The 109,757-nt window shown below is 39.9% G+C and overlaps 2 protein-coding genes across 7 annotated transcripts; one reads left to right on the top strand and one right to left on the bottom strand.

Moving 5' to 3' along the window:
* Positions 1 to 38,252: 38,252 nt before the first annotated feature.
* klf12b (Kruppel like factor 12b) lies at positions 38,253 to 90,797 on the top strand. Of its 4 annotated transcripts, XM_032567594.1 has the most exons (7): positions 38,253 to 38,524; positions 41,843 to 41,914; positions 58,621 to 58,703; positions 67,523 to 68,072; positions 74,206 to 74,341; positions 83,514 to 83,671; positions 85,095 to 90,797. In XM_032567594.1, the coding sequence occupies exons 3-7, from the start codon at positions 58,638 to 58,640 to the stop codon at positions 85,274 to 85,276; spliced, it is 1,092 nt and encodes a 363-aa protein (XP_032423485.1). In that variant the 5' UTR covers positions 38,253 to 38,524; positions 41,843 to 41,914; positions 58,621 to 58,637; the 3' UTR covers positions 85,277 to 90,797. The 4 variants fall into 4 exon arrangements, with proteins under 4 accessions (XP_032423485.1, XP_032423486.1, XP_032423484.1 ...); XM_032567593.1 differs by lacking the exon at positions 41,843 to 41,914 and having other exon boundaries at positions 38,254 to 38,524; XM_032567592.1 differs by lacking the exons at positions 38,253 to 38,524; positions 41,843 to 41,914 and adding an exon at positions 56,071 to 56,215.
* A 4,354-nt stretch (positions 90,798 to 95,151) lies between these two features.
* Positions 95,152 to 100,720, bottom strand: klf5b (Kruppel like factor 5b). 3 transcript variants are annotated; one of them, XM_032567795.1, is made up of 4 exons: positions 100,358 to 100,715; positions 97,146 to 98,022; positions 96,994 to 97,053; positions 95,152 to 96,607 (listed from the first exon to the last, which is right to left on the bottom strand). In XM_032567795.1, the coding sequence occupies exons 1-4, from the start codon at positions 100,532 to 100,534 to the stop codon at positions 96,429 to 96,431; spliced, it is 1,293 nt and encodes a 430-aa protein (XP_032423686.1). In that variant the 5' UTR covers positions 100,535 to 100,715; the 3' UTR covers positions 95,152 to 96,428. The 3 variants fall into 3 exon arrangements, with proteins under 3 accessions (XP_032423686.1, XP_032423689.1, XP_032423688.1); XM_032567798.1 differs by having other exon boundaries at positions 100,426 to 100,540; XM_032567797.1 differs by lacking the exon at positions 95,152 to 96,607 and adding an exon at positions 96,614 to 96,740 and having other exon boundaries at positions 100,358 to 100,720.
* Positions 100,721 to 109,757: the final 9,037 nt, after the last annotated feature.

The raw sequence follows: 109,757 nt of genomic DNA, 5'->3' as shown, positions 1-109,757 counted from the left end.
TTATATCGCATTAGGAGGTGTTTCTGATTGTGACACGGCTCCTCTCTTGGTTTAATTTCAATGCCTGTGCACAGAAGAGGTGTCGGGGAGCATTTCTATAAATGACAGCCGCCTCACCTCTTCATATCTGCCATCTGAAGTGAGTGCCAGACAAGAGTGTGCATGCGGGACGCAGTCATTTGATGCGACTCTCCGTGGCTGCCTGATGAGATGCTTCCTGCCTTCGGGGGTAGGGAAAGGATGATCCCCGAGCACACAATAAAGTCTGTCGTCTCCCACTAAAAGTGTGTCTAATCACAATGAGTGAGGTGTAATTAATGTTTCACTGGTGGGCTGCATGTGTGCAGCCGAGGACCGTGGGTGAGAGGATGTAGTGCGCGGTCTCTCTAACAAGCTCCCACTCACCCCAGTGGAGGCAGGCAGAGAAGGCTGGAGTGACTGCGAGGCTGTTAGAGCAAGTGGGTAGGACGTGTCCACGACTGTGTGTGTGTGTGTGTGTGTGTGTTTGCTCGTCTGTGGGTGTGTGTTACTGTGTGAAAAAAAAAAAAAGAGTGCAGGCGTGTTCTTTTGTGTGTGCTGTACTGGGATGTGGAAATTGAATGGAGCCTTTCAGTTCTGCTGCTCGTCTCCCCGGGGGTGAGAGACCGGTTTCCATGGTTATCCTGGAATCCTGCCGCTAATGGGTGGGAGTTTGTGTAGCTCTGGCAACCTGGCCTGTCTAGGTTGGAAGACGTGCATGCGTGTGCGTGTCTATCTGTGTGCGCACTAGGGGGTGTGGCTGGGCGGAGGCGACGTTCAGGACACTGGAGGTCACACGTTTGAGAACACATGCTTCCATTCCTTGACCCTCGTGCGACACTTACTCCTGCGGTCGTCGTGAGCACATGCATGTACTATAAATCTAAAAACAGAAGTACAGATGAGAGTCTTGTTGTAAAGCTTCTGTAATTCTCTAAATTAGAATTTAGAGAAATCAACGGAATTTGCAAACTTCTGGAAATTTCGACCTCTGCTGACGTTTCAGGTGTTCAGTTTCTGCTGATCTTTAATTTTGGTAAAGCATAATAATATCTAACGATTTTTCTTTAAGAGAAATTGTTTTATTGTGACTTTATCTGTAAATCCTCAGCCGCAGCCAAGGGGGTAACTATTGATGAGAAGATAAATGGGGCTAAAGACATGGAAAACCTATCAAACTGTAAAGGACTTAAACCTACCTTTAAGCACTGCGGTTAGCCAGAGTTTCAACAGAATGGTTTAGATTACATTGCCCAAGTCAAAGTCCAGATAGAAGTGGAAATAAGGGGTTTCAATTCAGTTCAATTAATTTCATTTCATGTCACCGCCTCACGTAGAAAAGATCATGTTTAGTGGTTTCTTGTTCATGATTGATGGCAAGATGCAGCGAAAAAGGAATAGATGGATTGGCTCCTCACCTTCAGTAATGAGGGCAGTGCTTTAGTCTGCTGTGGTGAAGAAAGAGCTCAGTCTAAAGCTCTGTATGTATGTTCTTTCTACGTCCCAACCCTTAAATTACGTCACCAAGTATGGATCATGACCAAAAGAACAAGATCCCAGATGCAAGTGAAAAGGGAAAGTTTTCTTTGTATGTGCTGGAGTCAGAGTTCTGTCATCCAGAGAGGGTGGTTCAGGCATTTAATTGCGATACCTTCTGGGCACATCCCTTTGGAGGTTTTCTCGACCTGAAACTCCTGGGATTTTCTTAGGACTCGTAAAATGAGTTGGGTTGTGTCACTGCTTAGAGTTATTCTAGGTTTCTGTACTGGACCTGTTTAGCTCACGACCCAATCCCAGAAAGTTGATAAATTTGCTTGTTTCCAGTTGTCCTGGACTTGTGACCATATCTAGAAATCCGGTTTGGATCTGTAAACACGGGGTTTCAGATTTTCACCAGTACATTAGGTTCCTTGCTAAAGTATTTGCAGCTTGCAGAAAACGGTAAACCTACATCCAAAGACTTTTCAAGAAAGGGCTGATGGGAATTTAAAAAATCCTGCTTTTCCAATGTCCTGTATCACCAACATTTTTTGCATTTCATCATGACATATAATGGTCATTGCTTGTTTTTTTGTATTACTTTATTGTTGAGTCAGGATGCTGCGTCCCTTAGTTCCTGGTGGACGGTGCCCTAACAAACTTCCTGTGTCACTTCTTATCTCTAGCATGTTTTAGTTTCTGAGTCATGCTAGATCAGGTGACATGAGTGACCAGCATACTGATTGGGTGAGCTACAACGGATGTCTTCATTTTTATTTACAAACGGATTTCAGTTTCAGATTATGGTTGAAGTATTAATAATTTACTCCATTGCCGGTCTGTTAAAGCAAACTCACGACTCAGATTTGGCCAAGGGGGGCCACCAGTTGATTTGATGCTGCAAATTAATATTTTAGTAGCCATACATGCTCCATCTCAAGTCATTGTTTACTTACTCCGGAAAGTAGCTTCCTGATGGACATCGTAATGTTGCAGTGATGAAATTATCTTTCTATTTTGCAGCAGTATTGCAGAGGTGTAAACTATAATACAGTGAAACACTTAAAACCCTGTGCTCATGTCATCCCCATCACCATCCTTTTGCCCTCAGGCAAGAAGGACTCTCGAGTTAGCACAGAGACCCCAATGAATGGAAAACCAGTGGATAGTGGATAATGAGAGCCTCCATACTGAGTACATTAGTTCAGTACTGGGGAGGATATTCTACCACTGAGTGCACCCCTTACTGCACTGTTCTAGATTGTACTTGTACACTCCTGTCCACCTCTACATTTATATGTGCGTGGTTGTTTAATTGTACATGTGCATTTCAAATTTGACCATTGGAATAACAGGAGGGGACATCGGCTGCAGTCTGCGATGTGACCAGTTAATCCTGGTTTTCCCAATCCCGGTGCTGTGGTTGCAGGCATCTATCCCTTCTTGTCACACAGATGTCTTGGCTACTGTTGCTGCAGGAGTTATCCGTTCGCTGCTTGAACCCCCACGGATTTAAACTTGGCCCAGGAATTTTTCTCCTCTCTATTCCAGTCATTATATACAGCCAGTTTGCTTCAGTCTGGAAACATGAGGGGGAAAAAGAAAATTTGTCTTTTGTACGTCATCCAGAAAGCATAAAAATAGAGAATAAAAGCACGAGGAATATTGTGATAACAATCAGGCATGATGGTCTCAGCGTGTTTCCTGGAGGGCAAGATCATATGTCAGGAAAGCTGCCGCTGACAAGGTCCACATGGTTTGATTTGTATCTTAATGTTTCGTGAAAAGGTACACAAATCTCCTGAAAACAAACCAAGCAGAAGCATGAAGAATGTTGGCTGGACTTGTGGTCAAATCCAGAAAGTCGTGGAGGGGGAGAAGGGGGCAGAGGGACGTTGTAGACCCACCTCTTGCTCCTTAGCCCAGATTTGTGCTGAACGGTTACATAATACAATAAACACTTTAAACTCTGTCGAATCCCAGCCTCAGGCTACCTTCCGGAGAAACAACAAAGTTATCAGCAGTTTCACTTCTGTTACTACCGGCTAAATTTAGAGTCTTGTGAAAAAGATAACCACCTATCACACATTTTGGCTCATGGATTTTATTTTCAAGGCTTCTGGAGACGAAGCATAAAATACGTTTGCAAAACTGCTTACAGTATTTGACTGCATTGTTGAGTGGATGTATTGTCATCTCATGTTATGCATTCCTTCCCATTGTGCTACGTTATTAGCATGCGCTGAAGAAATGAAGCAAATATTCCACCCACCCAGTGGCTTTATGTCATTTCTCAAAACAAAAACCTTTGACCGGGCAGCTATATTAGCTTCTTCGTCTACCTCACTTTGCATGTTTCCCATCTTCTCCCACCCCTTACCCGATTCATTCCCTTTTTTGATATTTCCACTCCCAAGCCCAGACAGCCTCAGCCTTGACTCAGGGCCACCCCATGCTCTCACTGTCCAACTATTTAACTAACCACAGGGAAACAGCTTTAATTTCAGCTTGCTGCTCAGCCTGGCTGAATGCAAGATCGCTTGGGGGTCTTTCTGGAAAGCTGTGGTATGGGGGTCCAACAGGCCAGGCAGGCAAACAAGGGAGAACAGCAGCTCTTTGCAGTTCGAGCAGAGACAACTCGGAGATCCATAAACTCAGTCAGGGGAGCCTCCTCTGGGAGCTGTTCGGTTAGTTATGCTCCTTTTAAATGCCTGTCCCTAACTCTGTCTTGCAGAAGTTAGAGTTACTCGACAGCCAAAGTCCATATGCAGGATTTAAATCTCTCTAAATGAACTGTTGTGAGGAAAATACATGTCTTTTACAATGAAATTGCAGAGAGATTTGTAGGTCACTAACCTAAAATGATATGAAGAACCAGTGAGGGTGTATTCGTAGAATATGCTGTTATTTATTGAACTAAAAAATGTACTATGGTTACCATATTTCAATACATACACAGTGCTATAAAATGTAAATTTCCTATCAGAAGTTTCTTTAAAGACATAAATCATGTCGTGACATTAAGAAATTCAACATGAAAAACAGTTATTAGTATTAATCTGCCAGGAAAGGTTTTAAAAAGCCATTTATCAGGGTTTGAGACTCAAGTGAACCTTTGTAAACAAATTGTGTAAGCATTTTTTGGGAGTGCATGGCCTGCCAAAATTACCCTGAGTGCTTCAATGAGTAACCCAGCAACTCAGTCAGGTGGTCTGAGATGCTGATCTTTGTGATTCCACAAGAAAACCTTCTGTGAACTGACAAGATAAAAGTTGTTCTTTTTATAAGGTGTACATCTTTTTCTATTTTTACAGAAGAAGAAACCTCGGGTATACAGCCGCACATTGGGGTTGAACTAAAGCAATTCAAAGTTGCATAAAAGAGTGAGTTAAATTTCCTTCACAGGGATGTAAAATGATCATTGATGTCGTTGTTGTCACCAGTTAAAGGCTGGTGAATATTTAAGTTATATATTCTTCCTGAACATGTAGTAGATGTGATGGCGGGGACAGTTTGTTACCATGGACACTGGACAGACATTGCTGACCAAGGAGTCAAAACTAAGTCCTCATGCAGCTTTGTCATCAAGCGATGCTACTCTCTTCATCAATAGCCTTCTGGCAAAAAAAAACCCAAACATATTTTCTGTTTTCCCATATATTTGACATATAGAAAATAACTTATTGAACAAATACATTTTTACCAATAGGATATAATGTGAATTTTACCAATTCACCTGGAATAAACCATGATGTCTAGGAAAGACCATAAGTTTTTTTTTTATTATCATACTGCAATAAGTGGTTATTCCTCAAAAAACACAAAAGTACATCTGCTGTTAACAAAGCCGCTTTACATTTAAATGAAAAGCTGAGCAGCTGCAAGTTCCAAAGAAACGGAGATCACACAACCACAGCAGAGCTCACCACAAAGTGGAAGGAGCATGAAAACCAATGAAGAATGAAGGGACAGCAACGAGAAGGCGGTGATCGCTTCCACCCCTCCACAGATTAATCCCATGTTCACTTTTGTCTTTTCCCACGGCAGACACCTACAACTCGATACAGAGTTGTTTTCAGCACATCTCAGGTAGCTTCAGTGACGGTATGGAGAATGGACACATGAGTACAAAGCAGGAGCGTTTAAGAAGAGTCTAAACCAGAGTTAAGGTCTTTCTACTAGATATTTTCATAAGAGACCACTAAAACTAACAAAACAAAACCTTTCCTTGTTTCTGAGTAAGTGACTAAAACCGGCAGTCTTTTCTCCCAGCCTTGCACTATAAGTGTGTGGAGGGGGAAAAGAAAGCAATTGCTCTCTCAAAAAGTGGCAAATTTGCCTATCAGCATCTTTCTTTCTTTCACAGGTCTGGTGAGTTTCTGCACTCTCTGCTGGTTGCTTAGAAACTAGTTTTGTGCAAAGAAAAGTTTGGATTTCTTTGCCTGGAACCTCCAACATGTCAAATATTGAGTTGTCGGGTTTTTTCTTCTTCTCCTTCTTTCTGTTTTTCTGAATATTAAAAGTGATATAGCATGCAGATGATCTCGGGGTGCATTACATGGTAGATCAGTTGTTACCTTTGGAGAGACTGTTTCTCGTGCATTAAAAGGTCTGTGTAGTATCTTGATTTTAAAAACAAATGTAGAGGGGAAAAACAACAACGTGAAGATGGTGTTACATGACTCATTTTTTGTGTACACTATAATTAATTAATCATATATGCTTACTGTTATATCAACTTGAAAGTTAAAAATATAAAAAAATCTAAAGAAGTTGGAATTTCTCTTTGATTGTTTTATATTTATTATTGCAGAACTATAACAGAAAGAAAGGATTGCACCTGAAAAGGGTGTGTGTGCGTGTGTGTCTTTCTGCTGACACGGTGGACTTTTTGATTTGTCTGGATGAATTGGAATACATTTATGCCCTTTGAGGGCGTAGGGCCCAAACCAGCCACCCGAGGGTCTTGTTATCCTCTCCTATGCTTGCTCTTTTGGGCCAACTTTAATGAACACTGCTGTTCCTAGGCCTCTTCTGGCTCCAGTCAGGCTGTACACAGGGGCTGCTCCTCCCCGCCTTTACCTCCCCGACTGCCTCTGTGACCGAGCGCGTCCCTGTATCTTGCAGCAGTAAGAAACGCCGAGATGGAGACTGTGAGGAGGCTAGGTGATCGCGATGAATAATTCATGTCCAGGTTTCACGTGGGAAGACCTGAAGAGTTTTTGTCAGAAGATACAGGCAGTCATCACACGTGCACAGATGTGGAGGAGAAAGCGCAAACACAGCGTAAAGAATGAACTTTGCTAAAAAGGAAAAAAAACAACACATTTTTTATTTCATTTGAAAACTTTGATGACATTTTTGTCATCGACTGTTACACACAAAACCAGTTGGGTGAAGGCTAGTAAATGAATCAAAATGAGGAGGATTTTAGAAGTTCTCACTGTCTGGACTGTTAGCGGAGACCAGATATCTCAAATGTGTATAAGTGATAGGGAGAAGCAACAAGTGCTGGCAGACCTCATGAGTAATGGGAGATGACAGTGTAAAACTAACACGAAACAGGAGGCAGCAGCATGAAGAGCTGTTACAGCACAACATCTCACAAGTTGGGGGGGAAACAATAAAAAAAAAAAAAAAAAAAAAAAAACTGCTTCCACAAATGTTCTCAATCAAAGTCACATGATTTGTGTGGCTGAACTCTATCAAGGAAAGGAACACAGCTTTTAAATTTAGTGAAACATTATTACAGGTCATTTTCTGTCTCTGCCTCTTAGATCTGGGAGTCAAAAGATTGTTAATTTTCTAAAACCTTCTCACAGCTGCACTCCCCACAGACCAGCTTCAGGGAATGCAACAAATAAATTTCTAGTCAGAATTTTCATCCATCTCCTTCTAATGGGGCATTAATTTCATGACAATTTGGGGCTTTGAAGACTCATTTTAAAATTCTCACAACAATTTTACAAGTTTGAAATATTGCAGGCTTTTTAAAATTCACAGAGTCCAAATGTTATATACAGGCTCAAATAAATGTATAGATATTTGGTACAAGGTGGCTTAGCAGGTTACACATCAACCACACACTTTTAGCCATCAACTAATTTCTGACAATAACTCTGGCTTAAAATCTGACTACTTGTCTTCTGTTTTTAGCAGAGCTCTATTAAACTCTTTGGCTTGCTGGCAACAACCTTGCAAGTTTTTATACATTTTTGAGGGTGAGGCCTACAGTATTTAGCAGCCTAATGTTAACTTTTTTTTTTGGTCCAAATCAAGATTTGATATGTGTTTGAGATTATTCCACTAACAAACATCCCCAGCTGTATTCAAGTTTCAGCTAAGTTGAGGTGAAGATGTAGAATTAGTAGTGTCCTGATTCTCTACTGTCTCACTTTATTTTTTGCAGCATAGCAGCTTTACTGGCAGCAAAAGCACGATGCTATCACCTCCATTTATACAGTTCCTATGGAGTTCTTAATTTTGAATGTCTCCAATTCACTCCAAACATAGTTTTTGTTTGGAGTCGAGGCTTCTTCCTCAGTGAGTGACCTTTCACCCCATGTTGGTAGATGACTTGTTCTGCTTTGGAAAATGACAGTCTCTTACCATCTTTAAACAGCATCTCCCTAAAGTCTTTTTGCTTTTGTTCTGGAGTTCATTTGCACATTTTGCATCAAAATACCTCCATCTCTGGGACATTCCCAGCTTGTTTATGCTTGCATATTTGTTTGAATGAGCGTTGAGTCTTCAGGCATCTTGAAATTGTGCACAGTGATGAACCAGATCTTGCCAGATTTGATTTGACTTTCTCATCACGTCGTATAAAAAAAGCAGTGTGACTGAGGTGTTGTCTTGAAACGCATAAATAGGTGGGTTTTGATTCCTCTCAAATGTTAGGAAATAACCTGTCCGAATATTTTAATTCTTTGAAATCTAAAGCCATAGTAATCGGATTGATGTGAACTTCTGAATATGAAGGCAGTAATAAAAACAAATCCCTTGTTATTCTGCCATTTAGCAAATAAAAAGGCAATTTATGTGAAAATCTGGTTTCAGCTGAATGTACCCGTTGTTTACGCTGATTATTCTGGAATCTGAGATTGTTTACAAATGACTCCGAGGCTTCCCAAACTTGTGTAATCCCAAAATTTTCCTTCTTAGCTCATCACTGAGACTTTCCCATTGTTCTGGGCTTTGATCAGTCCACTAAGTACTGTCAAACATATCCTGCGCATGGACTGGAGAAAATCCACATTAAATTCCAAGTCTGCGTCCAATTGCGTTTCAAATTTAAATTCAAGGCAGTTTCATATTGTATGAGTATTCTGCTCTGGAAGCAGAACTGTTCAACTCAACAATTAAAAGCTCTAAAATTAAATGATATTACAGTCTACAATGAGGTCTCACCTATTCACTTTGTAGCTGTCGATGTTGGAGGAGAACTGGAGCCTATCCCAGCAGTCAGTGGGTAACAGGAGGGGTACGGTCTGAGAAATGTTTCCAATCCATCACGGGGCCATATATGGAGTTAAAATTGTCAGGAGTTTTAGTTTATGGATCCAGAATGTCTCCTCTGTCAAAACATTTCTATCTTGCTCAGCCACGTTTCAAAAGATTTGCAGTGAATCAAGTTAAATCTAAACATTTAGCCGTTTCTTTGTTCCAAGACTGTAAGGCTTCCATCAAAAAAAATTTTCTTTGTCCAAGTAGTCTAGATTGTTTAGATCCAGAGGTATAGTTCAGGGCCTCTGAATTTTGCCCTCGTCCTGCCACTAACTCTGAAGCCAGAGTTAGAAGTTCATGATATTCAAGAAAAAGAGAGCATATTTATTTGATCTTTGGGTCGTCTCCTTTCCAGTAATCGCTGAAGTTTTCAGACAGTTTAATAAAATGAAACCATATGAAAAGCTGAAAGATAACAATTTCCTAGAAGCATTTACAGCACTCTGTTTTTAAGAAGCTCAGAGAAGTCAGAGAGGTGGTAAGCTCTCAATTTATTTGTAATCTATTTTAGTTTTTGCTGTAAAAAAAAAAAAAAGAAAAAGAAAGAAAGCCAGCATGATTTTTCAGATTTCCAGGCATACTACCTTCAGACCTGAAAAATGCCCAGGAAATATTATGAATAATTGAATGCATCAGCTTGGCTTCACTTCTGTAACAACAAATTTAGCAAACCTGAAAATTTTTGATCAAATCATCAGTCTCACACTGGCTCTTAGCCGGTGCAATTTTTAAGTTCTGAAAAGAATTACATTTTAAATTAAGTTTTTAAAATCCCATGTAGTGATTCTTCCAACTGTCAGCAAATCCAACCCCCGAAGTTATTTATTTTATGGTGATAATTGTGAAAGGGACTTTCTTTTTTTTTTTTTTTTTTAATAATCAGAATTGACAGTTTCTGATAATCAGAATTGAGTTTCTGAGAGAGCTACAGTTTTCTTCTGGTGTTTTGTGTGAGCACAGTCTGGGATCTTTATCATCTATGAACAGTATTTTATTGAAATAATAATAATGAAAAAAAGCAGCAACAAAAAGAAATAGATATTTTGCTTCAGTTAGCAAGATATTGTTGATTGAAATATATAAATATTCATTGTGATTGCATCACCAGTAACAGTCCAGATCACAATCTGCATCATAAAACAAAATACAACTTTAGGGAGACAAAGAAAATGCAAAGGCTTGAATTTAGTTCGATATAAATTGGTGAATTTTTACAAAACATTTTATGCTAACGGCATGTTATTTTACAGCAGATCCAGTGGCTCTCTAAAAAAATATACATACATAGCTGTTTAAATTCCAGGTTTTTCTTTTGGATGCAAAAAAAAAAAAAATTCAACCATAATAAATAATTCCAAGATTATTTACTGACAACCGAAAAACAAACAAATCAATGAAACATGCCACCACCATGTTTCACCGTGGATACTGTGTTCTTTCAGTGATGCACAGTTGTTTTTTATTCTATGAATGCATAATCATAACTTATTGTCCCATAAAGTTTCAGGCCAGGCATGAATGTTTCCTCCGGTGGAAAAGTCTTCAGTCATCTGTCCGTACTTCGTAGCCAGACAGATGGAGAATACAGAAGACTGTTGTCGTCACATAGAAAACATCAATCCCCTTCAGCCTCGTAAAAGCTTTTCAAATTTTCTGGTTGTCATCGTGTTTTAGTAATGTCATTTTACGCAGTTATGGATGACTATATGTATTGTACCAAGGTATGCAGATATTGCTATGGAACTCTTAGTACAATTAGTTCTTTTAATCGTCTGTAGCCTCTCCACACAAACTGTGGCTTCTGATTAAGGATGCAAATGAGAAAGATCAGCAAAAGCCACCAAGTAAATATGTCCTTTATTTCAGCTTCCTCAGACTCCAAACAACTGATGGCAGATGCGAACAAACAAATACAGAAGTCTGACACTGAACAAAAAGGTGCTTCGACAAAGAAAGATATGGTAACATTTTTGGATCTTTTTTCTTTCTTTTTTTTTTTTTTAAACAAACTCTTAAACTGAAGCACTTCAGCAAATGTTCTTTGTTAGCTCCTATAATTGCATTGGGTCATGTAAACAACCCCGCAAGGGACAAAAGAAAAATTATAGCTTCTTTCCAGGATGGGGATGCCTGCATTCTTCAGTGAGGTAATTGCAACGAGAGCATGAAAAACAGGGAGAGTTCCCATAAAGAGACAAACACACCTTTGGAATGTTTGGCCTGTCCTGTAAACAAGAAGTGCATATCTCTACACTTTTTTCCCCTGATTTTTGTAAGAAACATGCTGCCAGTTTTATAACAGATCACCTCTGTCTCAAAATTGAGTCTGCAGCAGAGCAGCAGACATGGACAAAACGAAGACCTGCTGAGCTTCTTGAGGTGGAGAGCTAAGTTGTCCTTTTCTATCCTTAGGTCAAGGATTCAAATCCCGACTGCTTGGCACTGTTTTGTGCCTGGACGTGTTTTGAATATGGAGGAAAATCTCGGGAAAATGAACACCTCTGGAATGCCCCCTGTAGAGCGAGGGTTGGATGTGTGTTTATGGGAGGGCTTTGGCAGGAAGACCCAGGGACCCTGTCCAGAATAACGGAGCAACAGTGGAATGCAGTGCAGCGGGGAATATCCTGAGTCAAACACAAAAGGCGTTCCTGGGTTCTGAGGAGGAGCGCGGTTTGCGGGCGAGGGACTCTCTGCAAACCGCTCTTTGTGTCATCAAGCAAGACGACACGGAGCACGTCCTGCAGCCGTGGAGCCGACGGGTGCTTACACGGACGCCCGCTACCGGCATTCAGTCGACTCTTTTCATTTCACACCGCAAACAAAATTAGCAGACCATGTCCCGTGGAATATCTTTCGAACCTGTGACTCATTCAGTGAAAATCTCCATCCAAAATGTGAGAGCCTCAACTGTGGCGGCGTCGAAGTCACAGTGAATATGAAGTGTTAGTATTTCTCTCCAGGCTGTGCATTAGGCCGGATGCCACGCACCTTCGCCCACATGCCTCCCACAAACCCGGCACCCGTATATAGAGGGCAGAATCTGAGCCCAAGCTGCAAGCAGGCAGATAAAGACAATCTCATTGATGTAGGAGCAGCTCTCTGGTAAAAAAGAGACATCTCTGACACAACCCTGCCTGCAATGGAATCAGATTAACTACCGCAAAATAAAAAAAAAAAAATAAAAAAAACATTGTGCGAAGGCTTGAAGGCAGAGAGTCAGCTTTTTTTTATATGTTTTTTTTTTAAGCGCTTGTGATATTCTCTATATGGGAATTGATGTGTTTGCATCACCATAAACCTTTTGGTTCGAAGGGAAATACCTTTAACCGAAACACTGACAAACGGCAAAAACCCATCAATTCCCTCAGAGTCCTTGCCTGCTCTTGTAATGACATAAATATGCGCAGTGGAGCCTGTGAATGGCATTTTCCACCCACAACACAATCTGCGAGTTACACCTCAACGATTTAATGGCTTTCGCTTCTTATAAGAAAACAAATGTGCACAAAAAGTTAAAAGATATCTCATATCTCGTCCTATGTATTCAGCTCAATCCAATTTTACACCATGCAGTGTTGTGAAAAAGAGTTCTTTTTTTTTTTTTTGCTTTTTTTTTGTTGTTAAACCGAAACACTTCAGATTATGACACATATTTTAATATAAGGCAAAGACAACCAGACCAAAAATGCAGTTTTAAAAATATGATTTTAATTAAAGCTATCCAAACTAATATGGCCTCGTGTGAAAAAACTTGCCCTCTTAACATAAGGGAGTTTGCAATGAAGACCATTGAAACTCTATGGTTCCACAAAAATATGCTAAGCTATCTAGGTCCTGAAACAGTAACCCAGGTCCAGAGCATGACACTACCACTACCATGTTTGACTGTCATCATGATCCCTTTTTTTCTGCTGTGGTTTTATTAATGCCGGATATAAAACTATATATACTTAAAACACTCCTCTTGTCTCTTTAAACCTCAGAATATTTTCCCAAAGGTCTTCTGGCCTTCATCATGTTTTGTTTTTTTTAAAATGTGAGATGGACCTTTGTGTTTTATTTGATCCCCAGGGTTTATTACTGGGGCACTCTGCCATGCATGAAGCTTTTGCTTGGTCTATTTCATATTGTTTAATCATCTGAGCCCAGTGAGGACTTTAGGTGTTCTTGGAGTAATTTATGTAGTAATTTATGCTCACCATGTTTCTTTTTTTTGTTTTCTTCATTTGTGGAGAATGACTCTCTCTGTGGTTTGAGTCCCAGAGCATGTGTAATCTCTTTCTCCCACAGATAGAGATAAGTGACTCTGCTTCTCATCTGGTCATCATTTCCTTTACATTTAAACATCTTGCGTTGCTTTTAGTCAAATTCATATTGTCATACAGGTTTAATTTAGGTTATTTCTTTATTCTACTAGTATGGTAACTGTGGCTTTGGATAGCCCCCCGCCCATCAACAAAAGGAACCACCTTTTGAAAACTGTTTTTTGTATTTATTCAGGTTATCACCACCTTAATTTTACCATCATGAATGAAGTATGAACATTATGGAAACACCTGAAAGATGAACCTGCTTCCTTTGCTGAATTACATTTTATTTTCCAGTCTCTCTCTCTCGCTCTCCTTTATCTCTGCCAAACCTTAACATTTTCCTCCCTCTTCCACGCCTCCTTCCTGAAATCAACTCCTTGGCAACCGGTCACCGCGTCTCTACCGGAAAGGTAGACAGCCTCTTTGTGGTGCCACGGCAACCCATTGCAACATTAGACACCGAGACGCGCTACATTATTAACCAGAAACAACCAACCGGGGGTCTGGAGAGGAAGTGATAGCAGACGGAAGGGAATGAATGCAAGAGTATGTGCTGCAAGCACTAAACTGTTGATTGCTGCTGTGCACCAGGCTTGGATTTGGACAGTCATGCAGAACTGTACAGATTAGTAGAGAACAACGCAAACAGACAGCATGTTCGGAGAGTGTAAGGGGAGTCTGTGGAGCGGTTACATTCTACCAAATCCACAGGAGGTGTGTGTTTGGGGGGGGAAGTATCAGTTAGGAACATCTGGGTCTGGGGTGGACAGCGTGGCTTTTGTTTGCAGGCGGCTCTTCGGGCTGACACCTCACCTAGATTCTCTCAGGGTCATCGTGCAAGAGGAGGGGTGGCGAAAGGGCAGGGAACAGGGAAGAAATTGCTGGAGGTGTGATTTGAGAGGAAAAGGTGTTTGCTTTCCTGCAGGCAAAATTTCTCTGTTCTGTGGCCAAGGTTGTGTTACTGTGAGCGCTCTGTCTATTTTAAACGGAGACGTCTTCCTTTATATTCGTGTAGCATTTCTTTTTGCCAATATTGGGAAAAAGAGGCTGTAGCTTAAAATATCAAACTGCATTTAAAGGGAAAATCTAGAACATATTTTTAATTGTGGTCCTTAAATGCCCACTAATAATCTTAAAGCGAAAATATATATTTTTTTCATATTTGACCATTTTCCTCATAAGAGTTTGTTGACATCTGTAGCACATGTGTATTTAGATTGGAGTCCAACATTAATGGAGATGGATAGGAAAAGCGTTCTGGGCTGCATATTTCATCAGTACACACAAGTGGTCAATGGAAATACTTTCTGCAGTTATTTGCTGTGATAACACACTAATATTCAGAGTGTATAACTGATTGTGAGAGGAAGACGGAGTAGCCAGAGAGAACCTTCAGATCTTGCATTTCCTCGTTAAGATTTAATTTAAATTAGTGAAATATCTAAGTACTTTTTTAATAACCGTAAACCACTCCGGAATATTTCTCTGCATGCAGCCATAAACAGCCTGTTAAAAAAGGAGATGTGCACATTAGTTCAGTCAGACAACTTGTTAATATAAGGCTTATGTACACCTTTTGTTTGGCTTTGATGCCAGCGCTCTTTCAGCATGTTTCTCCACATGTTATATATTAATGAGACCGTTTCAGTCCCAGGTGGAAATGTTCAAGTTAAATAGACCAAACATATTAATAGGGTATGTCTGATGTGGGTGAGGTAGAGCTGATGTGCAGCTCAAGTTGACCAAATAAACTATCTCACGACCATCCATTTTATACATCACAAGGTTTTCCAGAACATTTTTGAATCATAGACTCACATACTCCCCTAGACCTGTCACCCTCTCACACTGCATCCTGCTGCCATCTAATCCCCAGGTAGGGTACGCACAGCAGGTGTCCACAGGTCATGAGGAAAACTACATTGAGGCCATCTATATCTCAGTTATACAGCTGGCTCTGCAAAAATATGACACGAGGGGAGTGATGGTGTGGGAAGCATTGGAGTTTTATATTGGAGTTTAGATGTGGACTAAAGCTGTGCTTCAGAAGAACTGGACTGAACCAGTCAGTCGTTATAGCCCTGTTTCTCAAGTAGCTGTAGAGAACCATGAAACAATTCTTTCCTTGCTCCAACTGCAGCCATTTTTACTAAGTTTTAACTGGCAGGGCCAAACAAAAACATATATGGGATACTTAGCAGAATTTGATTGAAGTTCTGTTTCACTTTTTTTTAAATATATGTATATCAAATAAACATGAGAAAATTAGGTGTACTGTACACAAGGTAAATTTCTCTCAATTACTAATTTGTTCTGGAAGCTCCCACACTTGCACAAAAATGTATTTTGTTAGCTTTGAAACAAGCATGCATATAATGTGAGCAATGCTTAAATTAGCAAGATTAAATTCAGATCAATAAACTGTAGCTAAATCCCAAATCAACTTATTTTTTGCTGATAAACTGCCTACATGGATTTTTTTTAAGGTCATATCTTTATATTTCTCAGCAAATTTTGACACTTTGCAATATTTTCCCTGAAACCATCTCAGTGTTGGCCTCTTTAGGTTGAACAGAGGCTACTGCAGTTGAATTCTCCTGTTGCTCACGATGGTAGAGCTTTACGTCACACTGTACCACACGGTACAGCTTGGTTGATGTGCAAGTGCAACCCATCTTTCGCTGGCTGGTTCCAGCAGAGTTCTAAATCTCAAAGTTCAAAGAATCTCAAATTCATTAATTGATTTATTTCCAATGGTCAGGGCAGAGCACTCCAGAGGAGTACCTTTGGGATTAGCTGGAATCAAAAATTCACATCATCCTCTCACCTTACCTGCCATCTAATCCCCAGGCAGGGTGTCCACAGCAGGTGTCCAAATTGTGCATATTTGTGACAAATATGCATTATTGTATGTCAATATGGGCCAAATTCTAAGGAAAGCTTAGAACACTTTGTAGACTCTATGCCACAAAGAATACAAGGCAGTTCTGCCTGAGCGTACCATTGAAGAGGCCAGTAAGTGCTTGCCAGTTTTTTTATTTCTTAAGTATACTACTTAAGAAATAAAAAAATAGGTCCATATAGAAAAACTTAAACAGATGCCATGACATTGTTAGTATTCACCTGGCAATGCTTTTAAGGTGTTGCTACCTAACACAGTTCCAAAGAGAGAACCGACAGCACCAATTCACATATGAGTGAATACATGGTTCTTCCAGATTCACAAGATAAATTTGAGGTGGCACTGAGGAGGAGAGGGAAGTTAACAAAAAAAAAAGTGGGATATGGTTCAGATATGATGGAAATTATATCTGGGTGAGACGGTTAGCTTACTGCTGGAGAGATGGAGTTCCAAGGAAGGAAGGTGAGTATACCCACAGAGACTTGAGTTCAGCAGGGGGTGGTGAGTGGTGCTTGTTGGTAATGATTTCTTTGCCCTTTCTTCCAGGTGGAGAGGTGAGAGGCGGTGGAGTGTCAGAGGGTGGACAAGGAGGTGAGTAACGTTGGATGGTTGTATGGGGGTCTGACAGCATGATCCAGGAGCAGAGGTGTGCAGATTCACAGAGGACGTCTTAAGTTGGGCTCTTTAACAAACTTTGACAGCAGAGAGGCAGAAATCCACGATCCAGGAACAGAGCATGAACTGGGAACCTGGCTTTCTGGGGCGGAGACAACAAGAGATGAGCATGGGACATCAAAGAGTGTAGGAGCTGAGAAGTTGTAGGTCTGATTACCACTCATGGAGCAAAGCAATCTGGCATCTGCCTCAGGTAATTCCCTCCTTTTTAAGCTCCTCCTGATTGGGCTTGACGAGCTCCAGCTGTGAGGACACACCTGCCGGTCAAACCCTGCAATCAGAGGATCAGGATACACACACACACACACACACACACACCCCTACCCTTCACACATCCCTTTAAATATGACAATTGTGCCTTGGGGGATGATGGGTATAGAGACAGAGAAAAAAAAACAGTTTTAGTGAAGCATTTTTCAGTTTGCTTTTTCTATAAAGACATATGGCTGTAAATACAGTATATGCACATATTGTTCCTCTATTCCTATTTTATTTCTCCAGCAGTCAATGCATTCATACTTAACGTCTGCACACTGTGAGCACTTGTAAGCTGAAGTCAGATTCCTCATTTGTGTACACATTGTTGGCCAAAAAAAAAGTTATTCTGATACTGATCCTTATAGATACCAGTTTTTTTTTCGGTACAGTGTTAATCCTTTTGGCATTTTGTACAAGAACCAGGTGTGCTTGCTTATGTAAATACACACAATGAGCACTTAGGTAAAACTGATCCACATAATTTTAAGGATGGGCTTCAGGAGAACCTATACGCTTAAATTAAAGTTATTAAGGTAGGTTCAGGTCAATCTTGTACCCAAAGGTCTAAAGGGAACACATACTGAAAGGATTTTTGCATTAGCTGAAGGGCTTTTGCAGTATCGTTGACTTCCCTGTGCTATAGAGCTTTAGAGAGCTGCAGGGACAAAAGAACAACATCATCTATTCTTCATCAGGTGTGCTGAGTCTTTCAGCCAAACCCACACCATGCTCCTGGAGATGAATGCACTCTCCTCAGACTGTTTGGCACTTTAAACAGGAGGAAAATACACAGATGTTGAAATGGAGAGACCAGAGTGAGAGAGCACAAATAAAGGCTTGGGACTGAGTACTGAAACAGGGGAGGAAAAAAGATGAGAGAGGCTGAAGTGGAGAGGGGGAAAAAAACAAAACAAAAAAAAAAATCACACAGTGAAATAGAGAGTAGAAGGCAGGGTTAGTCAGTGAGAAAGTGTGTGTGTGTGTGTGGGGGGGGGGGGGGGGGGGGGGGGGGGGGGGCATAGTATGAGGAGGAGAGAGGAGAGGTAATGAGGCCAGTGACTGGCTTTACACCTCGTCTCTGTGGAAACTAATTGGGAGAGAGCTGGAGGGCACTAATTTGAGCACTCTGCTGGGTAAATGTAGTGCACCGAACTATGAAGGGTAAATCAATGTACTACCTCTCCACACACCTCGCCTTCTTTCTTTCTACACCTCATACGCACCCCAACACCCCCATTATTGTTTCCTAATAAAAATTCTATTGACTTTTAGTGAGCTTGTGGGCATAAAGGTATTGACTAGAGAAGAGATCATGCCTGCTGATGAGGCACAGCTCAGCAGAGAGGAGATTGGTCAGTTAGATGAGGAAAGACTCTGTGTCATCTGAACATAAGGTAGAAGTATCTGGCACCATGTGATGTTGACATGTATTATTGTTCATGATATGACTGTCAAAAGCATTTGAATTGACCTGAACATCTCACTCTGGCTGGCACATCATAGAAACGCAATAATCAAGACTCAACAATATCACACGCTGGTTTATTACTTTAACACATATGTTGGGTTCATGCTGTTTAAACACTGGGTGAGAAATGTGTCTCATTCCTTACAGGCGGCTTTTTTGAACTTCTTCCACGGCGCTCGAATAGGAAATGTTAGGATGGTAATAATATGCTGTACAGTCATGTTAATGTCAGTGAGCTGTTTAAATAACTTCATTTTACAGGAGAGAATACATTTGTACATTTAGGATAATATTAGCCCAAGCTAGTGCTAGTTCTGGTCTACATTCACACTTAGATCAAAGAACTGAATAAAGTCAGTATAGACAGGAAGTATTTTATGAAAATGTATACAAAAGTATACATTTTGTAATTTAAATTCAAGTGTTGGTAGACAATATTGTTTTCTGATGTGCTTTTGCTCCTTTGACATATTTATTATTGGTAGTGGGTATGTTCCTTTCAGTGAGTCTCCTTGGGAATGATGTGAAATGTTGCAACAAATGCGCTTAACTTACCTACAGATGAGTAGTTTGTACCAATTTACCAAAAATTAAGTCATGTTCTACAATATATTTTGACCGCCATAGCAAACATGTTTAGCACGTTTAGGATTGACTACAAATCATCCATCCATCCATCCATCCATCCATCCATCCATCCATTTTCTGTACCTATCTCCAGCTAACGTTCCGGGCGAGATGACTACAAATTAAGGTAATTAATTTTACTAAAAGTCTAAATAATTTTTAAATCTGCATTTCCTATTTAGTAGTTTTATTAATACATTCTGTCACAATCGACCCTTTGAGGACAATCATAATGTAGATGTGGTCTGAAATAAAAATTAATTTGACGCCTGTGTTCTGTTGGATTTTAAAATACTATGATCTTAAAGAGGACCTATTATACAAAATTAACATTTTTAGGGTAGGGGTTAGGGTCATTTTTGTAATTCCATTTGGGTCTCTACTACCTGTAAAAACAACCTCAGTGCCAAAAGCCAGCAGGATTGACTTTTGGTAATAAGTTAACCTTTATTGGTGAAAATGACCCGTTTCAAAAACCTCTGGAATGTAACATCACAAATCAGCAGGCACTGACCCTCACCTAGCAACCCCAGCAAAGCCTAACCTGTTACCTAGCAACCAAAGCTGAGCTACAGGATGTTTGGTCAGTTGGTTGCACCGTTGTATGCACTGTGGAATGGCTACTTTAAAATACAAATGTTTTGTTGTTAACCTTCCATTCATAAACCACTTGGTGCATTCTTATTGGTTGTACACCAGGTTCTACTTCTGCTTTTCAAAGATGTACAGTTGTATAACTGTGCATCGGTTTGCAACCATTTTCACATGTGATTGTAAATGTGGAGTTGGGGGCAGAGGGCTGGGCCAGCAACAGCTAATTTGGATTTAAAGCGATCAAGAAGTCCCAAAACAGCTAATTCTGAAAGCAGCTCAAAGTAGGCAGAACTGTGCAGACTGAAATCTCATTATCTAAGAATGATTTTGCACAAAAATATAATGAACAGGATAGGCCCATAGGCATATCCTAACTTATTCAAGGAAGCATAATTATACATGTGAATTGAAACCTTAAACCTTTTTTATGAATGTACTTGAATTGTGTATGCAAAAGAGAAGATAATTTGAAAGGTAAAATCTTAAATAAATATTCTTAAAGTGGTTTCTTTAGGGCAGTAAACAGGTTATAAATGGGGTATAAATAGGAAAATTTAACTTAAATCACTAATTAAAGTCATGAGTTATTTTTTAACCCTGCCCTTGATAGACATAAATCACTTAAACCCATTTTTCACTTTGAAAATCTATTCCACTAAACTGGGTGAAACCCTTAACCCAAGCCCATCATGTTAATTCAACCTAGGAATGAATCGGTCTTTACTTCACCCAAAGCTGGTTTAATAAATTAACCCAGATTTGTCCATGTTTTACAGAATGTGCTTGCATTGTGCTAAGCATGTGTGTGTTCTCTTTGAATGAGATGAATGATGGGAAAAATAAGAAACAGAATGTATAGTTCCCCCCTGCAGAGCTCCAATAGGGATTAAGTAGGAGCCAGATTTTGGGGGGTCTTAAAGGGGATTTATCTTCACATTCAGCCTGGGGAATACTGGACGCCTTTTTTGGATTACATAAGACAAAATCCTTGCAACAAAGACAGAGCGATGAGCTTTATTAGACAGATGAGTTTCTGTTCTCATACAGCCATTTATTAAGTTCCTGCGTTCATAAAAAGAGCTAAAAAAAAAGTTCCTGCCTTAAGAGCGTTTGAACTGTACTGAGTGATTATGTGCGTTTGCTCAACTCCACCTTTGAGTGTAACACTTAGAGGATGCTGCTTGCTCTGCTCAACACCATCTTTCCCCACCCTTCTCCCTCTCCGCGACAGTGCCTTGCAGCTCGGCCCCCCTGGGAAATAGCTGTGGATAAGTTATTCAATTAGAGGGGCATTATTGGCCCTCTCTCTCAGAGGACAGAGCTGATGATGCTGTGATTATACCGCCCTGCATTCCTTTATGGCTCGGCAACCTCTTCCTCATAGCACGTCTGCGCTCGTACCTCCACACACACATACACACACACCCCCGCATGCACCTTTGTGTTTGGATTTCATGACATATGTGTGTGGCCGCAAATTAACAAATAATGTTTGCAGGGTGAATGGATGTGGGTTAAAAATAAGGGGGGACTATCAGAGACGCTTGGGTGGTTTCAAATGGGCCCATTTCAATTTGAATTGAGACACACAGACGGACACACGCACACAACACGTACGGCTGACCACATATCAGTCCCTTCTGAGCAACCAGTCAGAGCTATATGGAGAGACACGGCATGTCTGTCAGCCCTTCAGCTATTAGTTTATTTTTTTAAGCCTATTAAGGAACCCATCTTTGCCAACTTGAAGCCGTTATCGAGCCTTGATAGGACTTTTCCTGTTTCATACAGGACTCAGGTGATTTCCTTTGTCATCAAAAACAGAAGCAACACTGCTCGGCACAAAGAAATACAAAGAGAGACATGTCAGAAGCACAGAGGCCCTCCACACCCAGTTCCAAACACGCTGACTCTCCTCGGACCAGCGAGGTGGTCTTTAAAGTGCTGCCACGATGGGTCGGCCCCTATCTGTCCAGCGCAGATCCACAGATGCCCTCCCGAGGGGACAGGCTAGAGGGGAGCAGGGCAGTGGGCCTGGAGCCTCATCTGCTCTGCCCAGAATACAAATAGGTCAGTGTGTGGTGGAAAGGCTACAGGGAGACACACACACATGCCCCCATACGCAAACAAACACACACACTGACCATGAAATAGAAGGGGTCCTGCCAACTGAATTCCTCTATTGGCCATGACGGGAAGGGCCATCTGGTATCAATGTGGGGAAGTCAAGCAAGCTTGTGAATGTGCACACATCCATATTCACCCCCACACACACAAACCCCCCCCCCCCCCCCAACACACACACACACACACAGAGAGAGCACACATAGCTGTTTTTATGAAAGAAATTCATGGCAGAACCTGATCATCATCATGTTAGTGACCTTTTGTGCACCATTACCAGAAGTAAACTGTGAGGTGCTCAAGTCACATAAGTCTACATTTTTTTGTTTTTGTGTTAATGATATAATTTATTTCAATGTATTTGAAAACATACATTTACATACATCTTATGGAAAAGAAAAACAAATTTATTTTTTAATACTTCATAGGTGGTCAGCTTGACCTGTCCAGATTGTACCGTGCCTCTCACCCATTGACCGCTGGACATAAGCACCAGCACCCCTGGCAACCCCATAAGGAATAAGCGTGTAGGATAATGGATGGATGGATGGATGGATGGATGGATGGATTCAGCTTTCCTCATTGCCAGACAAGTAAAAGACAGATTTTTCTCTTTTTTTAGAGATTTTTTTGTTACTTTCTTCAAGTTCAAAAGTTGCCATATAAAAAGTTGATCATGCCTTTAAGCATTTTGGGAAAACCCAAATGACTTCATGGCTTTATAAGCTTCTGACAGGCATTTCAGTCAAATTTTAAGGCAACACCTTGAGCACTCTGCTCACTTTTGTGACATCGTAGAAGAATCAAAGGAAATCAATCAAGATATCAGGAAGTTAATTGTGGCCTCCACAGGTCTGTTTTATCCTTAGGTATATTTCCCAGATGCCTTAAGGTGCTACATTCTTTTGTCCAATCAAACATAAACAAGTATTAACAGTAGTATTATCAGAAGTTAATATTAAGTAAATAGTAATAGAGATTAGAAGTATTATTTTTGGTGTCTGAATGAGTCGGACCTTCTTAAAGAGATAGAGGCCGATTTCAAGGTGTCAATGCCAAATTTCTTTTAGGCTTGATATGTACAGCATTTTTATAACATAGTCACTTGATTGTGCTCTAAAATGGCACTATATGCCTGGAAAACACATAATATCCCATCTTTAAATTGTAGCATTTGGCCATCGTGACCTTCCAGAGAAAAAAGGGTGAAGCTGGTAAGCCTGGGAACCTGGTGCCAGCTGTGAAGTAGCAGCTTTGGCAGCATCGCGTTGTGGAGGTGTGTGGCTGCAGTAGAGACTGGTGCGCTTCACCAACAGATTCCATCAAAAGAAAAGAAAAAAAATGTCGAAATGTTCAAGCAGGTGGTTAAGACATGGACTCTAACGTGTATTCCAAGACTCTAAGCAGTAACTCTTCCCCCTCATCTTTATGAAGTATGCTGATAAGAGTGAAGAGATACTGTGTGTAAGGTTTAAAGTGGAAAAAGAAACAACAAAAACCCTGAATGGTGAGTTTGAAGAAGTAGAAACATAAAAAGATCAAAACACCAATGTTTCAATACATATATTGTCTAGATGTGCCGTATGTCAGTATATGAGAGCTCCACCAGCAACAACACAACAACATGCACCAGTCTGAGACCTGGAACAAGTCTTCCTTACAAGGACTTCTAATCCTTTCGAATGTGCTCTTCAAGCATCTCAGTAGAATATTTTATTCCTGCTTTGACCCTGCGTGTATGACTACACTTTAATTCAATATTTTGTTTGCAGCGCTGCGCTTGATCTTTCAGCTTTATCCTGTTTAGGAAATTCCTGGAAGTAAGAAAAACTTTCAGCCAGAGTAAAAATAGAAATTGTTAAGCGGTGATGTAATCCCGTGACTGTGTTCTTAACGTTTTTCTCCGAGACCAACATATGGCAGAGAAAGGGAACCAATTTATTTTGGCGTAATTTCAGGAGTCCAGCGCTGATGAGGGGAGGCTCGCGCAAAGTAAATCAAGTAGAAAATAAACAGGGTTGAATTATTTTCAAAAGGCCGGAATACTAATAAACATGAGCGAGCCCCTGGCAGCAGCTGATGAAAGAAAAACATTTCAGGGTTTCCCGCCATACAAATTCTTGCACTTGATATTAGCACCTCTTCCTCCACACACAAAGGTTCATGCCAACATGAGCTATGTGAGGTTGCTGCACAAGTCAATGTGCCTAACCAAAAAAAAAAAAAGAAATCCAAAACCTTTAGCTGAGTATCAGGGGTAATGGATCAGAAAATAAGAATTAAAGAGTAACAGAGAGACTTTTCTCGTGTACTTTGTGCCATTGTTTTAACTGCTAAACATCAAACTAGAAGGTTAAATTAGATCATTTTCATGTATTGATCATGTTTGTGTTTTCCATTTAACACAACTTGCTTTACAGTTAACCAGTTACCTAACAAATTTGTCATCATGTGAAAAATTTGCAACACACAAAAATCACATAATTCCTTACTCATTGTTATATGATTGTTACTAAATAATTCAGGGTTAGAAATTAGAATTTTAAATAAAGTTTGCAGACACTCTTTTACATAAAAGCTTCAATATTTAATTTGTTAAATTATTGCAAAGTAGTTTCCACATCAGTTATGCATATAAGTCAGGCATTACAAACAAAATAAAACTCCCAGATGATTTTCAACACTAAATATTGATATTATCATAACTTGGACTATCGAAAATGTAGGTTTTGTGTTCGTCATTTAGATAAGTCAGTGAAAGCCCTTCAAAGTTATCCCTTCAAAATAAAGTTACATTTTTTTTCTTCAAAATAAACCAAAAAAATAATGGGATACATTATCTCGAATTGAGGTTCCATAACGATGAACCTAAACCAGGCACAAAAAACAATGATTCTATTGGCCTTTCAGATAAAGATCAAATTATACTATAAAGGTTTGTCTTTTTCAGAGTCCACTTATTGCAACGGCATAACAAATGTTTTGTTTGATGTCTAGGTTTTACTCCTAGTCAACAATCGAGGAATCAGGAATTTTCCTCACTAGCAACAGAAATGACCAAATCAGCTTTAAATGAGGACTCTGTTAATGCAATTTTGGAACTTTTAAAGTTTTTCCTGTGTGTGCAACTGGTGTGTTTGTAAAGCCGGTACATTGTTGTTCTCTTGGGACTTGTAAGCCAGGTGGGGGCCCTAAGCAGCCACAAAGTGCTGGTATTCCTCTGCAAAGATAAATCTAGAAATGAACCTTTAAAATCCCATTTAGCTTGGAACAAAGAACTGATGTGTTTGCCAGACATTTCCATCCTCTCATCAAGACTCAGCTGTTGAAATTACTCATACTTCTTCCTTGCTCTCGCAGTAGATTGATAAGTTCCACACCATGGCTGGCACATATCTCAAGCATCCTTGTCTACAACCCACCAGAGCCTTATGCCTGCAAAGAAAATCATTTGTTGTGCAGCAATCTGCCTCTTTTTGATTAACACCCCCATTCTGTTTCCTTGGCTTGCCCCCGCCTCACCTCTTTCTTCTTCCATCTCTCTTTATGCACATCCATCTCTATGATTACTTAAACGGGTGCCAGAAAAACACTGTGACCCGTCTAATTTGGGCTGTGAGGGAGCGCAGGAAAAAAAAAAAAAGAAAAAAAAAAGGAGGAGAGGGGCCCTGCGATTCTCCACACTCGCTTTTACCGAGCGGGGAAGTGGCGGGCGAGAGAGAAACTGTTGCCATGGCTACCTGCTGGCAGCTTCTGTCCTTGCGTTTGGAGAGCACTGGCTGTTCTCTCTCTACCCAACGCCTGGGAGGGGAGGGGGCAGAATCGAGGTGATTGGGGGGGGGGGGGGGGGGGGGGGGGGGGTTGTGTATAGGAGGTGAAGTGGGAGGGGTCCAGCCACCAAGGGGGACAACACAAGGTCCCTCTGCAACAAAACCAAAAAGCTGGAGGCTGAGAAAACAGCAACCAACCAGTAACAGCGAGGACTCTGGTGGCTAGTTACACACTCTCACATCCACACTCACTGGGGTTAATGACAGGTTTGACAGCGGTGGGGGGGTTTGCGGAGGAGTGGCAGTGGGTAATTGCTTTTGTGCTGCCATGCAATTCAGGTGGTTTCCATTTCTTTATGAGCAGGCTATTCACCGACGACAATGAAGACATTAAAACTTCGTTTAGAACTACCAAGCCAGAAAAGTCATATCTGAATGTTCATCCTGCTTTGCTAATCTAGAGACTAAAAAGTTTTCCCCGTTCGTTTTTGCTAAATAGCTCAAGCTCTGTCAGACTGGATGGAGAGCATCTGTGAACAACAGTTTTTCAATTCTTGCAACTGATTTTTTTATTGAATTGTGACCTGAACTCTGGGTCATAATAACACATATTTATTATATATTTTGATCTAAACCATTCCATTATAGTTCTGCTGCCATTATGTATAAGGAAGGAAGCTGAACCTCTTCTCTGGTCTCAAGTCAGGACTGTGATGATGATGATGATGATGATGATGATGATGATGATGATGATGATGATGATGATCAGCTCTGATACCAGCTTCTCTGATGCTACTGAAGAAAAATGTCACCACAGCTTAATGACTCCACAATTTTCATTATTGCGAGAGATGTGCTGTTTGTTTCCCTCTACATACAGTGCTCTGGAAAAAAATTAAGAGATCACTTAAAATGATCAGTTTTTCTGATTTTTATACTTTTTATAGGTTAATGTTTGAGTAAAATGAACATTGTTGTTTTATTCTATGAATAACTGACAACATGTCTCTGAAATTCCAAGCAAAGATTTTGTATTTGCAGAAAATAAGAAATAGTCAAAATAACGAAAAAGATGCAGTGCTTTCAGACCTCAAATAATGCAAAGAAAACAAATTCATATTCATTCAGAAAGAACAATATTAATGTTTTAACTCAGAAAGAGCTCAGAAATCAATTTTTGGTGGAATAACCAGGAGGTTTTCAATGGGGTTCAATGCAGGGGGTCTCTTAATTTTTTTCAGAGCTGTATATCATTTTTAAACCAGGCCAACCATGTTTTTTCCTTAGTAATGTTTGACCAGCGTATTGACTTGACATGTCACTTGTGTTCCCTAAATGATAGCAAACAGGACTTCCTTCTTTCAATTTCTGTTTTACAGCAAATGTTTTATTTTTAAAAAAGTTTGACTCACTTTCCTTTACTCCACTCTATTTGTGATTGTGACAAAAATCCAAATAGAATATATTAAAGCTTGTGGCTGTGGTAACATGTGAAAAAGTAAGTACATGAGCTCAGGTCCCGCCGTGGGTTTAGCTACCCAGTAAGGTGATCCAGGTAATAGATAGCTGTGGAATGGACATAATACGGAGTGAACACACAGGTCTCCATGTCACCTTCCTGGCTTTCCCTTTCATACCCCTAATCTCTGAAAGTTACTTTGTCAAGTAATCCAAAGTATTTCTCTTTACATCTTTAAAATGAGTCTGTAAACGATTGTTGGTTTTCCACTTTATCTCCTTGCTGGAGTGGATTCTAGGCATGAGTGTGAGGTTTGCGGTCGCTGTTGGACACCGTGTGCTGAGACCCCGGAGGCCATGCTGCTGAAGCACCCCCTCACCCCCATGCTCCACACCCCACTGGCAACCACCGCCCACCCCCACCCACCTACTGGCAGACAGCTGACCTTGGCAGGGCCTGACAGAGAACTGGCCTGGAGGGGGATCCACGGAGCTCCACGCCAGCCCACTGAGCCAACCCACTCAGTCTGTGCAGGTGTGCAAACGCCTGGACAAACACACGCACACAAACAGCAGACACACACACGTACATGCACAAACACACACATGCTTGCATGCATGCATAACCAGCAGACCAGGGAAGGCCCCAGAGCAAGCAGATGTCCGAATGCTCCATATATCTGTATTCTCCTGGATTGATCAACATTCTCATTTTTCTAATGCCTTCTTCTCAGCTAATTTATTTTCAACAATGTTTTTCTCTCTGTCCTTAATTTATCTAAAGTGCTAAGGTGGAAAATGTGACATATCAAACAATAAAAAAACAAACCAAACCTTGGAATTCACAACATATCTGAAAATAAAACATTTTACATTAAGCAAAGTTTGAACAACAAATAAAATAATTCCACAAATAAATGTTGAAAAGAGAAATAAGACATTGATTCCTATCAAATATCAAATTGTGACTAAAAACGTCAAAATATAGCTGCATAATACATCATTATGTTAATTATAATAGATATAGAAAACAAAAAATGAAAAAAATATGAAGTTTTACCATTATTGAAAGTTTTCCCTCAAGTAACAATGTTATATTTCATCCCACAGAAATGTTCGAGTTAAATGTCTCACTTCTTTCAACTGGTTTCATTTTTGTTTCGCTATGATTATTATTATAGTAAAAAATACCAACATTATTGTCATAATTATTATCACTATAAAACAGACGTAACAAATATATTATATTATTATCCCTAGAGGATTGGCATGCTGGTGGTCTCCAGTACCCAACGGGTGAGAGATGGCTTACACCCTGTACAGGTCGCCAGCTAATCACAGTATTTTTATTTATATACTAAAAAAAATTTATCGTTGTGATAAGAAACTTTTATATTAGTACACCTACAGAAAAAAAAAATACACATGGATTTAACCTGAGCAAAATCACGATGACCAAATCGCTGTAACTGTCAGGATCTGTCCCTTCTCTGTGTTAACTTTGAGTTTCGGTGTCTCTGAGTCTCCGTGTTGTCCTGTCTCCCCTTGATTGTTCCCAGGTGTTTCTTGTCTCCTTGATTACCCTCTGTGTATTTAACCCCACCTGTGTTCTTTGTTCCTCGTCAGGTCCTCGTCGTGTTTGTCCAGTTACCTATTGTCACATTTTGAGAGATTTTGCATCCGCTCTTTGTGCTGCCTGGACTTTTGTGTTTTTGGATCTCTGGATTACTTGTCGTCATTAAATTCTTCATCATTCATTCTACCTGGGTCTCAGCGTCTGCCTCCACCACCACTCACCACAACTCATGACAGTAACCATAACTCATTTAGGACTTGGGTACATACAGTATTCTAACAGAGTGGTAGTAGAGGATGCTGTATACTTGAGATATATGTTTGAATAAATATTGTCAACAATAACAACAGGTATAGATTTTGAAACGATGCCTCTTGTAAACAAAGACATTCTAAGTGTTAAGCCCAAATAAAGAGGGTGAAACATGCAATTCAAACATCTTACTGCTTTTTTTGTTATTTTATAATATTCATACATTATTATTATTATTATTATTATTATAAAGACCGATGCTGCTGTGTGAATTGATTAACCTAATGTGAAAGCATGAGCTTCAGCCAACTACATCACACTTGGATGGTACGCTGTTGTGTATATAGTTTTATTTAAAAGCATTAGGTTTATTTTTATGCTTAGACTCTCACTTGTTGTGATTCACGTTGGAAATTCAACCATCTGCTGAAACATATTCTCGAAATTACAAGGAATAATCTCAAACACACAGGTGTTACATGATGTGAGACAAGGCGGGCCCTCATTAGAAACTCCAGATCTAATCGGAACGACATAAAAGAAAAATATATTAAAGCACAATTGCAGTTGTTGATCCCTTGATTGAAATCACATGAAAATATGTGTATTAATCAATGTGTGAAGGACATGGACAGTGAATCATGCACTGATGCCTGGGTCAAAACATCTTCATAGCTGCAGCTCTTCAGTGATGTTCCAAAACGTCAGCTGACAGATATTACAAATGTAGTCCAACAAAAAAAAAAAAAAAGTTGAACCAGTGAACTGTTCTCATGTTGTCTGATCTTAAGAAAGGGGTTTTCGAGCTAATGTTGCTGGAAAAACGCTGTAGAACTCATGTAGGTCTCCTAATACATGCTTACTTTAACAATAATGTTATAGAAATACAGTTTTAAAAATAACATTTTTTTGACTGATTGACATGGACAAAGTTCTCTTTCAAATTTAACAGTTTTTGAATACAAGCGATTTATCCTCAGTGTATATTATACATGTTTTTTTCCATTTTTTTATGTCACATTTTTTTGATGAATGCCACCAGTGCTCTGGACCAAGGTACAGTCCAAAAAATATGGTACATGTCACTACGCTGCATTTTTACCAAAAGTATAACGTACCATGATGTATTGGGAAATGTTTTGCTGAGATAACTCAGATACTGCCATTTCTGTACTTGGGTACTCATAACCCACAAGAATTGTTGCTGATGCATATACATCTCCTGATTTTCAATCTCACACCAAGGATGTTTTTGATTTGAACGGCACCATAGCAACGTCCCTGAATCTAGCTGGATGTACAAAGTGGTGGATCTGCTGCAATACCTATAGTGTGGTAGTAGAGGATGCTGTATACTTGAGATATATGCACAGAAAATGTGGTCATTTTCTGTGCCAAACCCTTTAAACAGTGATGTTATGCAGATGGTTGTCCAGTACAGCAGACCGAAGGAGACCCAAGAGTCGCATTGATTTTTTTAAGTAGGTCCTAATGTAAAACGGTCTAAGTTCAAGTTTGATAGCCATCATCAGCAGGAAGATACTACTTCATCAGTATCATTCTGGGAAAAAAAGCTTTCATTTTCTATATTTAATGTACAGTCACATACCAATTTTAAAGGTGCATTTTCCAAATACTCAATCTGACCTCCAATTACTTTCAGAACTGCATCAGTTGTTTGTGGTATAGATTTATCTAGGTGTTGGAAACATTCTCTAAAATGTTAGTTCTTTCTGACAGGAAAACATCACTCAGTTGCAAAGGATTTGTCAGCAACTTATCCATGGTGTGAATCTCCTGATCCTCCACATATCAAAGGCGTTCTACTAGACTCAGACCTGCTGACTGTGGAAATGATAAGTGTACAGTAAACCTGCCATTATGTTCAAGACACCATTTTGAGATATTTTGATATTTTGATCGTTTTGACGCAGTGCATTGACTTGCTGGAAGAGGTCATCTGGAGACATGGCCGTTAAGGGATGGACATGGCCAGCAACAACACTCAGCTATGCTGTGACATTTACATAGTTTTCAGTTACTGCTATTGGAGTAAGACTGTCATATGTCTGTCTGCCTTGTTGTCTGCAGGTTGTGAGGGTAACGGGTGCAGACTTTTTTTTTTCTATCTCTGACTTTCCAACTTGGTGCAACAAGCCCAGGAAACTGTGAGAGTGGCTTATGTTATCCTAAACTATCTCTATAGTAATGTAGCTATAAGTTTAAACTCCTGGAGAGCATACTGATCAACTTTTCTCTCTCTGCTACTTCCTTATATTCTCCATTTATGCAATGTCTGCAGTTATTGCTAACATTAACTTTGTGTTCTGTTTTGTTTTCTTTTTATGGAGTTTACTCCTGGCTTGATGTTTTGTTTAGCTGTAAAAACTTCCTGGAAGGGACTATCGGCTAAGCCGTTCTTTCCTATAATGCCACGACTTTTTTCTATATGACTTGGTTAAATTTTTTGGTGTTTAACCCTGTCTCCATTCTAGTAAAAGCACTTGAAGGAGCTATTAATGCAACTGAAGGAGCTACTGATGACATTAAATCTTTGCATGAACTAGTCCTTTTGTGTTTTTCGTGTCTAGTCTGTTGTCTAAAATGCCCAGTTGGTGTTAGTAGGCGGTCGCTCACACTGAGAAAGACTCTGGTGGAGATTTCTTGTTGTTAAATGGGATTTTTCCATCCCACTGTCATCATATGCATGTTAAGCATAAGGGATTAGTGGACAGTTAATAACTTAATGTAATTAACTGTGCACTGTTGCTGCGTTTTGCAATTTGCAAAGCTTTTAGTTGGAGGAAGTGATTGTGTTTCACACCTAGTAGCTGGAAGCCAATTCTATATATCCAACATTAACCGAGAATAAATAGAAAAACCTTGACTTTTAATGGTGAGACGACAAGTTTTTCATCTTGTGTTGCAATTCACAATCTGAGAATAGCAAGGTTGTTGGGCATAAAGAAAAGCTCCAGGGTTGAGCACTTGATTGCCTACAAATTGCCATTTTTGTCTGAAAATTCAAACATGTAAAAATATCTTCTTGTTTGTCCAAATTTCAAGGCTTCGAGTTAATTCTTCTACTTTGAGTTCTTTCATGGCCACTCCTTGTCATTCATGTTCTGTCAGTTGCACTTTATTACTCCACTGGAAGCCTGGAAGAAAACATTTCAAAGCGAATCATGATTTAGTTGACCTATCATTTAAATGGAAAAGAACCCATCGAAAAGACTAAAAAAAGGACATGAAATGTGTTATTTGAATCAGAATCCCCAGAGGGAGGAAAAAAAAGTGTTTTCTGCATTGGGCAACACACACTCACATTAATTCCCAGCTTCCTTCGCAGCAGTGAGATGCTCGCCTCCTCAGCATAGATTTCGCAGCGTGTGACTAAATGATGAATGGTGTTACAATAATTTGATGAGATTGGGTCAGATGATGCAAGGGAGACGGGTGTAATCATAAAGCTCTTCATGATGTCTTACAGCCTATTATGCTGCTCCAACAAACCATCTCCCAGGCACCCACGCCTTCTTTGAACTACTCCCACCCAAGGGTGGCACATTTGCAACCCGCCTGGGAGATGTGTTCGGTTGTCAGGTGTTGAATAATCCTGGCGACAGGCTGAAGTGCAGTTTTCCACACCTGACCCCTTCACAGATACCTTCCTTTGTGGCTTGCTTTCTCCATCTTCACTGTGACCCTTCCCCCTTTATCCAAGAGACCATTTCCTATCATCCTCTCCCGTTTTCCCTCACAGTCATGCCTACTCCCATCTCGTTCTCCAGTTAACAATCTTCCTTCTTCCATCTTGAGGCATCCGTTTTTACTCAACTTTGCCTTCCTCCCTTCAATATGCCCCCGGACTTTATTTAAAAGAGCTCCTCAAATTGTCATGACAGAGATCATCCATGAAACTGATGTTACATTAGCGTTCCATCACACACTCAGCCTTTATAGCCAGGCCTCTCGTGACCCTAGTTTAAATATTTCTCTGAGATTTATGTGTAAGGTCACAATAATCTGGAATTGATCACTCTTTTGCACCAGGTTCTTTAAAGCAGTTATGAAACTTAATGCTCATCATAACACAGTAATAATTGCAAGTCTGACACAGAGTTTAGGATTGCCCTCTATTGTGGAAAAGAATTTTCAAACCTTACTTGACACACTGGCAAGTTTGTGTTAATTGGTGTTAATTATGGATCTAAACAAAGACGGATTAAATGTGGGGTTCCTCAAGGCTCCATTTTCTTGCATCTTTTATTCAATATCTTCATGCTTCTCCCCATTTATTTTTGTAATGATTTTTTATATACTCCTGGGCTGTCTACCTGTTGATTTTTTTATGTATTTATGTTTAGAATTTTTTTTTATTACTCTTATTGATGGTGGTGGTTTTTTTCATTCAATCTTTGTTGCTATTTTTATTTTTGCTACACCTGTTTGGATTTAAGTGTGTCTCTGCCTGCTGGAGTGTGAGATGTGTCTCTGTGCCTTGTTTGTTTGTTTGACATTCAGGTTATGGCTCAGCAAAGAGGGGCAGAAATATGTACATGTACACTATATTTGTGTTTCATTTCAGGTTGGGTGTGTGTTGATGCTGGGATGTCCTGGAGCTGCCAGTGTTTCATTTGCTTTTATCCTGTAGATCCCTGAGTTGCATATGTTGATACAAATAAGCTGCTGCATAAATGTCACCCATAAAAAAACTGTCTGGGGATTATGAACTTCTCTTGCCACACTTACTGGTAAAAAGTAAAAAAAAAAAAAATGTCTTACTATTTATTTCAAAGAATAACAATTTTATTTCTATGAAGTGTTTGAGTTTTGAAATAGTATGGAAACTTTTGCAATGTGAGAGGAAGTCAAGCATGCAGAGACAGCGTGATGCTTTACAATATGGCTGACTCCATTTAACTGAGTTCAAACCAAAAAATGTTATTACTCTCAAAAGCAAATTAAATAACCTTTATGACTAACTGTGTGGAGTTTATTAAGTCCTACAAGGACCTTTACGTGGAACTATGTGCATTGGGTAGATGAGATGGAGTACTCCAGTGTAAGGGATGAAAAAGCCCATCATGCTCACTTTTAAGTATGGACATGAGGTGTAGCACAGTGGGGAGCTGTGAAGCTGTGGGCCTTTCTCTCTTCCAAAGGCCCACAGAACATTGTCAGGTTGCAAGGTGTCATGGCACTATTAAACATATTGGTTTATTTATTATTATTATTTTTTTTTAATCTGGTGGCTGTTGTCAGTAAACTGAAAGCAGCTCATCATCAGATCGTGAAAACAATAAAAATCATTGTGTGGGCAATGCAGTACCTGTAAAAATCCCAACTTCATTATACAACCCTTTCCATCCTCTCACATTCATACTGTGATTTCATCCTGTACTGATTACAAATAAAAAAACTTGTAGTATTTCAGATGAAGCAGAGGACACCAGTTGGAAAAGGCTCACTCTACTGCACTATTTGGACAGTTTTGTTCTTCTTTTTTTTTTTCCTTTGTTGCTCTCGCTATCATAACTGACTCCTTAAACTCTAAGGCTAGCACCAATTTAAAGTGGTATGAGTGCCATCAGCCATGCAGATAAGTCCCGCTTCCTTTACCTTAATTAGAGCTCCCAGGGGAGTGGGTCTGAGCTTCGGAAGCCTCGGTCCCACTTTCCACAGAGAAGCCTTTCATTAAGGCCGGCAACACCAGGAGGAAAACTGACAACGGAACTGCAGCTCAGGGATTTCACAGAAGAAAATTTGGAAACTGTCATTATGGGGGAAATATTCCTGGGTGTTTTTGATCATGCAGGCAGTTATACACAGCAGGCAGAAATGTGCCATTTGATTGCAGGAGCAGAAACTGCAACTCCAGTGAGACAAGTAAAATTAGGGAAACTGGTTCAAAAATGATCTTGCATTGCATACATAAACAGCATGTGGCAAGATTTTTTTTTCCTTTTTCTTCTTCTCGAGTTTGTTACAAGAACCACGAACTTTGACAGGACAAGTAATCTATCACCGATTGAAAGCTTATCTGGGGCAGTTTCTTAATTGAAAAGATAAAAAATTAACAGGTTGCACCAATGTTTAACATTGCTTCTTTCTTTTTTTTTTTACTTACACATAAGTTTGAAGATTTTATTTGTTTTTTTTCTTTTCTGTCAAATAAAATGACTCATATAGATGTTTCTCACAAAATAATAATGCTTATTAAACCGTAGAAATAGCTTCTTTTTTTTTTTTTTGAAATATTACTTTCAAAGAAAAGTAATATTGCAAGTTTCATTTACCTTGGAAATCCAAGGTTTTGGACATGAAGTCTCATGCAGTTTAATTATCTTCCAGCTGAAAGCAGCCCCCTTATTGCATATACTGTATATACTGTAGGTGTCAGACCATGCTCCCTTGGTTTTGCTACTCATTGGGAGTTTTGTCTGGATTGAGATCATAGCTGCAGTAAGAAAGTTTACCATGTTGAGACCAGGCTAAATATCCTGCTGGACTAATGGCATAAGCCACAAATTAAAAGCTTGTGTCTGCACTATTTTCAGCAAAAGGACTGAGTTAGCAAGTGTAGCTAAAACGTCCCCTTTTTGTTTTTTAGTTTTGCTGACTGGGGAACAGTCACAGCTTCGATCCAAAAAAGGAAGTGTTGTTTTAGAATGGCAATTACACAAATAAAATAAAATAAAAATAAAAACAGAAAAAACATGAATTGGGAACATTGTAAAATTATCATTGATGGATGAACATCTCCTGTGTATGGATGTACAACGTTTTTAAAGGAAGTAAATGAAGGAAAGACTCAGCTGATTAGAATAAGAATAAAAACGTTGTCAGGTGTTCGGAGGGTTACTTGCGTTTTTTTATTTATTTTTTTGCTTTCTTATTCTCTGATTTTATTTTCGGTTTACATTTACAGTATTTTATATAATGTTTACAGTATTTCAGTTTTCATTCAAAAAAAAAAAAGCCATACAATCAATAAAATTTGCAACAAAACATTTCTGATTTTGGATCAAATTCTTTTCAAGAAAAATAATTTGACACAGCCTGTGCAGAAAGATAACAAATGCTACTCGCATGAAAGCGACGTAATGGACTACACCAGGGCTTTTCAAAGTGTGGGAAGTGTTTCCCCCGTGGGGGTTGCTACAGCTCTGCAGGGCATTGAGTTAAAAAAATAAACCAGAAAAAGTACCTGCGAATATTTAGTCAACTTCACCCAGCCTCAAGCCGGAGACGAAATTGACAGTGAGCAAGCTCTCCCACACTTCGAAAACCCCTGGGCTACACTGACTGATAAGCAAGTGCTATGTTTTGTTGTCCATTATGTAATGATTGATTGGAAGAGTTCATACTGGTGGCCAGGTGTGCTGTTTGAAGGCACTATTTGCTTTTGTTTTATATTTTTTTAAATGTTCTGGCACTTGTTAGTATCTTTACCAAAAAAAAAAAAAGAAAGAAAAAAATTTAAAAAGTGTCACTTTGACCATATTTTAGGCCTGAGTTAACTGTCTTGAAAATGTGGAGTCTGATGAGGTGACAACTGCATCAAGCAAATCAAGAAAAACTATAAGTAAATCTCAGTTTTCACTAATGATTTTATTCACAGTTGTGCACAGCGGTGGGTGGAGGGTGTTTCGTATCTTTGTTGTTGATATGTTTTCACAAGGCTGTGAGCAAATTAGAAACACAAAGAGCATACACAGTTAAAATGTGAAGCTTACGTTTTTCAGTGTTTTGTGTTCATTTGCCTCACTCGCTGTAACTGCAGATTTCAAATGACTGCAAATTAGCACAGTCATTTGCTAATTTGCAAATGACTGTGGACATCTGTATTCGAGTATTCGACATCTGCCGGTGTCGAATACCCACCGACAGTCTGGGTCACTGTCGGACTCTTTTGGCATTGAAAAACACTTTCATAGTGAACTGTCATAATGAAAACATGACAAAGTAATTTGACTATCTTGTTCATAAATTATTGTCATCTTTTCATTCAGATGACAATGAAGCATTCATTGAAATGAATGGGTGAGGAATTAACTATTGATTCTGAGCACGTGTCACACTTTTGCGGGTTACCAACTAGGTTTGCGGTGTAAGCTAATTGTTCCGAGAAATACTGTTGTCTACAGTTACATGAAAAACGCACCAAAGCGAGTAAGAAAAACTGTAATATTATAGTGCTAGCTAGCTAGCTAGCTTGAGATAGATAGATAGATAGATAGATAGATAGATAGATAGATAGATAGATAGATAGATAGATAGATAGATAGATAGATAGATAGATAGATAGATAGATAGATAGATAGATAGATAGATAGATAGATAGACTTTAAATTTAATTGGGGATATTTCGCTAACAGTTTCCATGTAAGGGCCTAGCTGTCAAGTAAATTTTTTTCTCCTTGAAACTTGAGAACTTTAATTTATGTGTTGAAATGACGTGTTCCTTTCTCTGAACACGAACTGAATATGTAGAGTTCTCTACATATTCAGTTGCATTTGTTATGTAAATAAAGAACATAATTAAGGAAATATGTGTTTAAATTGAAAATACTCCTATATCTGTCAGGTTTGAGCAAATCCTTGCAGTGGGAGTTTCTTTTCACCTGTTCAAACCTTTTGATTCACCAGTTCATAAAGCACTGAATATGCAAACTTGCTTGAAATCAATTCTAGCTAAAAATGTAAACAAATACAGATGTTCCCCCCCCCCCCCCTTAAAGATGATTTATTGTTGTAAATAATCTTAACATGGTTGTTTTTTGGGCAGAGTGGTAGGAAGAGGGAATTTTAAATGAATTTTAATGCAACATAACGGAACTTTTAAGGTGACAAACAAATTATGACATCAGGTTATTGTATTTGAAAAATATATTCATACATCAAAGTTACTGTTAATGTATTGTTACTAAAGCACAGGCATTACAAATCATCTTAAGAAAGTTTAAGAAGAGCAGCCAAACAGTTACGGTAATAACTTGAGTGTATTTGCTTCCCCTTCCTCTCCGTCCCCTTTAAACGGGGAGGTGCAGCGGCGCAGCCCGGGGCGCACCGAGGGAGTCCGGGCTGGCTGAGAACGGACGCGTCGGAAACCTCCCTGGAGGGGCCCCATGTAATTCGATGCACGCTGTTAAAGCTTAGAGTATATTGTCTTCCCTTTTCGCTTATGAAGCCTCCACCCACCGGCCCACCCTACATTTAGCGGATCATGTGACTCGGGGTAAGTCATTTGCAAGTACAACAGTTCTCTGTGCGCTCCCATTCATTTCCTGAGAACTGCCCGAGCCGAGCAGCTGAGAGGCAGAAGGGAAGGGGAGGGAGTCGCTCACACACACTCACACATCTACACGCACGCACACTAACACTCCGCACATTCACGCAGAGTGAGAGGAGAGAAGAGGAAAGGGAGAGGAGGAGACGAGACAGAGAGGACTGTGGAAAGGAAAACAGTCTCCTAGTCTCCACGGCTCTGCAGCTTTTGACAAGGTATGTGCGTTTTTCTCGTCCTCTGCTCACAGTGCCCGTGAATGTGTGTGTGTGTGTGTCTTGTTTCATTCGTCACGTTGTTGTGCTTTGTGGTTGTGAGCTCAGCGCACCTCGCTCAGCTGTCATTGCTCTGTCAAAACAGATGACATCTCAGATCACCTATGGCATTGTGTTTGGTGTCCGTCAGTGTTGGGGTCGGGGGAAACAAGAGACCCCCTCGCCCTCCTGAGTGATGGTCACTGAGCATGAAACCTCCATTGTCAGTGTGTGTTCGTGGGCTGTCATGAGCAGAGGAAACAGAAAAGTGATTACACTCGAGAGTGAACAAGAGCAGCATCCGGACTTCAGCTGTGCCGGGGCTGGTTGTGGTTCAGATCTCCTGCCTCTCTTGAGTCCGGATCAGCTCAGCGGTCCAGCTCAGTTACTGTACTGTAGTACAGTAACACCGGCTCAGTGTCTTGATGGGAGCGCAAAAAAAAGTTTACTGCTGTTGTTTGCATCTCTTAAAGTTGTTTATGCCTGAGTGTGCAATTTCTCTGGTTGTGTGAGCGACCCGGCTTGTTTGCCTGAACTCCAACCAACCCAAATGTTAGCAACGGGTTAAACATTAGAAGGCTCGGGTAGCAGAGGAAGGACGCTGGTGTGTGCGTGTATTGGTGTGTGTGGGGGAGTGTTGCAGGGGTGGTGTCTTGGATGTCATCGGCGGCGCTCTCACTTCCAGGGCAATAGTCATTGGTATTGATGGGTGGCTGTCACCACGGCAGCGAGCCACCGGGCAGGGGAGAGTGGCCGTGGGCTGGCCCTTAGCTGTTATTTTCAATTACAGGGGTCCAGGGCAGAGCTGACAGCAAAGGCATTTGTACATCCAGAGAGGGAGGAGGGAGAAGAGGAGGTGGAGGAGAGTGTGGGTTGTGTGTGTTTGTGTGAAGGGGGTGGGTGGGCAGAGGAGAGTGGGTGGGTAGGAGAGAGGAAGGTTGGAGGGGGCCGAGACTCTGGTCTCTGCTCCTGGGTTTGATGTGGAAACTAAGCTCTGACCTCTGTGACTTTACCCACGCGATGCGGAGAGGCCCTGACTTGTCTTTATCTGCGCGTCAGCTGTCGAGTGTTTGTGCTCCACTGTTCTCGCATTCATAGAAAGTCAATTTGTCAATGCACTGTGCATATCTGTGTGTGTGTTTTCAGTGGAGGCTAAAATCTTCCATCTGCCGGTGTCGAATACCCATAAATGTTCCCGGTCGATTCAAGAGTCTGAGTAAATTTTCCCCGTACGCTTAGTAAGAGATATATCTGTTCTTCTATCTCCACAGCAGGGGAGCGTGTGTGTGTGTGTGTGCAGGAGTGGATCAGACCCCCCGTAGCTCTTGGATGTTCAGGGAGGGAGATTAGCGCCCATTTAAAGTCTCACTTGAACCCATTCACTAAGGGGCCGTCTTCTTGCGCATGAATAAACATGCTGATATCATCACTAAGAAGTTAGAGAATTGATGCATTGCTCCAATATTTTGAACTGCTGATGGTCACATCAGCTAGAGTTTACTCCTCTTTGTTTGTTGTGCTGTAGTAATAAAGATATATAGGGGAAATATTAAATTGTCAGCTGTCAACATCTTTTATTACAAGTTGGTTCAACACTTACCATTTTTTCTTGTCAAAGGATTATCATAGTAAAGAGTTGTCCCACCCAGGCTTTTATTAGCAAATGCTAAGTCACAAGATTCTCGTGGTATGATAACATTGCTGTATTGGTTTAATAGTATGTTGGTACTAACCTCAAGAAATTGGTCTTTCTTGAGAAAATCTGTCAGCCAGCTGACCAGCAGTGCACAGTGACACATGGTAGATGAATGCTGTGTTACTCCACACCTCTTGTAAGCTCCCATATTTCTGTGTACTTTCCCTGATAATCTCCATAAAAAGGACTTTGAGCAGTAGGAAATGTTGGTGGTTGTGAAACTAACAATTTGATACCGGAAACCAACTCATGCCTAGACAACAAGGACCTCTGGTTTTGAGGTTTGACATGCCAATTTAAATTTTCTTTTTTATCAACTTAACACACACATCCAATCTTAGCAAGTCTCCTCGACGTAAACCTGTTTTTATTTGAGCAATTAAAAAAAACTCATAAAATTTAATAAATGGCCTGCAGAGTCCTTTATGGATGTTTTAGTGTTGAATCCAACTAAACATGAAGTAGTTGTGACAAAGAATACGTCCCTCATTAAACTCAAAAGGGGACCAAGGGAATTTAGTGTTTAATGATGGGTTTAAAGACCAAACATGTGCTGGTTTCCAGTTGTAACTGGGGGTTTCTACCAAGATCTCATGGCACTGGCACAATATTTCTCATCAAAGCAAACTTCGTCCCATAAAGCCCTGTCCAGTTGCTGTCTGCATGTGACTTCGTCAGGTGGAACATGTGCAAGCTAGTATTACGAACCCAATGTATGAAGATGGGGGTGTTAAGCTTGACACCCTGCATCTAGATTTTAGACTCTTATTTTGAAATAAGAAAGGAGATAGTTTGCATGAGTTATGATAACAGCTTTTGCTCACAAACCTTTCATCAGTCTTGCCAGCACAAGCATCTGACAAGATTCCACCACTTTTAAATTGTCTCTGTGGCCATGTTTTAAGTATCAGTTCTTAAAAATGAGCATTTACACATCAACAGTCAAGATACAAGTGATAAGTAAGTTCGAATGCTAAAAATAGCAACAGTTGAGTCTTTTGTTTTTGCAGAAAACACTTTTGCACCAATTAGCGTTGCTGTGACCTGGTGGTGCTGCTATGGTGCATTCACTGGTCACAAACAAATTCTGAACAGTGGGTCACTGATCAGGGCAGCTCAAGCTGAAAATCAGTCTCTGCATCTCTATGCATGACCACTGTAATAATTCAGCAGCGGACTAACAAATGCAGAGAAAGTTAGTGTCGGTCTTTGCGCTTCCAAAAGGCAATAATCTATGCTTCATCTGATCACCTCTGAGATCAGAGGTGGTCTTAGATTTTCTTTAGATAAAAATCTAAAATTCTTTGGTTAAATTATTCTTCTTCTTCTTCAAAAAAAGAAAATCAAAGTTTGATATTCATGGAACCTTTTTTTTCTGTTTTCAAAAACATGAAAAGGAATGGAATTCTTTTTTGGTATTAGGATCGCATTGTTTTAGCTGCTGGCATTGAAGTATGGAAAAAAAACAAACAAAAAAAACAATAATAAATCAACCACCAGTCATAGCCAATCAAGTAAAAATTGGCTGATTGAACGGTGTTTCAGAAAAATCAAGCTTCCACTAGAGTTCTTCTGTTTATTCAAAGGATTCTTTCATTCTGAGACGACAAAGCTGGACAGCCTTCAAGACTGAGAACATCGCCGGCACATCTGCTGTGGTAAAGACAAAAACTGATTAGCTTATAATAATTGTTTCTCAGAAGGCTGAGCCATTAACTCAACTATCAATTAGCAGTATTTGCACAGGCATAAGTTTCGTCTGACTCTAGTGTGACAGCTGCAAACAACAAAAACAGCCCAGAACGGTTTCAGATAAGTTGTATGTATTCAATAATGAGTTTGTTTGAACAGAAAATAATGCTAGGAACTGTGATTCACTAAACAGAAACTGTCTTAATAAACACTCACTGTGAAACTCTCATCTGTTACTTTCATTACATTATTTTTTAAGCATATCAGTTTCAGTTTTTGCCCAGGGCATCTTTTTCTAAATCAAACAGTTGACCACACTGTTACTTGTTGCTGTCATTTTCACATCAGTAGATTCAATTAAACATGTTCTCCAAATTCCAATTAGAAATCTACATGTTGGTGTAGGATCTGAAGCTTTACAAGATCACAATGCTACTGTACCTGTTTTGCAGAGATTATATGCGCACTGCCATGATAATTGATTTTTCTGGATCGACAGGGGTTTGGACAGATATGAACTGTTCACTAATAGTGGAATCCTTGATCAGCAAAACATTTGGAATAATTACAAACTAAAGTGTTAATTTATAGGAAGAAAGTTAAACCAGATTCAAATCGGCTCTCCTGAGGAATCATTCATACATAAACGGGGCTTTGTCTTAATTACAGCCAAATTGATGTGAACATGTAAAATATAAGATTGTGTTCATGAGCGTAATTACTTTCAGTTTGACTTCCTTGATAACAGGTGTGAGCATCCTTTCTGCTGTGTCTATGCAGCAACTGGTCCAAAGTTAGCAGTAACATTAATACACTCAATTAACTTGAGAACTTGCTGTATATTATGGTGCTTGAAAGAGGTGCTAGTTAATGAATTGTGTAGGTGCTCCCAAGAGTCACATACACATTTTGTATCAAGGAAATATACTTTGAATATAATACCGTGAACAATTTTATTGTGTGCTAACGTGTCAAGATATTTATAGCGTCTTTTAGAAACCCTGCCAATAGTTTACACATGGTTCATCTTTAATGCACATGGCAAAGTTTCCAGACCTTATATTATTTCCTGAACCCACATTGCAATAGTTTTCACTTTATGGATGTATGTGAGTAAATATGCTGATTTAAGTCAACAGAATGACGGCTCGCACATGTTTATAGTTTTTTTCCCACCGCTAGTTGTTCAAGGACAATATGATAGAAATCCGTACAGGTGTGTGTGCCAGTTGTAAAAGCCAATCTAACAGATAGACTTTATCAGTGCATCAACTCTGCTCTGCCTCGGATGTTTAATTACTGGGTGAGATTCCTTCACTGAAGGCATCCTCTGTTTGTCGCAGTTCACAAAACGCAAGTTGAGCTCCTGCTGACTGAATCTTTCAAGGAAGATGCAGTGGTTTGTTCGTGCCAACAACATATAGGGGCCAATTCATATTCATGGGGATTGAATTCCCCGAATTACCCCATAATCAGCTGGGTTAACTACTGACATATTGAGTGACTGCTCATTGATCCAAGGGGGTGTTATGGAGCGTATCTGCATTGACTGCAGATAGAGTGCAGTGTACTACAGTACACGGCTGGATTCATGTCTAACTATAAGACAAGAAGAAATAAAAAGAGCAAGGGTTTATTGTTTACAGTTTAGGGACCCATTTAGAAGAAGTATTAACAACACACACCATATATAAATAATTCAAATATGACAGATGACAGATTTAGCCCACATATCAATACAACTTAATTACAGTTCATACAAAGTGTTGATAAAATCGTAAAATATTCAATAATTCTCCCTCCATCGGTTGACCCTGGCCTGAACATTCATTTTCTGAGTAAAAATATAACAAAGATGGAGAGGATGTCTCCGCTTTATTCAGACGCATATGAAATGATAATCAATTTACCTGTGCTTATTTTAAATTTCCACAGGGTACAGTAAGATTTAATATTATTTGCGCCTTGCAAATTGGAAGTCCCTGAGCTGTTATTTCATCATGTCAGAAAAAGACAAAGTGTTCCCTCCCTCTGTGTTTTCTCTTGTGGATACAACCTTTGACCCGGGTCTCCAGTCCACGTTTGTTTACCAAATTGAGTTAAGGCTGTCCACAATGTTCTGGAGCGTGTGTTTTTAGGGACTGCGAGATACAGAGACAAAGTGCAGAAGGTGTTGTGCAACAGCAAGTGATGTGAAATAGTAGTGAAAATGTGTACAATTATCTATCTATCTATCTATCTATCTATCTATCTATCTATCTATCTATCTATCTATCTATCTATCTATCTATCTATCTATCTATCTATCTATCTATCTATCTATCTATCTATCTATCTATCTATCTATCTATCTATCTATCTATCTATCTATCTATCTATCTATCTATCTATCTATCTATCTATCACCCCAAAACATTGATACATTTATTCTTTTTGTTTTCATTACGACAGTGCAGGGCTGCACTGTCAGATCTTTTAGGAAGTGACTCACTTTGCAGAGATCTTGTCCCTAGACTCTGATTTAAAGTTGCTTGACATGTTTTCATGGCTCAGATGGAAAGGTATGCCAGCGGAAGGGCCTTCTATCTGCAGTGACGTTTCCTCCCTCTAACCGGTGTGGAGTTTTACTTTGACCAAATATGGTTGGATAACAAACGGAAGGAGAAAAGACAGAAAGCCAAAGAAGAAGAAGGCTGTGGAAGACCAGTGAACCTCAGTATTTCCAGAGTGTTGTGGATCGTTTTACTAAAACAGCTTACCCTAACAGAACCTTTGGGGAGCTTCCTCTCTTTAGCCTCAGTGCAGATGGCTTTTGCAGACGTGCGTAAGGAGGCAGCACAGTTTGCCTTTAGTTTTAGGTTACTGCAGGTCAGATGAAACGATGCTCTAGAGATTTCCACTAGGTCTTTGACTTGTAGCAGCGGAGGCAAACGTAGGTGCAGACTGTGAGCAACATCGTCCATCTCGCACCTTTTTTCAACCTGGTATCAATGTGCTACAGTGCTGGCTTGAAAAGAGAGAGAGAGAGAAAAAAATAATCGAAGTGAAGGCGTGAGCGGATGAGTAATGGAGGTAAACGTAGCTGCTGGCTTTCGTGGAGTGGCTTTGGAGCGCTGGCACGGGTCAAACTGAAGGGAAAAACTTGCTGAGCGAAAATAACTGCATACACTCGGTGCAATAAGTGTCAGTGTGTTGGAATGTTTTGGTTGGTTCGTTATTGTCCATTTCCATGTGCAGCATGTTGGAATGGATTTGGTTGTGTCAGCACAAAGTAAGGTTAGATAGGATGTGATGTCGCATCTAGAGAAGTCTGCGAGGCTGTTGAACTCTAAAACGCCCCTGAGCTTGCTGTGCGCCTTCACGTTCACCACTGTTTATATCACCAGAGATACCAAGTGAGAGAAAAAAAAGATAAACTAAAGAGGGAAATAAAAGAGTTGATTTTTTTTTTTTCTCTGTGAGTTGTTCACAAGAGACGCTGTAGATGAGTCAGGGTATTGGTAGTCAGGGTATTGGTGTCTGCTCACGCCTGCATCGTACAGTTAATGTAGAACATCTAGGTCGATCTTTGAGAGTGCTTTTGGATGCACATGTGCTGTGATGCATGCAGACGACCAGGTATTGTGAGTTCTATATAAGCACGTAACGTATGTTCGGGGGGGATGGGAGATCTCAGTCAGCCATAGACGGTGGAGCGCAAGAAAGCACACATATAGGATCAGAGCCTGAGGGGAATAAAAGACAAAAACCTGCTAAGAATCCTCTAGTAGGGCAACAGACATGCCCTACTAGGGAGGTGGGGGATGAGGGGTGGTCTGCAGGGAGGGTACTAAAGATGCAGCTATGTTTGCATCATAAAATGCTCTGTTAATATTTAATACTGCTTTGGTTTTGGTGTTTTTCCAACTTGGGTTAATGTTTTTTTTTTATCACTATTAATACATTATATAGAATTATACCTACGATGCTGCTGTATAAGTTCGAGACTGTTAAGTACTGCACTGCAGTCACCTCGGTTGGGGACCTGTGAACTGAGGGTAAATAAATGACTCGTACTGAGTCACTGAGTGCATTTCTTATTGATCCACTGCAACTAACCTTTTTCTCCCTGTCTCTTGTGCACAGCTTACCTCAATAGTCTGAAAACATCATTATAAAGATGAAAGAGGAATAGAGTATCTTTCTGAAAAATGGCGCAACCAGGTACTCTACATATATCATTACTTTTACATGGCTTTAATAGGAGGTTGTCCATGCATCCATTTTATAAGACCGGACAATATTTCTGCATTACTTTTTTGTGGAAAAAAGTAAAGCGCATAGGATGAAGCAGTAGTTTAAAAACGGAGTACCTAAAAGTAATCTACTTCAGGTTTGATCTGTCTAAGCGGCGACTAAACAATCCTTCAGTCTAGCACTGACAGGAAGTTTTGAGGCAGATGTCTTCAGCATTGTTAGTAGCTAGCAATTAGCAAGTCACTGTGTCAATAGGACAGCAAGTGAAATGGGAATATTTTTAGCTTTACAACCAGTCAGCACCTTGTGATCTTCCTCTGATTAGTGAAAACACCATACCGTGGCCCAGTCACGTCATGGTAACGAGACTTAAAGTGAGCTAATCAAAGTTTCAGTAAGGTGTCTAAGTTTAATTCAGAGCAAACACAATGGTCTAAGGAGCTATTTGAAAGGAACAATATTTTCCACATGTTGACGCATGTTTACTTATCATTCAGGCTCAATTAGAGCCAGAGAGAGAGAGAGTAAGACTTTTTTTTAGTCAATAACAGGAATGCTTCACGTAGTCTGTCATAGTTCCTCTTTTATGGTTTTTGAGTTTTCAACCTCTGGCTGTCATTGAACATGCTAGAGTTGTTATTGTAAACCTAGCCATGCTAACTATACTAATAAATGTTAGCAATTATAGCACTTATTGCAGGTAGCATGGCTGTCACACATGTACAACATATAACCACTCTTAGGCATAAAAAAAGCCATAAAAAAAATATGAAAACCTTACATAAACTGAGATGGAAATTTTAGAAATGATACAACTGTACTTATAAATCTTTCCTTTCTTCGTTTGTAACCAAGTGTTTTGAGGCAAGAAGTCTTTATTAGCCGAATGCATGACCGGGCCACTCTAGATGTACCTCCTTTGCTACTTCAAAATAAGAGTCTCAGATATAGAAACAAGAAGTCAAGCTTAAGGAACACCTGGAGTTTATAACAAAAACTTACAAACACCTCAAGGGACAATGTCATATGCTGAGAGCAAGCTGATAAAATCTGAAAGAGAGACGTTAATTTACAACATTTTATTATTGTAAGATCAGGTGGCAAAAGATCTAGATTTTAGGACTTAGTGTATATGTCCCTGCATCCTCCTCCTTTTTTTAGGAGTGAGGTTTTTGTGTCAGGGGCTTTTTTAGACACACAGATTCTAACTCTACAGCATTTACTGAGATAAGGTCAGTGTGTGTGTGTGTGTGTTGTGTTTCTTTGAGGTCACCAGACTATGCAAGTGGACCTTTCACTAAATTGTCTCTCTATGAAGTGTTTAGCTGCGTCCAATTGTGCTTTTTTCCAACTGTAACCATGCTAAACATTTACCTCATTCTTTCTCGTGCTTACATCAAAATTGTAGCCAATTGACCATAGACCGTCTGGAACGGTGTCGCAAATTGCTTTGACTCGGAAGCCGAGGCTCGCTCGAGTAAAGCCACCTCACTTTAGAGCTGTCACAGTCACAGCTTGTTTAGCTGCTTCTCTGCTGCATTTGAGGCACATGATGCAAGAGGATGTCAGACTCTTCTGTTTACCTCTCTCTGGAGCACTGTGGAGGAGTGTACGTGCGTTTGCACGCGGTTCGTGTGTGTGCGCGGTAGGTGTGTGTAGGTGGCTGTTTGTGTTGAATGGGCATCCATATTCTTCTTTCATGGACAGAACTGCAATACAGAGGGGGGATGTTGGTGTGAATGTGTGAGTCTGTCTCCGAATCTTAGATAAATTTGGTTTATCGTGGGTGCAGGAAGAGGTCATAAGGTTTGCAAGCGAGTGCGTGCGTGTGTCTGCGTGTGTGAGGGTGATTGTGTGTGTGTGCATGTTTGTGCCAGATTGTAGAACGGCGCAGCAGCTCAGGAAGTCAGCTTTGTAAGAAGTGCGTTTGACACACAGACGGAGACAGACAAACCAGACAGTGACCGACTCTTCTTTTCGCTTTGAGTGTTTCCTCTCAGAATAAACAGCTTCTTCATTTCCCACAGTTTCACAAGAGGCAGAAGATTGTAATGGTGGAGGTGGGGACCTTTCACAATCTCAAAAAGACGGGGAAAAGAAGAACTCATTTTTCAAGTGGAAAGAAAAAAAAATTAAACCACACCACAAAAGTTTTTTTTTTTCTTTTCTTTTTCTTGTCGTCTGAAAAACTGTCTCAGGTAATGTGCTGTACACATTACTCGGCGACAGGTTCCTTAATATTGTTCTGTCTGTGTGTGTTTGACTGTGCATATATGTTACGAGGATGAAGGCAGTGGACTTGAGCTGCATCCGGCGACCTCATCCCCCTCATCCTGACAGGATTACTGACACAGGATCCCCCTGCCCCCGGCAGAAATAGCACAGGCCCAAGGGCAATCCACCAGAATATGGGAACTTCCGTGGGCCTTACTGTTGTATAAGTGTGTCTTGTGTGTGTGTGTGTGTGTGTGTTTTGTGTGTTATCTGTGTATTTACATGAGTATCAGCTCTATAAATGGAACTGCTTTGTTCTCAGATTCTCAGCGCTCGGTGGCTCAAACACAATTCATCACTTTGTTATAAGATTTTTTGTAATAGCTTTTTTTTAAAAAAGTTACTCCCATCGTGTCATTCTGAAGAGAGAAGTAAACGACGACACCCCATCTTATTCCTCATATTACACCAGTTCTGTGTTGGACAAGATTCTATATTTGATTGAATCAAGAGCTTTACGGTTCTAAGTTGAAGACATATGAAGCACCACATGTTTAGTTACACATCTGGTAGTCTGTCTTTAGAAAATGTTTTTTAAAAATCCAAGTATTTTCTAGAAAATCAAGTTCAAATTAATTAGTTTGTCTCAGTGTCAATAAAACTGTAACAATGTTTGGAGTAAGCCAGTATTGAAGTCAAAGTGGGTTAAGATAAGACCTGTTTAGTTGGTGGCCTGTCTTTTGATAAAGAAAACTTTGTAGCTCTGATAAAAATGATTCCAGCCATCTAAAGCCCTGCTGCTGTTGTCTTTTGCCACACTTGCTGTAGTATCACCACTTTTCTGCTGGTATAAGATGATGATTAGTTTAGTTGAGCTTCAAGGCCTAGAAGACGGATTTTGTAATGATTATAACTTTTACTCAGTAAAACTTTGCAGAACAAGCTAAAGTTTGACCACGTCTGTGACATAGTCAGAGGTTTTCTCAAGGATGAACTTTATCGAAATGGAAGTTGATGCGTACTCTGACAGAGAGATCAATGAAATCAATACTCATTTTTTTCACCATTCTGCCTTCAGCCATCCACACCCTGAGCTCATCTTTGGATCTGTCTGGGTCTATTTTGTGCCGTGTCTCTGCTTTAACAAATGCTTAGTCTTTTCATACACTTGGGATTTTCTGACATGCATTTAGTCGATGCAACGCTTGACCCAACAACGTCCTGGACTGGTCATAGAGGGCACGACTTGCTGGAAGAATTTGTTTTGTTGCATTTTTCTATTTTCCTGACCATGCAATACTGCAATTGGGAATGTATTTTTGTATATAAACTGGATGTTTGTCTCGTAAAGTGACTTATACTTTTTCCTGCTCTATGCTGAAGAATACCATAAAGTGTAAATAGTTTTATGTAATTGGTAGCTAGCCTGGGGTCATTTGCTTAACAGACATGCAGCTTGTAGCTTTAAAACATCATTATTTCAGAAGGAGTAATGAGTGGTGCACCTTTTCCAGGCCGCTACTGCTGATGTTTTTCTTGACCAGAAATATTTCCAAACAGTTGAAGTTGAATAGGCAGCAACAGGTGCTGAAACGTGGAAAGTTAGATCTCAGAGAAACCTAGAAATCAGTGCCATCAAGGCATAGCAAAAGAATGAGACCAGACGTAGTAACCCATAGTTTTTTACATCTTACTGAAAATTATTCCAGTGATTATGCAAAATTTTCAGTCTGTTTCAATAGCAGATTTTTAGGCAATCGTCAAGAAAAGCTTCATCTGCTTACCTAACTACTGTTTTTACAACGTCCCCAAATTTTTTTCTATTTTTTAACCCAAATTGCTCACAGATTAGGCGTTGTAGGATTAAATTACCCAACACATGATGAAAGTGTTCTCTCTATTAATAGCTGTGTTCATGCAGAAAGTTTGTCCTTTCTGGACTGCAGCTATTCTCAGAGGAAATGTCTAGAGTGTTTTGAGGTAAAAGCATCAGCTGAGTGCATATTTAAGGGGGTTTTATCCCTAAAGGGAAGTGTTCTCTCCCTCCTGTTTTTTCTTTAACAGTGCAGTGCACATAAGCTGCAATTTGATGCCATTGGGCTTGTCATCTGATAGAGAAGTCTTCGCTTTTATAAGTAGAGGGATTCTGCTCTCTCGAGTCCTGTTCAGAAGTCTCCCAGAAGCATCTGAAAGACTTTATCTTGTTGCTCTTGCCAAGGAAAATACAGCTTATGAAATGGAAATTATGATACCATTCACAGAGTGCCAGGAATTATACAAAAAAAAATAAAAAAGAGAGAGATTATGTCAATGTCAGTACATCTAGAAGGGTGGACTGCGGGAAAACACTTATTGTCACAGAGGTGAGAGTAACAAACATCGTCAGCGGTGTTTACCTGGTATTGTCTGTCTTTGGCTGGAAAGCCATAAAAGGGGAACTCCGCCAGTTTCACATAAAGGTCACGCATCTCATTATGGGGAGTACTACTGCACTCAGCGTGTGAAAACAAATGCCGAGAACACTTTCTGTACCCCTGGAGAAAAGTTTACGTCACATTATGATCTCTCGTGATATTCCCTGACTGCTGGAGACATATTTCATATAAATCGCTGTCAAATTGCTTTGATACGAATGTGAAATATAAAACACTGATCTGACATGATGTGGAAGTGCAAACAAACCTATTAGTTGTGTCACAGGAAATATCTGCTCCTACATAATTGGGGTTTAATGCAAAAGGTTAAAACAAAGCAAGGTTCTTCAGTCTCTTGCTGCTTCTGAAGGGTCTCAGAGAAAGAACATTAAAGTCAGACATATTTTAAACTTGATTTAATACCCCTTGTAGTGCCTTTAAAAAGTGATCACACACCTTAACCTGTTTCAATATGTCATATTACAACTACAAATGTCAATGTAACCAAAAGGATACACAATTTTCAGAAATGTTCTGCAAATAAAAATCTGTAAATGTATTGTGCTTTTGTCTTCAGCCCCTATGATTTAGTTTATTGTGCAACTACCTCCTGCTGCGAGTACTGCTGCAATTCCTTCGACATATGTCTCTACCAGCTTTGCACACAAGATACTCATATGGATTTAGGCCTGGACTTTGACTTGGTGTATTCTTTAATTGGTACCATTCTGTTGCAGCTCTGGCTGTATGTTTACATCTATCTTCCTGCTGAAAAGAGAACCTCCACCCCAATCTCAAGTTTTTGCCTCTATTTGTGTTTCTGCCGTAATGATCCTGTATTAATTATCCATCCACTTGGCTCCCTGTCTCAGCTGAATAGAATCAGCTGAGGCACTGATACTCGACAATCTGTACTTTTTTTCGGCCACATTTCCAAAATGCGAATGTTATTGATTGATCAAAAGACCCACCATGAGGTGTTTAAATTAGTTGATGACTTTGCCTGCACAACTTTATTCCTGATCTGTCTGCTGTGTGCCTTTGTCTTCATGAAGGTGCTTGTTCACTGATATTCTCTAGCAAAACCTCTGAAGCCTTCAGAAAACAACTGGAGATTAAATTGCACAGAGATACAATCTCTTTTTGAGGTTTGGTCACTTCTAAAGACACATAGCTTCACTGCTTTTTGTTTAGGGGGATGAATGCAATTACCCACCACAGTATTTCAGATTTTATTTAGTAAGAAATAATTTATCATTTTCTTTCCATCTAACAGTTAGGAACTACTTTGAGTTCACTTATTACAAAAAAAAAACCTTTCTACAGGCATTTTTCTGGTTGCTGTGCAATAAAATAAGGAAAAGTTTAAGTCCCATGAATATTTTTGCCTTGGACTATTCGTCGTATACCTTTTATACCTAAATTTGTTTGTACACAACCAATTGTACTCTACCAATTGTTAAACCGTGCAACAATTTTTACTCCTTTTGGTGACGAAACTATGATTTAAAGGGATTTCTAAAAGCTAAAGCTCAGCAAGAGACCAACTAAAGCAAAAACTGAACATCAGCAAACATCCAAAAATGGCATTGGGCAACAAAAAGCTTATGCAAGATAAAAACAGAAACAGGAGCTATAGACATGAGGAGATAAAACATACAGGTGACAGTCTGAAGTCAGAAAACAACACAAGGGAAACGAACTAAAACCTTTCAGACCATGACAGTTTGTAGCAGAACAAATGTTTTATTTATGTGATGTAAGAAAGCCTTTGGCTTTGCAATACGGGGAAGAGCAGGTGCAAGACTCAAGTATGCTGAACCTTTGACCAAACCAAGTACCAGTTTTTGCCTCAGCGAAGTTATTCTTTAAGCTTTAACTCTGCAGGGAAGTCCAGTATTTGAATGGCAGGGTGAGACACGTGGGGCGGCGGGTAAACGTGAACCATGATCAGATTGAAAAGCAGATGTTTTTGTCCTTCTGTTGCTTTGGAGACAAAAATCAGTCTAATTACATTTATTAAAAATGTATTTTACGATATCGACAAAAGTGCCATTCACTATGGTCTTCACTTTGTGATGGGAGAGTAATTGTGAATGTACTCAGCTTTTCTAGAAGTTCATGCGCTCAGCAACTGAAAAGAGAAGAAGTAGAGTAGTGAGCGGGTGAGCTAGCGGTTGTAGGCCAGTTATCAGGCCAATGTGTCACACCGGGGTGTCCAGGGGCTCAGAAGAGGGAAGTGAGCTGCTGCAAAGAGGCCAGCGACAGACAGTTCAAGCACAACACAGGAAATGCTCATCTCATATCACCCAACAACTCTCTGGTTTTTGTGCAATAGCATTAACAGCTCTGTATAATGGTTTCTTCTAATTTTTTTCCGATTAAGTAGTTTTTATTTGCAGCTTTTTCTCTTGCTTTTTTTCTTTTTGTTAGGGGACCAGAAAGGGGCTGAGGGGTGGAGGGTCGGGGGGTCTGTTGACATTCTTGCACTGTATGCTTTGCGCTCGACCAGGCCTTGGCTCAGCTCCATGTCCCCTCTCTTCCCACTCTCACTTCTTTGACTCCTACCCCCTCCTCCTGCTGTACCAGCCCCCTCCGAGCCCTTTCAACTCTCCTTGATTGCTCCCCCCCCCCGTACACCACTCTTGCCAGCAACTCTTCAACAGGCCCCCACCCTCGCTCGCTCCTTTTCCTATCACCTTCCCTAATCCGTACTCATGTATCGCCCTGAACTCGCTGCGGCCCACCCTTTCCCATCCCCTCTTCCGCCCCAGCTTGTGGCAGCAGGTCCGGCCTCTGTGACACAGATGCAAGCGGTTGCTGTGGGCACTCAACACAGGAACAAAGCATTGGCGGGGGCCCTTCTGTTGCGCCGGGTTTGTGCCGTTTCTGTGCATAAGTACATTCACATGAGAGCTAGAGATAAGAGGGGAAGCAGAGACGGTACAGTGCAGCCAGTTGCTAAAGTCTGGTTTCAAGAGGTTGTTTAAGCCGTACTTTAATTTTGGCAAAAGTGTGTTTCATTTCTCTTACATGGGAACATCCTAAAGCAGGATCATGCTTGCATGAACAAACCGTGATGTTCACCACCCGCTGCTTTTAATCTGGTTAGTTGCTTATATAAACTCTTTTCTGTGTAATTCAGGTATAAACTAGCTTTCTTGTTCTGACAATGGAAGTGAACAAATCACTAAGCAGCCAAAACTCATACTTTATGATAATAAAACCAACACGTGTGCACACTTGTATTCATCCTATTTTAATGTCAGCTATATTGTTAGAGTCAGAGAAATGCAGCCCTGCATGTCAGGTGATGATAACACACCAGCGCATCCACTGGCTGTTTAAATCAATAGAAGAATACAAAACATTTCAGTAGCTCATGTTGGATCACAGGTGTGCACTACACATGCAACCTTCCATTATGGATCCGGTCACGTTAACCACATAGATCTCTAGAGACCATGGGATGGGTGCACTTTCAGATTATGCAGCTGGAATAGCAGAATCACAGGGTTGTGAATAAACCCACAGAATTCACCAGAACTACATGCACAAGATAAGCTTGAAGGTTTCTCCAAATCTGACTGAATAGAAGCAAACATCTTGTTCTTCTTTCTATACTCTGGTTGTTACTGTCTGAATCACATTTTGCTGATTGATGCACTTACATCAGACGGACACTGGTGGATCATCTGACCACCATAGACTGTCCTAATGCACTTTTTAGCATACTGAACCTGACAGGTCATCATGGTTAAGGAATTGCTACCACATGCGGAAGATGAGGAGCATATTATAGGTTGGCAGACAACAATTCCCAATTGTATGTCAGAACCTTTTTGCTGACCTTGAGACGTACAGAACATGCATATCGTGGAAAGAAGTGGTGCTCTTTAATAGGCTGGGGATCTCTCACCAGACATTTTCCAGTGGCTTCTTTAAGACAAGTCTCATTGTTAATGTTTTCTTATGCTGCTGGTGATTTGGATCTTGGCAAATCACTGTTATATTTTGTTGATTTATTTTAATGTGGTTCCTGTTAATTCGGGGGTCTCAAACTCACGGCCCACGGGCCAACTGCGGCCCTCGGGACGATAGTTTGTGGCCCCCGCCTTAATATGAAAGTTTAATGTTAGTGCGGCCCGGGAGTTTGATATAATTGGCACTTTTCAGTGTTGTGTGCGGAGCTGAACGAACCTAACAAATCACGGTGGAGTATATTGCTCTCGGGGGCGGGACATCGGCCGGGCCTATTTGCATTTTCTATTTGTTATTATTATTTGCATGCGGTACATGCGCAATTTCCGCGGCCGCTCCCACTTCACGTGCTTCAGCATCCAGTCTAGACCCGGAAGTTGCTGATCAGTGTAACGTAATTAAGGTTAGGCGCTGTAACGCTTGGGTTGTGTTTAAGGGAGGAGACGAGGCGGCAGATTCGTCAGGACGGTCAAAAACCACAGCCACACTGGTACTGGGAATTCCACAGTGTTGTCCTTTAATAAATACGCTCTTCACCAACCTTACAAAGCCCGCATACTTCTGACATCATTAGCAATACTAGAGTATCTTAAAGAGACACTACACAATTACGACTGTTACAGCGCCTGACTACAGCCAAATATGGTAATAGGCAATCAGAAAGGTTCGGCTGAGGAGACCGTGTGTGTGAATGCGGCCCAGCCTCACCCAGACTCTACCTCCAGCGGCCCCCGGGTAAATTGAGTTTGAGACCCCCGTGTTAATTCTTTGTGGACCAAACTAGCAGAAAACTTGTAATCCTGCCTTACACAAGGCACTTTGCTTAAAATTATTTAGTGGTGTTTCAGCTGCTGTCTGTCTCCTACACAGACATTTCTGTGGGTAGCATAGCAGGTAGAGGAGGTCACATGACACAGATAGTCAGATAGCAGCAGCAGCAGCATCCAGCACAGTCTCTGTTGTACTATCGACACCAGTGTAAAGGGCAAAATTTACCTGGATTGTGAAAAAAAAACACCAGATTTTGTTAAGATTTAAAAATAATGCTCACAGCCTTCAAAGTTGTGCACATAAAAATGGCACAATCATTATTTCTACAAGTAAATTCCAACACTACTGACCTAGAAATGCCTTGATCATCCCAGCCTGATTCGAGGCATCAGCCTGCAATGTCACTAACCTTAGCAGAAATACTTAAAAACCTCCTTGCATGGAGCAATTTTGCAGCTGACATCGCCACTGAGCCTCACCTGCTACCTTTAACTTCATTTTTTTCGTTCTTTACTATATTTGAGGGGAGAGCAAGGTTTGCTGGAGGGAGAAATGAGATGCCTCACCACTTCACTGCCCTTCTCTCTCCACCAACTCCCCCCACACACACCTGGGATGGCCATTTCATTTTGGAGTGGAGCAAATGGAAAGGTGATCTTAATCTACCCTGTTTCCTGCTACCTTTCCTCCCCACCCCCAACCTCTCTATCTCCCACACACAGCGCCTCACGTCGCTGATGGACAACTCACTGGTGGTTGCCTGAGCCTGCCACTAGCACACACAAAAAATTGTGATATATAACACTGGACATGCACTGGTTTGTCGTCCTGTAGAAATTGTATCCATTTCAGCCTTTTTCCTATTTCAGTCTATGTGATTTGGGATTCTCTGAAGGCAGAAATGATTCTTTTACAAGAGCAAAAGCTGTTGATTTCAAGATATTCGGGCCTCCTCTGTTACCTCGTTACACAGTGTTGGGTTTCTCTTTACTGCTGTTAGCTCTTTGCAGTCACAAGCAGAGCTATGCAACTGCCATTGATTTCCTATGAATGGCCCTCTGCAGGCCAGTTCATTAGGAAGGTGCTTCAACGCCACTGGATTGGGTGGACTTTCAGGTGCTAAGCATGTTGCTTTCAGGAAATGAGCATTGGTGATTTGACAAAATAGGTTGGACATACAGCGCTAACATCAAAGCAAAAACTTTTTTCTGCTCTTGAAAATAAGTTTTGAGAAGTTTCCCTTTTAGAAAAACAAAACAAAAAACAATAAATGTACTTTTAAAAGTGAAAAACACTTTTAATCGGAGAAAAACAAATCCCACTTTCCGCCTGCCTGAACACACTCCCCCTTTTTATTTTCTCCTCAACACATGGCTTAAGGCTGGACTCAGGCTGCTGCTCCACCCGCCAACTGTTACTATGGCAACGCTATCTGGGCCTACCAAGACCTGAAGCCGAAGGACATCCTGGACAACAACACAATAGCAGCACAGCCAGGGTACCTGAGGGAGTTAGATGTGAGAGGCCAGCTCTGGTGGGGGTTTGAAGGGGTGTGGGGAGGGTTGCTGCAGATTGAGGGAGTAAATCCGCCCTCTTTCTCTACCTCCGCTCACGCACAAACGGTCAGGATTAGCCTCCAGCTTGAAAATCTGAGAAGAAAAGGAACAATCTGTAGCTCTTGATTTTTTTTTTTTTTTTTTTTGCTGCAACAGTTCTTTGGGACGTCTTGGATGGCAAGAAATGACTTAAAAAAATGCAAAAGAATACCAGAAGTTTCAAAAATGTGAGATGTTTAGTAATAACAAGTGCTTTTCCAGTGTACATCAGCAGATGAAGAAGATGCTTTAATTCTGCTGGGAGTTTATTATTTCTGGTGTTTTGTTTATTTATTTTGGATGTTTAAAATGTCCTCCTGTTTTAGTGTTAAATTGTTTTAGAAATTTGTTTTAACTTAGTTTTTGACAGGATGTACTTGTATTTTTATGCCATTACCATTACATTACTTGAAAAGGGGTCTCCAAACAACAATATTATTGTTTATCGCAATAACTTATGAGAAAATTTATCATGCAGCAAAAATTGTTATCGTGACAGGCCTAGATGGAGCTAAGTCCCAAACCCCTCAGACACAATCAATCAGTGTTCACTCTGAGACACTGTACAGTAGAGTGGAGAGTTAGAGTCTGAGAATGCTTGGAAGCATTTATCACTTTCCTTCCACTTCACCATTCTGCAGTCATTCGCGTTGGACTTCTACTCGAAATCTCAAGAAAACGCCAGAAGTTTAACGTACGAAAATCTTCACTAGTTTTACATTCGTGATCGCAATGATCTCGTTTGCTGCTTATTCCAAAGGCCGAGATGCAAACTCTGTCTGGTGGTGCCAGCACTGGAGAGTAATAGAGATGTTTAGAGTCTATTTGTCTTGCTTGCATTCCTCCATGTAGCGCTGCTAAAATAATAAGAGGGAGGGTTACCTTAGGTCGGCTCCAGCTGAGGGGATACGGCGCACGGATTGTTGTCATTGGCTCCATCTGAGTATCCCTCTTAAAGCCGCAGCGTGGAACTGAGGAGGCGGGTTGGGCTGCCTGCTTTAAATAACGTGACTAGGCAGAAGGGATGAAGTGATGTGCAAATATTGTGATTGTGTGTCTTATGCTTATGAGTTTTACAAAGGAAAGTTTTCATTGTATGTAGCCATTATTTTCTTTATCTTAGTGGACTCTGCTTCTGTTGTTTTTTAGATGATGTCAGTGCATCAGTTTGTATTCCAAAAATGTCTTGAGAGGTTTGTAATCAGTGTTATTGCATAAGCCTCACACCAGCAAACAAGGACATTAAGAATGCCCCACTGCGTGCTTACCGGCTTTCCACAGTTTGTGCTCATCTTTGGTGTAATGACTTTCAACCCGAATTCATTCCTATTTAAAAACGTGTCCATTTCCCATTGGGTGCAGGCACTACATTGTAGATGTCCGTGTGTGAATAACTGAGTGTGGGACCTGCTTAGTCACGCCAAAACACTCGTCTTACACCTCCTCTGTGTTCCTTCGCAGGCAGCCTAAGAAACAGGATGTTAATGCTTGACGGAATGCCTGCAGTCCGAGTCAAAGTCGAGCCCCTGGAATCGGAACAAGGGGTAAGAGAGCAGTTATTTTCCAGACAATTCCTCTTTTTCTTTTTTTTTTTTCTTCTTCTTCTTCTTCTCTGCTTTCCTTTTCTTCTCTTCCTCCTCCTGGCAGTGGGCTGTTAATCACTCCCAGGCCTGAGCTAGTGAGTTTGGGGGCTACAAGGAGTGGTTGGGGAGCATGGTGGTAGGCAGAGGGAAGAGAGACGAACCATGGGGAGAGGAGGAGAGCCACAGCTGGAGCAGGAATGCAGTGGGGTCTTTTTGGGAGGTGACTGGGGCCAACAGAGTCCATGCAAGCAGGGGGGGAGAGTTAGGGTGGAGGATCAGTGCACAGATGTAGTCACTGCTCTGGGGAGGAGGGTTAGCATGGGAAACTCCAAATCTTATCTGGCTTTGTTTGTTCCTGCATCTTTACGTCGTTCAGTTTCCCTTCATTCCTCTTTTGCCGGGCTCTCTTACAAACACATGAATAATATTTGTTTCTTACGTGGAATTGCACGCAAACCTTACATGTTCTACTTCTTTCTTTTTAAAGGAATGTTTAGATATTTATTTGCTGTTGGACTTGGACGTATATTACTTAAAGAAATCTATCTCTCTATCGGTGTTATTACCCAATACAAATTTGTCCCACAGAGATGGTTCTTTTTACTACAAGCCTTCCAAGTGACGGTGATGAAGTTTGTGAATGTTCTACACCGTCTCTATAATCCTTAAATGTAAAACTTCAGAATTTCAAGCAAGATCTATGCATAGATAGTAAAATAAGTCAGTAACGCAAAACCGACGACCTGATGAAGGCTTTTTCTATTTGGCATGTAGTATGACTCCCTTATGCACAATTTACTCCACCTAAATGTTTCCTGTAACTGTTGATCAGTCCTGGGTATCAGCTTGAAAGAATTTGAGCTCATTCATCCATGCCGACCCCCTTCCAGTCATAACACAAATTGCTCACATCAACTTACTCCCCAGCATTTCTATGGGACTAAGTTCGGGTATCCTAACTGGCAATTTCAAAACATTAATGGTATTTGTGTTTGGGTCAATTGCTGCATTTCCTTTGACCGTCAAATTGTGTAAGTTGGAATTACAAAAATAAATGATTAATAGAAGTAAGGCGATTTTTGAAAATACCCAAAGTTTTTGCATGAGGATGAGGCGATTTTTCAGCTGTATTGAAATTAGTGTATTTCACAAAACTGCAATTTCAACACTTTTTTCGCATCACGAGTCATGTGATTCACAACCAGATATTACTACTGGCGGAAAAAATAAAGAAAACAACAGGAAGTGGTAGGAGAATGATAGAGTGGCATGCTTCTTACTGACATATTGTGTGAACAAGCTTATTCACATGTGATTTTAAAGGTGTTTCTTATTTAATGGACACACAGCAATTCGACATTAGTAAAATATCAACAAAATTTTGCACACATTCATAATGGAAACACAAATGCTGTCTTGCTGTATTACAAACTTCTTAACTAGATTCAGATAGTGCCGCAGTTTTGTTCTACCAAAACTTCCTGGAGAATATGCAGCAAATCAAACGCCAACCACAATACCAACCATGCACTTTTGCAAAACTAACGTGTCTTAAACAATAAAAGTTTTATTAGGTACTCATCTGTCCAGAAAATTCTTCCAGCATTGCCTTTGAGTCTTGTCTGATTTTCCAAAAACTACAAATGGGCAACAATGACGTTTTCTAGAAAACTTTGTTTCCTTCTGCCCTACCATCGATGCATATGAAAAAGATAATTAAGGTTTTTTAAAATGAGGTTATGTTATGTAAGCTATAACCTACCCACTGTAGACAGCTCTCTTGGCATTTTTATTTTTTTTTAGATCCAGATTGGTTGGATTTGGAAGCAGACCCTAATAGCTAGTCTGACACCAGGACCAAAACAGACTCCCTGAACCTTTTTACTGCCATCAGGTTTACATTGGGTGGTTATTAATAAAAAACATTACGGTTATTTAAACAGGAATTAAGGTAGGAGGAATGACACCACTAGTAATCATCCAATGAACATTCAATGGGGAAAGAAAATGTAAAGCATATCCGATTAAAGTAGATGTCTGATTTAGGGGTATAAATGTAAAAGACTTAAACGATATACTGTAGTACTTTAAGTAATTTTAAAACACTTTCTAAGTTCTCTTTTCAGTATGTGTTTCTGACTGGTGTCACACCACCTCCTATCTTTAGTTCCTGTGCAAGTAATCTTCTTGAAACTCTGGATTTTCACTGGTTTAAGACATCTAGTAAGTTAGTTAGTAAGTTATCTACTGGTAAAATGGTAACTCCTTAAAATGTTTCGACCAAAAATATCCGGATCTTCCACTTTAAGTGTTCTCTCCATTTTGGTTTTAACATTAATGTTAGCTGCTAGTGATGCTAAAACTTTCATATATTCCCCCGCTCTCTCAACAAAACCAATTTGGTATCTTACTAATAGAAAGTTCATATTGAAATGGCCGTCTAAATCATCCCAAATACTTACTTTGCCAACATTTTTTCCGCTTTTGGCTCATAAAATTGCAATGACTTGTGACCCCAACTATCACTGGTTCAAGGATAGAAACATGATACTAAGCTAATTAAGTAAGGGAACAATGACAAGACTAACAGACTCCACAACCACAACCATCGATCTAGTTTTAGCCACTTAGGGTTTCTCTTTTTATCTCTTGTAATAATTATGGCAAAATATGCTCTTAGCAACAATATTAAAGTGTCTGAGGATCCAAATTGGGAGGCGGCAACACTAACTTAGGGAACCACTGGGATGGAGAACAAAGAAAATCTGCTGATGGGTATATTATGCAGAAATTCTATCAGGTTTTCAGCTGCCAAGGTACATATTGTGTTATTTCTCAGCATGTACTGCCTTTAGCTTTGCTTTTATGGCTCACGTACTGTACAGTATCCATGCTCTCTGCTCTGACATACCTAGAAATGAAGTGGTCTTGTTATTGTGAAGCTGTTGCTTGGTAACCAGGCCTGTGTGGCTCTGTGTTGCTGCCACAGCTGTGTTCAGTGGGTGCAGACCACTTAATATTTGTAATCGTGATAAATTAGTGTTCAGACTTGATCGATTTACCTTCATAAAATATCAATCTGGAGACAGAGGCTGCTGCCTGTCTCCAGGAGTCTTTGGGCGACAGGCGAGGTACACCCTGGACAGGTTGCCAGTCCATCACAGGGTATATAAATGATATTTTTACTCTTGATTTATAACCAACAGATTTCTATGGAAGAACATTGTAGCGCTAGACGAATGCCGTCTTCTGATAAACCCTCGGGTTATCGCGGATTTGGAGGAAAATTGTTTGGCTGTAGGGGTCCCTATTGTTGATAAGAAATTCATCTGCCTCCGCACATCTGAGAAGTTGAGAAAAGAGTGCAGCAGGTGGTTGCTTTCCTGGGTGTCCTGCTCTCAGCTGTGGCCTAAGGCTTTGAGAGCTGTGCTCCTGCGTCGGTACCTAATACCTGGGGTTTGAAGTCATTCTCCCTTCAGTGATGTCAGTCACAGACAGGATGTGAGCGCCGCAGCCCACACAGCTTTGAAGTGCTCCGAGATCCAATCTCGCCCTAACAGACTGAGCTTCCCCTTTAGATGGCAGACACAGACAGTTCAGACTGCTGCAGAAATGTGGTCTTCATTTGAGTGGCACGGGGCCAAGCCTTTGCTGGAAATGGTCTGCCTCGTTAGACGATTCGCCTGCAAGGGGCTGGAAAATCTGCCCGGCTAACCGGTATCCCCTAATAAAGACAATGCGTGAGGACAGAGGCAGACGGGCAGGTCGGGCGTATCTTTATGTGTGTGTCAGCGTGTGTGCAGGGCCGAGCTTTGCACTTATGTGTGTTTTGCATCTGTCAAATTGAGACTGGAGGTGGCTTCAGTTTTTCCATTTCTGTCGGTTAAGAGTTGTTTGTGAACCAAGCCCCAAAAAGCACCAGTTTCTGGTTTGTGTAACACAGCGTTGCTATTGTTTACATACGCTATGCAAGTGACATGGAAAATGCTCTCAGCACTCGCTGTTGTTCAATCTTTCATAACAGCAGAAATGACTCTAAACCTCAAGAATAAGTAGTAAACGAAAGAAATAAACAGCCAGACTTTGTTAGTCACAGTAGAGCCCCATAGGGAAGCAGGACGGGCACTTTTTCAGAGAACCCAGTTGAATTTTAACTTGCATGTTATTTGCTTGATTTCACTTAAACAGAGTTACTGCTGCATTGATTTTTTTTTTTCAGTTTCACTGCTTCACTTTATATAAGGCAAACTCAGCCTTGCCCAATATGTCCATTTATGGTCCTAAACCAGGAATGTTTCTTTTTCTTTCTCATTTTAGTTCATGATTAACAAATACAGCCTACTGTCTTTCACTATTTTATCTTGGTGAAGCAGCTTTATCCCCAAAACAGATAAGACTACCTGACATACAGTAGCCTAAGAAGATTCACCGCTTGGGAAGATTACCTTGGAAATTTGTTGGAGTTGGTCCTGTCAATTTGTATTGTAAAACAAACAAAATAACCCCCAAAACACAACATTAATACCATAATGTTATTAATGGCAAACTGAAATCGGTTGACAATTGTAGTTCCTGGTAGGAAGGAAGTGAACAAAAGTGGAGATGCACTAATCACAAATCTGTGACAAATTTGTGATTTGTGGTTTTTGTAAAGCTTTGACTTACTTAGACCGGTTTTATCCAGTTCTAGTTTTTTTAAGAACTATGATCTAAGAACTTGTGGGAGTAGCATTCAAAGGGTTATTTTTCTAATTTTCCTGCTGTTAATTATTATTCTACAAGCAGAGACAATGTCACACTGTGTGTGAGAGACCAGCCTTTATAATAGGCTTTATTAGACTCTTATAAGAACTGTTAGTATAGTTAGTATTACTAAAACAACAACCATTATTTATATTCCCAAGGTTATGCAGACCTATAACACAAATTCCAAAAGTAGTCACCATTTCCAAATCTAACATGTTTCCTGACAAGTAGACATGATAAAGCTAAGCAAGTTTGTTATATTACATTCACTCTTCCCGTTATCTGCTGAATGTCTTGCTCTCTCTTACAGCCTTATTGAAGTATTGTTACCTTTGACTTAATTTAAAGAAACCTCTGCACTGCTGGAAATAGCCAACTTTGAGTCCTTCTTACTCAGTAGTGGTGTCCGTAATGAGGAGTCTTGCTGTCAGGGCTCCCTGTTAGCGGGCAAATAATGTGTTAATTGACTGGGAAAAGATAATCCTGTTTAGAATCTTTGCTGACCAGCTGTTCAACAGTTAAAGCCAGTCAAGGCGATTCACTGTCTGATTCAAGTCGTTTACCAATTTGAAACTAAAGCATTGAAATAAATTGTCATTGCAGAAACTTGGTGCTACCAAGGTGGCGCCATTGCAGCATTTCTATAGTAATGACTTTTGCAGATTTTGTTGCCACCTTACCATCGTCATCACTGTATGTGGATGACCAGACCAACCTAGGTCCTCATCCAGGTCTGTTTGCCACAATTTTAGTTGTTTTAAATGGTGTTACTATTGCTCTGACCATAGATACAAACCCGCTTATTGATTTGCTTATAGTCATATCCTGACTTATGAAGATCATCTGCTTTATGTGAAGAGCATGTTCTCTGAACTTTCCCATTTTGAAATGTGGTTGAAAGGTATGGAGCCCTGTTCCATGTTATACTTGTAGCTTGGGGAAGCAGGGAATCAGTGATTACTGAAAGGAAACTGAAAATGGCACAAATTGAATAAAATCCTTTAGTTTATTTATCTTATTTGAATATTATTTTTGGTGCCGGTGTTTGCATCAACAGTTATTTCTTAAAGTTGCATTTTTCTCCCCATTAGATAACTGGACTCAAATTACAGGCTGGATTTTTCAAAGTTTTTGCATGGGAGATTAATGACGCTGTGCAATTCTAGTGAGTACTGTAATTTTTCCGCAGTACAGTGAAAATGTTGATATAATGTTGCAATAACTTCCTATAAATTAGTAAATATTTCAAAACATTCTGATAGTCAGTCTTTCTGCATGTGACACATGCGCAGTATTCATTCGCAGAGAGTATATTCATTACAGTTTTTCTAAAGTAAGTATGAAGAAAGTTCATTTGTAGAGTTTATTTACAGCTGAATTGTAGGTGACCTACAACAAGTTGGGTCGTAATATTCCTGGATCTGTAAGGCTGCCAACTGTCTCTCATTATGTTCCTGTGTGACTGAACCAATAACTCAAAACTCTGTTTCCTTTTGTTTTTATTCATTTCAGTGGCCCCAGTTACACAAATTGCTTGTTTAAGAACTGCTTGGAGTTTTAGATGATTTCCAAAGCTTAATTATAGCAGCTGTGCTGTTGCAGTAATTTTTCCATCCTAAGCACTTACAAATTCGTCCTATTGAAAGTTAGGCCTGCATCTGAAGTTGATCTAATCATAAGGAGTACCTTATTAAAAGGGGGCTTGTTCTCTCACTCAAACCTTCATTGATGTTCTGTTTTTCTGAGCGTGACCTCTCAAAGGAAGAGTCTGCTCCACCCATTATAACTTAATAACTATTTGCTATAAATGGTCAACTTCTTCGGAGGAGCCTCTGACTGAACTGCACTGCTAAGAGAGAAGTTCTGCATAGGAGAAGAAGAGCGATACTGTCTGATTTTAAGTTTAACATTGTTTATGTTGTTCTTCTTGCAGAATAGCCCAACATAAAGTCAAGTAAATGTGGTTCCATTTAGAAAGTGCATTGTGGGTGGTAAATATGAACCAGACCGTCATGTACTCTGAATCTCGACCTGACAGCAGTGGCCCTGAGCTGAACCCCACAAAGGTCCTGAGGCTATCGGGGGGCAGATTTCAGAGGGCACCATTTGTTTTACAACTTGGGACAAGTTATGCAGCAAGAAGCTCCAGCAATTCCTTCCGGCTGAAAAGTGACTGGTGAAATATAAAAATCTGCACTATTAGTGCAGATCCTTGCAAAAGTAGTCACACCTCTTGAACTTTTTCACATTTTGGTACATTACAATCACACACTTCAATGTATTTTATTGGGATTTTATGTCATTAGGCCAACAAAACTGCTACATAACTAGTAGCAAGTAGTGTATTCCATAGAAAAGGAAGCAAAGGATACACAATTTTCAACATTTGTTCACAACTGGGTAGATTTCCCGCAAATGTCACAATGCACTATAATAAAAAATACAATAATAAACACAATAATAAAATTCTGAAACGTAAAGTGTGGCAGGCTGCAAATCTACCCAAATATAGCTGCCCACTTAAAATGAAAGGCTGAACCAAGACAGGTAGCATTGATGAGAGACGTTCCAGCAGGAAAATGACCTTAAATATACACCCAGAACTAAAGTGTTTAAAAATCACAGTACGTTCAATCAAGGACCTAACTCATATTAAGAACGTCAAATGCCACTGGTGATGGCATTTGACAAAATGTAATGTTTATTGCTTGTTTCATAGTTTACGACTGTATGATGTTTTATGATATGAAGCACTTTGAACTGCCTTGTTGACTTGACTCAAAAACTGTTGCAGACCACTGAGCTTTATTTGTTGAGCTAAAAACAATTGGCAAAGGTTTTAATCTCCTGATGTACAATGGCAGTGTAGACTTTCCCCAAAACACTATTGCTGTAATCAACTCTTATTAGATGTTAATTTTGAAAAAAAAGAGAAAAATCTCAAAGATGCCTTCTTTTTCTTTTAGTATCATATAGAATCTCAATAAAATACATTGAAGTTCATGATTTTAAGAAAAATGTCAATAGTTGTGCAAGTGAGTAATGCATAAAAAATGCAGACACATCCACCAACGCTATCAAAAGAATGTGTAATTCACCACAAGAATAAGTCATAACATTGTCTACGAAGAAAGAAGCGTGAGTCTAAAAAAGAAAGAACAGGCTCAAAATACTCAAGGCAAAGATTATGCTGCTGTTACAAATTCTGAAAAGTGTTTTAGTTTAAGACGTCACACAGCTTCTATATCGAACAATGTGAATTAAGACTTTTAGTTGCATCAGACTTGGAGGAAATGAATGCGTTTCCTCACCAAAACTGTGATTCAAAAGGAGGGGCTAAAGCGTCTGGAATTTTATAGGAACAAATAAAAACACAGTGGGCATTGCGCTTGGATTAAAACCGTTCCCTGAAGCGGCCGTGTCGCAATTTGCTCGGTGTTAAGTCAAAGATGTGCGGAGGGTTCCTTCGAGCCACCAGCGTTGGCCTTTGGAGGCCCTTTGCCTGAGAGACGCAGAGAAACGGTCAGGAAATTGAGCCCATATGATGTTTTTCCACAGTCGAAAAGGGGAGATTTAGGAGAGATACGTGGGTAGCCAAGAGAGCTGCATTTGAGTGGGAGTCATGGAAAACAGGAGGAAGAGGGAGAGAGCTCGGCCCACGCCAAGAGAAAAGAAAGACTAGAGGAGGCGAGCGTGAGCGACACTATCTTTGCTCTTGCATTTTATCTTGCTTGAGTTAATGCTGCTCCTTTCTATATAAATGTCACCGCATATCCCTCTCCTGACATCTCTAACATGCTGAGTAATTATTTCTGGAGAGGGAATATCGGCAGAAACAATTATCTTTGACCCTAATTCGTTAATGTGCACCTTTTTTGGCCTCACCGATGGGTGAGAGATTAGATTTCAGCTGGCTTTTTATGCCGACAGTTTTGCTTGTTTGTTTCTTCCCTCCTGTGTGTCACAGGTTAATGCATTTTTACGGCTCTGAAATAACAAAACTCTTAACGTCTTTTTTGTTTTTACTCCCACAGTCACCTAAAGTTCGCCCTTACTCTGCGATGGATGGCGTCCCCTTCTTCCTCAGCAGAGTAAAGTCGGAACCCCCCGAGGATCTGCTCGCCCATGACCTCCACTTCCACACGCAGACAGAACCTGTGGACCTGTCAATCAACAAGCCCCGCCCCTCCTCCTTGTCTACCACCACCGCTAGTATAACCTCCTCGTCGTCGCCCCCCCACAGATCCGCCTTCTCCCCGTCTTCGTTGTCGTCCTCCTCGTCCTCCTCGTCTTCTCCGTCGGTTATTACCTCGGCTTCCTCGGTGCTCACGCCGGGCCCTCTGGTAGCCCCCGGAAGCGGGGTGAGAGGTCAGCCGTATTTGCACATCCTGCAGTCCGTGCCGCCGCCTCCGTCCAGTCCCCTGAGCCTGCAGGGAGCCGGGAAGCTGGCCGGCCATGTTCACCGCATCCCAGTTGTGGTGCAGTCACTGCCCCTCATGTACACCACTGCAGTGCGATCGCCTTCCAGCCTCAACAACGCTATCATGCTGCCTCTATTGGAAGGGGCCAAAAGCCAGGGCAAAGGTGAGACCATGCTCTTAGGATTTACTACATATTCATGAGGAAGACTTTGTTCTTTTTAGAGTATAAGAAAAAAAAAATTCTGTGGTTTCCCTGCAGTTATGTAATCAGAGACCCCAGAAAAGAAAAAAAAAAGAGAGTTTCAGATTTTGTTCTACCTGATTATTAAATATTTATCGACTTGGTAAAACATTAATGCAGTGCAGTGTAGAAATTTTAAAGCATCCCTAATTTCTTTCCACTTTGGTTCCAAGAAGCAAACATCCTTGTAAACTTTTAGTACTGAGTCAATATAGGTTGAGTCTCGACCAGTTTCTTCAGGCTCTTTTAAGGGCTTTCAAAGTACGTGGTTCAACCTTGGCTGCTTTTTCCCCTCAATCACAAAATGTTATTGCAGAGAATTTTGATTTGTTGCAATAAAGCCTCACCTCATGGACGCAAATAAAAAAAGAAGTGGTGACTCACTTAAGACGTTTGCATAAAAATGTCCTAGCTTTTTCGCAAAAGCTTCAACCACCAGCTTTCAAAGTGACTACACTTTGAAAGAGACAGTCGACCGTATATAAAAGTGCTTGTGGCAAAATGTGTGAAGAGCTTTAAAATAAATGAATTCATTCTTGCAGTGGCACAATCCCACACTGTACTTTTTTTTAAAATCCTACTTTAACCTGTAGATATGCATTCAGTCTGTTGAACCCTCTCTTTGTTGATTTGGTCATATATTTTGGATTATTATGCTATTGATGAACCCAGTAATGACCCATATTCATATTCCTAGCAACAAGATTTTCATTTCAGATCAGTAAATCTGAAAAGGTTCCGAGGGTCTTTGGAATACAAACAGGCCCACAGGATCACAGATCCTTTGCCATACTTGAAAGAGACCAGAGATGGGTTTTTTTCACATGTTCATTCTTTGTTTTATAGCAGACCTTCCTGGAGTGTTTAATGTTGAAAAAATTTATTATTTTTAGTCCCATCTTACCAAGACATATTGCCCCAATGAAAGTTCCAGCAGAATTTAGCAAACTTCACATGTTTTCGTTTGCAATGGTAGGTCAGAAAAGGGCGTTATTTTGACAAGACATTGACTGCACTAAAGGCACAGCCAAACATATAAAAGGAAAGCTTAGTGGAAGGAAAAAGGGTTGCAGATAAAGATGGACAAAAGATGAGTTAAATGTGAACCAAAGGTAGTTGTGCTTTTTGAGTTAAACTTGTGAAAAAATATTTTCCATGAGATTGTGAGGTGCACCTGTGTTGTGAACCATTATTCTGATAGACAATACATTTTGCACATACATTATTTAGATTGATTGTGAGTCAGAAACCTATCAAGAAAAGGTCACACCATATAGTGGATTGTTAATCTGAATATCCTAATCTGAGGTGTGCAGAGGTTTCACTTCTTCTCCGATTTTCTGCAGTCAATTTACTTGCAGATTCAGTGCGGTGAACACCGCTACTCTTTCAGAAATGCCCTCGGATGGAAAAATGTTTCACCTTCCGAGCAAAGATAAGGTGTATGGATTGAACTTTTTTTTTTTTCTATCTTAAATAGCCTGCTGCACCGGTTTCTTCTCCTCCTCTGAAAAGCAGATATCTCGGACAGTGCGAGTATTAGACTTCTGTGGCACAGCCTCGACTGTGTTGTTGGTTTTTCTCTTTGGGTGTGGTTTTACTGCCAGCCGCTGGAAGAAAGCCTACAGGAGGTGTTTCTGTCCAAGTCCGCGCCGTACACAGGGCAGCTTCTGGTTGCAAAAGAGGTCACTCTTAGTCACTCCCTGCAGAAAATGGATAGACGCATTTAGACTTGCACTCACGCCCATGTACAGTATGTTCTGTACATAAAGGCAAAACAACAAAGATGTGTAATTAGAGCATGTGCTCAGACAGACACTTGGCTGCTTGGGTGGGGTGGTCCTCAGAGATGGGCGTTTTAAATGCTGTCTATCTGCTCCCATGGAGAGCAGAGGGAAAAAAAAGACAGAGGAAAGGATAGGAAAAACAAAACTTGCACAAAAGGGTGTGGATGTTGATGGATATTGAAGATGTGTGGCACTTAAACAAACACATGCATGCACACATACACAGCTCAGTGCCGCTTCTAATAGGACCAAACAAGGAAATAGGGGGGGGGAAATCAGTGCTGTGTCTCGGGTGTGGTTGATGTAGTATGCCAGCAAGACAATTAAACCATTTAGCTATTTTTACATAATAAGACGTACTGTTGAAAAAGTGAAATATCCAACAGCACATTGGATAATACTGTGATGAACTGCTGACCTATGTTGGGTGTACCCTGCCTCTCGCCTAATGACTGCTGGAAATAGGCTCCAGCTCCCATGCAACCCTGCAAGGACAAGCGACTGGGAATGGACAATATTTGGATGGATAATAATTTTGAATGCATTAGAGATGCTTTCCATGTTTCTGCATCCCAAGCCTTATGCCAGTTTGCTGAAAAAAATTGCAAACACAAACAATCTTGGTATCTTTCTAACAAAAATATGTCTGTGTAAAACCAGTTACATCTTTGAATAAAGTTGGGGTGTTCCTCAAGGATGGGTCTTGGGGCCACTTCTTTATCTGTTTGTATATGAAGGATTTGAACTCCATATTACTGACTGCTAATTTTCCTGTTCATGCAAAACTGATGCATTCTGTCAAATCGCCTCTTTACCAGGCATCATGTCCCACCTTAAACATTACCGTAATATTCAGTAAAACTTTGTGAAACTCCAAATTAATTTTGAAGATAAAAAAACAATCTAAATAGATATTTTTATAACTGGAGGTCTGTGAAGATTGCTTCTGTTGCTGTCCTTTGCAGAATGAGTTAGAAATCAAACAGTTGGTACAAACTCCTGTCATCTAACTCACTGAATCTGGTCTTTTTTCAAACCAAGAAAACATTAGTATCAGCAACTTCCTCATCTTTCATTGACTATGCTGCTTTGATTAACATAAATGCTCCGTCCCATTGCTATGCTTCTGATATAGCTTATTATGTGTCGAGATACGTAACAAATATATAAAAAAAATGGACTCATCAATGTGTTTGAGTGTTGACGAGTCTCCTTTGTATTGGCACACTGGTTCATAAATCCATTCTCTGCATCTGACCCATCATAAATGACATCTTATGATGTGCTAAAACTGCAGGAAATCATCTAATTCATTCACATGAACAGTTGTTGTTAATCATACTAACATTCTTATACTGTATTGATTTGTGGAAAAAAGAATTCCAACTTTCTGGCTCAAACTTGTGAAATGTACTCCAAAATCAGCAGCATATGAATCAACTAGTGTCTGTGAGAGATCTCGAAGAACTGCAAGCATCAATATTACTTGCAATATACATGTTTTAACTGATGAGTCTTCCAATAACTGATCTAGACTCACAAGTGTTTTTCTCTTTGGTTTTATTGATTGTATTTTATTATTTAAAGTTCTTCTTGTATATTTTATGTATTGACTCAGTTTTAGTGCTTTTTTGATTTGCTGTCAACTTGGCCTCGTCACTCCTAAATAATATTATAGATTGTAAGTTTTTTTTACAATCTAAACATTGAATAAACAAATGCCTCTTAGGAGAACTTTAAAGTCAGCATTGTTCTCTTTAAGTTCTCAACACAGACGTATAGACGCACACATACACATGCGCGTGCACCCCCACTCTCCTGTGCAAACGCACACAGCGCAGGTTGGCCACCCTCTTTCAGTGAGGGTGGGTACACTTTTCTTTCACTGCTGTCTCCCTGTCTCTGGCAGGAGGTTTCCATGGAAACAGGGCTTGACTGGAAACAACAGGAGCGAAAGAAAGAAATCCGGTGCTCTGCCCACCACTCCTCCTTTGTGTCCGTCGTTCAGAATGACCCCCCCCCCCCCCCCCACACACACACACACACCCGCCCCCACCCTCACTCTTCGCTCTCCCCCCTTCCAAGTGATGCATTTCGAACTAATTACAGGTTTTTCAGGGGGCCGCTGACCACTCTGCATGTCTTCATCCGTGACAAGAGCACAAAACCTTTAAAAGCAAAAGTCCAGCAGAGTTGAGCATTATTTTTTTGTGCGCACCCCCCCCCCCCACCCCCCCCCCCACCCCCCTTTACCACCACCCACTTTCCCCCCCAGTCCCTTCAGTAATAACACCATGTCTGCTCCTAACTCAAGACCATTATTATGAACCATTACGGCCACAGTCTCAGCTGAGAGGGCAGAGGAGGTGAAGTCCTGATAGCTTATAAAAGCCCAAAGCTTCACAGCAGCTAGACATTAGTGAACAGCACTGTATATGTATCACCATATATGCTCTGTCTGCTGGGTGTTTTATCTCCAGACATAAAATCTTTGCCGTGTTATTTCAGGATTGATTTTTTCTTTTTTTTTTCCAGCTTAATTGTGAAACTGCTCCAATCCTGCAGATTTTAGCACCTTTCCTTTGACAAGTACTCCCCAGCACGTCTGTATTTATGTATTTTATTTATTTATTTTTTTTCTTGACAATGATTTGGAGTACTTCAGGATGTTCCCTGCTTGTGTCCATGGAGACAGAAGGGACAGTATCTCTGTGAGCTTTGGCAAAGAATCTGAATTTCTCCTCAAGGACAACGTGGCACAGGGATGTAACTTTTTCATATAGCGCCGCAAGTTTGATTTCAGATTTTGCAGACGTTTGATCATTTTAAGTTTCAGTTCTTACCGATTCAAAGGGTCATACTTCAGTGACTTACTGCTTAGATATGTTTTTCTTGAGTCTAGTAAATCAGATAGATGTGTATGTCTCTCAGTAGTACAGTGACTTGAAGAAGCATTAATACTGCTTGAATTTTTTCACATTTTTTCACATTTTATTTGGCTTTTGGGTGACAAACCAATATTAGTGCAAAATTCTGAAATTCTGAATGCCACCATTTGTTGAAATTGCAGATGCAAGTTTTTCTTAATTTGTCTGTGCAACAAACAGACAAAAATCTGTGTTTGTGGCACAGACAACAAACAAATTTGTTGTGTTTGTTGCCAAAACTTTTGGTATTTTTCTCAAACTGTGTGTAATTTGATGGAGAGTGTTTGTGAGAATAGTTTTTCCAATGCGTCTCTGTTATGGGTCTGTTCTAACATACGACTATACTTTATTATAAATCGTTGAATTTTACTTCCAGCTGTATGTTTTAGGTCATTAGTGATTCTGACTGGTTTATCTCCATCATCTCTGACCAGTTTCCCTGTCCCTGCATAAATAGATTGCTCACAGCATACCATCATTATGTTTCACTGCTGGAAGCATAATGATGTTTTTACCTATGCCTGTTGTCTTAGGTAAAAAGTAAATTTTTTAGTCAGATGTGATCAAAGCACCATCCACATCTTATTTTTACACCCTACAAGGTTTCAAATTGGACTTCTTCCACCCATAGAAGTGGGTGGACAGCAAACACACCTGTTTGCCGCTTTTCTTGGTCTTCATGATGCTTGTTGTTTTCTAGTGTTCTCTAATAAACCTGAGGCTTTGACTAAATACATTGTTGCATTGAAATTTTAGGATGTAATGTGACAACCTCATAATTTTCAATGGGTATGAACATTTTTGCAAGGACAGGCACTCAGTAGAATGATGGTCACGCGTTCATTTATGCGTGTTAGATTTATTACATTTTTGCATTGGCACAATGACAGATTCGTTTAATGTTTCCACAACTGCACTAACAGCCAAATAGTGCTCCACCCCTCATCCTATCTCCCAGGGTTTAGGCTAGTATAGATTATGTGTGTGTGTATGCGTGTCTGTGTGTGTTTATTTTTTCATTCGCTCCTTTTATTCTGTGAGTGTGCAGCCGCTGGGTTTAGTGTCATGGTTGGCTGCTCTGTCCACAAGTTGGGCACTGGAAATATACCAGGGCTGAGGACACAGCGCTCTGCAAAAGGAGTACATATTCTATATGGGCACACATTTTGACAGCGATAAAAAAGACTGGATGTGTTTAAACTGAAAGAAATTGAATTATTTCATTACATTTAGTAATGCTTTTCAGCACAGACGATGTGATCCGGCTTATAAGTTTACAGCTCCAGTGTCATGTGTCTGACTCCTGTGTGTGTGTGTGTGTGTGTGTCCGTGTCCCTGCAGTACACACAGACCCCAACGGCCTGTCACCGAGGCAGATCAAAAGTGACAGCGATGACGATGACCTGCCGAACGTGACCCTGGACAGTGTTAACGAGACCGGCTCCACGGCGCTGTCTATAGCCCGGGCTGTGCAAGAGTGAGTATCGCTGTCTCGTTTGATATGTGCCGTGCAGAGCTCTGCAAAAGCTTAAGGTGAAGTCATGTTAGCAGGTTTTTTTTTTTTTTTTTTTTGGAAGGAAGAGAGCGGGCAAAAGAGCAAACAGCCACAAAGGAAGTTGAGCCAAGATAGTGGTGACCTCAGAACGAACCTGCCCAGACTTGCCTGTTGTTATGACCCTTTTTCCAACTGTCTTTGCGAAAGAGGTGCATCACATCCCTCACAGTTTCTTAGCAACCAAAAGTTATTAAAAATGTTTCTAATGAAACCATTTTAACATCATATAGAGGGCTTACAGATTTGTTAGAGGCTTTCATCACGTATCCTAAAAAGGTATTGGTGTCAAATGCAATTTTCTTTTTACCTTCTTTAATCAAATAAATAGTGCCTTCTGGTGTTTGACATAAAATGAACATGAGCAATGAACAGTTTCATTTTCCTTTCTACTCCCCATTTCTTTCAAATTACATTTTTAACTCCGGCCTTTAAGGTGAACTTTGACTGTCCCTAGCTGGTTCTCCATTCTAACAATAGTTTTTCACAACTTCAATAACAACAACAACGTTGTTGCACAGGGAGTCTATTGCGTCACGGTTTCTTTCTTTTGAAGCTGGTGTTTCTTCACATCACATTCCTAGAGTGTGTGGCATCAAGTGTGAGAGAAATAGATCAGAGAAATAAGAGATTTATTTCACCCGGCTTCACAATTCAAAAGAGAGTGCAATTTAGTAGAGATTGCACTAATAAAAAATTTGCGGCACATTTTAAATGGTTGTCATTTTTCCTTAACCCTTTCATGCATGAATTATGATCCTTTGTGTCAGAATTTTTTTTCCATTTTTAAAATTTTTTTTCTTAAGGCATAAAAAAGGTAGGAAAATTGTTTTGTAAAAATAATTTTTTTATTATTTTTTATTTTTATGTGATCAATTGTAATTTTGTCCAAATACAAAGTTGTTATTTGAAAAATACATCAGTAGTATTGTTCCTTAGGGGTTATCTGATGTCACAATATTTTTTTTACTTGCAAGAGTCGTCTACAGTAGAAGGAGGACCGGGTCGGTTCTCATGCTTTTTTGTCTGTCGGCCATATTGTATTTAACAAAAATAATTACTTGCATTTGCAGCTGATGGCCAGTAGTTGATGGTATATTTTATGATGCATTAGTGTCCACTTCAGTGGTCTGTGTGCATTTATAACATAAAAATCCACAGGAAGCACAAGAAAATGGCTTTTAGATAGCTGTCCACTGTAGTGACCACTATGCATGAAAGGGTTAAGACCTGCACGTTTTCTTGTTTAATCTGGTAAAAGTTTATATATATATTTTAAATTTGCGGCAAATTTAATTTAATTTAAATTAATTTAAAAAAAAATATATATATATATAACAGTAATCGAAAAGAGCTATCTTTGAGTTTTCTTCATTCAGTACAAGCAACCACACTCAAAAGTGTTGTGCTACCGAGTGGCACTGAGTTTGTTGCATTCACTGATCAGAATAGACAGAATTTCTGAGTTTCTGAGCATCCAGAAGCCGATTTTGATCATCAGAAGATTTATGGTTGCATCTCTAGAATAAAAAGACAGTTTTTTTCAACAGGATTTTTTCAAAGGAATTTTATCTTCGCAGGACACAAAATCTCAAATTTCCGTAGAGTTGTTGAGCATTTGACTTGCACAAAAAAGAAATATTTTCAAGAAGACTAAAAGATCATATACTAATACATGTCAAACATGTCTGGCACACTTAAAAGCAACAAAAATATGTACATAAAGAGGTACCTCAGTAGCTTAAATGTTTTCCTTGATGACCTGCAGTCGGAGCTTTAACTTCACGACCTGCTGCTCAAGTGCTCCTCTACTTTCCGACGCATGTGTGTGGGTGTGAATCCATAAGACTGAGTACATATGGCTCAGACATACTTTCTGCCCTGTTCGGCCTGCAGACATCAGCTCCTGCGGTGCCAGTCCATCTGTGTCGAAATGAAAAGACTTCCTCTCCAGTGGATGACAGCTTATAATATTCTGATCCAAAGCAGGAAATCAGAAGCATTCAGACGCACTTGGCTCAGTCCCGCCATCCGCCGCCGCCGCTGCCCAGAAAGCCTGAACAGTCAAAACTTCCAACCTAGTCAAACTCCAGGAGCATTTTCGTAGATTAACCGTAAGGAAATTAGTGGAGGAGGGAGTGAAAATGCGACTAATGATGCAACATCATTAGCAAGGCTGAAGCCCAGCTTGGCTTGTTTTTTCGTGGTAATGCTCCAGCTTTCAGGGTCGACATTTGTTTGTACACTAGCTCTATTAAAACGTACACTAATTAAACCAAATGAGCTTTTGTGCGACACATTAAGCTTTTAAAAAAAAAAAATAGCAGGGTCACTTTGCTCAGAAGTAGAGGTTGCCATTTCTCCGATGCACGCAGGGACTCACTCTAGGATTCGGGTTTCAGTGCAGGTTATTGAAAGGGACAGGCGTGCCCCCGAGTGCCACACGTGGGCACTGGTTTGGTCAGAGGACAACAGAGGTTGGCAGAACCCAACCTTGCACTGCCCAAGCTTTCACTATGGAGATAAATCACCACCCTGGATAAGCAATACCCTGCCAGGGCCTGCCCACACACTCACTTCTCTATGTGCAAGCTGTGTGGAAACTGTGTGCATGGGGTGTGTATGCGTGTGTGTGGGGGGTAAAAAGTATGCGCTCACACTTGTAAGTATTAATCCCCGGCATATGTGTGTTCTGTGCCGTTTGCGTGCACGTGTCTCTGCACGGTGGACGGAACAGCTGGTTCCAGGGGGTGGTCGGCCATTGTCAACAGGAACACACACTCTCGTGTTTGTCTGCGAAAAACAAAGCAGTCTGTGGCGTTCTTGAGTTACACGCCGGCCTGGTGACAGGAAAGGAGAGAATGTGCGCTGCGTTTTGACACACCACACGAGCTCCCTGGACATCTTCACAGCAACCAAAGCTAGAATATTACTCCACCGTGTCGCTATGTTTCCTGTTTTCCACACTTTTATAGCGTTTTTTTTTTTCTTTTTGCTTTAATTTGGCCCCTGCATTTACACAAGCGGCCCGCTCAGAGTGCGTCAGGGAGGAGAGGTGTGAGGGTGGAGGATGGGAGTGCCTGCAGCTTCCAATCCAGGTATCCATAAATAAATAACTGAGTGAAAGGAGAGAGTTACGGTGTGTGTGAGTGGATCATGCTCTTCTAGGGCAGCCTCCTCCATATTCATGCGTTTCCTTGGGGACGGCTGGACAGGCTATTGTGGAAGAGTGAGGGTGAAAGAGGAAGAAGGAGAGAGAGAAGTGTGCGACTGCTTGCGTGTGCGTTTGGGAGGAGTAGCCTCTGCTGAAGCCTGGCCGGTTCCCAAGGACCCAGTGGCCACCCAACAGAGCAGGTGGACTGTTGAGACGTGGTGTAGTGTCCTCCGACAGGTACGGGAATGCCGGGTGGGCTGTCTCCCAAGGCACACATCAAGTCAGGCGCTCCTTTTTCCTGTTTTCCTGATAAATCCACAACTCTGTTTGAAAAGCAGTTTGTGTGTCAGAGCTGTTTTGACCTCAGCTGCCCGTGAAAATCCTGAAAAATAGGCGCCGTGTTTGGGTTGTGAGTATTCAGGTGACAGGTGAGGAGATGGGGGAGGGGGGGAAGTTGGAGAAGCAGATGAACTAAAGCAGAGGTCAGTTCTGTTTGAAATCAGTTTCATCTGCACTTCCTACTTTTCCCTCTTCTGCGTTGAGCGATGCACACAGACACATTCATTCAACCAAAAATGTTACTCTGACACAAGTTTGGAAGCAGCAAGAGTTTGCCTCTGGAATCTCATAAGAAAATAAATCAAATTCATGTTCCAAAAGAGCTGCAATTTAACTGGAGTTTGAGACGAAAATAGAAAGACAATTTTGTGCAACTTATTCTTGCGTACAATGCTTTGCCAAAGTATTAACACCCCTTGAACTTTGTCATATTTTTTTCATGTTCCATCCACAAACCTCACTGTATTTTGCTGGAATCTTATTATTGAAACCAAAACAAAGTGGATAACTGTTAAGCTTTTCCTCCAGGATTTTCGTTTGTTTACCTCCATGCATCTTTCCATCAACTCTGACCAGTTGCTGATGTAGGAAATTGTCCATGCAGCATGATGCTTCCACTACCATGAAGATGGTGTGTTCAGGGTCCGGTTTTAGATTTCCCCTCAACCACAGTGTTTTGAATGTAGGCTAAAAAATTACAATTTAGGCTCATCTGATCCACATTCTCCTGCGTGGCTTGTGACAAACTGTAAACTGGACTTGTTTTCGTTCAACGGCTTTCTTTTAGGCCATGTATGCAGATTAAACTAGTCGCAATAATAGTTGAACCGTTGACAGATTCTCCTACATGAGCTGTAGATTTCTCTAGCTCCTCCAGAGTTCCCCTTTGCCACTTCTCTGATTAGCCCTTTATGACCTAAATTTCAACTCTCTGCCCAGATATTTTTGTTTATTTTAATTGTACACAGTTCTTTAAATGTCCTATGAGTAAATATATTTACCTATTTATCCATAACAAATGGGACTTTCAATATCTACCAAGTTATTTTATCAATTTACCGTCTATTAAAAGAGCACACCTCAGATTAATTTCAGTCCCTGCTGCGGCAGAGGTAACGTTACCGTAATAACCCAAATATTGGGTGGAAACCTTTAGAATTTTTCAGAGTGTGGCGGAATTACGGTACGGCAAATTTGGCTGGATCGCCAGCTCTCCGTTTGGTCTGGAAAGGTTAATGCTCTTCCTACACAGTCCATGTGTAATGCTTCAATTTTGTCATGACCGTCTGTTTTTCGTCCATGGATTGAACTATCAGGTGTGTTGCATCTAAAAGCTGAAGGAAAAGCTGCCCTTAAGGCAGGAATTTGTACACCCCAGATGTACAGTCATCAGTTGATTGCTTTTGAAGACGTTGTTTATTTAAGCAACGCACCTTTTCTTGATTGCAGCGTCAACCTGTGGCGAGTGTCAGTAGTTGTCAGACGTGCTTCTAAATTTATGCAGTGACCACACAGCTGAGGCACTGTGGTCACTTTGGCTTTTTGACCTCAGCCCCCGCTTTCACTAAATCACTACTGTTTTATTACTTAATGGTTATCCAGTCATTAAAATTCCCAAAATGTGTAACGATGTAATCTGAGATTGTGAAATTTTGCTTTGAAAATGCTTAAATGACGTCATAAAAGACCAAAACAAACCATCCTCATCTTTTTTTTTTTTCTGTTGGATTGCACAACGTCTCCTGTCTTTGTTTTTCCATCAAGCAGAGTATGTTAATGTCTGGCCAACAATAATGCTAAGCTATTAAAATGTTTCACTTTCCATAATGTGAAACAGAAATTAGAAAGTTGTCGAGTTTGTAAAAAAAAGCACTTTTTTTTTTACAAACTCTTTATAATGTTATATTAAGTGCTGTCACAAAGCACCTGTTGTGTCTACAAGGATTGAATATTTTCCAAATTTTCATAAATACCCAAAATGAACAAACCTGAACTTCATCACTGTGCTCTTCAGTGATGACAGAATCACCTCCAGACAAATTGCTCATTAATTGATGTGTCTGCTTGTAAGAAAGAGCAACAAGAATAGAAAGATTTAGACTTTTCTGGATGATATTATAATCACGAAGTTACAGTCAGGATGAAGTCAGAATGTAAACATCTGCCTCATCTGTTCGGTGTCTGAGCCCAGAGTGTTTCCATTGTAAATCCTGGCGTTCTGCTTCACTTTTCCCTGGCAGACACATTTTCTCATACAGTCCCGTACACTTTAGATGGTGGCCTGCAGTGCCTTGCAAAAACTATTCATACCTTTTAAACTCGTTTAAATTTGATCACGTAGCACATTGAGAAGAGGAAGGGGAAAGGACGAGCACATTTTTTAACATTTTGTGCAAAGAAATAAAAATTTCTGTATGTGTTACAGACTCCTTGTGTCAGTACCTTCAGCTGCGGCTGCAAGTCTGTCTGATGTGTCTCTACCAGCTTTTCACATTACCTTTCTATTAAAATTGCTCGAGAATCTGTAAAGATTCATTTTCAAGTCTTGTCATAGACTCTGGTCTTTTCTGACACATAAATATTGCTTGATTTAAGTCATCCGGTTGTAGCTCTGACTGTATGTTTCGGGTCAGTTGGGGCTCTAACAGATTTTCTTCCAGGAGTGTTTTGCATTTAACTTAGCACGTTTTCACATCTGATCAGCTTCCCTCTCCCTGCTGAAACAAAGCAACCCCACAGCATGATGCTACCACCATTTCTCCACACCTGAGATGGTGCGTTCAGGGCAAGCGGTTTTATTAGTTCTGCAACACAGACAATTTCGCACCTGATCAGAGCTTCTTCATCCATGTTAGCTATGCTCCCTTCATGCTTATGGCAAACTTTAAACTTTTTTTTCTCGTCCCTCAAATCCGTGAAGTGCCTGCTTAGTTGTGCTTCTATGCCCATATGAATACGATCTATTTCGGAGACTTCTTATGCACTGGGTTTCATTTAAAGACATCAGATTAAAGGGGCTGAACACAACATATGACATATAATGCATAATTTCTCTTTTGCTTCACAATTAACCACTGCTTTACATTTTTCTGTCACACAGAATCCCAAAGAAAACTCTAAAGCTTGTGAAAAAATGTGTAAGTGTTTCAAAGTGTATGATTACTTCTGCGAGCCGATGTAAATTTATGAGTTATTTAATTAGATGGCTTATAAACATAATAAATTCGTGTGGTTTGTTCAAAAGTTAAATTTTAACATCAGGTTGCAGTGCTGTTTGCGAGCTAGGAGAGAGCAACAGAGTAAGAAAGAGAGAGGGAAGTATGAGTTCGCTTCATATCTGACCCGTGTGCTCATTTCCTGTACGGCTTCTGGTTGGTAGGAAGCCAACAGTAACAGGTGATTTGTAATCATATGGGTGGGTGTGTGTGTGTGTGTGCGCGTGGGGGTGGGTGTGTGTGTGCGGTACATCTCTGTAATTCTGTCTCTCTGTGTGTGTTTCTCTCTCTGTAAGGTTGTTCAATACGCCTGAGCCTGTGTTTGACAGCTCATGCTTTTGGTGAAAGACAGCGAGACAGGAAGTGGGTTGTGTGTGGCGGAGACAGTTCACAGGAGGGCCTGTCTGGCAGCCTTTGCTCCTCTTTCAAATCCCTTTAACATGATCAGAGCTGTTCTTCCTCTAAAACCCCCACAGCTCCCCCCGCCCCACTCTCTGACCCCCTCACCTTTTCCTCCGTAAATGCAACGCAGCAAACTCCACCGCTGCTCTGAGAACCCCATTAAATATATTTCACAGATATTCCTCCTCCTCTTAAGTAAACAGAGATCCTCTTGTTGTTTCTGCGTAGTGTATCTCCTGCCTCTGGGCACTGGGCTGGGTGTGTGCTGCAGTCATGTGTTTATCGTTTCATGAAAGGTTCTCCCTGTTCTACAGTCAACAGTCTGGGGCGAGGCATGAAGTCCGCACTATTACAACCCCTGGGTTCTTCTTCTTCTTCTAACTTTATTGTTTCAGGCGAGTTCTGATGAGGCCTGCAAATAATAAAAGAGGACAGTTAGACAGTTTAAAACTTTGCTCCAACTGCATTTACTGACTTGGGGTTTCCCATTTTTGGCCTTGAGGAATCATAAAATCAGCACTTAATTTAGTGTCATGAGCTAACTGGGGAATTATTATAATAACTGGATAAGACTGAGAAAAAAATATATATATTTATTTTCTGATGATCCAAAATGCCCCTCTGCTCAGCTGTCGCCGCCACAGATACTCTTCGGTAGAGCTGCACTGCCACCTGCTGGCAAAGTTACGTTTCTGCTTCTCTGTGCTATAAAATGTACAGATTTCCTGTCAGTATCAATGTTTTCTATATAAATAATTTTATGGTAGACAAGATTGCACAAGCAGCATGAAAATAATTAAAATAAAACGCATATATTTTTTTAACAACTTATTACTCTTGGTACTTTTTTTTAAAGAAAAAGGTCAATCTTAGCATGCATATTCAAACTAAGATAATAAATAAATAAAAAATAAATGTTATAAACACAAGTTTTCTTTGTAAATGCAGTTTTTTCTATGTAAATAAATTATTTAAATACACTTAAAAAGCATTAGCAAATACCACAAAGCTACCTGAACTCATAACTTCTTTTACACACAGATTCAGTACTGCTCTGTTACTTATATTTTGAATAATACGTAAAAGGTTAGAACGTCACTTTTAACAAGCTTTTCTTGTTCAAAGTTTCTCGGGACTCTGGCTTGGCTCCTCCAAAAATGCTGATATTGCTTCCAGTCAGAGAAAACGTGTTGAGAAAATGGAAAATTAACTTTAAGCCAAAATCTTCCAGCTGTATGGATTCATTTGGGATTCGCTGTATGAATGTTCATTCTGTGCAATGGTCAAAATGTGAGCCTGGCATGAGCAAAACTGGAATGGGCCGGTTAAAGTTAGCAATAAAACACCCTATTTGAACAATCAAACAAGTTTAGAATATAATGTCCAATTTTTTTTACCTTTCAAAACCTCCAGACCGGCACATGTCTACTGAAGCTGTAAAAAGATTACCTGAGAAATACGAAAGAAGCAGCTGGAAACATTCATCAATCTGTGCTTTGGAAAGACGAGCAAAGGAAAGAGCAAAAAGCTCTTTAGTTGGATCAAAAATAGGAAAAAAAGAAAAGAGTGCAACCGACCGAAAGAAGACGGAAAGGTCACATTGGAATAATTGTACACAGTATTTGTATACATTTTTACAATCTTCATCGCTGTACGTTATGCAGAATCTTTCAAGCAGAATGTGTCAAGCTCAGTTTTCTGTCAACAATAGCAACATTGTACCCACATTCTGTGGCTTCGGTCATCGTTTGCGCAAGTAAGTTTCCAATCCTCAGCACCTAGCAGAGGACAGCCAGTAAAATTAATGTCACTGTTGTCAGGACAGGTTGTCGTCCAGCGTTGGCCACGTTTCCTGTTAGGGATGCGAGTCTTTGTTGATTAGATTCAACGTAGTTTGACGGCTGCCAGATTTTGCTGTTATTTTGGTGTTATTGTCACAACTTCATATTCCTTTATACTGACTTCTTTTATGCCTTGTGTCTTGCAGCTCCATGTCGCCGTTCAGTATTGACAGCATCCGACGCCCCCGCAGGTCAGAGTCACCTGACTCGAAGAAGCGAAGAATCCACAGATGTGACTTTGAGGGTTGCAATAAAGTGTACACCAAAAGCTCACATTTAAAAGCACACCGGAGGACACACACAGGTCAGTCCACTGTGTCTGAAGATGTCATTTTACGTAATATTGTTGTTTTTCTTCAGCTCTAAATATGGTTGAGATTAATGTTTTCTGAAAGGCGTTTTATGGTGTATTTATTGGTCGGAGCAACAAGAGCCTGAGACCCTATTAGAAGCTAGCGAAGCTGAGATTTATTGAGGTTGAATGATGCTTGTGGACATTAAAAAAGATGAGAAGAATGAGAAGTTCTTATTTTTTCCATTCCATTTAGAAATTTATTGACAAATATTGAGAAGAAAATCAAAAGGTTGAGAAGAAACGACAGCATTTTGATAAAAAAAAGGCAAAAGGTAATACAATGTTTAAAGTTGAAATTTTAAATAAAAAAGCTTAAGATCTTAAAGCCAGTGTTGAATTGGTTTGTTTATAATAGTACTTAGTGATTTTAAGGTTGTTGTTTTTTTCCAAGTATCTGGAATTTATCTTCCGTATTTAGACTTTATATTTGGTCTTGCTCCTCGTCCTTACTTGTTTTTACAAAACTCATCAACTTTCTTCTTTATCCTTTTTCTCCTAGTGACTCTAACAGCCCCTTATCAGAAAGGGGGTTTCATGAAAATAATAAAAAAAGAACTATGTCTCAAATTTGTGGCCAAGATAAACGTTCCCCCGAATTAACAGGAGGTTACTGATTACTAAGTAAAACTTCCTCACACTCAAAAAGTAAAGTGAAAATTAGAATAAAAATACTTCAGACATATTTATTTTTGTTGGACTTTTCCTTACAGAATAAATGAACTCAAATTAGAAGTTGGACTTATCAAAAGTTTCAGTGTAAGATGATGGTAAAGCAATAAATAATGTATTTATTTTAAGTATTTATGCACATCTTAACTATGAGGCTCCAGTAAATATGATGGGCACTGTGCAAGCTTATGGTGGAATGAGACACTCCACGTGTATTCAACCAAAGATTTATAGTCTGATGTTTTTTTTCATTGCCTTTTTTTAAAAACTGTTTTTATTTAAACGGTTGGGAAGTTATTTATTATCCAGTTGTAACAACTTCTACAATAAGTGGGTCAGAGGAAGCTATCCTCGTAAATTATTCAAGTAACTCGAGGCTTTAAAAAAAAAAAAAGAAAGAAAAGAACAGCATTTTCAGAAATCTTACACACCACTTGTTTCTCTCTTGGTAACAAGAGTGTGTTTATTTTTTTTTTTTTTACGTGATGAAGAATAGTTTGACACATTTTTCTAACATCTTTGCTAGATGCAAACTCCCATGGAAACATTTTCTTTAAAAATGACCTTAAAGTGTCCGTCCCGTGAAAGTCCGCGCAGGAAACAATGGAAACTGATAACCTATTTAGCAGATCAGTGGATCAGTTGTATTATCTATGATGGTGTGGAAGATGTGACCCGTGCGTCTGCTGTTGTCCTTCTGCAGGGGAAAAGCCATACAAATGCACCTGGGACGGCTGCACCTGGAAGTTCGCCCGCTCCGACGAGCTGACGAGGCATTACAGGAAACACACGGGCGTGAAGCCCTTCAAATGCGCAGACTGTGACCGCAGCTTCTCCAGATCCGACCACTTAGCCCTGCACCGACGGAGACACATGCTGGTGTGAAGCACAACGGGAGCGACTAAGAGAAGATGTCAGCGGAGCAGACGCAGCCACACACATGCACACACGCACGCAGACGCACGCAGGCAGCCATGGGAGCGGGATCTCCCTCTGAATGTTTTTCAGCTGGCCTGGAAGCCCAAACTTATTCACGCACACACACGCACACACACCCGAATTGGAGATGGAGAAGCTGGATGGACGGTCGGAGCAGAAAACAGGGTGACTTCCGGATCCTCTCTGGATGGGAAGGAAGCGATGGCGGGATCTTTCTCCGTCATCGGATAATGATGGGGAACTGCTTTTAACAGCACTGTTTGTTGATGTTTAGCTTTGATTTTTTTTTTAGGATGAAGTGGCACTCTATAAATTTGGATTTTACTCACTTTACATTACAGCTGCTTTTCCAGCGTTCATAATGTGAAAGACCCCTTTGAAATCAGAGCGGGAAGTTCGACCTGGTGTGGATTTTAACAGGAAGAGACTTGGTCGGAGTTGGATTTACAGACAGTATTGTTTTTTGGGTTTTTTTGTATTGCCTTCCCGTCAGTTGACCAGCAGAGGGCAGTGTTTGATCATGGAAGGTTTACTTAGACTTGGACCGTCACATCTAAGGCGTTTTCTTCGAGAAGTTGAATGAGGGTTGGACTTTCACCTTTTTTCCCCGAAGCCAGCAAAGTGCAAACAACTTCACAAAGATGGATCCATTTTTACCCGCTCATTCAGCCATTGGTTGCAGGAACTGGACACACCAAATCATCATCACACCAGCAAAGAAGCACACATTATCAAACGGACTTCAGACAAACCCCATTCTTCATCAGTGCTTTTCTTTATTTTGAGCCTCTTTAAAGCATTTTCTTCAAATAAATCTTATGTGGATTTTGAGCTGTGATTAGCAATCAGTAAAGTGCAATCTTAAAGAATATATATATATATAAATATATAAATATATATAAACTTTCAGTATGAAAATGTTTTCTTTATTGAATCTTGCTTTTTTTTTTTAAAGTACCTGCTTATCGCTTATGTTTGATTCTGACAAATACGACCCCCCCCCCTCATGTACAGTGAATTTTGAAACAATCAGAGGAGAGTATGTGGGAAGAATAAAAAATAAAAACCCAACAGAGGCACCTTAGAGACTTTCATTCTGTCAACATCTACCTGTACTCATCAGTCAACTCATTTTTCCTCCTCTGAAATTGAGCCAAAACAAGGAGTTTTGTGTGGTGGTCTTGGTACGGCAAGGCGGCCCTCGACCACAGGCTGTCGCTGACACCAGCTGAAGACTTTACGGAGATAAACCTGCACACAAAGAAGAGCAATACATTCTGATCAAAGTGTTTGATGTCCAAAATCAGAGACAAAGGGTCAAGGTCAGCCTCGCTCTGTTTCTGAAGCAGCTTCAAGTCGCGATGTGAGGTCTCTCAGCTGGTCATTCACTTCGCAGCATCTTCTGTTTGTTTATTGTTTGTTTATTTGTTTGTTTGTTTTCGTTTTGTTTTTTAGTTTTCATAAACATCACTTGAAATGTTCTCACCTCACTTTGGGCGGTTTTGTGGGTTATCACCAGAAGTTTGGTGATTGAAATGCAGGAGTTGCACACCTAGTTACATACATACACCGCTTTGCAAAACTGTTAATCCTTGAACTATCTGACATTCCGTCATGCTAAAATGACAAACATCAATGTATGGTCCTGGGATTTTATGTGGTAGACCTATAGTAGTAGTGTGTAGCTGTCAAGTGGGAGGACACTGATACATTCTGTTTTCATTGCAAATGAGTGAAAATCTGAAAAGTGCAGAGCGCGTACGTCTTCTGCATCCCTGAGTCAGTACTTTAAACGTCTGACGTCTTTGCAGAACAGCAGCATGCATCCTGAGATTTCAGTGGGCTTCTTTTAAAAGCTTATTAATTCACTTCTCTTCATTTAGAGGTATCAGAGTAAAGGGGGACGGAAAAAATAAGCACACCTTTTTTGTTCCCGCTCCGCAGTCACGCACTACTTTGAAAATCCCCACAAAACCACATTAAAGTTTATTGTTGTAACGTGGTGAAATGTGATCAAGTTCAAGGAGTCTGAAAACTTTTGCAAAGCACTGCACATAATGCAGATATTATTATGAAATTGTAACATTATATCACAGAAGATTAAGACTTTAGATGCAGTTACTGGCAGAATTGTCTCTCAGAAAACATCACACTTGACCTCAATCAGGGAATTCAATTAAAAGTATATTTTTATAGTCCTAAAGGCAACTAGCTCCAGCGCTTTTGATTCCGTTTAAAAGCTTCAGGCTTTAGGTACCGAGCCAACCAATATTATAAGATATAGCGCTGCCAAATGCAGTTATTGGGCAGAAGCCAGTAAAAATACACAGCAACCTTTTTTTTTTTTTGATTAAGGTATCTTGAAATCCATATGCTTTTACACTAACACCTACACACATGCACACACACACACACACACGTCAAAAGTTCTCACTTTTAGTAAAGAAGCCAAATCCAGGGAACAGTTTTTCACACATGCAGAGTTCATGCGGCCCTCTCGTATGTTACCATTATTTATGTATATTGTTTGTGCACATGTCATTACGCCCAGTTGTATTATCGTTTTGGCAAAAAGCATATTAGCACCTTCTTTGTTTATTGAGCTGATTTTCAGATAATTTTATTTCAGATGTCAATTTATAAACAAATATTCGTCATATTTTATCATCCGTGTAATGTATTAGGACTCTTTTTTGTGTGTGTGTGATTGAGGGACACTTCACGTGACGGCTTGTAACTCTTTCTCTTATGTAAAAAAAAATAATAATAATTTTCTTGGATCTTTTGAAATGTTGTAATATATGTGATAGTGAAGATACAAAGCTATTACAAAGTTCTACAACCTGTACATACAACGGAGAAATAGGGCTTTCGATTCGTAGATGCAGGAGATACATTTATACGCGTAAAGTCTTTTTTCTGAGACCGTAATTTATCTAATTTGATATACAGCGAAAATGGACTAAAGGTGTTCGTCATGTAAATGATCATTATGTGATGTTCTATAACAGGTTTTTCTTTATTATTATTATTATTATTATTATTACTGTTCTGGTTTGGGGTTAAACAAGTTCACGATCAAATGATTATTTTTTATTTTATAAGGCTGCACCAGTGTTTGCTATAAAACAACAAATTATTTATATACACTGACCGTATTAAGGTACTTGAATGCCTGTGTTGGTATTTTGTTATTTTACAGTAGAAACCAGGTATTTACGCATACATGCGCATATTTTTACTCACTTTCTGATATTAAATATGATCAAATTTTTCCTGTTTTAGGTCAGTTAGTTATTATTAATATTATTATTATTATTTACTAAATGCCAGAATAATGAGATCATTATTATGTATTTTTTATAATGACAATAAATCAGAAACTCATTTAATTTTTGATACCTCTCCAGAAGCTTCTTACAGTATTCTGCTGGAATTTTGTCCCATTCCTGACAGAACTGTTCTGATTGAGTCAACACACACACACAACTTTTCAGCTCTTCCACAACGTCCCATGGGACTGTGGTCAGGATTATGTCACTGGATCACTCCAGAACGTTGACTTTGTCGATTTTGAGTCGTACTGTAACTAATCTGGTGGGACTCTTAGGATGGTCATCCGTTTGGAAGACACGTTTGTACCCGAGCTTTAAACTTTGAGGCTGACATCTTGAGGTGTTGCTGCAGTTATTTCCACACGTCTGCTTTGTGAAGTGCACCGATCCTTCCTGCAGCTAAACAGACCCACAACATGATGCTGTCAATCCCATAAACTTTTCCAGCAAATATGACAATAATCATTGTGGTCGAACACTTCAGTCATTTCAATTGTTGTTCTTTTTGTTAAGAATTATTTTGGCACGTGTGGCCTTTTTTCTTGACAGCAATCTAAGTGGCCTTTCAGCCTATTTTGATACAAGACTAGTTGTCACAGGACTTGGCTGATTTCGTTTGATTTGTCCATGATGGCACACATGGAAGCAGCATTGTTTTAGTGCATGTAAATCTCAGAACTGAAGGAAAAATAAATACATAAACATTATTCTGGAATTTAGGAAATGGAAATAATTTCCTAAAACAAGTCAAGTTTTGCCTGTCCAAATCACAGAGGGTGAGGAGAAAAAAAGGGTTGTGTCTTTTTATAATACAGTGTATGTAAACATCTGGTTTCAGCTGTACCTGAACGACAACAATGAAAAAAAAAAAAACAGACAAATCAATCACATATCAACAAGACATGTGCTCTTTATTCAGTATATCTACAAATGATGTTGGATGCCTTAATACACCAGTGTTTAAACAATTCAATTAGACTTGAAGGTGACATCTCCATGGAGACAGGGTGTTATTGTATTCCCCCCCCCTTCCCTCCTCTACACACCACATCTCTTTCCTCGTTTTGAAGCATAATTTTGTTACGGTAACCAGGGTCAAAGTTATGCAATAATGATAAATAGTGCCTCATATCACAAATTTGTAATATCACCTGCCCTGTGCAATGTTTCGATCCCAACACGTGTTCTTCAATTGCTACTTTTCAAAAGGGGAAATAATGATTTCTTTTTATTATGGATGTTATTTGGGAATAATAATAATAATAATAATAATAAAAAGCACAGACAACAATATGCAAGTAGGACCTCTAACATTGAACCTTCTCTTCGCACTGAGCCTTATATCACGGTGTCAAACTCAGCGTCCCACCGCAACACGCTCACCGGTTTGAAGCACATGTCATTACTTTGGCTGCAATAAGTCCTCGTCCATAAGGGGGTAAACCTGAGTTACGAAGGCCTCTGGATGTTTCAGCTACAGCACGGTGATTTCAAATTAGGCCATGAGGAATCGAATCCACGGTTTGGTAGTTTATGCCTTTGTTAATGATTTGAGACGTTCGATCAGATAAAAAAAAAAAACATTTAATTTCTGTGTAACATCTGATTTTGGATTTTTTTTTTTTTTCTTTCTCTCTCTCTTTCTCTCTCTCTTCTGGTTTTGAAAACTTAAGTAGTGAAGCCAATGCCTATGTTTCAAGTTTGCTAATATTACGTAATTGTTGTTCCTGTATTTATGTAAAGTGAGTGTTGTGTAAATATATTCAGATCTTTTCATTCTTACCGTGAGGACAAAAAAAAAAAAAATGTGATTATGCTTCAAAAGGGAGATTCTGCTAATGGGTAAAAAAAAAAAAAAAAGACATTTTTAACCCTGGTATTTTTAAAAAGAATAATTTTAAAAACAGGTGTCCTTCTGTTTTCTCTTTTTTTCCTGTTACAGTTTTATTTTCTCCAAAAGTTGGTTGAGTAACAAGTCAGTGTTTTTTGCCTTTTATTTTTTTCTTGTACTTTTTTTTTTTTTTTTCAAATGGATGGAGCTGTGAAATTAAGATAAGTTCAAACATATACATGTATATTGAAATGAATGGAGGCATGAAGGTTAATAAAGTTGCATTTTGTATGTAACACTACTGGGATTGGAGCCCCTTTGCTATCTATGATTGGGATGGATGGAATGTGGTTTCGGTGACACATTTGAGTGACATCTGAGAACCGTGCTGACGCCGGCATTCGGAAACCTAATCTGGATTTGGGGGAAACCATTGGTGTGGAGGGCAGCTAGTGGGATGCTGGGGCTGCAGGGCCACCCCTGAGCCAGCAGACGGACACAAGCAGCTTAAATCGACAGAAAATCCACAAAGGACAGCAGCAAAGTTTACATTAACAGTGTTGTGAAAAAGTATTTTCTCCTGTACAGATTTCCTTTTTTTTTTTTCATTTTATTTAGTTCACTTAGATGTTTCACATCTTCAGAGCTTTTTTTTATACCAGAAATAAAAAAAAAATAAAAACTGTTTTGAAATGATCACTTTGGTATTTAGGAGAAGAAAAGCATTTAAAGAAAAAAATCTGACCCTTTGCGAAAACATAGCTGCCTTCTCCACAGTTCACAACATTCAGCATAATCTGAGTTGAATTTTAATTCCAGACTTGGAATAGGCCATGCCAGGACCTACTTTTTTTTTAAGGGCTTGCTTGTTTACATGTTCCATCAACTTACTGTACATTTGTCCTGGAACAGGAAACCAGAGCTAGAACATCATGTTTGAATGTCTGCATGATGTTCTTCTCCTGAAATGCTTTGTTCGATTTATGTCAAATATAAGGAAACACACTGTACCGTACAGTATGTTTGTCTCGTCTGATCACAGGACATTTTTGCACTTAGCTTTGCACGGGGACCTGTACTTGTTAAACAGGTCTATGTGGGCCCTAGTCCAACTCATCTCCTCCTCTCAATGATGCTGTATCAGCAGAAAAAAAAAATAACCCAGAGATGAAAATGTCAAATTTCCATGTAAATATTACTCCCACTGACAAAGAAGCACCTTAATTTGGAGTCTGCGTGTAAAGCTACTGGTCAGCCAGCTCAATTCAGCTCACCATTTTAAGTCTCATCTGAAAGAAGTTCTAATCACAGTTGGAAAAAATTAACAATTAAAAATGCTAAAAGAAAACACAACAACAAAACAGTTAAATTAAATATATCACCATGCAAAATACTGAATTTTAAATTTCAGTATTGAAATTGGCAGAAGAAAATTGGTCCACTTCTGGTCACCATTACCCATGATCCCGCTTGGCTGTGCCACTGCAGAACCATTTAAAACCATAGCTGAGGTCTGGCGTACTCTTTAATGTTTTTAGCATTTGTCCTGAACACATCAGAAAGTCACATTCTTACTCTGATTTTATTCAAACTTCCACGTAAAACATCACATCTCTCAAAATGAAACCACGTTGCTTTGTTGCTATAATCTGGCAACCAACACAGAGTGATATTTTAAGCTCTGGTATGCTCCGACACAGCATGAAGCCAATGCAGTTTCTAAGAACAGGTTACAGTTTAGAGGAAACACCCCGAACATCATGTACAGTGTTCCATCATAACTGGATCTGGATGAATGTTTTTGTCAGCTGCTAAAGAATTCATGTGATTACAAGCTATTCCCACTCCACTACATTTTTTTTTTTGTCTTCGTCCGTATAATATCACCTTTGAGATTTATCACTTCGACTGTAAAGGGGAAAAAAACTGGGTGTACGTTAGGCTGTTCCTACATGCAGGTAACCTCCTTTGCTCTCGGGAACAAGCTCAGGCACCTTCTGCGGTTTCTTGGCACCCTTTGTCGGCACCTCCTCTGTGACTCATGTCACAAACGTACACTCTCTGAACTGTAAATAAAGACAAGAACATCTTGTTTCGTTTGTCACAATTACACTAAAACTGGTTCTAATGATGGTGTACCTGAAGGACTAATTATGGAATTCCAGGTCAAACTAAAAGGACTTGATCAGACAAAAGGATGGTGTGTGCTTTCATTTTTATTCAATGGAAATCTAGGTAAAAACCCAGCAAAGTGTCGCTCTGTTCACATGCACATGAGCACCATAAACTTAACCGCTGGACTCTTATCAGGTCGTACGATCCGGTAAGCGAAACGGCTGATGAACAATCACCGCGTATCAAGATATGACTTGTTTTTGCAGCCGAAGGCAACTTACAGTCGTTGACCCTGATATTAATTCCTCAATGTAGCAAGTGTTTAAAAGATCAGTGATGCTATCTGTGTGACAGCCAGAGCCTCCCCAAAATACGGATGCTGTAACAGGACAGTAACACCAGAAAATTCAGGACTGAAATAGAAACAGCTGAAAAGAGAAAGATTTTCCATCATGTCTGTCATGACGAAGCAATCAAAGCTCAGATTCCCCAAAGTTTTAAGAGACCCCTGATTTAATTCCTGTCTGACTTCACCTTTTAGTGAAAACGACAAATCATGTTTTAAGACTTGGCCAACTAAAGCTAAAATGAGGATAGATTTCCAAATTATGACTATGACAAAGTTACATTTTAGTAAAAGGCTATTGCTAAATCTAAAAGAAAATGAGCTGAGAGCATAAGGGTGATCTTTAATTAACCACTAACACAAAGTCTTCTGCCACGATATAAAAGCGCAATAAGGTCAAAGAAAATACTTCAATTGGCTGCTGCTAAGAATAGCTCCACAGAATACAGAATCATGGTGTGTCAGTATAGTTTTCACTCTGCATCTGCATTTTGGGTTAATTTTGATCACATATGTGACAACATGTCAGCTAAGGTTGGATTTTCCTAATTCTACTGCTGAGGAACCAAATAATTATTTAGCATCTGCAAACGTCTTACATACAGATAATGCTCGACTGCTTAATATAGTTTCTGAGAAAAAAAAACTAGATGTTTACTTTGTTCTTCTGGCTTTCAATGTAAAGCTACTATGATGCTGGGTCAAGAGCTTTTAAAAACTTTGTATTTTTGAAATTGCTGTCTTAACCCTCCGGTTATGTTCGTTTCTGGGGTAAAGCAATAATGTTTGTGGGTCAATTTGACCCAGGGAGTATTTAATCATGCAATAGTGTCAGAAACCAAAATATTCCTTCAAAACATTTTTGTATCTGATTATTAACTCCAATACTAACCATTTCAATCAATATTTGTGCAATGATGTTTTATTATTTCTCAGAAATTAAGGATCAATGACGACAACCTGCTCATTTACTCATTTGGACATAAAAAATTTAATTTACATTTTTTATGTCCACTGAATAAAACCTAGACACAAAAAAACTATAATTTCCTTGAAACTGATCTTTGGTAAATTTTTTCATATTACACTTTATTTTTTTTTCAATGGGTGATCTTTATAATTGAACTTGAGACACACATACTGTTCAGGGTCAAATTGACCTACTGATTAAAATCAAGATAAATGAGTCATGTAGAGAGTATTTATGTTTTCCTCCACTTCTGCTGAGTGTCACTCAGTGTGGGTGGAGTTTGTCCACAGAAACAGAAAAGATTCCCGTCAAAAGTTGTATGAACACCTGCTTTCTCGCAGTTTCCTAGTGAAGTAAAGAGAGTAGTGAGAAAGACTTAGACTTAGACTTAGACTGACTTTATTATCATTTTGCATGCACAGGGTGTATGAAAGTGGGCTTGTGTGTGTCGGGGTGTGCACACATGTGTGTGGTGGGGTGTGTTTGTGTGTGTGTGGCGAAATATGGTTCATAGCTGCAAGGAAACATATAGAATTGGACATTTTTTAATCTTTTTTGCACTTCAACTTGACTGCCGGGTCAAATTGACCCAAACAGTATCTATGTGAAAAGTAGACGCAGGGGTTGGTACAAATGTGTAAAATGAATACATTTTCAATTTATATGTAGAGTGCACCTATTAAGACAAATAGAAAACGTTTATGCAAAAAAAATACTTCCAAGTATTTTTTAAAAAAAATGTCAACTTTAAAACGGGTCAATTTGACCCGGAACGTAACAGGAGGGTTATGTAAAAACAAACATTAAGAATTGCTTTTTTCATTACGTTATACACTGATCTGCAATTTAAAAAAAAATCCATGTGAATAAAAAAGAGGCAAACAAAAAGGACTCATTGATAGCATATTTTTATTTATTTATTTTTTGTTTATACATTTTTTTCTTATTGTTTAATCTTGAACTCTGACTTTAAGGTGAGTGAGATGTGCAGAGCTGTAGATGTTGCTCTGGGTTCTTTGGTGATCAGGATGAATCGCAGATGAACACTTGGGGGTATTTCAGCCCTGAAACAGATCCACCACTGTTCCATGTTTTCCTCATGTGCAGATAATGGCTCTGACTGTGTTTAACTGAACTCAGAACATCTTAGCACAAGACTTTGCAACCTTGCTCCAGATTGATATTATGCTAATGACTTTGTTTCTCATCTGTTCTTAGATTTCATTGCAGAATGCTGTCACGCCTTTTGAGACTTGTTAATTTACTTTTTTTTTTTGCCAACTTCTTGCTGACAGACTTGATTTCTCGATTCTGCAGGTTAGGCAGCAATCAGGATTGGGTGAGGCTAGTCAAATTAAACCAAGAAAATGTGACAATAAAACACTTAACTGTTCAGTTCTTTCTGCATGGAGTTTGCATTTTCTGCTCTAGCGTACATAGATTCTCTCTGGGTACTCCAGCTTTCACTCAGCCAAAAGAATATAAATGTTGGGTTAATTATGTACTCTAAATTATCCTAAGAAGTGTGCGTGTGTGTGTGTGTGTGTTTATGTGCTGCGCTGTGATGAGCTGGAATAGGAGGTACTATGCCTCTTGCCCAAAGACCCATAGAGATTAGTAGCAGCTCTCCCATAACCCTGCTTGAATAAACAGCTATAAACAATGGATAGATAGATGAAAACCAGCACATCATTTGAAAAATTCCCCTTTGTATTAACTTAGCTCGTCTTTGTCTAATGTCAAAATGTGTCTGACGACCAAAAAGCAAAACAAATCTGTAACGGGGCTAATATTCCCCCCTTGTAATCATTGTGCTTTCTAAATGAAACAATTGCAGTCTAAAAATCAAACAATCTTTTATTACAGAAAAAGGAGAAAAAGCATGAACACTGCGCTTTTACTTAAAAGTATCATAAACCTGGCAGTTTCAAAGTCATGCTATGAGCAACGCCCTGACTACATGACACAAACTGTGCTCTATGCCAGAGTACTTTCTTTCTCCTATTTTCATCTTAAATGTGCAGCTTTTCCCGATGCTCTCCACAGTTCGCAAACACAATCATGCTTTTCACCTGCAGGCTAAAACAACATCCTTTTTCCTTTCAGTTGGCAGCACAGAGCCTTCATAAATAAACTTGCACAATGCTGATAGGATCTGCACAATCGACAGTTCAGATATAAAAATTGTCAAACGTTCATATGTGGCATGTTATCAAAAAAAGGCTTGAAAAAGGACAAATTTGGTAAAATAGATTGAGCTGATACATCTGCAAATATCTCATGTTGATGAGAAAGTAAGGCAACAATCAGATTTAATATTCTTACAATAATAATAATAATAATAACAATAAAAACATTTAGCGGCAGGTCAGAACATCAAACTGTATCCTTTGAGCGTAAATAGAATAAATTGCAGTCTTTTTTTATTTATTTTTTTTCCAGTATTTTGTCCATTTTAAGGAAAAGCTTAAAAGACTGGACAGATACAGCTGAGGGGTCCCTTAGCTCTGGTGTCTCTTGGTGTGCAGGGCCAGGTGGTCAGAGCGGGAGAAACAGCGGCTGCACACGCCGCACTGGAAGGGCTTCACCCCGGTGTGCTTCCTGAAGTGCCGCGTCAGCTCATCGGAGCGGGCGAAGCGCCACTCGCATCCTTCCCAGGAGCACTGGTACGGCTTCTCACCTGCGCCGGGCAGAAATCACACGGTAAAGCTAAATTGGACACCCACAACCTTTTTTTTTTTTTTTTTGTGGATCTACACCCCACCCGTTCTCCCTCAAGGACATCATCTAAGAGTCTTGTTGAGAGCTCACATCTAATAAAAGAGTTTGGAAAAGGAGGAAAAAAAAGGAATAGCATGCCTCATCTGCGGGCCATAAATCATTGCATGTTTCTACCCAACCTCCCCCCTCCTTCTCCTGCTTTACGAGAGCTGAAGAGTTTATGTGATTTGACAGCAGCGAGATGTGGGCCAGACAGAACGAATATGCAAGCCAAGAAAACTTCTCTGCCTGGCAACATCCTCATGTACACCCCCAAAATAAGATGTGCAACTTCAAGAAGTTTACCTGTGTGGGTTCGTAGATGAGCCTTTAGATGAGACGACTTTGTATATACTTTCTTGCAACCTTAAGAAAAAAAAAAACAAAAACACATCTTTTAGCCACACATTTTACCAACGTTTATCTCAACTGCCAGTCGTAAGGACTTGTAGTCGAACCTGGAACATCGCAGTGGTGAATCCTGCGTCTTTCCAGATCAGGGTTGTTCCTCCGGTTGTATTTGGCTGGCGCAGACTGCGCCAACTCCGGAGACAGAGGTCCGACGCTTGGTGTCATCTGAGCTGGTGCCAGGCTGGAGTCCTGAACCGGTCCGCCAAGTGGACATTGCGTGAACGCAGGAGCGTACGTTTGGTTGTGGCTTTGATTCGAAGGATCGCTGGAAGTCTGTCTGGGATCAGTGTGGGTCTGGAGTGTTGTCTTACAGGCAATGCTGGCTTCGTAGGAGGGAGGAGGGGAGATGTTATGAAGGATCTCCTTGTCGGTGTCTGGACTCGGAGGTTGAGAATTTGGCGGAGACGGTGGCAGATAGGTTGATCTAAACTGATGGCCAGAGTGCTGGTTGAATGGAAAACATTCAGTCTGTGAAACGTTTGGTAGTTGTCCCACGTGGAGATTCCCGACTGGAAAACTTAGTGGGGTGATGGGGAAAGAGTTCTGCTCTAAATCAGTGTTCAACATCTGAAACTGGGGAATTTCTTGGAATTCTGGCACTTCGTGCTTGATGAAAAAGCTACCACCAGGAGTGTCAGCTGCTTTAAACATTCCTGAGTACTCTGGGAAGGTCGTTGGTGCTCCGTTGCCCTGGCAGGTCGAGTGCATCAGGGACTGTGGTGGCTCCGCTTTGATTTGCCTCACAGTCCGGCAGGGGCCGGGTTGCAAGTAGGCGACATCGGGAAGGAGCAGGCTCATGTTGACGCTGTAAGAAGAGCCGAAGTCTTCGGGGAAAAGTGACTCCAGCATGGGAGCACTATCCTTGTCAAACATTTTTGAATTTACTACGTCATGAAGTAGGTAGGTGTCCATCTCAGTTTTACCCTGGTAGAAAGAACAAAAGGGAAATGACTTGGTAAATAACACAAAAACTGCACAGTTGCCTTTTTTAACTCAAATGATTGGCTTACGCTGTTTAGATGAAAGTTTTGAGCAAACACCGAACCAAAAATTGTGATCCAGTTTGTCAAAGAAAGACTGGATCAGGCAGCCATTTAGAAATGTATGACCTACTCTCACTTAACTTAACTTTCCACAAGATCAAATAGAAAATAGTAAGCTTGTGAAATGACGTTGTGTGACAATGTTTACAAAGTGTTTGAGACTTTGATTCACAGCAGGTTTGATCTATTAAGTAGTTAGCGCAGGGTCCTGGTGGCCATGGTTGACATTCACACTTTTATGAAAGAACTGGTCATTAAATCAATATTGATAGGTAATATTTTACCTATCCATCTTGACCTGCTCTGACCATTTTCCAATATAGCAACTTAACCATAGCTAGCTCACGCTAACCAAAACACTCTTCGGTGGAGAAGTTGTTATTGTAGGAAGAAGATTCAGTTAGACATTTTATCTGGGATGTATTATACTGAAGCCAGAGGGGACACAGTGCCCAGCTTTTCTGTGGCCATCACAGGAAGCTAGACAGTGGCAGGTGCTGGTGATTTCATTTATTTCGCCTTTTATACATTTGTAGTGTTTATTGTTTCCTACCAGGCTTTTTCGGGTATGAAAAGGAACTGTCTGCCACATGACATCAACTTGAAATGCCTTGGGGACATTTTGTCAAACTGGCGAACAGAAACATTGAACCAAAGCCCAAGTCAGCAGATACCAGAATGGATAAACAAAGTCATACTGTCTTGTCTTTTTAAGTTGAACAAAAATCCAAAAAAAAAGACAGATTAAAACAAAAATAAAATAAGATAACAAAAATGTTTTTGAATGCTGCTCAGGATAGTTCATTAACACAAACTGGAATCTGGTAAAAAAAAAAAAATAATAAAAATAAAAATATATATATATATATATATATATATATATACTGGCAGGTCAAACCTAGTAATTGGCTGAGTCTGATCAGTGCACCTCTAGTGTTATATGTATCAAGCATAAAATTTGCTATTCAAATTCCTTTTTTTGTTGTTTTGGTCTCAAATAGCAAATGTATTAGACAAAATGAAACTCATGACTTTATTTGTTTGTATCTTCATAATGTTTTACGCAGATTTAAACCAAAATTACAAATCTTTTACTCTAGCTCCATTTATTTCACTTATTTAGCCATCCAGGTCATTTGTAACTTTGGTCGGTTCTCTGATTGAAAAGGCTTTACGTGTTCAGTAAAACACACTTCACACAGGAAGCAGTAAGCGGCATACCGCTTCCTACCTTCATTTCCTGCGTAAATCTCAATTGAATGCAAATGTAACTGCAGCTTAAAGGTTGGTTAAATTGAATTTGCATAAACCACCAAGCGGTTTTTGAGATGGTAGAAGTCAAGTTTGGTCTTTGCCCCTCTTACCTTATGGACCAACTGGACAGTATTTATGCTAAATTAAGATGGCAAGAGAGCTCTGTACTGCAGATAAGATAGCAACTGTTGTTAACCTCTTCACAGAACCCCATTTCAACAAATTCTCAACTATCCAATAAGTGATAAAAAAAAATTTGGTCACTTCAACCCATGTTTTGGGCTAGAACCTAACCCTACACGTGGAATCAAACTAAAGTAATTTAACGTAGCTTATGGCCTGGTTCATGTTTGGATTGGCAGTTTCAAGAGTGAAGAAATTGAATCAAGCTCCTAATGTGACTTAAGTCTCAAAATTGGTATTAAGAGTTTTTTTGTTTTTTTTTACTTGCCTCTGTATTGATGAGGCCAGTGTTTTGTTTTGTTTTGCTTTTTCCTGTCTTGGACTTTGCATCATTGGTTGCACCACATGTCACTCTGGACTGTAGTTCCACTTTGGGGATGCATGTGTACCAACACAACAGAAAATCAGCTGAACCTGCAGCTCCGATTTACAAGTAGCTCTGTGCAAAGGCTTCATGCTGCATGTAAGCTCTTTCTAAATGCACAGCTGAAATTAGAACATCCAGTTGCTCCACAGGACTATGCAGGACGCACATCCCATTCATCCCCAACACACCACAATGAATGTCAGCATCAGCGATCTTAAATTTGTCTTTATTCACCATTCTTCTCAAAGCAGCCATCAATGTTAGGATCAGACCCTTGAAATGAAAACAAATCTGTTTCTCATACCAAATCTGCAGGCAACAGAAAATTAAATGATAATAATAAAAAAATATATAATAGCGACACAGTGATGCAGAGAGGCAATGCAAGTGCAAAAAATAAAATCAACCCTACCAGATTATAATCTGGGAAGGATGAAATTCCCAGGATGGCGTTGCACTGCACTTCTCCATGATCCTCACCTCTCAGACCGTCGGATGATGTCAGCGGCGCCGCTGGGTGGCTTTTGTGGAGAAACTGCGCGTCCTGCCCCGGAGCAACCCAGACCGAATTCGTCACAGCTGCAGCCATTAAAAGCGTAGATAGCCTTATACTCGTTCGATATAGTTAAACAAATAAAAATAAAAAAAATAAAAATAAAAATGCCCGAATTAATCTGAATTGTTGTTGCTTCGACAACAATCCCCGGCGAGCCAGCTGTCAAACGCTCATCCTCCTCTGGTTTGCACTGGCTTGTCAAATTACGCAACGGCGTAATATCAGCGCGTCTGCAGGGCGGCGCCGAACACGTGCAAAATAAACAGGACAACTAGGCGGTACTTAGCACACCGAGTGTAATAAATGCTGTGGTTTGGCGATTAAGAGGAGAAATAAACTTGGGGTTGGGATTTTTTTGTTGTTGTTTTTTTAAGTTTATGATGAGCTAATCCGACTCAGGGTTGTTTGTGTTCAAGATCAAGAAATAAGGCACACACCCACAAGGAAAGTTATTTTAAAATATATATATATATATTCTTATGGTTCAATTCCCACAGTAAATGTGGTTTTCTAAATTTGGTCCCTCGTTTAAATGGGAAGTTTAGACCTTAAATATCCACACAGACAAAATTATTTTCAGTTTGAAAAAAGGCTTTTTTCATTCCTCTGGCAATGTATTTCTGTTTCTCACCAATAATATTAAGAACTAAAATAGATAGATAGATAGATAGATAGATAGATAGATAGATAGATAGATAGATAGATAGATAGATAGATAGATAGATAGATAGATAGATAGATAGATAGATAGATAGATAGATAGATAGATAGATAGATAGATAGATAGATAGATAGATAGATAGATAGATAGATAGATAGATAGATAGATAGATAGATAGTGCCTTGAAAAAATATAAAATCAAAATCTTTCAACATTTTCTTTGTTTCAAAACAAATTTCAATTTATTTGATTGATATTTTGTGACGTGATGCAGTGTTGAAGTGAAAAGCTTTCAAGATTTTTATTTGAAATGAACATTTAGAAAAGTTTGGGTGTACACATTTATTTAGCTCCGTTTGAATGAATTTAAAAAAAAAAAAAGGCACATCAAAGATCAGAAGATACCAAACTGAATTTTTGGTCTCTTTGCAATAATAATAATAAACAAAACGCATATTATGGTGGAGAAGTGACACTTCACATGAACATCTTCCTCATCATGAAACGTGACAGTGGCAGCATCATGCTGTGGGAGTGCTTTTCTGCTGCATAAATGAGAATACGATCAAAGTTGATCGGAAGATGGATGGAATTAAATGCAGAACAATCCTGAAAACAACAAACTGTTTGGGGGTGCAAAAAAACCTTGAGAGTGAGGCAGAGATCCTCCATCCAGAGGACAGCAAACATCCATACAGCCACAGGTATAATGAGGGCGTTTAGATCACAGCATATTCATGGCCTAGTCAAAGCGCAGATCTAAATACACTTGAGAATCGGAGGCACGATTTGACAACTGCCTGGTTTAATACAAAAGAACCTCACAATTTTGATGGTACTGAAGAACTTTTTTAAAATTATTAACACACCAAAATGTTAAATTGCTCAAGGAACATAAAGCACTAGAGCTGTTTACAGTGATATTCATAGCTTTTTATACATATATACATACATATGCATAATTCAAAAATATTTATAAGAAAGTTATAAGAAAGTTTAGAATTTCTTTTTTTCTCTCTCACAAAGAGCTGTTTCACCCACATCAGAAAGAAAATGTGATTTCTCTCTTCCACATTACTCACTAACACTTCTATTTAGATTCGCACTTTTTGTGCGACTTTTTCAGTAGGAGCTGGGAGTTTCACTCTTTGCCTCTTCGTGTACTGTCTATTGGTTTCGTCGTGTTTTTGTCCACATTACCTATAATTAGAATAGTAAAACAACACTCTTACAGAGGTTAAATCATGTTAGTCTACACTTTTCTTTTTTTTTTTTTTTTTTTTTTGGCTCATTTTCAGATTTTCTTTTCGATGACCCAGCAAGCCTCGAATCCCTGGTCTGGCATGTTAAAAACGCCACGGCGGTGCAGCTGTCTGTCATGGCTGCATACTTGATGCCAACATTCCTGAGCCTGCAGCGAAGCTCCCATGCAAATACATTGTGTTTCATTCTTACATTCAGGACTTACGATCCGATCTGATATGTGTCTGCAGTTGTTGGAAGTTTGTCTTTAAATAAGCACATGATGCACTCGGCTTTTACTGACTGGTTTAAAGAAAGTCTCCTCATAGAGTTTCTGTTCCTCTGTTCCTGTTTGGATCCCATTGACACGGGTTTTGGAACATCATAACAATACAGACTTGACTTGCGGTTCTTAATGTTTTTTTTCCACAAAAGTGTACAGTGTGTCAGCAGATGTTAGTGTAACGAGCTGGAACGGTGTGTCCCAGTGACGGAAGAATGAGAGTGAGCCAGGTTTCATTGATTGGGTACACATGAAAACCCGGTGTGTATGTAAGATTTTTTTCATGAGATCTTTTTCATAACCACATGCACCTTCGGGCAGTTCTTGTCCTCTTATTAAATCACTGTAACTGCACCCACTGCGGGCTTGAATGAACATGTTTCAGATATCAGCACCGCTGGAGTTATATAAGGTCAATTGTACAAACAGGCAGTGGGAAAATAAAAATCAGAATTAAACTAAGTGCTCAGTTTTGTCCTTGAACTGCTTGGGAATAAATAAATTCACTACTGCTTTTTACATGATATTGCTTTTCAAATCAACAAGTTTTTTTGTTGTTTTTTCATTTTCCCCAACTAATCAGATCTGGTATCTTTATGACTTTAAAATCTAATTTATTTTCAATTTTGAAACAACAGTTCCAATTTTTGTTTTTACTTATTTTCACTCCTTCCTGCTATAAACAAGCATTTATGAAGCGTCTAAAGTGTTGCTCAAATAATAACAACTCTTATTTGTAAGCACTAACAAACAGGCAGAAAATGTTAAAATGTCGAAGGTCGTACTAAAACAACATTTATGAAACACTGAAATGAACGAGGACAAAATAATATCAGAACTAAGGTCGCCTTTTTGTATGTTGTAATTATGGTTCCGGACCTTTTGACATCACCAACAACACAAGTGACATTTTTTTGTAGTCATCTAAAATTTTCTTTGCACCTGGCAGCCTTGCAGTCTGACACCTGATGTAAGTTCAGCTTCGTTTCTTTCTGAAACTAAAGTTGTCGCTACCCTCTAAAAACTGGATCACTTTAACGCAAATGCTGTGTTTATGCTAATAAACTTCACAGAATATAATTTGACCAGATATTTTAGAAAAAAAATATATCTGACATTCATCTTCCACAGGACGAAATGATAAGATGGTAAAATTATTTGTGTGTATTAATGTTATTGTCAGTGGATGGTGTTAATGTCTTTAGTTCACACTGGTTCACCTTTTGTCTGCTACATAATTAGCACAGGCTATTACGCTCATACTCAACACATTGTCATACTTCACCCAAATGATTGGTCAATATACATAGGCAATATTTTATATGATGTCACATGGAGCAGAAGTCAAATCTGCTGAAATTTTGACTTCTCGACAGGCAGAGAAGTCAAAATCTCGACCTTTTCCCAGTCACTAAATGCACCATGAGATATCAAGTGGCTATCTAAAACACTCTTTGGTGTGGAAGTTATGTTTGTTCAGACTCAAAGCTAGCTTGCTAGATTTGATGAAGCCAGAAAGGCGGAAGAGGAACCTGCTCTACAACTGTTTGGCTAATGAGTATTTGCAGCTTGTCCTGGATGCATATTCCAGGAAAAACTCTTGTGCAGTGTCAAAGAAGTATGAAAGGTAAGGTAAGGTAACTTCAGTTATATAGCACATTTTCAGCAACCAGGCAATTCAAAGTTCTTTACATGAATTAGAAGAAAATACAACAAAACAACGAACCAAAGTAAAGAGCGAAAGAAGAAAAACAAAAAGAAAAAAGTGTAACCCCATGTTTGAGAATAAGTAGTCTGTGATATATACCATACAGTAGCAGAGGTTTCTCTGGATTCTAATTTCTCTTGTTCTAATAATGTTGTAGGTAAGTTTTTCTGGATAAGCTAATAGGAGTTTCTCTGGATTCTAAGTTTGTTCTAATTCCTGAATATATAAACTAGAGGCTCCTGTTATAAGTATATGTACTCCATAATTTATAAGCTAGAAGGAGTTTCCCAAAGTGTTTTTATTCTCAAATGGACCACGGCATCTGTATGACAGCTTATTGCATCCACTGACATTCTTCACCAAAAGACTGCTTCATAAAATAACATAAATATTTCTACCAGGTGTTTGGCCTTGACCCTCAGACTCCTGCTTGGTTCAATCTGACGTGTTAGATTGCAGTAAAAAGCAGCACTCTGTTCAGCCTGAAGCTTCTCACATGTCTTATCTGCTGCTATCTCCTTTTATCTTCCTTTTTTCCTCACATTTGGCAACATTCACAGGTTTCTCTCTTTAGGTTTCTACTTGGCAATGCGTCGGACAGTTTTATTGTGACTCAGAAGCTCACAGGCTGCTAACGCAGGCGTTTCCACATCTCTGCTGCTTTCACAATGTGCACGGCCTTTGAATAATAGCAGCTTCTTATCTTTTTGTTTGTTCCTTGGTTATTTGTATAATGTAAAATGAACACACTGTTCGGGTTGCCTTAGCCAAACTGTAGGGTGCCAATAATCCCTTCAATGGCTCATTCTAATTCAATTTATTAGCTTTCCTACTTTCTATGCTGATGCATTTTTGCTGTTTGGTGCCAACATACGTCGTCGAACTTGCACGTTCCGGTGATGTTTGCTTAAAAATTCAGATGTGTCAGTACTCTACACTGTGAAGCTGAGTCTCCTTAAACAAAATGTTTTATATGTTCATATTTTCTCATAACGGCGTAAAAAAGCAATTTGCAATAAAAAAAAAAAACAAACAAAAAAAAAACATCCCGTGGAGTTCAAATGTCCATGTTAGAAGCTGACTGATCGCCCCGTCATGTGTTGACCTTTCAGAGTGCAATTTAAATCCACGATCGTCTCGACTCCAGGAGAAGCAACTGCCATTCTTGGCCACCGCTCTTTCCTGTACGGCGAATGTGACTCGAGCCCTTCTCCATATCTGCCCCACGTATTAAAATCTCACAATATGCCCAACAACTGCACAGCAGAGGAGGGAGAATGCTCGGTATGTGCTTACAGCATCACAACTCATCTCTCCTCTCACATGGACTAATATGGCCGGGCCAGAAGGGGATTGGACAATAAACATGACCAGCAGGACAGTAAGCCTCTACTTCTGCTGTTTCTTCTTCAGTCTTCTTCTTCAAATCAATAGATCGTGTGTTTTCATCTATATTGATGAAAAAAATAAGACATAATTTACTGAGAGGACTGAAATCCTGATTTTTTTAAGTGGCTTCTTGAGTTAACGAGAGATTTGAGGAAAGAAAGAAAGAAAGATCTCTATAAAAAAAAGAAGAAATGGTAAACGAGAACTACTGACTAACTAACTGACTAACTACAGACCAATTCAAAAAGTTAAAAAAAACATCAAGTACAAAGAAATTAATAGTATGAGTAAAGAAAATAAATGAAAAAATATACATCATTATTTTAATGAAATGAAAAATGTTATTAAAAATCACAAACTGGACACAAAACTTGCATAAAATAAGCAAAGTTACATATAAATGAACAAATGTCATCACTTCCCTGCAGATTTTTGCTTTAAATTAATCTTCTGATTTGTTTCTTCTGACTGTAAATAACATTTTCTAGTTTTTTAGCGGCTCAACTTGAACATGACGGAGAGTCTGTGGAGGCAGATAAAGATTAAGATGATGGGAGGAAAATCCTTTCCAAACTCAAAGACTTTGAGCTCTTCACGAAGGATAAATTGCCAAAGTACAAGTAGAAACATGAAGAAACCTGACCAGCAACTGTTTGATGTTACCGATAAAGATTTTTATTTTTTTTTATTGATTATTGAGAAGTGCTTTAATATTTTTTTTTTTGAATAATGATTTTTATTTCTTTAATTATCACTGCTTTTAAATTTTCCTCTTCTGAGAAATATCACTCTCATTTACTGTCAGGAATAAAGATCCTGGTTTGAGGAAAATAATTTTGTTTCTGAATCTACTAATCTGCTAATTTGAGCTTAATTATAAGAAGAAAGCTCGAAAATCTTTTTGTCTTCTTTGTTTATGCGGTAATGACTGATCCTCACTTTACACTTTATCTGTCTTTATCTTCAGCTTTTCTTCTATGGATGAACATTAGAGTCGTGGGTTAGGGTTGGGTTAGGGTTAGGTTTTGTTTGGGGTTAGAGGTTAGGGTTAGGGTAAGTGTTTTGTAACAAAAAAACATATGAAGAACTCATCCTATCGTTCAGTATTTATCACTCTTCCTGCAGCTTCCTTTCTCCTCCAGCAGAGGGCAATAGTCAGCTACTGGTGACTCGCTTTCTGCAGTTCCAACTCTTCCTCCTGCACATGCAACAGTGAACCAGAACTGGTACATGTGCTTCCCGGTTTTATATTGAGTATAATTACCTTCTATAACTACTAAGTGTGCACATGATGCCGTTTTATATAAGCTCCCTTCAAAACTAATGTGCCTCCGCGAGTCAAACAAATTCATTTTAAAGCGCTCATTTTCAATATACATTCACATCAGCACTTACAGGTTGATCCAAGGACAATTATGTTTTGAAACCTGCTTAATGCATATTTCATCTGGCTTTCTGTGTTCTCTGTAAAACATCAAGTAGGCACTCAGCATCATAATTTATTTGATGTCAGTTTTACAAAGCCTGCCCTTGGGAAGGAAAAGAAATCCCATTCAGTGATTTCTTCTGTGACTTTATAGTTTTTGTCTCAAGTTGTTGGTTTTTTTTTTTTTTTTTTTTTTTTTTTTTTTTCCTGAGTTCCAAGCTTGGCTCTCAGTATTTATCTGATCCGACACTGTTTCATTAGGCATTAGTAATCATTTCAATTGCACACAACATTAGAGCACTCCTGTTTGTAAAACAGCAGATGAGGCTAATGCCGTCCTCTGGGGAGAAATTCAATATAATCTGTTAATTAAATGGAATAATTTAATTACAGTAACTTAGAAAGCATTCATCAATATAATTGTTTTTGGAGCCGGCATCATAATTGAGGTTTAAGTGAAAACAAGTCCGTTTCTAATGCTGGTAATGTGCTGACATAGTTCTCCCCACCCGCCATTTGTTCCTGTCTCTGATCTTTCCACCGTGCCGTCTCTCTCCGCGCAGCGTTTATTTTTTTCTTCTTCTTCTTCTTTTGATAGCCGGCCATACCGCATCAGCAGCACCAAAACATTTATTACAGCCATTTAATTTAACCTCTCTACAGGCAGGGACAAGAAGACGGGAGATGATACGGAGCCGCTTTGAAAGACTCTCGCTGTTCGGCCTCTAATCTGATCCTCTCCGCTGCCCTTTCATAACGACAGCAGAGTATTACCCCCTGACTCCAAACATACCTCCGCTATTTAAAACTGTCTTGGATTTCACCACAAAGACGACCCCAAATAGTCCAATTCATTCTTCGGGGCCCGAAATAATAAAACATAATTTTGGGTCTAATCTGCCTAAAGAATGTCCTCTGTTTGAAGTTGACAGTGCAATATCTTCTCTGGAGGGAATAATTGGCTTTTGAGTACAGAAGCAGGGGCCACTGAGGTAAGCCCCGGCGAGGGCCCGCACCTTACAGGTGCGTCCTTGGTCAGAACAAGCTCCCTGTTGTTCTCGGGAGTGAAGGGGAGGCCAGAGAGGGGGAGAGGCGGTCTGGAAGAATTCATCTGCCCAGTTGAAACTTTACAAGGCACCCCACACAGCAGCAACGCTCGGCGCTCTCAGATGGTCGAGGGGCGAGAGTGAAACGAACAAAAGAGACGCTGATCTCCAGTAATTCCTCCTGTCGGCTGCGGCTGACAAATTCTTGTCGTTAAACTTTTATCATGTTGTCGCCCTGGTTTGTGGAATTGGTCTGCTTGTAATCTGTTTAATTCCGATGGCCATAAAGTGACAAACGTACTGACAGTTATTGTCCGGAAATGTAAACGCTCGGACAGAGCGCGCTTTGTGTGTCTCAGTTTGCTCACGTTACTGCCAAGATCCTGTGCGGCCATTGATCATTGGGTTAAACAGTGATCTCTCCTACACATTTTTTGTTAAAGTGTAGCTATTTATCGGCTACAGGATCTTGGAAGAGAATACACTGCAGTGTTCTACAAAATGTTTCTGAAAGTGTGGCATCAGCACCTGTTTGTCACTACTTTCTTCACCAATTTTCAGCTGCTAAACGCTTTGGGTATCTCTCTACCAGCTTTTCAGATGCAAACTCTAATCTATGCCAGCTGAAGTTAAATCTGGACAAATGTGCTTTGACCAAACCTCTCCATTGGCTGGAAGGTCTTCCTATATGGCATTTTTCATGCAGTACAAGTGTCATATTTTGATTTCCTCTGACCAGCTCACCTTCTTCCACATGTTCACTAAGTCTCCTGCATGGCTCACAGAAAACTTTAAGTCACTATCTCATGGATATCTCACAACAAAGGCTTTCTTTTTGTCAGTGTTTCAGGGTTGGGGTGTTGACAGACTCTCCCACCTGAGCTGTGGATCTCTGCAGCTCCTCCAGAGTCACATTGGATCTCTTAGCTGCTTTAGTCTTCTCCTTTCCCAGCTTGTCGGTTTAGGTAGAGGGCTGGGGTGGTTTGAAGTTGCGCCAATCACAAGCTGTGCACTAGTTTACGTTGGCTTGTCACACAAATTCTCTAGTAAATCCAGTGAAGTTTGTGGTTGTGATGTGAAGAAATGTGTAAACAGTTCACAATACTTTTGCGACGTAATGTAAACGTGACGGGTCAGACTCTTTCTGAGACAAACGGCCTTCTCGCCTCATTTTTAAACTTCCCTCCAAATAGCACTAAATCTCAAATATATGAACGATTGCAGCAACTCGGCAAAGGTTGTCATTTTTTTTTTCCTCTCTTAAAAGAATGCGTGAAAACATTGGGCCCACAAGACGGTCTGTTCACGGGGTGGCAATCTTATAGTGGCGCCTTGGTGCTAGCACTGCGTTCCCCCTGATTTTTCTAATGGGGTCCCGTTAATAGAGCGGAGAAATCTGTCCCTTTCTGAGCGTGGCACTGAAAGCCGGCGAACAGCTGTCCCAGCTCTGGAGAATCATATGGAAGAATGCATTATCGGCCTTGTCTGAATATTCCCTCCG

Source organism: Xiphophorus hellerii, chromosome 7 (genome assembly GCF_003331165.1).
Source record: "Xiphophorus hellerii strain 12219 chromosome 7, Xiphophorus_hellerii-4.1, whole genome shotgun sequence".
NCBI classification, from domain to species: domain Eukaryota; kingdom Metazoa; phylum Chordata; class Actinopteri; order Cyprinodontiformes; family Poeciliidae; genus Xiphophorus; species Xiphophorus hellerii.
The sequence above is the reverse complement of the archived record's forward strand: the minus strand, read 5'-3'. Positions and strand labels throughout refer to the sequence as shown.

Coding starts and splice junctions, on each gene's coding strand:
- klf12b (XM_032567592.1), top strand. CDS start 56,122: ATGCCTCACCACTTCACTGCCCTTCTCTCTCCACCAACTCCCCCCACA. Junction 56,216..58,620: donor GGAGTGGAGCAAATGGAAAG/GTGATCTTAATC, acceptor GTTCCTTCGCAG/GCAGCCTAAGAAACAGGATG. Junction 58,704..67,522: donor CCCTGGAATCGGAACAAGGG/GTAAGAGAGCAG, acceptor TTACTCCCACAG/TCACCTAAAGTTCGCCCTTA.
- klf5b (XM_032567795.1), bottom strand. CDS start 100,534: ATGGCTGCAGCTGTGACGAATTCGGTCTGGGTTGCTCCGGGGCAGGAC. Junction 98,023..100,357: donor CCTTCCCAGATTATAATCTG/GTAGGGTTGATT, acceptor TCTTTCTACCAG/GGTAAAACTGAGATGGACAC. Junction 97,054..97,145: donor TCACCACTGCGATGTTCCAG/GTTCGACTACAA, acceptor TTTTTTCTTAAG/GTTGCAAGAAAGTATATACA.